The 144179-nt window shown below is 47.2% G+C and overlaps 1 protein-coding gene across 1 annotated transcript; it reads left to right on the top strand.

Annotated features, from left to right (window-relative positions):
• The first annotated feature begins 48148 nt into the window (after positions 1–48148).
• Positions 48149–135356, top strand: LOC144826939 (nicotinamide N-methyltransferase-like). Its single transcript, XM_078685400.1, has 3 exons — positions 48149–48357; positions 92439–92646; positions 134899–135356. The coding sequence occupies exons 1-3, from the start codon at positions 48210–48212 to the stop codon at positions 135335–135337; spliced, it is 795 nt and encodes a 264-aa protein (XP_078541526.1). The 5' UTR covers positions 48149–48209; the 3' UTR covers positions 135338–135356.
• The last annotated feature ends 8823 nt before the right edge of the window (positions 135357–144179 follow it).

The following is a 144179-nucleotide window of genomic DNA, read 5'->3' as shown; positions in this document are numbered from 1 at the left end:
GGACACACTGCTTGGTAGTCTTGGCTTGGACACACTGCTTGGGAGTCTTGGTGTGGGCACACAGCTCAGGAGTCTTATTTTGGACACACTCCTTGGGAGTCTTGGCGTGGGCACACTGCTCAGGAGTCTTCGCTTGGACACACTGCTCGGGGGTCTTGGCCTGGACACACTGCTCGGGAGTCTTGACATTGGCACACTGCTCAGGAGTCTTGGCTTGGACATACAGCTCAGGAGTCTTGGTTTGAACACCCTACTGGGTAATCTGGGCTTAGACACACTGCTGGGGAGTCTGGGCTTCGACACACTGCTTTGGATTCTGTGCTTGGACACACTGCTCAGGAGTCTTATTTTGGGCACACTGTTCAGGAGTCTTGGCTTGGACACACTGCTCGGGAGTCTGGGCTTGAACGCACTACTCGGCAGTCTGGGCTTGGACACACTGCTTGCGAGCCTGGGCTTGGACACACCGCTCGGGGGTCTTGGCGTGGGCACAATGCTCAGGAGTCTTGGCTTGGACACACTGCTCGGGGATCTTGGCGTGGGCACACTGCTCAGGAGTCTTTGCTTAGACATACAGCTCAGGTGTCTGGGCTTGAACACACTGCTTGGGAGTCCGAACTTGAACGAACTGCTAGGGAGTCTGGGCTTGGACACACTGCATGGGAGTCTGGGCTTGGACACACGGCTCAGGAGTCTTATTTTGGGCACACTGCTCGGGAGTCTGGGCTTGGACACACTGCTTGGGAGTCTGGGCTTGGACACACTGCTTGGGAGTCTGGGCTTGTACATACAGCTCATGAGTATGGGCTTGGACACACTGCTTGGGAGTCTGTGCTTGGACACACTGCTTGGGCGTCTGGGCTTGGACACACTGCTTGGGAGTCTGGGCTTAGACATACAGCTCAGGAGTCTGGGCTTGGACACACTGCTCGGGAGTCTTGGCTTGGACACACTGCTCGGGAGTCTGGGCTTGGACACACTGCTTGGGAGTCTGTGCTTGGACACACTGCTTGGGAGTCTGGGCTTGGACACACTGCTCAGGAGTTTTTGCTTGGACTCACTGCTCGGGGGTCTTACCGTGGGCACGCTGCTCAGGAGTCTTGGCTTGGACACACTGCTCAGGGGTCTTGGCGTGGGCACACTGCTCAGGAGTCTTGGCTTGGACACACTGCTCGGGGGTCTTGGCGTGGGCACACTGCTCAGGAGTCTTGGCTTGGACATACAGCTCAGGAGTCTGGGCTTTAACACACTACTCAGTAGTCTGGGCTTGGACACACTGCTTGGGAGTCTTAGCTTGGACACATTGCTTGGGAGTCTGGGCTTGAACACACTGCTTGGGAGTCTGGGCTTGGACACACTGCTTGGGAGTCTGGGCTTGGACACACGGCTCAGGAGTCTTATTTTGGGCACACTGCTCAGGAGTCTTGGCTTGGACACACTGCTCGGGAGTCTGGGCATGGACACACTGCTTGCGAGTCTGGGCTTGGACACACTGCTTGGGAGTCTGGGCTTGGACATACAGCTCAGAAGTCTGGGCTTGGACACACTGCTTGGGAGTCTGGGCTTGGACACACGGCTTAGGAGTCTTATTTTGGGCACACTGCGCATGAGTCTTGGCTTGGACTCACTGCTCGGGAGTCTGGGCTTGGACACACTGCTTGGGAGTGTGGGCTTGGACACACTGCTTGGGAGTCTGGGCTTGGACACACGGCTCAGGAGTCTTATTTTGGGCACACTGCTCAGGAGTATTGGCTTGGACACACTGCTCGGGAGTCTGGGCTTAGACACACTGCTTGGGAGTCTGGGCTTGGACACACTGCTTGGGAGTCTGGGCTTGGACATACAGCTCAGGAGTCTGGGATTGGACACACTGCTTGGGAGTCTTCGCTTGGACACACTGCTCGGGGTCTGGGCTTGGACACACTGCTTGGGAGTCTTGGCTTGGACACACTGCTCAGGAGTTTTATTTTGGGCACACTGCTCATGAGTTTTTGCTTGGACACACTGCTTGGAAGTATTGGCTTCAGCACACTGCTCAGGAGTTTTTGCTTGGGTACACTGCTTGGGTGTCTTTGCTTGGATACACTGCTCGGGGGTCTTGGTGTGGGCACACTGCTCAGGAATCTTGGCTTGGACATATAGCTCAGGAGTCTGAGCTTGAACACACTACTCGGTAGTCTGGGCTTGGATACACTGCTCGGGTGTCTGGGCTTGGACACACTGCTTGGGAGTCTGGGCTTGGACACACTACTCGGTAGTCTGGGCTTGGACACAGTGCTCGGGAGTCTGGGCTTGGACACACTGCTTGGGAGTCTGGGCTTGGACACACTGCTTGGAAGTCTCGGCTTGGACACACTGCTCCGGAGTCTTGGCCTGGACACACTGCTCAGCCATCTTGGCATGGGCACACTGCTCAGGAGTCTTGGCTAGGACACACTGCTCGGTAGTCTTGGCTTGGACACACTGCTTGGGAGTCATGGCGTGGGCACAGTGCTCAGGAGTCTTATTTTAGACACACTGCTTGGGAGTCTTGGCGTGGGCACATAGCTCAGGAGTTTTTGCTTGGGCACACTGCTCAGGAGTCTTCGCTTGGACACACTGCTCGGGGGTCTTGGCTTGGACACACTGCTCGGGAGTCATGACGTGGGCACACTGCTCAGGAGTCTTGGTTTGGACATATAGCTCAGGAGACTGGGCTTGAACACACTACTGGGTCATCTGGGCTTGGACACACTGCTGGGGAGTCTGGGCTTGGACACACTGCTTAGGAGTCTGGGCTTGGACACACTGCTCGGGAGTCTGGGCTTGGACACACTGCTCAGGAGTCTTGGCTTTGCCACACTGCTCTGGAGGCTTGGCTTGGACACACTGCTCGGGAGTCTTGGCTTGGACAGACTGCTCAGGAGTCTTGGCTTGGACACACTGCTCCGGAGTCCGGCTTGGATACACTACTCCGGAGTCTTGGCCTGGACACACTGATCAGCTGTCTTGGCGTGGGCACACTGCTCAGGAGTCTTGGCTAGGACCCACTGCTCGGTATTCTTGGCTTGGACACACTGCTTGGGAGTCTTGGTGTGGGCACACTGCTGAGGAGTTTTATTTTGGACACACTGCTTGGGAGCCTTGGCGTGGGCACACTGCTCAGGGGTCTTGGCTTGGACACACTGCTCGGGAGTCTTGACGTGGGCACACTGCTCAGGAGTCTTGGCTTGGACATACAGCTCAGGAGTCTGGGCTTGAACACACTACTCGGTAGTCTGGGCTTGGACACACTGCTTGGGAGCCTGGGCTTGGACACACTGCTCGGGGGTCTTGGCGTGGGCACAATGCTCAGGAGTCTTGGCTTGGACACACTGCTCGGGGATCTTGGCGTGGGCACACTGCTCAGGAGTCTTGGCTTAGACATACAGCTCATGTGTCTGGGCTTGAACACACTACTCAGTAGTCTGGGCTTGGACACACTGTTTGGGAGTCTTGGCTTGGACACACTGCTTGGGAGTCCGGGCTTGAACACACTGCTTGGGAGTCTGGGCTTGGACACACTGCATGGGAGTCTGGGCTTGGACACACGGCTCAGGAGTCTTATTTTGGGCACACTGCTCAGGAGTCTTGGCTTGGACACACTGCTCGGGGGTCTGGGCTTGGACACACTGCTTGGGAGTCTGGGCTTGGACATACAGCTCAGGAGTCTGGGCTTGGACACACTGCTCGGGAGTCTGGGCTTGGACACACTGCTTGGGAGTCTGGGCTTGGACACACTGCTTGGGAGTCTGGGCTTGGACACACTGCTTGGGAGTCTGGGCTTGGACATACAGCTCAGGAGTCTGTGCTTGGACACACTGCTCGGGAGTCTTGGCTTGGACACACTGCTCAGGAGTTTTTGCTTGGACTCACTGCTCGGGGGTCTTAGCGTGGGCACACTGCTCAGGAGTCTTGGCTTGGACACACAGCTCGGGGGTCTTGGCGTGGGCACACTGCTCAGGAGTCTTGGCGTGGACATACAGCTCAGGAGTCTGGGCTTGAACACACTACTCAGTAGTCTGGGCTTGGACACACTGCTTGGGAGTCTTGGCTTGGACACACTGCTTGGGAGTCTGGGCTTGAACACACTGCTTGGGAGTCTGGGCTTGGACACACCGCTTGGGAGTCTGGGCTTGGACACACGGCTTAGGAGTCTTATTTTGGGCACACTGCTCATGAGTCTTGGCTTGGACACACTGCTCGGGAGTCTGGGCTGGACACACTGCTTGGGAGTCTGGGCTTGGACACACGGCTCAGGAGTCTTATTTTGGGCACACTGCTCAGGAGTCTTGGCTTGGACACACTGCTCGGGAGTCTGGGCTTGGACACACTGCTTGGGAGTCTGGGCTTGGACACGCTGCTGGGGAGTCTGGGCTTGGACATACAGTTCAGGAGTCTGGGATTGGACACACTGCTTGGGAGTCTGGGCTTGGAATAACGGCTCAGGAGTCTTATTTTGGGCACACTGCTCAGGAGTCTTGGCTTGGACACACTGCTCGGAAGTCTGGGCTTGGACACACTGCTTGGGAGTCTGGACTTGGACACACTGCTTGGGAGTCTGGGCTTGGACACCCGGCTCTGGAGTCTTATTTTGGGCACACTGCTCAGGAGTCTTGGCTTGGACACACTGCTCGGGAGTCTGGGATGGACACACTGCTTGGGAGTCTGGGCTTGGACATACAGCTCAGGAGTCTGGGATTGGACACACTGCTTGGGAGTCTGGGCTTGGACACATGGCTCAGGAGTCTTATTTTGAACACACTGTTCAGGTGTCTGGGTTTGGACATACTGCTTGGGAGTCTTGGCTTGGACACACTGCTCGGGAGTCTGGGATGGACACACTGCTTGGGAGTCTGGGCTTGGACATACAGCTCAGGAGTCTGGGATTGGACACACTGCTTGGGAGTCTGGGCTTGGACACATGGCTCAGGAGTCTTATTTTGAGCACACTGTTCGGGAGTCTGGTCTTGGACACACTGCTCAGGAGACTTCGCTTGGACACACTGTTCGGGAGTCTGGTCTTGGACACACTGCTCAGGAGACTTCGCTTGGACACACTGCTCGGGAGTCTGGGCTTGGACATACAGCTCATGAGTCTGGGCTTGGACACACTGCTCGGGAGTCTGTGGAAAATTAGTACGGCTTGGTAAACATTATCTGCGCCATCTTGCCTCTTCCCCTGATGCCACACTTTTTGTCGTGCGCACCCGCCATTTTAGGTGCCTCGATCAGAACGACCCCTTTGCATGCCACTGTCCCCCAGCATAGCCCTTCGCCCTCACACAAGCCCGCACGCTGACAAACCCCCGCTCGCACATGCCTTGGGTCATAAACCCCCCCTTCAGCGCAGCTCTGCCTCAGAACCCCATCCTGTTCCCAGCGCGACACCTCCCTTCATTCCTTTCATGGTCCCTGGCCCTTTTGATACAAACCCCCTTTTCCTGTGTGCCCGTTTGTCTCCCTCGTTCCCAGGCCGACACCTAGCTCTGCCGATACTGTTTATTGCCCCTCCCCGTACAGTAGAAAGCTTCCCTCATCAAAGGACCCCCGAGTTGATCAAAGCCCCCACCCTATGAGATCCGATCAAACCCCCACACCCCATGAATCGGCGGAATGTCCAGCTGCGCGATAATCATCACCTGTTGTGACCGGGGTGGGGACTTCAACTGTAAATGTGTATGGGAACGGGCCTGAAGGGGAGATTCGGAGGATATCCTTTCATACTTCAAAGCATTACAAGCCTGTGTTACCTGCAATAAAATTCATTTAACTGTGTATAAGAGGCCAGGCCTCAGAGATGCGGGTAGAGCACCTCATGACGATACCTGCTGTCTGAACTGTTGTGTTCTCCTCCGGAGAGAATAAACCTTGTTTCCTGCCTTCCCGTCTCCAGCGCCTGCCTCTTCATTGATTAATAATTCGTGGGTTAAAGAGGCGATACCGCCGGGCAAATATCGATTGTCCCTTGACCTTAGATTTAACAATTGGCGTCCCAAGCGTGGGGCCCATCAGCGACTCGTGGATCCAGTGGGAGAGGTCCTGACGACAGAGTGAACGACTGCAACGATCGGGAGAGCTCTTGCCCAATAGACCCTCGTCTGACAGCCGATCATCCGAACTTCACTGGTTCCGAACAGACCTCTCTCGAGTGATCTACGGTCCTGACTGGGAACCATCAGGAGTGCTGCGAGGAATACAAAGAAAAGAGGACGATCGGGCGCTGGATTCGGAAGACAAGAAACTGTCCATACGGTCCGGGTAAGGTCGTGTAGACACGACGAATCACGAAATAATTGTTTAATTGTTCAGAAAATACTAGTATTACTCTTTGTTGACCTATTTGGAGATTCACTGTCTGCGCATGAAGAAACAGTAGGCTCTTTCTCTTTGCAAACAGTGAAAGATAGGTAACGCAGCCGTCGTGCCTATCTTCCTCCCCCACTGAATTAATTATTTATTAACGGCCACTGATTAACTGTTTTTGACCCCGAACTACTGTTCGCGGATTGTTTTCTGGAGATTCTCTGTCTGCAAACAGGAAAGAACAGGTTCCCCTTTGCAGATAGTGAAAGGGTAGAGGAAGCAGACCTTTTGCGAATCTACTTATTCTCCCCACTGAATTGTTTTTTTATTTTTATTGGTTCATGAGGTATTCACTGCCTGCAAACAACGCAGAATAGAAATATTCTGTCTAGTCTTTGCGCGCAGTGATAAGATAGGCAGTGCTGACTTTTTGTCCCTCGTTGTGAGCTGTCAAGTCTGTCTTCTCCCCACTGGTCGATAGCTGGTTCAGCCCGGACCGTTTATTAGAGGTGGATCATCTAGCTCCGCTGGAAGGCACCACTAATAGAGACACGTTCATAAACTATGGATTAGTTACCATAGCCTATAGTAAACTGTGGCACAGGTATACCAAAGAAAATCAAGAGAAACAGTGGCCACTGATAGGATCCTTTGATCTTGATAAAATAGAAACGTTAGAAATAGCCCTTCGTGATAATAAGACAACGCCTATTATGCTCGACTGCCTCGGTATGTGGCGCAAAGAAGCAATGCAATGAAAGAAAAGAGACGAGGACAGAGCAGGTAAAGGAACATATCGACAGGACGACCCCAGGACACAACGTCCCGAAAGTAATCCCCCGACACTACGCACAGGACGGCCAGACTTAGGGCAAAACCAATCTGCTTTTTGTAGATATGCCGGGCACTGGAAAGCCCAATGCCCGACTCTACTGAACGTGAGTAGGAGCAGAGGACCGACAGGAATAACAGGCCGGCAGAAAGGGAAAAGGCGCGAGACAAAGATGAATCAGACTGACTTGAACAGGCCAGATAGAACCACCACGTTCGATTATGCCCGATGGCACAGATTTCGCCAAGCCGATTTCAGCGACATGTTCGAGTCCTCATAGATCCAACAACGATAAGACGGGAAAACCCAGTGTAGCTCTAAATTGACAGACGACAAACCCCGAAGAAAACAGAAAGAATAATGTACACACATGATCAAGCATCCTTACGTTTAGCCAAGTAGGGAAAAGTTTAGGGTATTTCGAGGTAAGGGTTACACAAGTATCCTTCGCCGAGAGGACTAGGGATATTGCCAATGTCTGAAAACCTACTACCTCCTTTCTTCCGCATCCTTATAGGCATATAACTAAAGCCTGCCCCATTGCTCTAACAAAACGTATGCGCAGCATATAGAAATAAGATAATTATGGCCAAAAACTGTTTTATGTTTGTCTTGGGTCTTCTTATATAATATTTGTACTGTCTCCCCGTGTGAAGTTTGTGTGTACGTGATGCATGAATCTGCGTCATCCCTCTGCCTGTGTTACCGTGGTACTTAAACTTCTGTTAACAGAAGCTTTAGCATGGAACAACCTGGAAAGAAAGGAATGGGAAAACGAAATCCGTAGGCCACTGATGAACTTGAACTTTTATTTAACATAACGAACAAGAAACAAATAACAATACGTAATAATAACACCTATTAATGCCCTAACAACAGAAAACGCTTGAAACAGGAACGGTAAACTAGAAAATGAAAGTCAGCAGGACATTCGCCCCCCCCATTCTGGAACCTTCCAAAGTAGGGCAGGGTCACGGCTACGCCCAACCAGCAGCAACCCATATAAGGCGGGTCCTGCTGCCAACAGTCGGCCAGGAAATCGTAACATAGGGTGGAGCCGGAGGAGAGACAAGGGCCAGCGGGACCCAGCCAGGGGATCACCTTGACCACACCGGAGAGTTGTAGGGGGGGGAATGTCTATGTCCTCGACCCCCCTCTCTCTCTCCCCCAGTCCGGCCACGGTGGCGCGTGGGAGTTTCAGGTAGTCCCACCACATGTCTTTCCGGTCCGGCCACCAATGGCCAGGGACTGGGGCCAACTGGATCCGGCTGCAGCCGATGAGCCAAGGAACCCGTTCATGGGGCCAGAGCAAGGGGCGTCCGGCCGACACCCACCGGAAGCCCGGCCCAGAGAAGGACGGGACACTTCTTTCTTTTCCCCTCCGTAATGGCCGCAGCAGCACGCCCGGCGCCACTTGAATAATGGCTGCGACAACTCTGGGGGGAGGGATGTCTTGTACATACCTCCGCGAAAATTAGTCCAGGTCGGGCTGGGAGGGAGAGGCGACGCGGACGAGCCTCTCCCACCTCCACGGATAGGAGGTTTCCCAGCCCCCGGCCCAGCGCCGAACTCCTCCAGCCAGGCGGTGGTGCCAATACCTGCGTAGCGCCCCAGTACTTGCGCAGCACCGAACATGCGCCGCAGGTGGCCATACTTCCGCAGCACTGGGCATGGGACTTGTGGAGCACAGGGTGTGGAGAGACCATCGTGCATGCCCATGAAAGAGAGCGGCATGGAGTGCACCGGGAGAGGGAGACGGCGCGAACGAGTCTCCCTCGCCCCCCAGGTGGGGGCACCACAGCTGCACCCTAGCCGAACGTCCTGCTTCCACAACACGGAGTTCCATTCCCTATTTGTCCCCAGAAAGGTCTCTTCCACTCTTGCAGACTCGACGAGGGGGGCTGCTGCAGGCCTCAAAATGGCGTCTGGGTCCGCTGGAAGGCGGGTCTCGGCCGCTAGAGTGACTTTGAACAGCAATGTAACTCGGGCGCTTGCCCACCGGGGCACGAGCCCCCACCTCCGACAGCACCCCCACAGCCTTGAAGATTCTACAAAAGTCCCAGGAGCCCTCGGCCCCTGCAGGTTTCCGGTGAGGGACAACTGCCTTGATCGCTAACGAAATAAGCATGACATAGCCACTCCTTCTGTTAGCATGAATTCTCGAACTGCCGAAAAGGACTCTGGTCCAACTGCCGGTTGTAGGAAACATTTTTTTCCTTGATACTACTTCCGACCAACCCGGCCCCGCCCAAAATGGCGCCGGTAACAATAGGAACTTACGAACGCCTCGTGGTGTTTTTCTTTTGCTAAAAAGACTCGATGTTCCGAGATATGTTATGATCCTTTGTACACTTCACGGAAAAGAGGGAGGATTCACTCGACGAACATATAAAAGGACCGCGTGAAAAATGTTTTTCAAAATGTACGATTCATTATGATATTATCATGTCTGACATGTAACCTCGCTTATGACACACTCCCATGGTATACCTATAGGAATTTGATTACAGCTAGTCCAACTGTGTTTCCAATTTTGAAATGAATGCCCCTTGGTCCCTCAACTATACGATAGACGTTTTTAGTTCCCTGCAAATGAATGAATGAACCTTTTAAAACATGTTTTTAATCCTACAAAATAGTCCCCCCCCTACTGTACGCACTTTAGCCATTGCCGTATCCGGCCAACCCCGATCACACTGTCCTATCAACATGCTGAACGACTGTGAAAATAAAGGTTTTCGAAACTATGAACGGGTATTGCATGCTTTATTTAAAATGTGGGATCGGCGGGAGAGTTCTTTTCTGTGCACCCTACTCTGCTCTCTCTTTAAGGTTAATAGAAGATGGTTGCCCAGCCCCGGATGGAGGATCGAATCTGAGACACGACACTCTGCCGTCAAATATGCGACTGACTCAGGGACTCGCGCATGGAGAAAGACCTCGACTTCTGGGGATGGGTAAAAGCGAAATGGTGAAAAAAAAATGGAATATAAAGGATGGGTAAAAGTGAAACGATGTAAACGATAGAATATTATAAAGATACGACACTCAAAGGTACTAGGGAACAGAGTTGACCGAAGAGCTGATAAACCTTAAAACATCACAGCGTTGAAAGAGATTTAAGGACCCCGATAGTTAAATACACCTACCAACTAGAAACCTTGCGCTAAGTGCTTCTGATTCTCTAACGTTTTCCTACTCACAGCCTATAAGGACACACTGCCCCCCCCCCCCTTGGCTCCAGAACCCACAACCCCAGGGATTCTATCCCGAGGAGATAAGACGAGTATGAGGTAAGTAAAAGACTTTCGTACCCGTGCTTTTGATATGCTCGAATGTTGTCCCCCTCCCCTCCTTTCCCCCCCCCTGCAGGCCACATCGGAATCACGACCAAGGTATGGTGAAGATCTGAAGCCTCGCCATGTCGGATACACGAAGCGGACTAACACTGCCTGGTGGCACCTAAACACACCCACAAACTGCTCTTTTACCAAAAGAGCCAATAAATTGTATGACATGATGAAAGCGATCACCCTTAATCCGTGTTGCGTGAATGGACACCTGTCACGTATGTCTGAAACTATGAGATGATGTTTGTGTATGACTGACGCGTTGACTTAACTGGTTAAAGGACCGAGAATGCAAGAAATGCGACACAATGGTGCCTTTTTTACTCGATGCATGTCCCCTGTACCCGGCCTAATGCTCGTCCATCCCAAACTGCATGCTTTCAACATTCTAACACGGACCCGTAATGTCTTATGTTGTATAATGCGCTGAATAGCCTATCTTAATGCACGGCCACTCCCCATGTCGCACGTGTACTATTTAGCTTGTTGTTGCACATCTCTCTCTCTCTCTCTCTCTCTCTCTCTCTCTCTCTCTCTCTCTCTCTCTCTCTCTCTCTCTCTCTCTCTCTCTCTCTCTCTCTTCCGAACGACTAGCACCTAAATTGGCAAACCGCCACCCCTAGTGCCCCACCAATTGGCCCCAAATACCACAAGTATTTGCTCAAAATTTATCCTAAGTAAAAATCACCCTGACGCCGTGTCACTACCTCTCCTTTCTGCTAAAAAGAATTGATGAAACCGAGATTTGGCCGTTAGGGAAAGGACAGGTAAGACGACTGAGGTTCCCTAATCTGACCCGAAATAAGGGAACTACATGTCAGCGGCTCCTGTGTTATAAAAAGATGCCTCAGATAACGCGACCTTCCCCGTCCCGAATTGTCGCAATACCCAAACAGTAAAGGTGATCGAAACATCCCCATCTTCCCAGAACACCCCCAGTTTCGTATCAGCTGCCCCAGACGAGAGTTTTAAAACTGTCCCTCACCCCCGGTTGTAAGAGATGGGTCGATTTACGCCCTTACCACAGTTCTCTATGTCCCTAGTTGTTTTCCACAAGACCCCGGTTTTTAATTAAGTAGTCAGGTTGTAAGAGGCTATGTAGGAACCAGAATGATGTTTACAAAGTTAAGATTAGACCGAAGTGAAGAAATCGTTGCAATGAACCCTGTTGAAAGTAAAATGTTTAGCTGAAAAGGCGGGATGCATTGATAGAATGAAAAATGTTTAGCCTATGTTCATCTCTCAGAAAAATACCTATCAGACCATGGTGATAGCACATTGCGTTTTTTTTTATATAAAGCCCAGGAGAACGGTATAGCTTTGTAAGGCTCGTACTAGGAAGGTGGGTCTCCGTCAGAAGAACTGACGTAACTGTAATGCAATAAAAGGTACCAGATCTCGTACCATGACCGGGCAGAAAACACCATTGTATTCTCATTTACCTGGAGCTGGGAGAGAAATAGACTTATGTGATTACCTTCCTCTGCCAATTCTCTAAAGACTGTCTTTTCAAACTCATTTAAGGGTACGACTGTCGGAGGAAAGAAGGACCGGATGTGGGAGCACGTGGCCTGACTACAGACTATGGAACATCTGCGACATTGGCCAAGGCGAGACCGCGACAGTAAGGAGCTGCAGGACGAGGCACTGTTTTCGACAAAATAAGAGGAAAGGGCTGACCTGATGCCCCTGCTCGATGTCCAATGTATGCCGAAAAGTCCCCGCTCTCTAAACTCGGTCATGAGCCCGCCTACCTGAAATTTTCCGTCCCCCTAGTCTGTTCCCGATCTGGCCCTGCTCCATCCCCCTTTTTCTCCGACCTACCCTAAAGGACTGCTCACACGCACATTTCTTCCATCTGAACCCTTTTGACAATCAACTCAAAGGACACAGGGCGAAAAGGACCTTTTTGACCAGAAACGCGAGGAAAAGGTTGTGCCCTGCAACGCGGGACCTAGAATAGAGCTGGACCCTTAGCTCCACCGCCGGTGCTCCACAGCGCCAACAAAAGACGACAAAGAATACTGAGAACTCATTAACTTCGAACATTGACACCCTCAATCATCGTTTCTGCTACGTCTCATTTCTCTCCCAGCCACCATTGTATTAATTATGCCCCAACCAAACATGAACAGAACTCACATATGTAATGACCTATCAATTTACATTCCAAACGACTATAAGTAGCTATGAAGTGTACTCAATGCTCTCACTACAGAATCATTTTTTGTCTGTTATTGCATTACTATGACTTTCCTGCAAACGAGTTTTTATCGATAGACCCGCCTCCTAAGATGAAAGATTTTAAAATGTAATGTTTATAACTCCTTCGCCTGGGTACCCACTTCTTTTCCTATGACCACCACAGTCGACATGAATTGGAAATAGGCCAGCAAGATGTCTTGGATATGTTAAAGGGAGGACTGTGGAAAATTAGTACGGCTTGGTAAACATTATCTGCGCCATCTTCCCTCTTCCCCTGATGCCACACTTTTTGTCATGCGCACCCGCCATTTTAGGTGCCTCGATCAGAACGACCCCTTTGCATGCCACTGTCCCCCAGCATAGCCCTTCGCCCTCACACAAGCCCGCACGCTGACAAACCCCCGCTCGCACATGCCTTGGGTCATAAACCCCCCCTTCAGCGCAGCTCTGCCTCAGAACCCCATCCTGTTCCCAGCGCGACACCTCCCTTCATTCCTTTCATGGTCCCGGGCCCTTTTGATACAAACCCCCTTTTCCTGTGTGCCCGTTTGTCTCCCTCGTTCCCAGGCCGACACCTAGCTCTGCCGATACTGTTTATTGCCCCTCCCCATACAGTAGAAAGCTTCCCTCATCAAAGGACCCCCGAGTTGATCAAAGCCCCCACCCTATGAGATCCGATCAAACCCCCACATCCCATGAATCGGCAGAATGTCCAGCTGCGCGATAATCATCACCTGTTGTGACCGGGGTGGGGACTTCAACTGTAAATGTGTATGAGAACGGGCCTGAAGGGGAGATTCGGAGGATATCCTTTCATACTTCAAAGCATTACAAGCCTGTGTTACCTGCAATAAAATTCATTTAACTGTGTATAAGAGGCCAGGCCTCAGAGATGCGGGTAGAGCACCTCATGACGATACCTGCTGTCTGAACTGTTGTGTTCTCCTCCGGAGAGAATAAACCTTGTTTCCTGCCTTCCCGTCTCCAGCGCCTGCCTCTTCATTGATTAATAATTCGTGGGTTAAAGAGGCGATACCGCCGGGCAAATATCGATTGTCCCTTGACCTTAGATTTAACAAGTCTGGGCTTGGACACACTGCTTGGGAGTCTGTGCTTGGACACACTGCTTGGGAGTCTGGGCTTGGACACACTGCTTGGGAGTCTGGGCTTGGACATACAGCTCAGGAGTCTGGGCTTGGACACACTGCTTGGGAGTCTGGGCTTGGACATACAGCTCATGAGTCTGGGCTTGGACACACTGCTCGGGAGTCTGGGCTTGGACACACTGCTTGGGAGGCTGTGCTTGGACACACTGCTTGGGAGTCTGGGCTTGGACACACTGCTTGGGAGTCTGGGCTTGGACATACAGCTCAGGAGTCTGGGCTTGAACACACTGCTCGGGAGTCTTGGCTTGGACACACTGCTCAAGAGTTTTTGCTTGGACTCACTGCTCGGGGGTCTTAGCGTGGGCACACTGCTCAGGAGTCTTGGCTTGGACACACTGCTCGGGGGTCTTGGCGTGGGCACACTGCTCAGGAGTCTTGGCTTGGACATACAGCTCAGGAGTCTGGGCTTGAACACACTACTCAATAGTCTGGGCTTTGACACACTGCTTGGGAGTCTTGGCTTGGACCCACTGCTTGGGAGTCTGGGCTTGAACAAACTGCTTCGGAGTCTGGGCTTGGACACACTGCTTGGGAGTCTGGGCTTGGAAGCACGGCTCAGGAGTCTTATTTTGGGCACACTGCTCAGGAGTCTTGGCTTGGACACACTGCTCGGGAGTCTGGGCTTGGACACACTGCTTGCGAGTCAGGGCTTGGACACACTGCTTGCGAGTCAGGGCTTGGACACACTGCTTGGGAGTCTGGGCTTGGACATACAGCTCAAAAGTCTGGGCTTGGACACACTGCTTGGGAGTCTCGGCTTGGACACACGGCTTAGGAGTCTTATTTTGGGCACACTGCTCATGAGTCTTGGCTTGGACACACTGCTCGGGATTCTGGGCTTGGACACACTGCTCGGGAGTCTGGGCTTGGACACACTGCTTGGGAGTCTGGGCTTGGACACACTGCTTGGGAGTCTGGGCTTGGACACACGGCTCAGGAGTCTTATTTTGGGCACACTGCTCAGGAGTCTTGGCTTGGACACACTGCTCGGGAGTCTGGGCTTGGACACACTGCTTGGGAGTCTGGGCTTGGACACACTGCTTGGGAGTCTGGGCTTGGACATACAGCTCAGGAGTCTGGGATTGGACACACTGCTTGGGAGTCGGGGCTTGGACACACGGCTCAGGAGTCTTATTGTGGGCACACTGCTCAGGAGTCTTGGCTTGGACACACTGCTCGGAAGTCTGGGCTTGGACACACTGCTTGGGAGTCTGGACTTGGACACACTGCTTGGGAGTCTGGGCTTGGACACACGGCTCTGGAGTCTTATTTTGGGCACACTGCTCAGGAGTCTTGGCATGGACACACTGCTCGGGAGTCTGTGATGGACACACTGCTTGGGATTCTGGGTTTGGACACACGGCTCAGGAGTCTTATTTTGGGCACACTGCTCAGGAGTCTGGGCTTGGACACACTGCTTGGGAGGCTGGGCTTGGAGACACTGCTCGGGAGTCTGGGCTTGGACACACTGCTCAGGAGTCTTCGCTTGGACACACTGATCAGGGTCTGGGCTTGGACACAATGCTCGGGAGTCTTGGCATGGGCACACTGCTCAGGAGTCTTATTTTGGGCACACTGCTCGGGAGTCTTGGCTTGGAAACACTGCTCAGGAGTCTGAGCTTGGACACATTGCTTGGGAGTCTTGGCTTGGACACACTGCTCAAGAGTCTTATTTTGGGCACACTGCTCATGAGTTTTTGCTTGGACACACTGCTTCGAAGTATTGGCTTCAGCACACTGCTCAGGAGGTTTTGCTTGGGCACACTGCTTGGGAGTCTTTGCTTGGATACACTGCTCGGGGGTCTTGGTGTGGGCACACTGCTCAGGAGTCTTGGCTTGGACATACAGCTCAGGAGTCTGGGCTTGAACACACTACTCAGTAGTCTGGGCTTGGACACACTGCTCGGGTGTCTGGGCTTGGACACACTGCTTGGGAGTCTGGGCTTGGACACACTACTCGGTCGTCTGGGCTTGGACACACTGCTCGGGAGTCTGGGCTTGGACACACTGCTTGGGAGTCTGGGCTTGGACACACTGCTTGGAAGTCTGGGCTTGGACATACTGCTTGGGAGTCTGGGCTTGGACATACAGCTCAGGAGTCTGGGCTTGAACACACTGCTCGGGAGTCTTGGCTTGGACACACTGCTCAAGAGTTTTTGCTTGGACTCACTGCTCGGGGGTCTTAGCGTGGGCACACTGCTCAGGAGTCTTGGCTTGGACTCACTGCTCGGGGGTCTTGGTGCGGGCACACTGCCCTTGAGTCTTGGCTTGGACATACAGCTCAGGAGTCTGGGCTTGAACACACTACTCAATAGTCTGGGCTTGGACACACTGCTTGGGAGTCTTGGCTTGGACCCACTGCTTGGGAGTCTGGGCTTAAACAAACTGCTTCGGAGTCTGGGCTTGGACACACTGCTTGGGAGTCTGGGTTTGGACGCACGGCTCAGGAGTCTTATTTTGGGCACACTGCTCAGGAGTCTTGGCTTGGACACACTGCTCGGGAGTCTGGGCTTGGAGACACTGCTTGCGAGTCAGGGCTTGGACACACTGCTTGGGAGTCTGGGCTTGGACATACAGCTCAAAAGTCTGGGCTTGGACACACTGCTTGGGAGTCTCGGCTTGGACATACGGCTTAGGAGTCTTATTTTGGGCACACTGCTCATGAGTCTTGGCTTGGACACACTGCTCGGGAGTCTGGGCTTGGACACACTGCTCGGGAGTCTGGGCTTGGACACACTGCTTGGGAGTCTGGGCTTGGACACACTGCTTGGGAGTCTGGGCATGGACACACGGCTCAGGAGTCTTTTTTTGGGCACACTGCTCAGGAGTCTTGGCTTGGACACACTGCTCGGGAGTCTGGGCTTGGACACACTGCTTGGGAGTCTGGGCTTGGACACACTGCTTGGGAGTCTGGGCTTGGACATACAGCTCAGGAGTCTAGGATTGGACACACTGCTTGGGAGTCGGGGCTTGGACACACGGCTCAGGAGTCTTATTTTGGGCACACTGCTCAGGAGTCTTGGCTTGGACACACTGCTCGGAAGTCTGGGCTTGGACACACTGCTTGGGAGTCTGGACTTGGACACACTGCTTGGGAGTCTGGGCTTGGACACACGGCTCTGGAGTCTTATTTTGGGCACACTGCTCAGGAGTCTTGGCATGGACACACTGCTCGGGAGTCTGTGATGGACACACTGCTTGGGAATCTGGGCTTGGACACACGGCTCAGGAGTCTTATTTTGGGCACACTGCTCAGGAGTCTGGGCTTGGACACACTGCTTGGGAGGCTGGGCTTGGACACACTGCTCGGGAGTCTGGGCTTGGACACACTGCTCAGGAGTCTTCGCTTGGACACACTGATCAGGGTCTGGGCTTGGACACACTGCTCGGGAGTCTTGGCATGGGCACACTGCTCTGGAGTCTTATTTTGGGCACACTGCTCGGGAGTCTTGGCTTGGAAACACTGCTCAGGAGTCTGAGCTTGGACACATTGCTTGGGAGTCTTGGCTTGGACACACTGCTCAAGAGTCTTATTTTGGGCACACTGCTCATGAGTTTTTGATTGGACACACTGCTTCGAAGTATTGGCTTCAGCACACTGCTCAGGAGGTTTTGCTTGGGCACACTGCTTGGGAGTCTTTGCTTGGATACACTGCTCGGGGGTCTTGGTGTGGGCACACTGCTCAGGAGTCTTGGCTTGGACATACAGCTCAGGAGTCTGGGCTTGATCACACTACTCGGTAGTCTGGGCTTGGACACACTGCTCGGGTGTCTGGGCTTGGACACACTGCTTGGGAGTCTGGGCTTGGACACACTACTCGGTCGTCTGGGCTTGGACACACTGCTCGGGAGTCTGGGCTTGGACACACTGCTTGGGAGTCTGGGCTTGGACACACTGCTTGGAAGTCTGGGCTTGGACACACTGCTCCGGAGTCTTGGCCTGGACACACTGCTCAGCCATCTTGGCATGGGCACACTGCTCAGGAGACTTGGCTAGGACACACTGCTCGGTAGTCTTGGCTTGGACACACTGCTTGGGAGTCTTGGCGTGGGCACACTGCTCAGGAGTTTTTGCTTGGGCACACTGCTCACGAGTCTTCGCTTGGACACACTGCTCGGGGGTCTTGGCTTGGACACACTGCTTGGGAGTCATGATGTGGACACACTGCTCAGGAGTCTTGGTTTGGACATACAGCTCAGGAGACTGGGCTTGAACACACTACTGGGTCATCTGGGCTTGGACACACTGCTGGGGAGTCTGGGCTTGGACACACTGCTTAGGAGTCTGGACTTGGACACACTGCTCAGGAGTCTTGGCTTTGCCACACTGCTCTGGAGTCTTGGCTTGGACACACTGCTCGGGAGTCTTGGCTTGGACATACTGCTCAGGAGTCTTGGCTTGGACACACTGCTCCGGAGTCCGGCTTGGATACACTACTCCGGAGTCTTGGTCTGGACACACTGCTCAGCCGTCTTGGCGTGGGCACACTGCTCAGGAGTCTTGTCTAGGACCCACTGCTCGGTATTCTTGGCTTGGACACACTGCTTGGGAGTCTTGGTGTGGGCACACTGCTGAGGAGTTTTATTTTGGACACACTGCTTGGGAGTCTTGGCGTGGGCACACTGCTCAGGAGTTTTTGCTTGGGCACACTGCTCAGGAGTCTTGGCTTGGACACACTGCTCAGGGGTCTTGGCTTGGACACGCTGCTCGGGAGTCTTGACATGGGCACACTGCTCAGGAGTCTTGGCTTGGACATACAGCTCAGGAATCTGGGCTTGAACACGCTACTGGGTAGTCTGGGCTTGGACACACTGCTGGGGAGTCTGGGCTTGGACACACTGCTTGGGAGTATGGGCTTGGACACACTGCTCGGGAGTCTGGGCTTGGACACACTGCTCGGGAGTCTTGGCTTGGACAAACTGCTCAGAAGTCTTATATTGGGCACACTGCTCAGGAGTTTTTGCTTGGACACACTGCTTGAGAGTATTGGCTTCAGCACACTGCTCAGGAGTTTTTGCTTGGGCACACTGCTTTGGAGTCTTTGCTTGGACACACTGCTCGGGGTCTTGGCGTGAGCACACTGCTCAGGAGTCTTGGCTTGGACATACAGCTCAGGAGTCTGGGCTTGAACACACTACTCAGTAGTCTGGGCTTGGACACACTGCTTGGGAGCCTGGGCTTGGACACACTGTTTGCGAGTCTGTGCTTGGACACACTGCTTGGGAGTCCGTGCTTGGACACACTGCTTGGGAGTCTGGGCTTGGACATACAGCTAAGGAGTCTTGGCTTGGACACACGGCTCAGGAGTCTGGCTTGGATACACTACTCCGGAGTCTTGGCCTGGACACACTGCTCAGCCGTCTTGGCATGGGCACACTGCTAAGGAATCTTGGCTAGGACACACTGCTTGGTAGTCTTGGCTTGGACATACAGCTCAGGAGTCTGGGCTTGAACACACTACTTGGTAGTCTTGGCTTGGAAACACTACTTGGTAGTCTGGGCTTGAACACACTACTTAGTAGTCTTGGCTTGGACACACTACTTGGTAGTCTTGGCCTGGACACACTGCTCAGCCATCTTGGCATGGGCACACCGCTCAGGAATCTTGGCTAGGACACACTGCTTGGTAGTCTTGGCTTGGACATACAGCTCAGGAGTCTGGGCTTGAACACACTACTTGGTAGTCTTGGCTTGGACACACTACTTGGTAGTCTTGGCTTGGACACACTGCTTGGGAGTCTGGGCTTGGACACAGGGCTCAGGAGTCTGGGCTTGGACACACTGCTTGGGAGTCTAGGCGTGGGCACACTGCTCAGGAGTCTTATTTTGGGCACACTGCTCGGGAGTCTGGGCTTGGACACACTGCTTGGTAATCTTGGCTTGGACACACTGCTTGGGAGTCTTGGTGTGGGCACACAGCTCAGGAGTCTTATTTTGGACACACCGCTTGGGAGTCTTGGCGTGGACACACTGCTCAGGAGTTTTTGCTTGGGCACACTGCTCAGGAGTCTTCGCTTGGACACACTGCTCGGGGGTCTTGGCTTGGACACACTGCTCAGGAGTCTTTCTTGGACATACAGCTCAGGAGTCTTGGCTTGAACACCCTACTGGGTAATCTGGGCTTAGACACACTGCTGGGGAGTCTGGGCTTCGACACACTGCTTTGGATTCTGTGCTTGGACACACTGCTCGGGAGTCTGGGCTTGGACACACTGCTCGGGAGTCTGGGCTTGGACACATTGCTTGGGAGTCTTTGCGTGGGCACACTGATCGGGAGTCTGGGCTTGGACACACTGCTTCGGAGTCTTGGCTTGGACATACAGCTCAGGAGTCTGGGCTTGAACACACTACTCAGTAGTCTTGGCTTGGACACACTGCTTTGGAGTCTGGGCTTGGACACACGGCTTGGGAGTCTGGGCTTGGACACACTGCTTGGGAGTCTGTGCTTGGACACACAGCTCAGGAGTCTGGGCTTGGACACACTGCTCGGGAGTCTGGGCTTGGACACACTGCTCAGGAATCTGGGCGTGGGCACACTGCTCAGGAGTCTTATTTTGGGCACACTGCTCGGGAGTCTTGGCTTGGACACACTGCTCGGGAGTCTGGGCTTGGACACACTGCTCGGGAGTCTGGGCTTGGACACACTGCTTGGGAGTCTTGGCTTGGACACACTGCTCAGGAGTCTTATTTTGGACACACTGCTCAGGAGTCTTATTTTGGGCACACTGCTCAGGAGTTTTTGCTTGGGCACACTGCTTGGGAGTCTTTGCTTCAGCACACTGCTCAGGAGTTTTTGCTTGGGCACACTGCTTGGGAGTCTTTGCTTGAACACACTGTTCGGGGGTCTTGGCGTGGGCACACTGCTCAGGAGTCTTGGCTTGGACATACAGCTCAGGAGTCTGGGCTTGAACATACTACTCTGTAGTCTCGGCTTGGACACACTGCTTGGGAGCCTGGGCTTGGACACACTGCTCAGGAGTCTTATTTTGGGCACACTGTTCAGGAGTCTTGGCTTGGACACACTGCTCGGGAGTCTGGGCTTGAACACACTACTCGGTAGTCTGGGCTTGGACACACTGCTTGGGAGCCTGGGCTTGGACACACTGCTTGGGGGTCTTGGCGTGGGCACAATGCTCAGGAGTCTTGGCTTGGACACAATGCTCGGGGATCTTGGCGTGGGCACACTGCTCAGGAGTCTTGGCTTGGACACACTGCTCGGGAGTCTGGGCTTGGACATACAGCTCATGAGTCTGGGCTTGGACATACAGCTCATGAGTCTGGGCTTGGACACACTGCTCGGGTGTCTGGGCTTGGACACACTGCTTGGGAGTCTGTGCTTGGACACACTGCTTGGGAGTCTGGGCTTGGACACACTGCTTGGGAGTCTGGGCTTGGACATACAGCTCAGGAATCTGGGCTTGGACACACTGCTTTGTGGTAAATAAATAATTAATTACCGGTACTATTTTTCAGTATAATCAATAAAACAGGTAGCTCAATAAATAAGAGTCAGGATTCGAGGTATCTTGAGTCGACAGGCTTTAATCAGGCATAAAGGACAGGAACAGGACAGCCTGTACGGGAATAGAATGGGAGGCAGCTGCCGGGGGCAGGATCTGGACAAGGGAATTGGCAATTGGCAACTTTTAATATGGGTGTACAGTATATATATATATACTTAAACAAATACATTACATTCAATACAGTAGGCGTGACTCGTAGCAGTCGCGAAAGATAAGGGCAAAATGATGTAACAAGAAGGCGTGTACAGGGCGTATACATAGACATGTGATGTAAACGTAACAGAATATGTCATAAACGGGGCGGAAACATGGAGGGGGCTACCTGAGCAGCTGGGACCTCTAACCTAGTGGTGCGCGCAAACGGGCAATGACGTGTTACCAGGGAGAACTGGGGGCTATGACTTCTGCGCTAGAAGAGGAGACTAAAGTCTGGAGTGTCAGAGCGACATGTACCCAAGGCATATCTAGTATCTGGTGTTTAGAGTACATATTGATAGAATCCAAAAGTTATCAGGGCAAAGGCTAATAGACACTAAGACTGGTGCATGCATAATTCTACATGTATTGCGTGTGCTAGGAATATTCTATGAATATTAATACAGTATTTCTCTTACATGGAGACATAAAGGCTAGACCATGACGGAAACTATTGATGCGATTCAGTAGCTTAAGAATGCAGAGAAGGAGGGCTGGACTGATAACTAGAAGCATAACATATTCTTGGCAGACTGGGAGGCAGAGCCAGGCCGAGCCGGGCACTGCGAGGCAGGAAGTAAGTGAAGGGTCAGGGATACAGGTGGGGGCTGTATCGCTCCTCGGAGAGGGTTCAGGAGACAGGAGCTGAATCTGAGTCTGGACCCTTTTGAGGCCTAGAAAACGGGGACAATTCAATGAATTAACGTGCACACTGTGAAATGTGGCAACGTAGGTTTACATAGGCCTAATATTCGTTGTTTTCACGAAGACTGGAAACTGGCGTACTAGAGATGGACACAACTGTAATTGCGTCTTTAATCGATCAGAGGGGAATACATGCATATCGATCATGCACATATAACATAAGATGGGGAACACGTAGGCACATACAACATGGCAAAATTTACTTTTCCACATTCCCTCCTTGTGCCCTACGTTTCCATCAGGAAACATCAATATTCATGATACCATCTATCATTTCATATAGCACCATTTGCTCGTCTCGAATTGTCTTGGAACGGGATTTAGGACTAGGAATACAAGAGGTAGCACACATGCCGCAAATCGCAGGGCCACATTGTATACAGAGGCAGCAACTGAATATGATCATTACTGCAATACCTAGGAATGACAATACTTTCCATCCCCAGGCAGATATGATACTCCAGAGCCAACCGGACCATGTCCAGGTGCCTGGATTCTGGTGTAACTGATGGGCAATTTTATGAAGTCTGGTTATGGCTGAATAAACAGACGGCGCGTTATTAGGAATGAAAATGCAGCAACTAGATCCGATGACTCTACATGCTCCTCCTCTATCGGCCAGTATGACGTCAAGAACGAGACGATTTTGGAGCACGACAAATCTCATAGCAGATTGCTCTTCAGTTAAGTTACCTAGAGCAGAAGTAGTCTCATTCACTACTGCTTCAAGGGTTCTGGTTAACCTACGTATTAACTTACTATTCTGGATAGGTCCTATAAAGAAGAAAAAACCTTTATTGAAGTCTTGATACTGTTCTAGAGTAGTTTCAGTTTGATCGACAATTGGGGACTCGATCTCCCTTCTAGGTCTGACGTGTACTAGATGCGTGTTTCTGTGATAATCAGATGGGGCTAGAAAAACTGGTGGCAGTAGGAAGGCAATATAACATGTTCCATCCCAATCGAGGGGCAGACGAACATATGCGGTCTGACCACAAACAAAATAAGAATGACGTGAGGCTTTGAAAATAGATTTCCCACTGTCACTATACTCGACAATAGTAGTACAATCACTATGTCCTACATGTGCGGAACCATTCTTTCTGACACATAATTCGCCTTTGACTGGTAGTACTGAAATTGCAGGCAAATCTGGAGTAGTATCAGACTGAACATTCAGGACCATGAAATTCGAAGAATAATTACCTAAATCATATACTTCATTTTCTAGATCTAACCCTGTTCTATGGGAGAGACCTTGCTTGTCTGGAAAACATGTTCTATTCAGAAGGGACATATCATTGGAGGATGACGTTAACGTGGACCATGCTCCACATGAACCATTGTGTGAAAACGGATAAGGAAAAAGTGGCAGAACTCCCTTCGGTGTATGGAAAGGGGGGAGTCGACCACACACCCAACAATTAGTGGCATTGTTGGTCTGGTGTGAATAATGTAACATTCTGATGAATGTGTTATTTCGCATAGCAAGACGATAGGATAGCTCGTGAGGAGGCAGATCACTAAATGTGTGCTCTACTGTAGTATTAGAAAACATATGTACATGTGAAATCGGAAAACATAAATGTAAAGCATAACTTGTGCAGGTAACCATAAGACTCAAAAATAATAAGAAACTTAGAACAATGATACATCTTATAGAGTTTTGACTGACTCTCTCACTATGGGGGTCTATCTCATACATGTTAGGAACCTGTCTAACCGTTTCACCCGAGAGGGACTTAGACAATTAAACTGGCTGACTTATTTTACTAGACCGGAGCTTCTCTTTATACTCCTGTTGCGGAGTTTTCTCTAACAGGGGAACTTTGAGTTCAGAGTCTGTTTTTAGGCTGTCTTCAGGAATAAGGCAGTCCTTAGCAAAAGTCTTTTTACGTAGTCCATGGAATTTCTTTATGTGGGTCAGGTGGACCCAGCCTTTTCTCCCCTCGAGCTTTACGGCGGTCCTTGTTGTAAGCAAAACGAGGCGGGGCTCCTTCCAGCGGGGCTCCAGCGGACTTGAACGATCAAAATTCCGCACCAACACCAGGTCGCCTGGAATGACCTCATGCGGTTTCACCTCGGTGTTGTCTGGAAATGCGGCGGCAACCTGTGAACGACAAGAGTGTAGGGCAGACATCAAGGAAGCTAGGTAATCTGTCAGCATATTACTGGAAACATCTGTAATACTGCGGGGTCTAGGTGTACCCCACATGTTTGGGGGGCGGCCGAATACGACCTCATACGGGGACAGACCTGATCTGGAATGTGCAACTATCCTCATATAAAATAAAGCAACTGGCAGAGCGACTAGCCAGTCTACACCTTTCTCTTTACATATTTTTGAAATGCGAATTTTCAGAGTCTGATTATGTCTCTCTACGAGACCGGCTGCTTCAGGATGGCGCACACAATGGAACTTCCACTGGTACCCTAATAGAAGGGAAACATGTTTCATAAGCTCGGATGAGAATGGCTGGCCGTTATCAGAATACACGACCCTAGGGAGTCCATAGCGGGGAAAGAATTCACAAACCAACTGCCTGGCAGTGGTCGCAGCTGTGTAATCTGGAACTGGATATGCTTCTGTCCACCTGGACAAAGCGCATACAACTACGAGGACATACTTGAAACCTCGACATCGCTCCATCTGAATATAATCCATCTGGAGGACTTCAAAAGGGTGGTCAGGGGGTTGGAATCCACCTTGTTCCACCGGGACACTTTTACCTGGATTGAACTGACAACATATCATACAGGTACGGACTTTCTGCTTGGCTGCAGCTCGTAAATGCTTGTTGAACCAAAGGTTCTGAATACTGTCTAACATAGCTTTTTCTCCTAGATGTGCTGGACTATGTGCGGTATTAATAATGACTTGAACCATAGAGTCGGGGAGAAACCATGTGGCTTTTCCCTTCGTCATCCATCCTTGATCTGTCTGGACCCCTCCTTGTTCGGACCATTTCTTGATTTCCTCAGGAGTAGCATGTAACTGTATGTCTATGACATCTTGTGTAGGGTCCTTGACTGTCATACAAATAGTCGGATCTGGAGTGAGTGTCTGTGTCGTGTTAACTGGAATGTCTGGGGTCTGAGCTGTAAGCTTGGCTGTTCGATCTGCTAGATCGTTACCTTGGGAAATGATGTCAGTAATTTTCGTATGTGCCTTGCACTTCATGATAGCGATAGCTGTCGGTAAATGTATTGCATCTAACAGAGCTTGAATGAGGAGACCATGCTGAATCTTGGTTCCGTGAGAAGTCATGAAACCTCTCTCCTGCCAGAGCACTCCAAAGTCGTGTACGACTCCGAATGCGTAACGTGAATCTGTATATATGTTTACTTTCAGGTGCTTGGCACGTATGCAGGCTTGGGTCAGAGCAACTAGCTCTGCTGCTTGAGCAGACAGGGTGTCAATACGATGTGTTTCTATAACTTCAGTTTCAGTAGTCACTGCATACGCGGCTACTAGTTCTCCTGTACTTGTTCTCATACATGAACCATCCACATAAAGTGTCAGGTCGGGATTAGGTAATGCAATGTCTGTCAGGTCTTGTCTTGGCTTAGTCATAGTGTTAACAACTTCCACACAATCATGTGCGGCAGGATTTGAAGTAACTGACGGTAACAGTGTGGCAGGATTTCGAATGTTGCAGCGTCTGATTTCTATGTGTGGCTGGAACAGTGTCAGTTCATAACCTGTTAAACGTGCAATTGTCAAGTGCTGAGTCTGTGCTCGGTTTAAAAGAACTTCCACGGAGTGTGGAACTTGTACTGTCAGGGAATGTCCTAACACTATGGAATCACTTTGTCTGATTGCTAGAGCTGTGGCTGCAACTGACTTGAGGCACGCAGGCAGAGCCTGGGCTACTGGATCTAATGTGCTCGAGAAATAAGCACAGGGCTTGTACTGTCCTGCTTGATCTTGTGTGAGAACAGATAATGCAGTACCATCACGTTCTGTGACAAAAAGTGTAAAAGGCTTACAGTAGTTCGGTGTTGCTAGAACAGGTGCTTGACATAAGGCTTTCTTTAATTCATTGAAAACAAGTGTATGTTCCTGGGTCCAAGGGAGGACAGTCGATACGGCTGCCTCCTGTGTCGTTAACTGTATCAGTGGCTTGGCTAGATATGCATACTGAGGAATCCATTGTCTGCAGTAAGAAGTAAGGCCAATAAAAGCTCGTACCTCCTTCTGTGTTTTGGGCTGTGGAAGACTCGCTATTAACTGGATACGATCTGGTGTCAACTGCCTACCCCACTTGGACAGTAAGTGTCCTAAGTATACCACTTGCTGGACACAGAATTGTAATTTGGAAGGGGACACCTTGTGCCCCTGCTCGGCCAGAAAATACAGAACTGTAAGCGACGCTCGCTCGCAGTCACGTTCAGAATGGGCTGTGATCAGTAGATCATCGACATACTGGAGCAGGGCAGTGTCAGTTGGCATGTGAAAATTGTCTAGTTGTCTCTTAAGTGCTTGACTGTAAATACTAGGACTTTCTGTGAAACCTTGAGGAGCTCGTGTGAATTTATAGCTCCTACCATTTAAACAAAAACCGAAAAGGTACTGGCTGTCTGGATGAATGGGGACACTAAAAAATGCGTTCTTGAGATCGATAACTGTGAAAAATGTAGCTTCAGAATCAATGGCTGTCAATAGGGAAGAAATATCTGGGACTACTGGGTACTGGGGTATGATACATTTATTAAGCTCTCGAAGGTCAATCACTAATCGATATACTGGAGGTGCATTTGGATCAGTACGTTTCAGGACTGGAATGATAGGAGAATTACATACATTGGAATCAGTTTCTACAACCACTCCTTGAGCAATGAGCTCGTCAATAATTTTGGATAAGGCTGCTACAGCCTCAGGTGGCAATCTGTACTGTCTGATTCGTGGCAAAACTATACCTTGCTTGAGAGTCACACGATGGGGTGTGATATGCATACAACCTACATCAGTTGGACCTTGCGCCCATAAATGCTGTGGTACATTCACTAATCTTGGATCAAAATCATGTAATACATAATGACCTTTAAAGTCTCTTAGGAACAATCGGACCCCTTCTGGGGAGCAGCAAATTACTGCACCTAATTCTTTTAATGACTTCATGCCTAACAAATTTTCTGGACATGATTTCGTGAGTAACAAATCAGTAGTTCGGGACAATGGACCAACTTCTAGAGTAACTGGTTTCGAAATTTCATTAACAATCGGCTTTCCTGAAAATCCAAGGGAAACATTTCTAGAGCCTGAGAGCGGAGCCCCTGGAACCTCGTCATGACTGATGGTAGTCCTACTTGCCCCTGTATCAATCAAAAACTTTCTGTCTTTCCCTAATACTTGACTGTGTACATAGGGACCCTCTTGATCTACAGGTATCTCGATGAGAGGCAAGCCTACCTCCCTCTCTAGGCTGTTTCATGAATACTGTTGATACTCTGGATACTCTGTCTGGGCATACTGGTACATTTGCTGGGTAACATGCTGTGTTGCAGCGATAGGCTGCAGTGCTGGAACTGTCTGTTGTGCATTCTGGGGTGGCTGAGAAGTCTGTGAAACTTGTTCTTGTCTAGGCGGACGTGGTCTTTCTTTAGTTTTACCAGTAGCTATGTTGTGTTTCAGAACTGCACACTCGTTTATAAAATGACCTGGCTGTTTGCAATAATTGCAAGTCCCTTTAACGGGAGCTGCAGGATGACTGGCTTGATTCGGACCCCTCTTCTGACTGTCTTGTGGAACAGATTGTGCAACTAATACTTTCATTTTCGTGTCTTTCATACGTCTCCTTTCGTGTTCTTGCTCTTCCCTGATTCTATTCTGGTGATACTGGAGCATTTGTAACATTTGTGACGGAGTATTAGCTTGCCAACTACTTTCGACTTTCAATACTCGATTTTTAACTTGTGGACTTGAATTCTCGACTAATTTGGTAATAAAAAGATGAGGGTACGATTCACTACCTGTCTTCAGACCACTGTTAATAATAAAACATTTTTCAAATCTAGAATAAAAATCACTAGTGTCTTCATCCTATTTCTGTTTACAAGCTGAGATTGCATCCCAATCTTCCTTTTTCGTGGCTAGTAATCTTGGCAAAACCTGTATCAATAACTCGGGCAATTCTTTAACTTTACCCCCAAGACCGGTACCTGGTACTCGTGAAGTATCTTCAGCTTCTAGAGCTGTCCAATCTATCTTTTTCTCTCCCACCTCCCATTCTTTTTCCTTGAGTTTTTCATATACCCCTGCGGGCAGTAGGACCTTTAACATTTTAATGATATCAGGATACGTGTATTCTCCCATACGGAGCATGTCTTTTAATTCTCGATGGAACCCTGCTGGATCTTTGTCGTGACAGGGAATTAACTTTTTCATCTCTAAGAGTTCCATCTTTGTGATAGGGGTGTAAACAAATACTCGTTCTAGATCACCACCCGTTGTCCTAACTGGGTGTACTTCTCGTAACGGATGCTGTCTATCTATGTAAAATGATTTACTTTCTGGAGGTGAGACACGAACAAAATGCGGATTCAAAAACGTTCTATATTTGTGGCGCTGTTCTAGAATGATACTAATTAAATCGGCACCTAGACCTCTCCATCTATACTGGAGTAACTCGTTCAGAACATCATGTAACGGACCTGGATCAGAATGCTGTCCCTCATACAGTGTAATGAGGTGCTGGATCATATATATACCCACCAGTCGTTGCTCGGCTGGGGGCAGTTTCAGAAACATTTGTGCCACTATTTCGTCTGGAAAAGTGGTAGAATCAGTAGTCCATCGGACTGCTGATCGGGCTAGTTCTTGTTCATGCATGGTACTAAGTTCACTATAACCGATTCGTGATTTCAGAATGTAATCGGTAGCTTGAAATATTTGCTCAAGAGAACCTTGCTCTGGTGCTGGAGGAGGGAAAACTTTCTTGTGATCTGGGCGTGAATGTCGGTCGGGAAGTCTAGTTCTACCTAAATACGCTATTCTGGAGGGATTCTCGTCGTCTACCTCTTCGGTAGGAGAGTCGTCTTCTTTCTCGGTTACTCGTGCTGCTTCTCGTTTCTCGTGTAACTTTATTATTTCCCTACGGATTTTCTTGTACATACTCTCTATACAGTTCTGTGTCTTGTGTCTTCCCTCGGCTATATGGTCACTCCACCTGGTCAGGACCTTCATTTCTTCCGGATCTTTATCCGGATAATCTTGTTCCCTTATTAAGCAATTAATTAGAAATTTTAGAAGCATGAGCTGAATCTCGACTTTTCTTTGAGTCATGGCCTCGCCAATACTTCCTGGATCTACTCCTGTACGGATAAAACGATATATTCTGTCTAGATAACCTTTCATATTGGGCAGGGTGTCCAAATATTCGGTCACCCGTCTTACACGCAATGAATACAGGACCATATCATCATCGCCTGGGACTGGATCATAACGGCATTCGGTAAGGGCTCGCTTGATATCTGCAACTGACTGGAGTTTGGGCGAACGCTGTAACGCTCGTTCATGTAGCTCGAGAAGTGTCAGACGTCTGTGTTGAGGCGGGGTTCCAGGAGGACTTCCCCCCGTGGCCCCTAGACTAGAATCATTAACGGGTACTGTACGTGCTGGGAGAGTGACTGATGTAGCGGGTACATGTACTGTAGGCTGAACCGGAGGTACCGTGACAGGTGCTGCAACGGGTGCCCCGGTGGCTGGAGGAACAGGTATTACATTATTTACGGGAGCTGGCGGAACAGGATTGGCATATTCTGGGACTGTGTCGTCCAAATAGGACGAGAGAAAAATATCAGCTGCGGTCGGTTTGTGACGTAGCTTAATTGGAACTAATGGCGGCGGAAAATTACATGGTGCTTCTGGGGTTGCTTTCGGCAAGCCCTCGGCAAGAAGAGGATACATACCCTTAATGAGGGCATTTCTCTGTCTGTCTGACTGTTCGGCTTTAACTCGTTCACCTACTTCGATTAATTCCCTTTCTTGGGCTCTTTCTGAGGATTCCCTACTTAATTCTGTTTTTCTGATTTCTTTTTCGGTTCTTCTATGAGATTCTTTGCGCCATAACTCGATGGCATCTTTCTGGGACTGTCTGGCTTTCTTTTTCCATAATGCTTCTTCTACTCGCATGATGCACCCGGCATCCCATGTACCTGACATGGGCCATCTATATTTCTCTTCTAATTCCTTGGTGTAATCCACCCATAAGTCTAGATATAATATGGCACTTAAGCCATGCTTATGATACATAAAATGACCTGGACTGTCCCTAGGCGGGACAGGAACTGCTTCCTCGAGAAGACCTTTTCTGGTTTTTAACTGACGTAACTTCGAGAATAGAGGCATAGTTTAGGCTGGAGTCTGGACACAATACAATACACGATAAACACAATAATAACTGGAAAAACAAATCACTCATACCACGACATTGAAAACACATGAAATGACATTTAAAATAACAGTTCGGACAGAACACATGGATTTCTTAAGAACAGAACTTACTAGAATGACTAGAGGCACTGCTAGAACAGCACGAAACTTACCGGTCCCATAAAGAGACACGTCAGGACCCGCGTCCACCTAGGTGAACACTTCGTGTTGGATCTGCGTACCCAAACCCACGGACCAGAGACAAATTAATTGACCCTGTCTAGATACTACCCCAGCAACGGTACTCACCGTGCAGCAAGAACGGAAGGCCTCGGACTGGACTGGACTGGACTGCTACGACGACGGACTACGAACTTCGGACTTCAGTTACAGGTGGGCCTCCGGATACCTCGGACCTTGGACTCTCGGCTTGGGCTCTGGTCGGGACTCGCCGCGTTCCTCACCGCCTCGTCTGGATGCTGGACCGCAACCTCCGTCTCCTCCGTGGGCCTGAGGGATACTTGAAGCAGAAATATCTACACGTGCACGGTATGGTTCCGTCACGGCTGCAGAGGATCAGGGGGCCTGCGTGGCTTCTCCGGCGCGTGGGGAAAGGGCAAGTCCCTGTTCGGGCGCCATTAGTGGTAAATAAATAATTAATTACCGGTACTATTTTTCAGTATAATCAATAAAACAGGTAGCTCAATAAATAAGAGTCAGGATTCGAGGTATCTTGAGTCGACAGGCTTTAATCAGGCATAAAGGACAGGAACAGGACAGCCTGTACGGGAATAGAATGGAGGCAGCTGCCGGGGGCAGGATCTGGACAAGGGAATTGGCAATTGGCAACTTTTAATATGGGTGTACAGTATATATATATACTTAAACAAATACATTACATTCAATACGGTAGGCGTAGCAGTAGGCGTGACTCGTAGCAGTCGCGAAAGATAAGGGCAAAATGATGTAACAAGAAGGCGTGTACAGGGCGTATACATAGACATGTGATGTAAACGTAACAGAATATGTCATAAACGGGGCGGAAACATGGAGGGGGCTACCTGAGCAGCTGGGACCTCTAACCTAGTGGTGCGCGCAAACGGGCAATGACGTGTTACCAGGGAGAACTGGGGGCTATGACTTCTGCGCTAGAAGAGGAGACTAAAGTCTGGAGTGTCAGAGCGACATGTACCCAAGGCATATCTAGTATCTGGTGTTTAGAGTACATATTGATAGAATCCAAAAGTTATCAGGGCAAAGGCTAATAGACACTAAGACTGGTGCATGCATAATTCTACATGTATTGCGTGTGCTAGGAATATTCTATGAATATTAATACAGTATTTCTCTTACATGGAGACATAAAGGCTAGACCATGACGGAAACTATTGATGCGATTCAGTAGCTTAAGAATGCAGAGAAGGAGGGCTGGACTGATAACTAGAAGCATAACATATTCTTGGCAGACTGGGAGGCAGAGCCAGGCCGAGCCGGGCACTGCGAGGCAGGAAGTAAGTGAAGGGTCAGGGATACAGGTGGGGGCTGTATCGCTCCTCGGAGAGGGTTCAGGAGACAGGAGCTGAATCTGAGTCCGGACCCTTTTGAGGCCTAGAAAACGGGGACAATTCAATGAATTAACATGCACACTGTGAAATGTGGCAACGTAGGTTTACATAGGCCTAATATTAGTTGTTTTCACGAAGACTGGAAACTGGCGTACTAGAGATGGACACAACTGTAATTGCGTCTTTAATCGATCAGAGGGGAATACATGCATATCGATCATGCACATATAACATAAGATGGGGAACACGTAGGCACATACAACATGGCAAAATTTACTTTTCCACAGCTTGGGAGTCTGGGCTTGGACATACAGCTCATGAGTCTGGGCTTGGACACACTGCTCGGGAGTCTGGGCTTGGACACACTGCTTGGGAGGCTGTGCTTGGACACACTGCTTGGGAGTCTGGGCTTGGACACACTGCTTGGGAGTCTGGGCTTGGACATACAGCTCAGGAGTCTGGGCTTGAACACACTGCTCGGGAGTCTTGGCTTGGACACACTGCTCAAGAGTTTTTGCTTGGACTCACTGCTCGGGGGTCTTAGCGTGGGCACACTGCTCAGGAGTCTTGGCTTGGACACACTGCTCGAGGGTCTTGGCGTGGGCACACTGCTCAGGAGTCTTGGCTTGGACATACAGCTCAGGAGTCTGGGCTTGAACACACTACTCAATAGTCTGGGCTTGGACACACTGCTTGGGAGTCTTGGCTTGGACCCACTGCTTGGGAGTCTGGGCTTGAACAAACTGCTTGGGAGTCTGGGCTTGGACACACTGCTTGGGATTCTGGGCTTGGACGCACGGCTCAGGAGTCTTATTTTGGGCACACTGCTCAGGAGTCTTGGCTTGGACACACTGCTCGGGAGTCTGGGCTTGGACACACTGCTTGCGAGTCAGGGCTTGGACACACTGCTTGGGAGTCTGGGCTTGGACATACAGCTCAAAAGTCTGGGCTTGGACACACTGCTTGGGAGTCTGGGCTTGGACACACGGCTTAGGAGTCTTATTTTGGGCACACTGCTCATGAGTCTTGGCTTGGACACACTGCTCGGGAGTCTGGGCTTGGACACACTGCTCGGGAGTCTGGGCTTGGACACACTGCTTGGGAGTCTGGGCTTGGACACACTGCTTGGGAGTCTGGGCTTGGACATACAGCTCAGGAGTCTGGGATTGGACACACTGCTTGGGAGTCGGGGCTTGGACACACGGCTCAGGAGTCTTATTTTGGGCACACTGCTCAGGAGTCTTGGCTTGGACACACTGCTCTGAAGACTGGGCTTGGACACACTGCTTGGGGGTCTGGACTTGTACACACTGCTTGGGAGTCTGGGCTTGGACACACGGCTCTGGAGTCTTATTTTGGGCACACTGCTCAGGAGTCTTGGCATGGACACACTGCTCGGGAGTCTGTGATGGACACACTGCTTGGGATTCTGGGCTTGGACACACGGCTCAGGAGTCTTATTTTGGGCACACTGCTCAGGAGTCTGGGCTTGGACACACTGCTTGGGAGGCTGGGCTTGGACACACTGCTCGGGAGTCTGGGCTTGGACACACTGCTCAGGAGTCTTCGCTTGGACACACTGATCAGGGTCTGGGCTTGGACACACTGCTCGGTAGTCTTGGCATGGGCACACTGCTCAGGAGTCTTATTTTGGGCACACTGCTCGGGAGTCTTGGCTTGGAAACACTGCTCAGGAGTCTGAGCTTGGACACATTGCTTGGGAGTCTTGGCTTGGACACACTGCTCAAGAGTCTTATTTTGGGCACACTGCTCATGAGTTTTTGCTTGGACACACTGCTTCGAAGTATTGGCTTCAGCACACTGCTCAGGAGGTTTTGCTTGGGCACACTGCTTGGGAGTCTTTGCTTGGATACACTGCTCGGGGGTCTTGGTGTGGGCACACTGCTCAGGAGTCTTGGCTTGGACATACAGCTCAGGAGTCTGGGCTTGAACACACTACTCGGTCGTCTGGGCTTGGACACACTGCTCGGTCGTCTGGGCTTGGACACACTGCTTGGGAGTCTGGGCTTGGACACACTGCTTGGAAGTCTGGGCTTGGACACACTGCTCCGGAGTCTTGGCCTGGACACACTGCTCAGACATCTTGGCATGGGCACACTGCTCAGGAGTCTTGGCTAGGACACACTGCTCGGTAGTCTGGGCTTGGACACACTGCTTGGGAGTCTTGGCGTGGGCACACTGCTCAGGAGTTTTTGCTTGGGCACACTGCTCACGAGTCTTCGCTTGGACACACTGCTTGGGAGTCTGGGCTTGGACACACTACTTGGTCGTCTGGGCTTGGACACACTGCTCGGGAGTCTGGGCTTGGACACACTGCTTGGGAGTCTGGGCTTGGACACACTGCTTGGAAGTCTGGGCTTGGACACACTGCTCCGGAGTCTTGGCCTGGACACACTGCTCAGACATCTTGGCATGGGCACACTGCTCAGGAGTCTTGGCTAGGACACACTGCTCGGTAGTCTTGGCTTGGACACACTGCTTGGGAGTCTTGGCGTGGGCACACTGCTCAGGAGTTTTTGCTTGGGCACACTGCTCACGAGTCTTCGCTTGGACACACTGCTCGGGGGTCTTGGCTTGGACACACTGCTTGGGAGTCATGATGTGGGCACACTGCTCAGGAGTCTTGGTTTGGACATACAGCTCAGGAGACTGGGCTTGAACACACTACTGGGTCATCTGGGCTTGGACACACTGCTAGGGAGTCTGGGCTTGGACACACTGCTTAGGAGTCTGGACTTGGACACACTGCTTGGGAGCCTGGGCTTGGACAAGCTGCTTGGGAGTCTGTGCTTGGACACACTGCTTGGGAGTCCGTGCTTGGACACACTGCTTGGGAGTCTGGGCTTGGACATACAGCTAAGGAGTCTTGGCTTGGACACACGGCTCAGGAGTCTGGCTTGGATACACTACTCCGGAGTCTTGGCCTGGACACACTGCTCAGCCGTCTTGGCATGGGCACACTACTAAGGAATCTTGGCTAGGACACACTGCTTGGTAGTCTTGGCTTGGACATACAGCTCAGGAGTCTGGGCTTGAACACACTACTTGGTAGTCTTGGCTTGGAAACACTACTTGGTAGTCTGGGCTTGAACACACTACTTGGTAGTCTTGGCTTGGACACACTACTTGGTAGTCTTGGCCTGGACACACTGCTCAGCCGTCTTGGCATGGGCACACTGCTCAGGAATCTTGGCTAGGACACACTGCTTGGTAGTCTTGGCTTGGACATACAGCTCAGGAGTCTGGGCTTGAACACACTACTTGGTAGTCTTGGCTTGGACACACTACTTGGTAGTCTTGGCTTGGACACACTGCTTGGGAGTCTGGGCTTGGACACAGGGCTCAGGAGTCTAGGCGTGGGCACACTGCTCAGGAGTCTTATTTTGGGCACACTGCTCGAGAGCCTTGGCTTGGACGCACTGCTCGGGAGTCTGGGCTTGGACATACAGCTCAGGAGTCTGGGCTTGGACACACTGCTTGGGAGTCTGGGCTTGGACATACAGCTCATGAGTCTGGGCTTGGACACACTGCTCGGGAGTCTGGGCTTGGACACACTGCTTGGGAGGCTGTGCTTGGACACACTGCTTGGGAGTCTGGGCTTGGACACACTGCTTGGGAGTGTGGGCTTGGATATACAGCTCAGGAGTCTGGGCTTGAACACACTGCTCGGGAGTCTTGGCTTGGACACACTGCTCAAGAGTTTTTGCTTGGACTCACTGCTCGGGGGTCTTACCGTGGGCACACTGCTCAGGAGTCTTGGCTTGGACACACTGCTCGGGGGTCTTGGCGTGGGCACACTGCTCAGGAGTCTTGGCTTGGACATACAGCTCAGGAGTCTGGGCTTGAACACACTACTCAATAGTCTGGGCTTGGACACACTGCTTGGGAGTCTTGGCTTGGACACACTGCTTGGGAGTCTGGGCTTGAACACACTACTCAATAGTCTGGGCTTGGACACACTGCTTGGGAGTCTTGGCTTGGACCCACTGCTTGGGAGTCTGGGCTTGAACAAACTGCTTGGGAGTCTGGGCTTGGACACACTGCTTTGGAGTCTGGGCTTGGACGCATGGCTCAGGAGTCTTATTTTGGGCACACTGCTCAGGAGTCTTGGCTTGGACACACTGCTCGGGAGTCTGGGCTTGGACACACTGCTTGCGAGTCAGGGCTTGGACACACTGCTTGGGTGTCTGGGCTTGGACATACAGCTCAAAAGTCTGGGCTTGGACACACTGCTTGGGAGTCTGGGCTTGGACACACGGCTTAGGAGTCTTATTTTGGGCACACTGCTCATGAGTCTTGGCTTGGACACACTGCTCGGGAGTCTGGGTTTGGACACACTGCTCGGGAGTCTGGGCTTGGACACACTGCTTGGGAGTCTGGGCTAGGACACACTGCTTGGGAGTCTGGGCTTGGACACACTGCTTGGGAGTCTGGGCTTGGACACACGGCTCAGGAGTCTTATTTTGGGCACACTGCTCAGGAGTCTTGGCTTGGACACACTGCTCGGGAGTCTGGGCTTGGACACACTGCTTGGGAGTCTGGGCTTGGACACACTGCTTGGGAGTCTGGGCTTGGACATACAGCTCAGGAGTCTGGGATTGGACACACTGCTTGGGAGTCGGGGCTTGGACACACGGCTCAGGAGTCTTATTTTGGGCACACTGCTCAGGAGTCTTGGCTTGGACACACTGCTCGGAAGTCTGGGCTTGGACACACTGCTTGGGAGTCTGGACTTGGACACACTGCTTGGGAGTCTGGGCTTGGACACACAGCTCTGGAGTCTTATTTTGGGCACACTGCTCAGGAGTCTGGGCTTGGACACACTGCTTGGGAGGCTGGGCTTGGACACACTGCTCGGGAGTCTGGGCTTGGACACACTGCTCAGGAGTCTTCGCTTGGACACACTGATCAGGGTCTGGGCTTGGACACACTGCTCGGGAGTCTTGGCATGGGCACACTGCTCAGGAGTCTTATTTTGGGCACACTGCTCGGGAGTCTTGGCTTGGAAACACTGCTCAGGAGTCTGAGCTTGGACACATTGCTTGGGAGTCTTGGCTTGGACACACTGCTCAAGAGTCTTATTTTGGGCACACTGCTCATGAGCTTTTGCTTGGACACACTGCTTCGAAGTATTGGCTTCAGCACACTGCTCAGGAGGTTTTGCTTGGGCAAACTGCTTGGGAGTCTTTGCTTGGATACACTGCTCGGGGGTCTTGGTGTGGGCACACTGCTCAGGAGTCTTGGCTTGGACATACAGCTCAGGAGTCTGGGCTTGAACACACTACTCTGTAGTCTGGGCTTGGACACACTGCTCGGGTGTCTGGGCTTGGACACACTGCTTGGGAGTCTGGGCTTGGACACACTACTCGGTCGTCTGGGCTTGGACACACTGCTCGGGAGTCTGGGCTTGGACACACTGCTTGGGAGTCTGGGCTTGGACACACTGCTTGGAAGTCTGGGCTTGGACACACTGCTCCGGAGTCTTGGCCTGGACACACTGCTCAGCCATCTTGGCATGGGCACACTGCTCAGGAGTCTTGGCTAGGACACATTGCTCGGTAGTCTTGGCTTGGACACACTGCTTGGGAGTCTTGGCGTGGGCACACTGCTCAGGAGTTTTTGTTTGGGCACACTGCTCACGAGTCTTCGCTTGGACACACTGCTCGGGGGTCTTGGCTTGGACACACTGCTTGGGAGTCATGATGTGGGCACACTGCTCAGGAGTCTTGGTTTGGACATACAGCTCAGGAGACTGGGCTTGAACACACTACTGGGTCATCTGGGCTTGGACACACTGCTGGGGAGTCTGGGCTTGGACACACTGCTTAGGAGTCTGGGCTTGGACACACTGCTCGGGCGTCTGGGCTTGGACACACTGCTCAGGAGTCTTGGCTTTGCCACACTGCTCGGGAGTCTTGGATTGGACATACTGCTCAGGAGTCTTGGCTTGGACACACTGCTCCGGAGTCCGGCTTGGATACACTACTCCGGAGTCTTGGTCTGGACACACTGCTCAGCCGTCTTGGCGTGGGCACACTGCTCAGGAGTCTTGGCTAGGACCCACTGCTCGGTATTCTTGGGTTGGACACACTGCTTGGGAGTCTTGGTGTGGGCACACTGCTGAGGAGTTTTATTTTGGACACACTGCTTGGGAGTCTTGGCGTGGGTACACTGCTCAGGAGTTTTTGCTTGGGCACACTGCTCAGGAGTCTTGGCTTGGACACACTGCTCAGGGGTCTTGGCTTGGACACGCTGCTCGGGAGTCTTGACATGGGCACACTGCTCAGGAGTCTTGGCTTGGACATACAGCTCAGGAATCTGGGCTTGAACACACTGCTCGGGAGTCTGGGCTTGGACACACTGCTCGGGAGTCTGGGCTTGGACACACTGCTTGGGAGTCTGGGCTTGGACACACTGCTTGGGAGTCTGGGCTTGGACACACGGCTCAGGAGTCTTATTTTGGGCACACTGCTCAGGAGTCTTGGCTTGGACACACTGCTCGGGAGTCTGGGCTTGGACACACTGCTTGGGAGTCTGGGCTTGGACACACTGCTTGGGAGTCTGGGCTTGGACATACAGCTCAGGAGTCTGGGATTGGACACACTGCTTGGGAGTCGGGGCTTGGACACACGGCTCAGGAGTCTTATTTTGGGCACACTGCTCAGGAGTCTTGGCTTGGACACACTGCTCGGAAGTCTGGGCTTGGACACACTGCTTGGGAGTCTTGGCTAGGACCCACTGCTCGGTATTCTTGGCTTGGACACACTGCTTGGGAGTCTTGGTGTGGGCACACTGCTGAGGAGTTTTATTTTGGACACACTGCTTGGGAGTCTTGGCGTGGGTACACTGCTCAGGAGTTTTTGCTTGGGCACACTGCTCAGGAGTCTTGGCTTGGACACACTGCTCAGGGGTCTTGGCTTGGACACGCTGCTCGGGAGTCTTGACATGGGCACACTGCTCAGGAGTCTTGGCTTGGACATACAGCTCAGGAATCTGGGCTTGAACACACTACTGGGTAGTCTGGGCTTGGACACACTGCTGGGGAGTCTGGGCTTGGACACACTGCTTGGGAGTATGGGCTTGGACACACTGCTCGGGAGTCTAGGCTTGGACACACTGCTTGGGAGTCTTGGCTTGGACACACTGCTCAGAAGTCTTATATTGGGCACACTGCTCAGGAGTTTTTGCTTGGACACACTGCTTGAGAGCATTGGCTTCAGCACACTGCTCAGGAGTTTTTGCTTGGGCACACTGCTTTGGAGTCTTTGCTTGGACACACTGCTCGGGGGCTTGGCGTGAGCACACTGCTCAGGAGTCTTGGCTTGGACATACAGCTCAGGAGTCTGGGCTTGAACACACTACTCAGTCGTCTGGGCTTGGACACACTGCTTGGGAGCCTGGGCTTGGACACACTGCTTGGGAGTCTGTGCTTGGACACACTGCTTGGGAGTCCGTGCTTGGACACACTGCTTGGGAGTCTGGGCTTGGACATACAGCTAAGGAGTCTTGGCTTGGACACACGGCTCAGGAGTCTGGCTTGGATACACTACTCCGGAGTCTTGGCCTGTACACACTGCTCAGCCGTCTTGGCATGGGCACACTGCTAAGGAATCTTGGCTAGGACACACTGCTTGGTAGTCTTGGCTTGGACATACAGCTCAGGAGTCTGGGCTTGAACACACTACTTGGTAGTCTTGGCTTGGAAACACTACTTGGTAGTCTGGGCTTGAACACACTACTTGGTAGTCTTGGCTTGGACACACTACTTGGTAGTCTTGGCCTGGACACACTGCTCAGCCGTCTTGGCATGGGCACACTGCTCAGGAATCTTGGCTAGGACACACTGCTTGGTAGTCTTGGCTTGGACATACAGCTCAGGAGTCTGGGCTTGAACACACTACTTGGTAGTCTTGCCTTGGACACACTACTTGGTAGTCTTGGCTTGGACACACTGCTTGGGAGTCTGGGCTTGGACACAGGGCTCAGGAGTCTGGGCTTGGACACACTGCTTGGTAATCTTGGCTTGGACACACTGCTTGGGAGTCTAGGCGTGGGCACACTGCTCAGGAGTCTTATTTTGGGCACACTGCTCGAGAGTCTTGGCTTGGACACACTGCTCGGCAGTCTGGGCTTGGACACACTGCTTGGTAATCTTGGCTTGGACACACTGCTTGGGAGTCTTGGTGTGGGCACACAGCTCAGGAGTCTTATTTTGGACACACTCCTTGGGAGTCTTGGCGTGGACACACTGCTCAGGAGTTTTTGCTTGGGCACACTGCTCAGGAGTCTTCGCTTGGACACACTGCTCGGGGGTCTTGGCTTGGACACACTGCTCAGGAGTCTTGGCTTGGACATACAGCTCAGGAGTCTTGGCTTGAACACCCTACTGGGTAATCTGGGCTTAGACATACTGCTGGGGAGTCTGGGCTTCGACACACTGCTTTGGATTCTGTGCTTGGACACACTGCTCGGGAGTCTGGGCTTGGACACACTGCTCGGGAGTCTGGGCTTGGACACATTGCTTGGGAGTCTTTGCCTCGGCACACTGCTCAGGAGTCTTATTTTGGGCACACTGCTCGGGAGTCTTGACTTGGACACACTGCTCGGGAGTCTGGGCTTGGACACACTGCTTCGGAATCTCGGCTTGGACACACTGCTCAGGAGTCTTATTTTGGGCACACTGCTCAGGAGTTTTTGCTTGGACACACTGCTTGTGAGTCTTGGCTTCAGCACACTGCTCAGGAGTTTTTGCTTGGGCACAATGCTTGGGAGTCTTTGCTTGGACACACTGCTCGGGGGTCTTGGCGTGGGCACACTGCTCAGGAGTCTTGGCTTGGACATACAGCTCAGGAGTCTGGGCTTGAACACACTACTCAGTAGTCTTGGCTTGGACACACTGATTGGGAGTCTGGGCTTGGACACACGGCTTGGGAGTCTGGGCTTGGACACACTGCTTGGGAGTCTGGGCTTGGACACACAGCTCAGGAGTCTGGGCTTGGACACACTGCTCGGGAGTCTGGGCTTGGACACACTGCTCAGGAATCTGGGCTTGCACACACTGCTCAGGAATCTGGGCTTGGACTCACCGCTCGGGAGTCTGGGCTTGGACACACTGCTTGGGAGTCTTGGCGTGGGCACACTGCTCAGGAGTTTTTGCTTGGGCACACTGCTCAGGAGTCTTCGCTTGGACACACTGCTCGGGGGTCTTGGCTTGGACACACTGCTCAGGAGTCTTGGCTTGGACATACAGCTCAGGAGTCTTGGCTTGAACACCCTACTGGGTAATCTGGGCTTAGACATACTGCTGGGGAGTCTGGGCTTCGACACACTGCTTTGGATTCTGTGCTTGGACACACTGCTCGGGAGTCTGGGCTTGGACACACTGCTCGGGAGTCTGGGCTTGGACACACTGCTCGGGAGTCTGGGCTTGGACACACTGCTTGGGAGTCTTGGCTTGGACACACTGCTCAGGAGTCTTATTTTGGACACACTGCTCAGGAGTCTTATTTTGGGCACACTGCTCAGGAGTTTTTGCTTGAACACACAGCTTGGGAGTCTTCGCTTCAGCACACTGCTCGGGAGTTTTTGCTTGGGCACACTGCTTGGGAGTCTTTGCTTGAACACACTGCTCGGGGGTCTTGGCGTGGGCACACTGCTCAGGAGTCTTGGCTTGGACATACAGATCAGGAGTCTGGGCTTGAACACACTACTCGGTAGTCTGGGCTTGGACAAACTGCTTGGGAGCCTGAGCTTGGACACACTGCTCAGGAGTCTTGGCTTGGACACACTGCTCGGGAGTCTGGGCTTGGACACACTGCTGGCGAGTCTGGGCTTGGACACACTGCTTGGGAGTCTGGGCTAGGACCCACTGCTCGGTATTCTTGGCTTGGACACACTGCTTGGGAGTCTTGGTGTGGGCACACTGCTGAGGAGTTTTATTTTGGACACACTGCTTGGGAGTCTTGGCGTGGGTACACTGCTCAGGAGTTTTTGCTTGGGCACACTGCTCAGGAGTCTTGGCTTGGACACACTGCTCAGGGGTCTTGGCTTGGACACGCTGCTCGGGAGTCTTGACATGGGCACACTGCTCAGGAGTCTTGGCTTGGACATACAGCTCAGGAATCTGGGCTTGAACACACTACTGGGTAGTCTGGGCTTGGACACACTGCTGGGGAGTCTGGGCTTGGACACACTGCTTGGGAGTATGGGCTTGGACACACTGCTCGGGAGTCTAGGCTTGGACACACTGCTTGGGAGTCTTGGCTTGGACACACTGCTCAGAAGTCTTATATTGGGCACACTGCTCAGGAGTTTTTGCTTGGACACACTGCTTGAGAGCATTGGCTTCAGCACACTGCTCAGGAGTTTTTGCTTGGGCACACTGCTTTGGAGTCTTTGCTTGGACACACTGCTCGGGGGCTTGGCGTGAGCACACTGCTCAGGAGTCTTGGCTTGGACATACAGCTCAGGAGTCTGGGCTTGAACACACTACTCAGTCGTCTGGGCTTGGACACACTGCTTGGGAGCCTGGGCTTGGACACACTGCTTGGGAGTCTGTGCTTGGACACACTGCTTGGGAGTCCGTGCTTGGACACACTGCTTGGGAGTCTGGGCTTGGACATACAGCTAAGGAGTCTTGGCTTGGACACACGGCTCAGGAGTCTGGCTTGGATACACTACTCCGGAGTCTTGGCCTGTACACACTGCTCAGCCGTCTTGGCATGGGCACACTGCTAAGGAATCTTGGCTAGGACACACTGCTTGGTAGTCTTGGCTTGGACATACAGCTCAGGAGTCTGGGCTTGAACACACTACTTGGTAGTCTTGGCTTGGAAACACTACTTGGTAGTCTGGGCTTGAGCACACTACTTGGTAGTCTTGGCTTGGACACACTACTTGGTAGTCTTGGCCTGGACACACTGCTCAGCCGTCTTGGCATGGGCACACTGCTCAGGAATCTTGGCTAGGACACACTGCTTGGTAGTCTTGGCTTGGACATACAGCTCAGGAGTCTGGGCTTGAACACACTACTTGGTAGTCTTGCCTTGGACACACTACTTGGTAGTCTTGGCTTGGACACACTGCTTGGGAGTCTGGGCTTGGACACAGGGCTCAGGAGTCTGGGCTTGGACACACTGCTTGGTAATCTTGGCTTGGACACACTGCTTGGGAGTCTAGGCGTGGGCACACTGCTCAGGAGTCTTATTTTGGGCACACTGCTCGAGAGTCTTGGCTTGGACACACTGCTCGGCAGTCTGGGCTTGGACACACTGCTTGGTAATCTTGGCTTGGACACACTGCTTGGGAGTCTTGGTGTGGGCACACAGCTCAGGAGTCTTATTTTGGACACACTCCTTGGGAGTCTTGGCGTGGACACACTGCTCAGGAGTTTTTGCTTGGGCACACTGCTCAGGAGTCTTCGCTTGGACACACTGCTCGGGGGTCTTGGCTTGGACACACTGCTCAGGAGTCTTGGCTTGGACATACAGCTCAGGAGTCTTGGCTTGAACACCCTACTGGGTAATCTGGGCTTAGACATACTGCTGGGGAGTCTGGGCTTCGACACACTGCTTTGGATTCTGTGCTTGGACACACTGCTCGGGAGTCTGGGCTTGGACACACTGCTCGGGAGTCTGGGCTTGGACACATTGCTTGGGAGTCTTTGCCTCGGCACACTGCTCAGGAGTCTTATTTTGGGCACACTGCTCGGGAGTCTTGACTTGGACACACTGCTCGGGAGTCTGGGCTTGGACACACTGCTTCGGAATCTCGGCTTGGACACACTGCTCAGGAGTCTTATTTTGGGCACACTGCTCAGGAGTTTTTGCTTGGACACACTGCTTGTGAGTCTTGGCTTCAGCACACTGCTCAGGAGTTTTTGCTTGGGCACAATGCTTGGGAGTCTTTGCTTGGACACACTGCTCGGGGGTCTTGGCGTGGGCACACTGCTCAGGAGTCTTGGCTTGGACATACAGCTCAGGAGTCTGGGCTTGAACACACTACTCAGTAGTCTTGGCTTGGACACACTGATTGGGAGTCTGGGCTTGGACACACGGCTTGGGAGTCTGGGCTTGGACACACTGCTTGGGAGTCTGGGCTTGGACACACAGCTCAGGAGTCTGGGCTTGGACACACTGCTCGGGAGTCTGGGCTTGGACACACTGCTCAGGAATCTGGGCTTGGACACACTGCTCAGGAATCTGGGCTTGGACTCACCGCTCGGGAGTCTGGGCTTGGACACACTGCTTGGGAGTCTTGGCGTGGGCACACTGCTCAGGAGTTTTTGCTTGGGCACACTGCTCAGGAGTCTTCGCTTGGACACACTGCTCGGGGGTCTTGGCTTGGACACACTGCTCAGGAGTCTTGGCTTGGACATACAGCTCAGGAGTCTTGGCTTGAACACCCTACTGGGTAATCTGGGCTTAGACATACTGCTGGGGAGTCTGGGCTTCGACACACTGCTTTGGATTCTGTGCTTGGACACACTGCTCGGGAGTCTGGGCTTGGACACACTGCTCGGGAGTCTGGGCTTGGACACACTGCTCGGGAGTCTGGGCTTGGACACACTGCTTGGGAGTCTTGGCTTGGACACACTGCTCAGGAGTCTTATTTTGGACACACTGCTCAGGAGTCTTATTTTGGGCACACTGCTCAGGAGTTTTTGCTTGAACACACAGCTTGGGAGTCTTCGCTTCAGCACACTGCTCGGGAGTTTTTGCTTGGGCACACTGCTTGGGAGTCTTTGCTTGAACACACTGCTCGGGGGTCTTGGCGTGGGCACACTGCTCAGGAGTCTTGGCTTGGACATACAGATCAGGAGTCTGGGCTTGAACACACTACTCGGTAGTCTGGGCTTGGACAAACTGCTTGGGAGCCTGAGCTTGGACACACTGCTCAGGAGTCTTAATTTGGGCACACTGCTCAGGAGTCTTGGCTTGGACACACTGCTCGGGAGTCTGGGCTTGGACACACTGCTTGCGAGTCTGGGCTTGGACACACTGCTTGGGAGTCTGGGCTTGGACACACTGCTCTGGAGTCTGTGCTTAGACATACTGCTTGGGAGTCTGGGCTTGGACACACGGCTTAGGAGTCTTATTTTGGGCACACTGCTCATGAGTCTTGGCTTGGACACACTGCTCGGGGATCATGGCGTGGGCACACTGCTCAGGAGTCTTGGCTTGGACACACTTCTCGGGGGTCTTGGCGTGGGCACACTGCTCAGGAGTCTTGGCTTGGACACACTGCTCGGGGGTCTTGGCGTGGGCACACTGCTCAGGAGTCTTGGCTTGGACATACAGCTCAGGTGTCTGGTCTTGAACACACTACTCAGTAGTCTGGGCTTGGACACACAGCTTGGGAGACTTGGCTTGGACACACTGCTTGGGAGTCCGGGCTTGAACACACTGCTTGGGAGATTGGGCTTGGACACACTGCATGGGAGTCTGGGCTTGGACACACGGCTCAGGAGTCTTATTTTGGGCACACTGCTCGGGAGTCTTGGCTTGGACACACTGCTCGGGAGTCTGGGCTTTGACATACTGCTTGGGAGTCTGAGCTTGGACACACTGCTCGGGGATCATGGCGTGGGCACACTGCTCAGGAGTCTTGGCTTGGACACACTTCTCGGGGGTCTTGGCGTGGGCACACTGCTCAGGAGTCTTGGCTTGGACACACTGCTTGGGAGTCTTTGCTTGGACACACTGCTCGGGGGTCTTGGCTTGGGCACACTGCTCAGGAGTCTTGGCTTGGACATAGAGCTCAGGTGTCTGGTCTTGAACACACTACTCAGTAGTCTGGGCTTGGACACACTGCTTGGGAGTCTTGGCTTGGACACACTGCTTGGGAGTCCGGGCTTGAACACACTGCTTGGGAGTCTGGGCTTGGACACACTGCATGGGAGTCTGGGCTTGGACACACGGCTCAGGAGTCTTATTTTGGGAACACTGCTCGGGAGTCTTGGCTTGGACACACTGCTCGGGAGTCTGGGCTTGGACATACTGCTTGGGAGTCTGAGCTTGGACATACAGCTCAGGAGTCTGGGCTTGGACACACTGCTCGGGAGTCTGGGCTTGGACACACTGCTTGGGAGTCTGGGCTCGGACACACTTCTTGGGAGTCTGGGCTTGGACACACTGCTTGGGAGTCTGGGCTTGGACACACTGCTTGGGAGTCTGGGCTTGGACATACAGCTCAGGAGTCTGGGCTTGGACACACTGCTCGGGAGTCTTGGCTTGGACACACTGCTCAGGAGTTTTTGCTTGGACTCACTGCTCGGGGGTCTTAGCGTGGGCACGCTGCTCAGGAGTCTTGGCTTGGTCATACAGCTCAGGAGTCTGGGCTTGAACACACTACTCAGTAGTCTGGGCTTGGACACACTGCTTGGGAGTCTTTGCTTGGACACACTGCTTGAGAGTCTGGGCTTGGACACACGGCTCAGGAGTCTTATTTTGGGCACACTGCTCAGGAGTCTTGGCTTGGACACACTTCTCGGGAGTCTAGGCTTGGACACACTGCTTGCGAGTCTGGGCTTGGACACACTGCTTGGGAGTCTGGGCTTGGACACACGGCTCAGGAGTCTTATTTTGGGCACACTGCTCAGGAGTCTTGGCTTGGACACACTTCTCGGGAGTCTAGGCTTGGACACACTGCTTGCGAGTCTGGGCTTGGACACACTGCTTGTGAGTCTGGCCTTGGACATACAGCTCAGGAGTCTGGGCTTAGACACACTGCTTGGGAGTCTGGGCTTGGACACACGGCTTAGGAGTCTTTTTTTGGGCACACTGCTCATGAGTCTTGGCTTGGACACACTGCTCGGGAGTCTGGGCTTGGACACACTGCTTGGGAGTCTGGGCTTGGACACACTGCTTGGGAGTCAGGGCTTGGACACACGGCTCAGGAGTCTTATTTTGGGCACACTTCTCAGGAGTCTTGGCTTGGACACACTGCTCGGGAGTCTTGGCTTAGACACACTGCTTGGGAGTCTGGGCTTGGACACACTGCTTGGGAGTCTGGGCTTGGACATACAGCTCAGGAGTCTGGGATTGGACACACTGCTTGGGAGTGTGGGCTTGGACACACGGCTCAGGAGTCTTATTTTGGGCACATGCTCAGGAGTCTTGGCTTGGACACACTGCTCGGAAGTCTGGGCTTGGACACACTGCTTGGGAGTCTGGACTTGGACACACTGCTTGTGAGTCTGGGCTTGGACACACGGCTCTGGAGTCTTATTTTGGGCACACTGCTCAGGAGTGTTAGCTTGGACACACTGCTCGGGAGTCTGGGATGGACACACTGCTTGGGAGTCCGGGTTTGGACATACAGCTCAGGAGTCTGGGATTGGACACACTGCTTGGGAGTCTGGGCTTGGACATACAGCTCAGGAGTCTGGGATTGGACACACTGCTCAGGAGCCTTGGCTTGGACACATGGCTCAGGAGTCTTATTTTGGGCACACTGCTCAGGAGTCTTGGCTTGGACACACTGCTCGGGAGTCTGGGCTCGGACACACTACTTGGGAGTCTGGGCTTGGACACACTGCTCGGGAGTCTGGGTTTGGACACGCTGCTCGGGAGTCTGGGCTTGGACACACTGCTCAGGAGTCTTATTTTGGGCACACTGCTCAGGAGTTTTTGCTTGGACACACTGCTTGGGAATCTTGGCTTCAGCACACTGCTCAGGAGTCAACATCCTGAAGGAGCATCACATGAAGCTCGGCACTGCCGCAAGGAAGAGCAAACACAGCAAGATGTGACTGTGTAAACAGGTTTAGTCACGTACACCGATGGGGAGTTTGTTTTTGAAGGTAAAATGGAGAGCCAGGGGCATACATTGCCCAGGGCAAGATGCTAGCGTGTGAACTCCTCCACATATTTCAGGCATAGATTTCTGGCTGAACAGTATGAGTGCACATAGCACCGACAGAAGGTTGCCGAAGACTGAGCCTGAGAGATGGACTCTGGTATGGACCTGAAGACATTCCACAACATGTATTCTCATGGACGAAAGTTCAACGAAGAATACTTCAGCCAGTCATCCCCCTTTTTTAAGGGTGCTATTGATCTATTGTTTTCTCATTGCAACAAAAGCTTGTCATCAGGTATGTACTGGCCCCGGCGGCTGACCCCAGAGTCAGCTCCTTTGTTATATTGTTGTTCTGAACTTTTTCACATGCTTCCGGCATCTTGGGCCTCATTTTTGAGCCCCTGCGTCACTTTTACGCTGCCGGTGTGTCACTTTTTGTGACGCACCAGTGGCGCAAAAAATGCACCACGTTGCGCCATCTTTACATAGTGACGCATCTAGTTAGATGCGTCACTTTGTAAACCCTGTGCCACATTATACCTGCGCCAGGTGTAATGTATGCAAGGGGGCCGTATTGACGCAAGAAAGGGTCGTAGAAGTGATGCAGTGAAATCTATGAGATTTCACTGCGTCACTTCTAGGACACCATTGCATCAAAATCTTGCGCCTGCCTCACAGCAGGCGTAAGACTGACGCAGGCCCTTTCACATGGTGCTTGCCCCATGTGAAAGGACGCATTGCTGGAGTTGCGTCACTTTTGTGACACACTCCATCGATGCGTCACTTTTGCGCTTACAGATACGTCAGAAATACTGACGTATCTGTAACTCCTTGCGCAATGATGTGTCATACTGTAAATATGACGCATCATTGGTGTCGCAAGGAGGGCGCAATGAAAAGTGACGCATCGCTGTTTTCATGCAGCGATGCGTCACTTTTCATAAATGAGGCCCCTTGTGTTTATGCTTCTCTGGGCCCGAGTCATGGGTCCATCTTGACGGTCCCTGACTCGCCTGTCGGACCTTTTCCCCCCATTTCCTCCCCCTAGGTCCCCTTCACCCCTTCTCATTGTGTTCCATACTCCCCCACCCCCTTTTCCTCTTTTTTCTCCTTGGATTTGTTCTTTGTGTTTTGTTACTAATGTATTTGATGCAACTGTGACATTTTCTTGGATGTACGTTGTTACAACGCATGTTGTAACAACGCATGCCTTTACCACGCAAGTCTTACAACGCAAGTCGTTACAACGACTTGCGTTGGAGGGGTGTGGATTTAGGAATCCTATAATTTTATATTCCAACACCAGTCCCCGTAACAGTAGGGAAGGTGTTGGAATATAAAATTGCAAGATTCCTTATCCCACAGCGCCATCCAGCGCAAGTCGTAGTAACGACTTGCGTTGTAATAGCTGCGGGGTAAAGGAGGTGCGGTGTAAAAACCGCGTCGTAAACGATGTTCCCCCATTTTCTTGCTATGTTCCTCGTGTAAAGCGCTCTGATACCTCCGGGTCTAGCCAGCGCTATATAAATCTCAATAAAACAAATGCATGCCCCTGCTCACCAGCTGAGAGTAGCTTTGTCTGTCACTCTGTTTGCAGCAGATACACTCTGGGGGAGTATCCCAATGTCCTCGCACATAAATATTGTCTCCAAATCATTTTCAAGAGAATGGCTGGGTCTGATTATTATGATAGAAATATTAGGAAATAACCCTGGACTATTGGTCGAGTGTCGGGTGTTGCAGACACCACAGAGGAGGAGTAAATGCTGCCTCATCAGCACACTAGTGCAAGTTCTTTTAAATATAAAGAGCAGTTATTTGGCCTGGTCACTCATAGGCCATGGGTTTCAAGGCGCTTTAGTAACTTCTCACACAGCGAGAATATCTGCCCTTCATCATTCCTCTGGATTAAGAAGTGAAATATTGTAAACTCAAACTTAAAAAAAAAAACAAAAGTGAAATGTTGCCTATGGCCGTGTTAGGAGATCACCTCTCTGTGTATCAGGTGTATTGTGCTCAGAAATGCAAGTGGGCTCTTTAAAGATGCTTTTCTGATAGCTGAAGGATTGGAAATGCATATTTAGAGCCTGAAAGGGACCTCCTGAGTTGCATCAGCACACATGACTGACCTCATGCAACAATTAAGATTAGGCCTGGATTTAACTGACAGCCATTGAGCTAGATAGTCATTTAGGTAACATTAATTTGCATTGTAATCAATAAGTTCAATAACCATGAGATAATATCTCAAACGCAGCAGCTCCAAAATAAAAATGAAAAAGACATAGGTCACACAGTCAAGTGACAATTAAATTGAATTAGAATAAATTCAATTTATACATTCATTACAGTAACACCCCCCACACCCCAAAAAAAAGGCACCAGGCTGGGTTGAATACACAGACAGCCCACAGCCACTGTCAGCCACCAGAGTTCAGAAGACAAAGCAGGATTGGTAACACCTTGGAAAGTGTTCGAGCTGACAATCCCACTAGCATCAGTGAGCATCACAAAAAAACAGCACAGCTCCCTCATTATCATCCCATCCTGGTTCTCACTGACATCACCCCAAAAGGCGGAAAAAGAAGCTGATGATATGGCTGTTGATTTAAAGTAATTATTTACTGTATTCCTTTCTCAGATCAACAAATGTTACTGTTGATGACTTGCTCATTGGCTTTACATTTTTTATGTTATGTGTGTTTCACTTTTACATATGTGGGGCATATTATCAAGGGGGTTTATCGCCGCTTTTTTGGCTTTAAAAGCCAAGAAAGCGGAGATAAAATGATCTCCCTATTACCTAGCTGTCGCTAACACCAGTTAGCGACAGCTAGTAGGAGATAGCGACCATCTTGGGCCCCGCTTTGCATGTCAGTGAAATTTATCGCTAATGACATGCAAAGTGGGCGTGCCAAGATGTTAGCGACTGGAAACCGTCGCTAACATTGCTATCTCCTATTACCTACTTTTGGAGATATTCGCGCTAAGCGTGAATATCTCCAAAAGCTAACACCTGCCCTGAGCAGTTCTTAGCCATGTTATCCAATGGTAGGTGGATAACATGGCTAAGAGCATTAGCTCGGTAATGCATGAATATCGCGGACTTTTCAGCGATATTCATGCATTACAGCCGATTTTTATCGCTTAGGAGATAAACCTTGATAATAGCAAGGCTCCTAAGCAATAAAAATCGCCGCAGCTCGGCGATAACAATATTGCCGCTAAGCCAACATAGCGATAATTATCGCTAGTTGTTGGTAATATGCCCCCTCGTTCTTTCAAAAGTGATTTCTAAAGATAGCATTTCTTATGGCAGTCACATTCCTATTGTGTGGAAGCCTGTGGTTTGCCGGTGGTGGTTCACTCCCAGGCAGCAGGAACCTTTGCTTGAATCATAGACAGAACCAACAACTGGACATCAACTGGGTGGGTCTATGCCTGACTGGTGTGCCTGGGCAGCACTACGAAGATATGCTCTGATCAAAGTAGTCTCCTCACTGAAGATAATGAAATCACTGAAGTTGCACTGGACACTGGCATTGCTTTTACTGGTTGATGCATTGGTCACAATCAACAAGATACTGACACTGAACTTGGCAAACTGCTCCTCAGCTTTCTTCTGACCACTATCCGGATCTTGGCATGCAAATCACACATATGCCACTCCCTTTCACGGCTTGTCGCTGGACTTTGTTATCCTTTTATGATAAGTGAGATCAATTTGATATAGGATGCACCCTTTGTTTCAGCAAACACTGGTGCTTAGGTTGTTGCAAGTACTACTTTTGTCTAATACCATAGATTGACACATCAGAGCACCCTGACGCTTTCAAACAATTCCCTGAACTCTTGCATAGAAAGAAAACAATGCCATCAATGTCCCTTCCTGCACAAAAACTATCATCCCCGCCATCCAGACACCCTTGCAAAAGGGCGCATGACAGCCAATGATGTGCTAATGTAGGGGAAAGCACAGGGAGGCGTCAGATTTTTGCCAATATGATGCACCCCTGTGCTTTGAGAATGACACAGCATGGCACAGCAAAATGGCTGGCAGCACTGAACCATTTTCTTGTAGATGAAGCCCTCAGTCTTGAGAAATGCAGATTCTGTCAGACTGCACTGAAACGATTGCCAGAATATGGGGACTGAGCCCACACATATCATCAGAGTATGTTTGCCTAATTCCTAGCTAGCTCACAGTGCACCATCCAAACCTAAAACCTTCCAGGGTACCAGATGGTATCTTCAACCTCAGAAATGACCACTCTCATTGCCCAAGGAAATTGCAGAAACAGATCTACCCTTTTGTTGTCTACATTTGCATGTACAAGAGACACGCAAGAAAGATACAAACTCGCTTTTCAAACATTTATAGAAACAATTGTATTTTTGTGTAAAAATCATGAGCTGCAGTTATAAGTAGGATAAAATAAAGCATTGTAACCAGCATTACAAGAATGGTAAAAAAGATAAACAGTTAATCCATTATACCATTACAGTTTCGTTATGATTAGATTTGTACTCCTATCCTAATACTACCTACACTATCGGGAGCATAGTGGGCGTACCCTGTTCCAGATCCATTGGGCCAATCCAACCCCCCATACCTGTGTATGAAGTGACTGGATTCCGGCCTGGTGTAGAGCAGCCTGTCATTCTTTGGAGGATTGAGATTAGAGTTATAAGGGTTGCATCTCAGTCACAGGCACAGCATTCCAGGATAATCACAGAAATGCTTCTCACCCATATAAAGTTGAAGCCCTCCCTTCAGGGCCCACACCCCCCAAAGTCTCTGAGCGTGACTATTTTTGGGGTACTTTTAGAAAATGTGCAACGTACGTCAGAGACCTTGACACCATCCACACCCAAATAACCGAAGACATGTGATTGTGGCAGGTCTAGTGACTAAGGGCCATATGTATGAAGCAATTTCGGATTCGCAAACGCCGAAGGAATAGCAAAATTTGCGATTCCTTATTTTGCAATTGCATTTAAGGAATCACAAATTTTGCGATTCCTTAAATGCAATGTATGAAGCAAAAAAAAAATTGCAAATTGTCCTTAAGGAATCGCAAATTACCACCAACTTCAAGTTGGTGAAATTTGCGAATTCCTTGAAAAATGCACATTTTTGCATTTTTCAAAGTGCCATGTGATGCACGGGCATGTATGTGAGCCACATGTGCAGCCATACTTAATTCAGGGGTGCAACAGGGTGTCCTTTGGACACCCCTGCACCCTGGAAATTATTCTCAATTAGCGAATTTCAAATTGCGAATCACAAAATTGAGAATACCTTCCCATTCATTCCTATGGGCCTCCTGGCCCATAGGAATGAATGGGAAAGTATTCCATAATTGCGATTCACAATTTGCTAATCGCAATTATGGAATTTTAAAAAATCGCAATAAAAAGCGATTTTCTACATACATACCAATTTGCGAATCACAAATAGCGATTTTTTAAAAATCGCTCTTTGAGATTCGCAAATGGGTACCTTCATACATAAGGCCCTAACAGAATAGCTTTGAGGCCATTACACACTCCACTGCTGAGGCAAGTCCTGTGGTCTAGTTTGACCTGTCTCTATGAACTGACATTGTTGTAGATTCCCGCGCAGTCAATCAAGGTGTCATTTTATCTCAATAAAGGAGAGATCTAGCTGCACCCTGAGGTTCATCACTGGCATTGGCTCTACAGGAGCAATATGGATATACTGCTACCTTCATTCACTTGCAACAGCCACTAAAAGGTATCATGGGATAAGTGACACCTGAGTGTGGAATGGAGGAGAACATGTCATGCACAGGCATCGTCCTGGTATGAGCCACCAATCCTAACCTCAATGATATGGGATCAGGATATCAAGGGCTAAATATAATCTGGGAAAACTATTGTGTCCTGTAACATCGCATACACAAATCGTGCTCCTTTAGCGGCAATATAGGAAAATCTAGACCCAATAGAACAAGATTTTTGTAAACAATATTGAGGTCTGGATGTATGACATTACAACGCATGCTTTTACCACGCATGCCTTTACAACGCAGTTTTTACAACGCATGCTGTTACAACGCATAGTGCTTAGGGGTGCTGGATAGTGAATAATTTAATTTACTATTCCAACTCCAGTCCCCGTGGATAGTAGGGAAGGTGTTGGATAGTAAATTAAATCTATTCCCTATCCTAGAGCGCCCCCCAGCGCAATGCGCTGTAATGACATGCGTTGTAATAGTTGCGTCGTAAAGGCACTGCGTGGTAAAAGTTGCGTTGTAAAGGATGTTTCCCTGAGGTCTTGATAGTAATGTCAGGCAATAAGTTGTTATCAAAATGACATGCAGCTGTGCCGGATGTGATGTAATCGCCATGAGGTTGCTATGGCCAGGCCAGGAAAATCATTAAAATGCTTCTAGGCCCACAGGTCTAGTAACTTGAAGGATCTGTTCGACCTGACTGTAATACTCCTGACTCATAAGCCTGTCTCAAATTGTGTGATCCTAGGCAAATATTTTATTTCACTGAGCCTTTCTTCGTCATTACATATAAGAGCATTTTCACAAAACAATTAAAGTTATTTGATTTAATAAACTGAACGTTTTGCCCACGGAGAATAAGACTCGATCGCACATATACAGCCACATGCATTATTGTAGGAATTTGCGATTCCTAAATTGCGAAAATTAAGGAATCGCAATTTAGGAATTGCAAAATCTCATGCATCTAGAAATTGCAAAAGTTTTTGCGATTCCTTAATTTTCTTTATTTGCGATTCCTTAATTGCGAATTGCATTACATTGATTCCTATGGGCCTTGAGGCCTATAGGAATCAATGGGAAGGCATTCTCATTTTGCGAATTCGCAATTAAGGAATCGCAAAATGAGAATGCGATTTCAAGGGTGCAGGGGGGGTTCCAAAGGACCCCCCCTACACCCCTGAAATGTCATGTAAGTACATTTTACTCACACACATGTCCCAAGGGCAGGTGTGTGTGTAAAATATAAGTTTCAAAATTGCATTTTTTTGCACTTTTGAAACTTTTCCCTTCCAAATTGCGAATTCGCAAATTAAAATAAATCATGCATAGCATTTAAGAAATCGCAAAATTTGCGATTTCATAAATGCTATCGCAATTTGAGAAATCGCAAAAAAGTGCGAATTCTTAAATTGAGAAAAAAGAAAAAAATGATGCATCCCAAAACAGGTATTTGCATTCGCAAATGGCCGAATTTTGCGATTCGCACCGTTTGGGAATGCAAAACAGCTTGATGCATGTGGCTGTAAGTGTACACATGACCCCCCACCTGTGTCGTAGTTAACTAATAGCAATGCCATCAGGGCGGCGACCTGAATGTTTTTCAGCTTTATTTTTGAAAACTCTCAATATAATAATGCTCTCAAGACAGTGATTTAATCTGAAGTGCTGAGAGGATACACTTTTGCATGTTAAATAAATACAATTTAGGGAATGCGGAAGGCCCTCTGTCATATTCTGAGATCATCTTTGGTGTGCAATTTAGATGTCAGTTCTCCTTTAAGGTTTAAGCTTGTGGACTCCGAGGCAGGTCTCTCTCTCTCTTACTCTCTCCTTTGCCACCTCTACAGTGCGGAAGAGGTGTTGGAGGCAATAAAACACCAGCATCAGGGGTTGAAAAAACACAGTTAATAGGAATTTATGGGGAGCCAAAAACAACTACATGGAGTATTTAAGACACATAATAGTTGTGCATCGTTAGGTCACTGCATATAACAGATCTTAATTTCTCTTACCCTAAACAGAGCCATGCATTGTATCTACTTCAGAAGGATGAGTGGCTGTTCAGGCCACACAATATTCAGACTTGTGACTTGAAATTCGAATACTGGTCTAAAGTCTCCAGCCAGTTCTTTACCTGTAGCAGAAGGCCTTGGACACCTGTCATGTACATGCACTCTGTGTTACACCCAGCATTAGAAATGTGCCTAATCTTCGGGGGGTGACCACAGTCAGATCGATAGTTTTAGGACTACAACTGTTATTTATGTGCTATAAAGGATATTAATCTGGACTTGGCCTGGGATCGAAGGTACAGCCATGCCGCTCTTACCCCCCAGGATCTTTTATGTTCTCTTTCCCTCACTGGTGGGAGCAGAGGGCGACACTCCTGGCTTGTGGCTGCCCCCCCCCAACTCTACTCACTCTTATTCACACACAATGATGCTTCTTATTCTCCTCCCTACTCCGCCCTTGTTGAATCGCCTGTTACTGGCTACGGAGTTGTTACCATTAGTTGTTGTTTATATTTTGGTTTTGTTGGCTCCCTGTATGAATGCATGGGAGAACATGCGCCCAATCACTGGACTGGGCGAGGGCAGCTTCACCCGTATCACAAAGTGGGGGCTCAAAGAGGGGGGTGCACACTCTCTACACAAACCCTCCTCTGTATGATTGCATGGGAGAACATGCCCCCAATCACTGGACCGGGCAAGGGCAGCTTCACCCAAAGGGGGGGCTCCAAGAGGGGTGGGCACAATCTCTCTACAAACCCTACCCTGTTTGAATGCATCGGAGAAAATGCACCCAATCACTGGACCGGGCAAGGGCAGCTTCACCCATATCACAAAGGGTAGGGCTTGAATAGGGGTGTGCACACTCTCTCTACAAACCATCCAATGTATGAATGCATGAAAGAAAATGCACCCAATCACTGGACTGGGCGAAGGCAGCTTCACCCATATCACAAAGGGGGGGGGGCTCGAAGAGGGGTGTGCACACTGTTAGAGGGGGAGGTTCCCTGGCGGGCAGGGGTAACTACCTCTGGCCACCCAGGGACCCACCGCCTCTAGGAACGTTGCCGAGTGTTTAGAGTCTGACCCTCAGGAGAGGGTTAGGCATTTGTAGTTGTGCACAGCAAGCTCTCACCACACCACAAGGAAACACCACATAGTTGTCGATATGAAAATGGGTTCTTTATATAACAATTAATATCAAGTTACCAAAATATACACAAGTATACTATATGCTCCAATAGGGGGTAAGAGTCTGCTTTAGTACGTAGGGACTTCGGGATAGTTCAGTCGGATCTGGTCGGGAGGAGCGAGGGCAGTACTCACAGTCCCAGAGAAGAGGAAGGGGGGTGGGTCCAAGGCGCACCTCGCGGCTGGCTCCCAATCCTTGAGCCACGGAGGAGATCGTTAGGTGGTCGATTTGAGCCAGGTACTACGCTGAGGCCTCCAGTGCGTGGCCTTCCAGATATTCGGCCCACACCCCCAGGGTCTAGGATGATCTTCCCAGGCACAAAGGTGTTTGGCACCGCTGGCTCGGCTCGTACTCCTTGAGCCGCGGGACATGCTGTTGGGACCGGTGCAAGGCGTACCACGTGTACGACTCTTACTCTGCATTGTGATGATTCCTCTAGTTGGCCGGTCCGTGTCGCACCGCTGGCTCGGCTCGTCCTTCTCGAGCCGCGGGACACGCTGATGGGACCGGTGCGAGGCGTACCCCGTGTACGACTCCTACTCTTCACTTCGATGATTCCTCCAGGCGGGAAAGATGTGGTGAGGTCACCCTCGAGCCGCGACCACATCAGCAGGGCTCGAGTCTGACAACACAGAGGGTCCGTAGGGGGGGAGTGAAGCCACGACCACGGCAGTAGGGCTCCCTCTAAGTACCAACGAGTCCAAGTATTCAAATCCAATTCGGTCGAGCCGCAACCACTTCAGCAGGGCTCCCTATAGGTACCAAAGAGTTCAAGTAGTTAAATCCAATTCGGTAGAGCTGAGACCACGTCAGCAGGGCTCCCTTTAGGTACCAAAGAGTTTCAGTATTTAAATCCAATTCGGTAGAGCCGCGACCACGTCAGCAGGGCTCACTCTTAATTCCAGGGGAGAAAAGTTCCTCAACACAGGGTGAGCTGCGACCAAGTCAGCAGGGCTCCCTCGGCAGATAGTCCAGAAGAGACAAACCCAGCAGACCGGCCGCCAGTTATAGTCCCTTTTTCTTTGAAGTGCCAGTTGTCGTAGGCAGGTCTCTGGTGCTCTGGTGTGGAATTTAGGGCTTCCTGCCAGCTAGTGTCTTGCCCCTTTGAAGCTTGGTCTCCGGGTTTCCAGAGGATCGGCGGGGAGTGGGGCCATCACTGTGGGAGGCCGGAGGTGTGACTGAAACTATTCCACCCCCCTCCTTGAGGAGATGTGTAGTAAAGGAAGATGCACAGTCCACTGTGTATGTCAAGATCCTTTATTGTAAGTTCCTTCCAAGATGATAAGTACAGAAGTAAAACCCCACCAGGAGCCAGCTGTTAACAGCTCAGCCTGAGTTGACCAACTGCCACAGTCAGGTAGAGAGAGACCCTGTGAGCCAGAGAGTCACCCAGGCATTCTATGATGTCACAGAAGTCATAATACAGTCTATCTAGCGAAGAACAGTGGAGAGGACATTTACTACGCATCCTCTTCCCTAATGGAATAGTAACAGAACAGATAGGCAAAATACCTCAAATGCAACATCAGCAGGAAAGTACAACAATGAGCCAAATGAGATGTTCAGAGATAACATTAGCATGAGGTATCATTAGCAGAAATATGAACAAAGACAACTAAATTGTAATACTATATGCCTCATCCCCCTCCCTTAACGAACCAAAGCAACTAAGCTAAGTTGTCACACCCATAACCTCCCCACACATGGGTACACCACAGGGTAAAGACCCTAGAACAAAAGTGAGTGTAGACGGAGACGCTAGAGAGAGACACAATAGGGGTAAAATTCACTCAAGACAACCCTAAGAGAGCAAACCCCTATCACAAAAATTCACAGAAGAAAAACAACCTTATTAAGGAACAAGAACTTCCCCTGATAAAGACATGCTGAGACTAAAGATATAATAAATTCACAGCTCAAAGTCTTACCAACATGAAACCCTGGCCACGAGTTACAAGAAAGTAGACTTCGACCAGAACATAGTGCAGAAACAGTCTCACCTAAAAGCAGAGGACAGCGCAGAGTATGAGGAATGGACTACCCGCAAACACTCAACCTCCCCTGATAAGGGTACACCGCAGGATAGTAACCCTGGGAACAAAAATGGGCATGGACTACCCACAAACAGTCATCCTCCCCTGAAAAGGGTACACCACAGGACAATAACCCTGGGAACAAAAATGGGGCATGGACTACCCGCAAACACCACTACATGGGGCATGGACTACCCAAAAATACACAATCTCCCCTGAGTAGGGTACACCACAGGAAAATAAACCTGGGAACAAAAAAATGGGGCATGGACTACCCACAAACACCACAATATGGGGCATGGACTACCCACAAACACTACTACATGGGGCATGAACTACCCGCAATTCACAATCTCCCCTGAGTAGGGTACACCACAGGATGACAAACCTGAGAACAAAAATGGGGCAAGGACTACCCACAAACAACAATACATTGGGCTTGGACTACCCGCAAACACCACTACACGGGGCATGGACTACCCACACAGGCACACCTCCCCTAGATAGGGTACACTTCAGGGTACTAACCCTGACAATATGGATGAATAAAATGAGGACAGCTAAGACGCAAGGGTACTGACCCTTAAAACACCACCTTGTCTGAAGACAGATTCAGAGCATTAGGTCACAAACTACCCTCGCAAATGTCAACAAGAAATACCACAAGACTTCACACACAAACGAAATGAAAAATAGACATTGCAGACAAGACCCCACTCAAACTTTCTCCTCATATACACAAGACTTAATGCTGCTGCCAGCAAACAACAAAATAAAGGAAATCTTTCCATGAGCAATCGCTGAACAGCATTTTTTTTTAAAATGAAGAGTCACAACGTTTAGAAGTTCATCCGGGATCTCGCATCTGTTCTGCAGACAAAGATTTGTTATCTCTTCGTGACGTCCTCCTCTTACCAACAGCACCAGCCATTAAGACTTGGAGAGACGAGTCCGTCCACATAGGAAGAAAAGGTGTTGCCAAAAAGTATCTGGCCAAAAATAAGTTTGCCGCGTTCAAAATAGCAGCGTGTGTGAATCACCTCAGAGCACTGAAATGTAAACGCGGTAAAATCGGATTGCATACCACGCCGTATATTCAACTCAGATATCGCCGTCTAGAAATGAGCACTATTTGAATGCGCAAAAGACGTGCGCATCGTCGGAGAAAGTTGCGTTGCCAAAGGTGAACTGGTTACCAGAGCAACAAAAATGGCTTCTCAACACGTAGTGACGTTTTCTAGACATTCCTCACGTTACGTCGCGTAGACAGGGCTGGAGCTTGAAAAACGTACTCAGACGTGAAGATTCGAAGAGCAGTCAGACGTCATCAAGGCATTCACCAACTCCCCCACGACATTCTACAACGTCATCAGACGGCAGAAAAGAAGAGACGAGGGCAGAGCACCGCAGTTCGATACAAATGCCGAACTTGAAGAGTGAGGTAGGTGAACAAGAAACGCTCTCTCGTGTCCCTTGCAACACTGTGGATGCTCACCAGAGATGCAAAACAGAGATAGTGGATGAAAACCTTGACGCTTCCCTCACCAAATGAAGGCCACAAAATAAACACACACCACAGGCCTCAGGGAAGTCGCTTGATAACATTTCAAAGGCAGGAGTGGGGTGACAGCAGGCACTTTGAAAACGGTCACACAAAGCAGTGAATAATCACTTATTAATGTAAAGTGACAACAGCTACCAAGGAGTTTTCTGCGGAGGCAGTTGATAACATCCAGTAGGCAAACAGTCCACAAGACTCATTGGTGCACTAGAACACTTCACACGCAGGCTAACAGCTGACATCAAAGTGAAACACACGCCCTGGGGGCAGGCTGTCCAGGTGGAACAGGACACTGGTGGGGTCAACAGGGCGTTACCTTTAGTTTGAATTTGAAGTCTCTTTAAAATTCTTGATTTCTTAAGTTCATTCCTTTTACTTGCTTAGTTCCTTAAGTAGACTTTGTCCTTGGTTCACGCGTAGGTTCATCCTCTTCAAAACGTCGCCAAACTGTAGTAAAGGAAGATGCACAGTCCACTGTGTATGTCAAGATCCTTTATTGTAAGTTCCTTCCAAGATGATAAGTACAGAAGTAAAACCCCACCAGGAGCCAGCTGTTAACAGCTCAGCCTGAGTTGACCAACTGCCACAGTCAGGTAGAGAGAGACCCTGTGAGCCAGAGAGTCACCCAGGCATTCTATGATGTCACAGAAGTCATAATACAGTCTATCTAGTGAAGAACATGGAGAGGACATTTACTACAAGATGCTAGCTTCGCAGCCTGTCAAAGGCTTTTGTCATCCAGGCTTTCCTTGGTTCGGGGCCCTGCGTGGGGGGTTACTGGTCGGGGGTTTTAGGAACGGGTGAATCCTACATTGGGCCTTTCACTGTTCTGCCCTATGATAAGGCTTTAGGAACCCGGGGGATCGGGGGTGATACGCTGGGAAGTCCCTTCTAAATGGGGTCATTGGGGATCGGTGAGGGCAGAGGCCAGGGATACAAGAGGAGGTGCCTGGCGCGGGATACTGCGTGGACACAGGGGCGTTTAGCCTAAAGAGTGGGGCGGCATGTGGGGGCTAGCAGAGGGGTATAAGGAGCAGGGGGGTATCAGGAGACCTACGCCAAGTATGCCAGGTCTAACACACAATCTCTGTACAAACCCTCCTCTGTATGAGTGCATGGGAGAACATTCACCCAATCACTGGACTGGGCGAGGGCAGCTTCGCCCATATCACAAATGGGGGGCTTGAAGAGGGGTGTGCACACTCTCTCTACAAACCCTCCGCTGTATGCATGGGAGAACATGCTGCCAATCACTGACTCGGCGAGGGCAACTTTATCCATATCACAAAGGGGGAGGCTCGAAGAGGGATGTGCACACACTCTCTTCAAACCCTCTCCTGTATGAATGCATGGGAGAACATGCACCCAATCATTGGACTGGGTGAGGGCAGCTTCACCCATATCACAAAGAGGGACGAGCTTGAAGAGGGGTGTGCACACATTCTCTACAAACCCTCCCCTGTATGAATGCATTGGAGAACATGCACCCAATCACTGGACTGGGCGAAGGCTGCTTTGACAATATCACAAATGTGAGGGCCCGAAGAGGGGTGTGCACACTCTCTCTACAAACCCTCCCCTTTATGAATGCATGGGAGAACATGCACCCAATCATTGGACTGGGAGAGGGCAGCTGCACCCATATCACAAAGGGGAGGGCTCGAAGAGGGATGTGCACACTCTCTCTACAAACCCTCCCCTGTATGAATGCATGGAAGAAAATGCGCCCAATCACTGGACTGGGTGAGGGCAGCTTCACCCTTATCACAAAGGGTAGCGCTCGAAGAGGGGTGTGCACACTCTCTCTACAAACCCTCCGCTGTATGAATGCATGGGAGAACATGCCCCCAATCATTGGACTAGGCAAAAGCAGCTTCACCCATATCACAAAGGGGGGGGCTCGAAGAGGGTTGTGCACACTTTCTTTACAAACCCTCCCCTGTATGAATGCATGGGAGAACATGCCGCCAATCACTGGACTGGGTGAGGGCAGCTTCACCCTTATCACAAAGGGGAGGGCTCGAAGAGGGCTGTGCACACTCTCTCTACAAACTCTCCCCTGTATGAATGCATGGGATAACAAATACTCCCCTGTGCCAGGCTCAAGATATTGGAGGTTTGTTGATGGAGGACAACAAGGAGGAAACAGGAGGCTCCTCTAACAATAGTTTCCTTGAATGCCCAAGGTTTGAACTTCCCGATCAAGGCCAGATCCATCCTTCAATGGCTCAAAAGCAAAGAGAAGGCAGGACACTGTGGGCCATGTGGATGTACGGCATTACAACACGGGCATTTACACCGCGTGCCGTTACAACGCTGTTTTTACAACGCAAGTCGTTACAACGACTTGCGCTGTAAGGGCTGAATAGTGGAATAGTTAAATTTTCTATTCCAACTCCAGCCCACGTTACAGTAGGGAAGGTGTTGGAATAGAAAATTAACTATTCCCTACCCAATAGCGCCCTTCAGCGCAAGTCGCCGTAACGACTTGCGTTGTAAAGGCAGCGTCGTAATAGCAGCACGGGGTAATGCCCGCGTTGTTAAGGATGTTTCCCGGGCCATGTTATAAAGAAAGGGCGATACATTATCGCTGCTTTTATCGGCAGGAAACTGACAGTAGAGCGGCGGTAATGGGCTTGATAATAGGCCCTTGTGAATTCCGATAGAAGCCCAGGTTAACACCAGAACCTGGGCTTCTATGGGAATTCACAAGGGCCTATTATCAAGCCCATTATCACCGCTTTAGCGGTAGTTTCCTGCCGATAAAAGGGAAGATAATGTATCGCCCTTTCTTGATAACATGGCCGTCTGTTCATACTGGTTTCCTAACCAGAGACGTGCATCCTACATGACTAAGACCAGAGGGGTGGCCATCCTTCTTTGAAAAAGCCCGGATTTCTTTATTAAACAGCCAATATATAGACAAGGAGGGGCCTTTAGTGGGGTTGAGGTATAGAATAAGTCAAAGCCCAATCATCCTGACCTTTGTGCATGCCTTAAATGAGCAAGAGGAAAGATTTTTTTCATTTTTTACTAGCAACATGTTCAAGGCCTTAATAATTGGGGAAGGTTTTAATAAGCTCTTACACGTGTGCACATTCCCTACCTCCGCCATCCCTGCCCCAGGGCAGCCACAATGTAAACCTTCTAGATATATGGTGACGTCATCAATGCAGGACAGGGACTACACATTGTACAGTATGGTCCATAAATCATATTCTAGAAATGGATATTTCCTTTAGCTGTTTCAAAGAATCCTGGCTCCCTCCCCTGGTGGCCCTGAGAGCTCCCACCTGAGAGAGCGTGTTAGTGAAGCGCTAGAATGAGACTGCTCCACGGTATAGGGAGGGAGATGGGGGTGATAGGCCATACTACACACCTCCACCCAGAAGGGCATCTTGGTGCTAAACAACAGATGCTTATTGTTATCCAAATCAATGGTACTCATTTTATTGACTTTTGAAGAATGAAAGTCTGAGTGGGCCCACCAGGATTTGAACCGTGACCATGAGGTCAAAGACAATCCCCTACAATAGGTGCATTAATCCCCTGGGCCACCAGACCCGACCCGCATGGATGTCTTCCCCTTCCCCTGCATCAGAAAGCGGATCTGGAAAAACAGCTTATTACAGAGGGGTCCAGGGAGGTCCCCCAGGTAACCAAAGAGACACAGCGGCCATTCCTCTATCTGCATACATGTAAATGTAAATGTAGTAGTATTTGTATAGCGCATCGAATCGATCCCCGAAGGGGTATCTCAGGCGCTTGTATGCATACCGCTGTGGAACCCTTCCTGGCTTTTCCCTGTGAAGTGCCCACTCCTTGGCACCCCCAAGGTGAAGCCAGGCCTCCTAGCGTTGTTGGGGCCGTTGTGGAAATTAAGCAACCTATTGCCCAGAGTTGCAGAGTGGGACCCATGATTAGAATAGGCACCAAGGCGAGAATTATCAGGGCCGCGGAAATTGAGCCCAAGACCCGCCGAGGCGGGAATTGAACCCTGGTCCCGGGCCAGACCTCTGCATCAGGGTCTGCCGCTCTAACCATTGAGCCACACTTCTCCATCACACAGAGAAAAGGCCCACCACCTTAGGAGAGATGGCTGAAAGGAGTAGCTGGAAGCACTGTCCAGGGGCTCTGATACTTGCTGGAAGGGCGTGGGGGGAGCAGCTTGCTACTTCATACCTGGGGCCATGTATGCAGATTCAAAGACACTGACATGAATTCTTACACATGTCAGAGCAGTACCAGAGGTGGAAGCTGCCAACTATCCCCGAATCCAACATGTGTTGGTTTGAGATGTGGTTTAGTTTAGGCAACGGGGCAATGGGGAAGGTGCATGGAAGATTTTCCAAATTTGAGAGTGTGTGACATGGAAAGAGGCCGGATGTGAGGGAGTCACCTCGCTGTTTTAGCTGTGACAGTGTGCTATTTCGGACGTGCTGTGCTATCACTGCCTAGAGACAACAATGGTGGGGCATATTATCAAAGGGGTTTATCTCCGCTTTTTGGCTTTAAAAGCCAAGAAAGCGGAGATACAATTATCTCCCTATTACCTAGCTGTCGCTAACACCAGTTAGCGACAGCTAGTAGGAGATAGCGACCATCTTGGGCCCCACTTTGCATGTCAGTGATATTTATCACTAATGACATGCAAAGTGGGCGTGCCAAGATGTTAGCGACTGGAAACAGTCGCTAACATCGCTATCTCCTATTACCAACTTTTGGAGATATTCGCGCTAAACGCGAATATCTCCAAAAGCTAACACCTGCCCTGAGCAGTTCTTAGCCATGTTATCCAATGGGAGGTGGATAACATGGCTAAGAGCATTAGCTCGGTAATGCATGAATATCGCTGACCTTTCAACGATATTCATGCATTGCGGCCGTTTTTTATCGCATTTGCGATAAACCTTGGTAATACCAAGGTTTATCTGCGATTAAATCGCCGCAGCTCAGCGGTAAATTTTTGTCTCTAACCAAGCAATAGCGATAATTATCGCTATTGCTTGGTAATATGCCCCGATGTTATTACAGAAACTTAATCAACATTGAGAGCAACCAACGCTGTTCTACAATGTAAAGCACCAGCCCGGAGAGGTCGAGGCAAACCCTTGTCCTGAAAAAGGGCCTTGGTGACAAAGATGACTGAATTCTGCTGATGTGCAGCTGTCCTACCCTCAAGGTACGATACTGTAAGGTGTATCTGTGCCCACTATCCATCACCAACTTAATAAAAAAGATGTTTAAAAAAAGATAAACACTGAACATATCTGAGTTCTAAAACTATTAGGAAACAGATGTTTATAGCATCTAGGCACCCTGCAAGGAACATAGGGCCATATGGATCAACAACTTGATTTGCGATTCTCAAATAGCGATTTTTTAGAAATCTCTATTTGAGAATCGCAAATAGGGATGTATGTACAAAATCGCAATTTTTTAGCGATTTCTTAGCATTCCTTGATTACGATTAGCAAATTGCGAATCGCAATTAAGGAATACTTTCCCATTGATTTCTATGGGCCAGGAGGCCTATAGGAATGAATGGGAAGTTATTCTCAATTTGCGATTCGCAATTTGAAAATCGCAAATTGAGAATAATTTCAAGGGTGCTGTTGCAACCCTGACATTAGCATGGGTGCACATATGGTGCACCTACATGCCCTAAGGGCATATCTTTGCTTCACATTGCATTTTGGAAAATACAAAAAAATGAATTTTTCAAGGAATTCGCAAATTACCACCAACTTGAAGTTGGTGGTAATTTGTGATTCCTTAAGGCCAATTTGCATTTTTTTAATGCTTATTACATTGCATTTAATAAATCGCAAAATTTTCGATTCGTTATATGCAATCGCAAAATAAGGAATCGCAAATTTTGCAATTCCTTATTTTGCACGCATATTTCTTTCATAGATACCATTTAGCACTAATGCGTTCGCAAATGCCGAAATTCTGCGAATTTCGACGTTTGCAAACGCATTAGTGCTTGCTACATATGGCCCCAGATGACAAAGGTCAACTCCAAAGTACTATAATACTAGATAAAAGTCTTCAGGTGCAAAACTGTGAAAAGTTCATGAAACATGCTAATTGCAACTCTTTTGACTAAAGAGCTTCCAGAAGGAACCAGCTAAATACTATGTAGCAAGTACTAAAAATGTAACTCTGTAGCTGACAAAAAGTAGTGCCTTGACATAAGAAAGCATCATAAAGCACTACAGAAATTCAAGTGAAGGACTGGGATCTGCTGTTCTGGGGGTTTAGCAGCTGAAGCCTGCAGAGATGCTGCTAACTTCAGTTCAAGAGCCTCAAAGGCCTACAGAGAAGTTGAGATTGGATATGGCTTTTCTACTGAGCCATACCCAAGAGCTGGACCCTAACCCAATAGTTAGGGCTATAGTAATCCATATTAACAAAGACTAGGATACACCATTGTCCTATACCAGCCACACTCTCCAATACTCTCAGGCAGGGTTCCTTGTGTTGGAGTCGGCCTGCAAATCTTTTCATTTGTTCCAATGTGTGCCATCTTACATCTCATAGATGAAGGTCAGCAGAGAGAGATGTGCCCTTATCTTTATTGCTACATTGTGCACTGACTGGGGAAGGGGCAGAGTCAAGAGACCTTTGTCTCCCAGGTTCTGCTGCCCAGTTCCTCTCTGAAGGCCTCCATCCCAGAAAAAGTCTATGGGCCAGATGTAAGAAGCCTTTATCCCGTTCGCAAACAGGCCGATTCTCAGAATTGGCCCGTTTGCGAACGGCAAAAAGCCTTTTGGGATGTATCATCCCAAACGGCCCTCTCAAAATAGGGAATCGCAAAATTTGCGATTCCCTATTTTGCGGATGCATTTAAGTAATCGCAAATTGCCATTCCTTAAATGCAATTCTGGAAGCACCCAAGTTGTGCCATTTTGACATAAGAAATGACAAATTACCACCAACTTTAAGTTGGTGGTAATTTGCGATTTCTTTGAAAAATTCACTTTTTTGCATTTTTCAAAGTGCATGTGTGCCACATGTGCACACATGTTTATTTCAGGGGTACAACAGGATGTCCTTCTGGCACCCTTGCACCCTTGAAATTGCATTCACAATTTGCGAATACCTATTGGGTACTCAGAAATTGTGAATGTCTTCCCATTAGGCCCATAGGAATGAATGGGTAGGTACTCCTTAATTGCGAATCGCAATAAAGGAATATGTAGGAATCCAATTTATTAGTGCGAATCCTACATACATTGCATTTTGCGAGTCCTTATTAGCGAATCCCTAACATTCGCTTTTAAGGACTCGCAAACTGCAAAGATGATACATCTGACCCTATGTTCTGTGGGGTTCAGCAGGTAGGTCCAATGGCACTGGATTCAGAGGCCATAATGCACTGTAATGGACCTCTCAAACTGATTTCATGGCCAACATGGATGAATCTAAAGAGGGCAAACAAGGTGAACGGACATTGAGACTCCCAGGAGCTGAAGCCTATTCATCATTTTTATGGCGAGCTCACTCCACACCAATATGGCCTTCTTTTCAAAGGTAGTCACCCCCATTATTTCCAAATCACACCAATGGTAAATGTGTTGATCTCGTGCTGCAGCTGGAATCAATGTTCAGGGCCTCTGGCTGGAAGAGTGGTGGGGAGAGGTGCATTTTGAACAGCAAGAGATTCATTTATGAGACAGTATTGTTCCACTTTCTTCAGTGGCTGATAGAAAGAAGATATTATTGACAACTGCCATTTGAGAGAGAGAGAGAGAGAAATTAAGAGAGATGAAGAGAGAGGAGAGAGGGAAGAAGAAAAAGAAAGAGAGAAATTGAGAGAGATTGAGAGAGAGAGGTGGTAGAAAGAGAGGGTGAAAGAGAGAAAGAGAGAGAGAAAGGAAGATAGTAAGAAATTAGAAGAGAGAAGAGAGAGCGAGGAAGAGAGAGAGGAAGAAAGAGAGAGGGTGAAAGAGAGAAAGAGAGAGAGAAAGGAAGATAGTAAGAAATTAAGAGAGAGGAAGAGAGAGGAGAGAGAGAGGAAGAAAGAGAGAGGGGGAAAGAGGGAGAGAGATTGAGAGAGAGAGAAAAAGAGAGAGAGTGAGAGAGAGGAAGACACAGAGAGAGAGTGAGAGCAAGAGAGTGAGAGAGACAGAGAGAAAGAGAGAGAGACAGATTGAGTGAGAGGGAGAAGGAGCAAGAGAGAAATGGAGAGGGAGAGAGAGAGAAAGAGGGAGAGAGGAGGGAGAGATTGCGAGAGGGAGAGAGAAAAGTAAAGAAAGGTAGTGGGAGAGAGGGTGAGAGGAAGACAGAGAGAAAGAGAGAGAGAAAGAGAGTGAGGAAGAGGGAGAGATTGAGAAAGAGAGAAAGAGAAAGAAAGAGAGTGAGAGATAGATAGATAAAGAGAAAGTGAGAGAGAGAAAGAGAGAGGGAGAGACAGAGAGTGAGACAGAGAGTGGCGTGAGACAGAGAGAGAGAGAGAGAGAGAGAGAGAGAGAGAGAGAGAAAGAGAGAGAGAGAGAGAGAGAAAGAGAGAGAGTGAGAGAGAGAAAGAGAGCGAGAGAGAGAGAGAGAAAGAGAGAGAGTGAGTGAGTGAGAGAGAGTGAGTGAGAGAGAGAGAGAGAGAGAGAGAGAGTGAGTGAGCGAGAGAGAGAGAGAGATAGGGATGTCTCTTGCCAGCAGTTTGGATAGTAGATTTGCTTGCACGGGATGTAGACCTACTGCAGGCGGTGTGATAGTCGGATGCAACCTAAGTATCTGTTAAAACATAGGGGGAAAGAGGAGGAGGTCTGCATCAGGTATGAAGGAAAGCAATGCCACTCTAACCCTATAAGAGGTAGTGGTTTACGGTGACTTGCAGTCTCACTGTAATTAGCCCCCAGGCAAACCAAGAAACTTGCCTGAGAACTGAAGATGGGTGAACTCCACAGGACTGCAAGATGAGCAGGTGTAAACATTCAAGACAAGGCACAGGAGCACAGGCAATTGTACAATGAACATTGCAGACAACAGAGGAGGAAATACCAGAGCACAGTAAGGGAAGTTCTTACCATTCTTTGTGCCTGGAGGAATACTGCTGGCTCTTAGGATTTATCCCATACATCACCGGATTTCTGAGAGATCAATTACAGTAGTTCACCCCTATGTACTGAGCATTCAACATGTCTCACATCTTATAATCCTTTGTTCCTTGTACAGGAGTGTATGGAGTTGTAACAGGAGTGGAAGAGACACTGTTTTATACCCTAGAAACATAACATAGATCATGTATTCTCCAGTGACAAGGTCGTTCTAGCTTTAGTGCTGATGGCTCTATCAATCTAGTGATATGAAATGAGGGGAAACATCCTTTACAACGCAACTTTTACCACGCAGTGCCTTTACGACGCAACTTTTACAACGCAAACCATTACAATGCATTGCGCTGGGGGGCGCTCTAGGATAGGGAATAGGTTTAATTTACTGTCCAACACCTTCCCTACTGTCCACGGGGACTGGAGTTGGAATAGTAAATTAAACTATTCACTATCCAGCGCCCCAAAGCACTATGCGTTGTAATGGTATGCGTTGTAAAAGCATGCGATGTAAAAGCATGCGTTGTAATGTCATACATCCTGAAATGAGTAAAGGAATAGGAAAAACACTGGATGTGACCCTGGGAGAAACTGATAATCTGTGGACAACCAGACATTATTTCCCACCGCACACCATGGATTAGGACTTTGTCTTCAAATCTTTGTCTCTGACCTTAGCAGAGTGTAAGTGTGCAAGAGCTGACTCTTGAATTATATGGATGTCTTTAGTACTGCTGGAACAGAAGGAACTGATGTAAGAGAAATCCTAAATGTGCGGGTGACAGATAGAGGAAAGATATGTATACCTGCTGCCCACTTTTAAATAGGAGAAGGTTATGCAGGTTTCCACCCCCAGAAGAGCTTTAAAAGACCACAAAAGACTAGTGTCCAACTGTTAGTGAGTGTTCTCAGGCAGAGGCTTTGTAATGTGCAAGTGTAGTAGGTGACAGCTCCTTCCCCTCCTCTAGTCAGAGGTGGCCCATCCTCCTGCCAAAACCTATTCTCCATTTGTCTCACTGTCTGGGAGCAATACACAAATACCATGTGCCAGCAACACCTAGTCTAGTGACCAAGGATACAGGCTGGAGGCATTAAATGGTTGCAAATTGGTCGCAGATTACGAGAGGCGAGAAGCCCTCAGTGTTTTATTGAATGAACAGAGTAATCCCAGAAAGCTAAATAGGGCAACGTTCAATGTTGTGATCTTGACAAAGGGGAGCACAAGCTTTACAAATAAAAAGGAGGATAAAGCCCCCCAGGACACAAATACTGTCTTATAATCCCATATGATGGGGCTTGGGAAGGCCTATGTTCGTTCCTCAATGTAAAAGCTGACATATTTACTGAATGATGTTCAACCCTGTGAACACATTATATGTTTTGCACCAAAAATTGAAAAATAGAAAATAACCATCCCTGGTACTTTGATCCAAAGGAGAAGGCTGATGGTTGGAATTTTTATCCCACTGAATGGTTTTAAAAATATTTTGTGAATTTGTATGGGCGATTGTATAATTTTTGTTCTTGTCCGGAAGAAGGTGGCAACAGACCATAAATACCACGACATGCATCAACATATTTTTTTATACGCAGGATCCATTTGAAACTGTTTTATGGTAGATGATTAGCCTTGAGAAGCATTACATATTACTTTTAATGATGTTAGCAGACCTGCACCATTTTAAAATGTTCTCGCTTTTTTGAATTATTTCTATGATATTTTATTGCTATAAAAACTGTTTCTTCCATAGTATGGGATGGGGATTAAATCATGCACAGCTGAGATCTTGTAAATGTGAAGCCGTCCTGTATGAACATATAAACAATTTTTTTAATACTGTGCGGAATTATGATTGTATAATAATGACTATGAATGAAATGAAATGAAATGAAATGAAAAGGAATTTCTAAAGCGCATGGCTGCCCTTGAGCGTCCCAGCGCTACGTGTACACACAGACAGACCTCCTCTGAACCGCATCCAGAGATGTTAGTCATTCTGGGGAAAAAGGAACGTTTTCAGGGATTTTCGGAATCTGGTCAAGCTAGGTTCTTTCCTCATTGATGTTGGGAGGGAGTTCCATAGCTGACCCGCGTTTATTGAAAAGCGGCGACCTCCGGTCCTTGCTCTTTTTGCTCTCGGGATAGCTACCAGGTTTTCCTCGCCAGAGCGGAGCGTTCGTGATGATTTGTAAGGGCGGATCAGATCTCTAAGGATCGGAGGGCCTGTGCCTTGGAGGACTCTGAACACTGTACAGAGCGCTTTGAATTTCACTCTCGCTCTTATGGGCAGCCAATGGAGCGCTTTCAAGGCTGGTTTCGCTGACGTTCTTCTGGATGTATTCGTCAGCAGTCTTGCAGCTGCATTCTGTGCCCTCTGGAGCACATTCAGGGTGTATTCCGGTGCAGCCAAGAAAAGGGCATTGTTATAATCAAGTCTTGACAAAATAAGGCCCTGTACCAGCAATTTCCTGGAGTCTAGTGGGAGTAAAGGCATAACTTTCCGTATTGAGCGGAGCAGCCCATAGCAGCACCCTGCAGTTTTTTTCGCCTGAGTGTGCATCGACAGCTCTGGTTCAAGCCAGACGCCGAGACTTTTTTATGGATCCCTTCGGGGTCGGAGGATCTCCTAAACAAGCCGGCCACATACATTTGGGGAGGGAGGTGCAGAGATTTCCCAGCAACATCACCTCGGTTTTGGAGGCATTAAGCTTGAGTCTTGAGTCGGCCATCCATGCCATGATGTTGGTAAGGCAGGCGGCAAACTTCTCACCATGGCTTTCTGCGAGCGAGAGCGAAACAATCAATTGGGTGTCGTCCGCGTACGTTGCGAGTTTCACTCCAAAGGGTGCGACCTCCCCCTCCAGTGGGGCCATGTAGACGTTAAAAAGCGTAGGGCTCAGTGATGAGCCCTGTGGGACACCACACTGAAGGGGGGTGGGCACTGATCTATTGTTGCCCTCGCACACTTGATATGTTCGATCACTCAAGAATGACGTTAGCCAGGTGAGCGCCAGGCCTCCTACTCCCAGCTCCTCCAACCGGTGGATCAAGATCTTGTGATCCACCGTGTCAAATGCCGCGCTCAGATCCAGGAGGACCAGGGCTGCTGATCCTCCTGAATCTAAGATGCACCTACCCTCTTCTACCATGGTGATCAGCGCCGAGTCAGTACCCTGACCGGGCCGAAAGCCAGTCTGGGTGTGCCGTAACAACTCGTTTGATTCCAAAAAGGACGAGAGTTGCTGGTTAACCCATTTCTCAGCAATCTTTCCCATCCCTGGCAGTAGGGAGATTGGCCGAAAGTTGGACAACTCAGCGGGGTCAAGCCCCGCTTTTTTTAGCAGGGCTTTTACTATAGCCTGCTTCCAACTGGGGGGGACCTTGGCGGCGGCAAAGGAAGCGTTGAGTAGATCTACTGCCGGTCCCGCTATGACATCCATAAACTGCTTTAGGATGTACATAGGCATGGGATCCGTCAGAGAGCCACTTTTTTGCGCGGCCAGCTCTTTACAGAAAGCTTCCCTGGTGATCGGGGCAAACTTGTCCAGCACGGCTCTGTCAGTGGCCAGACAGCTCTCCCCTGAGGGCGGGCTCTGACGGGGCAAGGGGAGGCCGGCTATGATGTTTTGAATTTTCTGGTTAAAGTACTGGGCCAGAAGGTTACAGCGGTCCGTACTCCCCTCTAAGGGTTCTGAAGATACTGGAACTTTGAGCAGCTCTTTGAGAATTTTATAGGTTTCCCTTGAAGAATTGGCTGATGATTTTATCCTATTTTCAAGGTAGGCCGCTTTGGTGGCATTGCGTGCCACTTTATAAGTTCTCATGGCTGCCCTGTACTCTTCTTTGGAGTTTCCTGCCCAGTTTTTCCGCCAGTCACGTTCTTTCTTTTTACAAATTTTTCTCAGAAGACCCAGCTCTGGGGTGAACCATAAGGATTTGGGGCCCCCCGTCTTCCTGTTGGCTATTTTCAGGGGGAGTACCACATCTAAGGCTGTGCTGAGCCATTCGCAGAAAGCCTCATCTGCCTCTATAGGATCCCTATTAAGCACTGGGATGGTATGTGTCAGCTTGCGTGTAAGATCGCTGACCGGGAGTTTCGACCATGCCCTTACTAGTACTTGTGCTGTGGCTGCCGGGGGAGGTGGGGGAGCTGTAACAAAACCCAGTTGGAAGGGGATCAGGAAATGATCGGTCCAAGGGAGAGGCAGGGACGGTGACATGGAAAGAAGGGGAAGATTAGAAAACACCGTATCCAATAGATGGCCCTTAACGTGGGTGGGCTCCTGATTATGGAGGGTGATGTTCCCCAACCCAAGTTCGGATCTTAGGTCGTTTGCAGCTTTATCCTCCGCTGAGTCGAAATGTAGGTTTAAGTCTCCAAGCAGGAGAAAATTGGGTGCCGACGCTATTAGCATTGGGGCCTCTTCAAGCAGAGAGTTCGCGAACTGCTTGATGTTGCCCGGAGGCCGGTAAATCAGCAGCCCCGACAGTGAGTCGTTGGGGGACAGTTGAATCTTAAAGCTACAACTTTCCGCATCCAGGATAGACCCTTCAGCGGCCCTACATATCAAAGTATCTCTATATATAATGGCCAGCCCGCCCCCTCTGCCTCGCGGTCTGTGCTGGCAGAAGATACAAAATCCGGGGGGAAGAGCGTTCGCCATGTCGAAATCCGAACTGTCAGATGTCCATGTTTCCGACAAAAATAGCACATCAAGCTTGTGATCCAGAATCAGATGGTGGATGTGTAAGGAGTGCCTAGGTAAAGATCTACAGTTCAAGAGGGCTAATCGAAGTAGCTCCCTGGGGGGGGAGCATTCTGGGCCTCTTTACTTTCCGTAGTACATAGATCGCAGACTTTGAAAAGCACATCCATCCTCAAACCCCTCGGACAGAGGCAGGAGGCTTTGGGGCAGAGAGACAAAAGTTGTTCTTGCGAGTATGTGAGAGGCCCTCGCTTTGCTTTGGGCAGCGTGTCTGGTCTTAGGTCCGTACGGGTCCGGACGGGCCCAGACGGGCTTGCCTCTGGCGCGCCTCCGGCGCGCCATCGGCGCGCCCGCTGCGCCCGCCCGCTGCGCGGACGAGTGAGTGCGGCCATTTATGAAGCGCGAGGTCCTGTGTTCGCCCTCGCACTAGAGCGCAAAATGCCCTCTTCCCAATCCAAGATGACGGGACCTTCCGGTTTAGACTTTGGTTACCAGATGTCATTCAGAGCCCAGAAACGGCTCGAAAATGCCCCCAACAGCTAATATGAACAGGCGCTATGACAAGGAGTGAATTAAAAAGTAAAACAAATTTTTCTAACCAACTTCAAAAATAACTTTTTTAAAAAGCAATTTCGGCTCTGTGATGCCGTGTAGTGCCCGGCTAAGCTCCCTGTGAGTGTCAGGGGAGCCGCCTTTGTTGAGCAGTTTTCAACAATTGATTTCTGTGTGGTAATTAGTATAACATTAAAACTCTGTGGAAACTTCATATTGATGTGCTACAACTGTATGACTGTATACCTCTGTGGCATGATAGGCGGTTTATGATTGAATGTTGGAAGATCTAAAGGTAATTGATTTATTTCCCCAAGGGGAGAATTCATTTAACTACTATAGGACAAGAAAATGCCAGCTTTTGTTTGCTGTAACAGCTTTCTAAAGGTGGCATGTTCACAATTGTGACCTAAATTCCAACTTTGGCATTAAAGAGGTGTGAGAAATTGGGCTGTTGGATGACTGGCGTGGAAGCCCTGGTCAAGCAAAAGCCAACATTTCTTGCTGGGTGAAACACAGAAAGTCACTAAATTAACCTGTGCTTAACCCAGGGTAGCTTTGCACAAAATGCAGTCAGGCTTAACATAAAGGCAACGTTTAACCACATTGGTGCTAAGGCAATTCCCGCTGGGTGCTGAAATTTACATGATCCCATTCTTCATGACATGGTCAGCTCGTCATTAGCACAGCTCTAGTGTGCCTCATGACGAGCTGACCTTGTCATGAGCATGGAAGGGGTTAAAGTACTTATGCAGTACATAAACAGTAAATAAAGTGATAAAACAACACAAGTAACATCCCAAACCAATGTAAAAAAGAAAGTAGGTTTTACAAAATTATTTGACACCAAAATAACAACAATCCAACCAGTAGAACTGTAGTTATGAATGCTTAACGTTTAGGGGTCAAAATAGCCCCTAAAAGATCAAAGCACCAACCACGAACATCAGGTCACACAAGACCTAGTCAAAGTCAAAGGTTAAGGCCGACAGTGATGGAGAGAAGTTTGGCCTGGTCAGCGCTGCCTTTTGACTTAGACAAAATTCTGAAAAAAAATGACTGAGAGGGTAAAGTTCAGTGGGTCAAGGGTAAAGGAGGTGTCAGAGCAGAGAGTGTGTTGTCAGACACTTGTAGGTCGAAACTGCTGTTAAGATCTTTACGTTTGGACTTAGTCACTGAAATGGAAGAAAAAAACTCCAGCAGGACGAAGCAGAGGGCTGTATCCAACATCAGTACCAAAAGGTCTGACACCTTTTTGATGAAGCACCGCCTAAACCGAGTTGCTGCTGCGGAGAAGAATGTAGCAGGAGAAGACACAAAGTCAATCTGACTGGCGGTGCCCCTCAGGCAGATAGGGGAGCAGGTCGTAGTCTCCTCTTGGTTCTCAGAGTACTTTTTGCCCAAATTGTAAGTCCTCAGTTTTGAACATTTGCCATCTGGGTACCTTAGGCACCACAACCAGTGGTCTAGGACTGAAGGAACACCTCTTGGGGGGGATCAGGACTCAATTAGGCTAGGCCCAGGTGTGGGTTCAAGATGGTGGGAGTCTGTTATGTATCTGTGGCTATGAACAGGAGGCTAGAAAGGAAGCCCTTGGGGCCATTTCTACCAGTCCTGGGTGCAGGTGTAGATGCAAGTCTCAACAGCAGGGCTGGGGGCTGAGTGTTTAAGACAGGCTTCAGTCAGCAGAGCAGTCCTTAGTGGTACAGCAGAATTGTAGAAGAGTTCAAAGAAGATCACAGCAGCAGCTGGTCCTCTGAGTGTAGTAGTGAACCTAAGAGTGGGTCCGGAGATCCTATTTTTATACCCTGGAGTACTTCTTATGGAAGGTGGGAGAAGCTTCTGGAAAGGTTCTTTGAGATCTTTGAGAGGCATGGAATTTCCCGACTCCCCTTCTGTGGCTCCAAGCTGGCTGCAGTAACAAGACAGGGTCTTTAGGCCTTTTGTATGGAGGCAGAGCACAGGCTATTTGGGCTATATTATGAGGCACACGTAGAAAGAGTAAAATGCCTCTGATGATTATTTTTTGGGCAGGAAGGTGTCCCTTCCTACACGAAAATAGTCCTGCCTGCAATGCAGACCCCATTGCACCATGACATAGGGGGACTGCATTGGTGCTAGGAAGCCAAAAGTGTGCCAGTGCAAGGAAAGGACAGGAATGCTCAATATCAAGTTAAATGCGGCACAATCCTGCTGTTTCCCGTTCATGCAGTGCAGCAGGCTAGCTTGCCGTGTTGTGCTACGTTTTGCTGAGTGAAAGTAGGATAAATATGGACTTTAGTTTTTTACTATTAGAACATGTAAAACTTAAAAGTACATTTCCAACTTTTTAACTGCATTGCACCCTGCTCTCTGGGCTGTTTATGGCCTACCCTAGGGCTGACTTATATTGATTGAAAATTAAGGTTTAAGCCTGGCATAAAGTTTATTTGCAAGTTTGAAATGGCAGATTAAAACTGCACACAATGGGCCATATTTACAAGCCCCTATCGCCACCACAATATCACTTTTAGTGACATTGTGATGGTGATAGGGGCTTTGCCTTATTTATAAGACAGTTTTAGGCCCCTTAATGAGAAAGGGTAGGGCAATGGGTGTTATGGTGGGCATTCCACCGCAACAGCCATTGACTGGCATTTAGGTTCTTTGAGACTGGATTTGGTTCAAGCTGTCTCTGAAATGGAATATCCACATAGGGGCCCTTAAGACTAGGGCTATCGCCTCGGTGAGCAGGCTGGAAAAGTCCTTTGGAGATATGACATGCAGACCTGTGCTAAAAGCCTATGAAGCAATGATCCCCTGTAAAACTCCTATATGGCACTGAATTGCTATGTATTAGTGGAAAAGACAGGTGGGATGCTGAAGAGGGAAAATGTTTAAAGTATTTACTGTCACTCCCCAGTTCTGCTGTGATCCAGGCAATAAGATTGGAAACTGATATGATCTCATGGAATATGTTGGCTGCAAAAGCCCTAATACGATTCTGGGGGAAACTGAATGGGGAAGTGTAAAGAAGTCCAAGAGTTTTAGAAGGTAAAACAAGTATTTATTATACATCGGGATCCCATCCACAGGAGAGCTGTCATCAGTAGAGAGGTCCAAGCTTAACTGTTCATGTACTCTAAACATAACATTCCTAGAACTTGTACAGAGTATTCTAATGCATCTGGCAACCTGGCAACAAACAGCAGGATGCAGGATGCCACACATCTCCCTTCCCATAATAAATAACAAAATAAAAGAAACACTATTTTGCAAAATCCTTTAAAGGAGCAGGTACACATGTAACCCTTGAAGATTTCCTTGCAATGGTGGGACCAATCACAGTCCGATGCAATGAGGTATCTGGAGATGAAGAGCTTGACACAGGAGACTTAGACTTGCATACAAAGTCCTTCCTGATCACCACCACTCTGTTCAAGTTCCAAATGCGATGATCTGCAGTTTTAATCACATTACCTAAAACCTTGATGACTTGTATAGGTTTTAAAAATTAAGCAGATACCATTTTGTTCTTCTTACAAGGATTTTTTATGAGAACCCAATCACCCACATGTACCACCGTTTTTTTAACTGAGTTCCTCAAATCATGAATTCTTTTCCTAGCTTGAATCTTCCTTTCTTGACCAACCTTCCACTCATGACTCCCAGATAATGCTTTCAGATGTAAATCATTTATCCAAGGAGGAGTTACTAAAGTGTTAGCACTCCTACATCTGAAGAGTTCAAACGGTGTCTTACCAGTTGTGGCATGAGGAGATAATCTGTAAAGCTTAACCTTTTTAAAAACATCAGATCTCCAATCTGAACCTGCAGATGTAGCCATTCTTATGGTCTCTGATGGCAGAAGTGGCGCAAGGTTTTTGAGAGATATGAAAAGGTATGTGGTGCCAGTTTAAGTGCCGAAAGAAAGATGGCTTTGTTGTTACACTGCTTAGGATCAGAAGGTTAGGAGGTGTTTGACCGCCTCCCTGAACTGCAAGATCGGAATTTAAATGAATATGAGATTTGCATAGCTATGCTTGATAAACATTACCTACCAAAGGTCAGCACCATTTTAGAGAGATGTAATTTTGGTCGCAGAACACAACTTGAAGAAGAGAGTGTAGAGAATTATATAACTGCACTGAGGAAGTTAACATCTACTTGCAAATTTGGGGCCTCTACTGACAAAAGAATAAGGGACCAGTTTATGCTGGGGTGTAGCATCGAACGTGTTAGGGAAGAGTTATGGCAGAAAGATGAGCCTGATTTGGATGATGGAATTAGCATAGCAAAGAGGATTGAACACTCTATTAAGTGTGAAGAGGTTATAAAAAAGAATGGGGAGAGTAAAGAGAAAAACACTGTTAATCTTGTTAAAACTTCTAATGTGCAGAAAGAAAAGACTGGTCAAAAAGGTGGTAAGAAAGATTTACCCACTAACAAGTTTCCCAGTGATAAACCAAGTAGAAAATTTGATTTTGCCCAGGTAAAATGCTTTAGATGTGGCAAGATGGGACATTTTGCAAACGACAGGCAGTGTCCCGGTTGGAAAGCCACGTGTAGCAAGTGCAAAAGGAAAGGGCATTTTTCTATCGCTTGCAAGGGGAGGGATTACAAGGGAAAGGTTAGTGAGATTTATTATGATTTCAATGAAGCAAGTGAAAATGATGAAGAGTTTGATTGTGGTCAAATCTTAGTTCAAGTTGTACTTGGTCCTGAAAAGAAGAACTGTCCCAGTGATGAGATTTTGGTAGATGGCCATGCCACTAAAGTGTTATTCGATTCAGGTGCCAAAATCACCATTGTGGCAAAAGAATTTTCTCTCAGGAACTTGGTAGGAAAAATAAAAATGTTTCGCCCCGATATAAGACCATTGGCATACGGTGGGAAACCAATCGAGCTTTTAGGGTATTTTAGGGGAACCATCGACTACAAAGGAAGGGTTACCAGCTCGAAAGTGTATATTTCACAAAAGGGGGATAGCATTTTGAGTTGGTTTGTTCAAAGAGATTTGGGGGTAATGTTAGACCCCAATTCCTCTCCCCCTATCATATTGAAAGAACTTCCCATTGGGAATACTAACGTTAATTCTGTAAATCAAAACTGTGATAAGAATTTTTGTGACAAATTGAAAGAGGGCTTTCCTAATGTTTTTTTCAGAAAGTTTAGGATGTTTGAGAAACTATAATCACCATATTAAGTTGAAGGAGGATGCCATACCTGTTTGTTGTAAAGTGCGCAGTGTCCCCATTGCTGTCAAAGATCAAGTAAAAGTGGAGTTAGGGAGACTAGTCAATGAGGGTATCATAGAAGAGGTAGAGGCAACTCAATGGGTTGCTCCGATTGTAGCCGCTAAAAAATCGGATGGCTCTCTTTGTTTATGCATAGACCTCAGGGAGTTGAATAAGTGTGTTGTGGTAGATCACTACCCCTTACCAAAAGTTGCAGACAAGTTAATGTTACTGAAGCGGGCAAAGGTCTTTAGCACTGTGGATTTGAGATCCGCCTACCACCAGATAAAGCTTGATGATGAGTCTAAGGATTTGACGGCTTTTGTAACTCCATTTGGCACATTCCGTTTTGTGAGACTTCCATTTGAGCTAGTTTCAGCCGCCTCAGTTTTTCAAAGGGCTTTGGAAGGTGTTTTGAAAGGTTTGAAAGGAGTTAGAATATATCAGGATGACATTCATATATTTGCTAGTTGTGATGAGGAGCATGATTCTAGACTTAGTGATGTTTTGAAGCGTTTGAGTGAATCAGGTTTGACTGTAAAGATTGAGAAATGCAAATTTAAGAAAGACTCTATAGATTATCTAGGTCACACAATCTCGAAAGGTGGAATTTTACCGACAGCTAGTTTAATCAGTACCATAATGAAAATGTCCTCTCCAAAGAACAAGGAAGAATTGATCAGCTTTCTAGGTATGGAGGAATACTATAGTAAATTTAAATGGATTTGCCTCATTGTGTGTTAGCATGAGGTCACTATTGAAGAAGGGTTGTGAGTTCATGTGGAGTGATGAGTGTGAAAAGGAGTTCATCTTTCTTAAGGAAAAATCGAACAATGCCCCTAAGTTGAACAGTTTTGATCCTGAGAAAAGATCTGTTTTGATAACAGATGCAAGCCTAAAAGGGTTAGGAGCTGTTCTAGTACAAGAAGTTGGAGTACAAGAGGTAGTCATTTTGTTTTTTTCAAGAAGCTTAAGAGGTCCGGAGTTGAGGTATTCTGTTGTGGAACGGGAAGCGTTAGCTGTTTATTGGGCCATAAGAAAAATAAAAAACCTGTTACGGGGAAGCTCGTTTGAAGTAAGAACAGATCACAAGCCGTTGTGTGAGATTTTGAAAACTAAAGGGATTGATGCAGTATCAAGTAGGATCACAAGATGGGTTGTAGGACTGCAAGATTATAATTTTGAGGTCAAATAACTACCAGGTGTTGAGAATAAAGTGGCAGATGCCTTATCTCACCTTGTCTCTGGAGAAGGGTTATATCAGGAGGATGATTGGGAAAGTGAAGAGGATGAAATGGTATGTGCAGTAGGTGAAAGTGTTATTGATAAGAATAGGTGGTTGAGGCTTTACAGGCAGATACAAATCTCATGGAGATTTTAAGATTAATCAAGGTTGGCTGGAAAGTCAAATCAAAAAATGATGAGAAGTTAGAGAAATGTTGGCATGCTAAGGACCAACTTTCAGAACATGAAGGTTTGCTTATTAGAGGCACTAGATTGGTTCCAGCAATGTCCATTAGGAGTGAACTTATTTCATTGGCACATAGTGGACATATGGGCATTTCAAAGACAAAAGAGAACTTAAGGATGTCATACTGGTGGCCTAGCATGGATTTGGAGGTGGAGCGGAGAATTAGAGATTGTACGGAATGTGCATTGAGTGAGAAGGTAGTGAAACCCAAAGTCCAGCCTATGGTTATCAGAACGCTTCCAGATAAGCCTTGGGAAGAAATGGGTTTAGACATTCTAGGGCCTATATATTCATCTGGGTGTGAATGGTATGTTCTGGTGTTAGTTGATTTCTTTTCTAGAGATGGCCGGAGATTGCCATCACTCGTGGCATTGAATCTAAACATGTAATAGTTTTTTTAGAGAAGTTATTTGCCAGGGAGGGTATTCCTAATATTATTCTTACAGACAATGGGAGTCAACTTGTGTCTAGGGAAATGGAGTCATTTTTGTCTAAACATGGTATAAAGCATAAAAGCTAATCTTTGTACCACCCAGAGACGAATGGAACCGTGGAGAGATTCAACCGTGAGCTCAAAGAGACCATTCTGATGGGGGGATCCCCAGGAGATGACAAGAAGAACGGTGGCGCTGTTACATTCTGCATTTCGCCTTCTGTATATAACCTACAAGAACTTGACCGTTGAAGGCTTAAAAATTAGCATAAATGTGAAGTCACAATGATGTAGAGTACATTAAAAGCTTAATCAAATTGAAAACCCCCCCAAAAAAAATGAGAAGAGAAGAAAAATAAATAAATATTAATAATAATAATTCCCTTAAAGTAGTTGGGAATGAGCTATGCCAAACACTTTAGTTACAACACCATGTCTTTTAAGAGTACTGTAAATAAATTATAAATGTCACCAGGAAGTTCCCATCCTTCAAGAGACATGAATTCCTCCAAAGTTTGAAAATAAACAATATCCAAAGTTTCTAAGTAGTTCCTCGAAGGTTGATATAATTATTGTTTACTCCTTATAGATTGAAACGATATTTACCTATTCCGTTTAAAAAAAAAAAATGAAAGTGTAGCTCTTCAAAAGTTCAAACGTACCTTGTGCACTGCAAACAATTTAAAACGTATTTTAAATTAGTCCGATTGCTTTAGATGGAGATGAAAGTGTAAATATTTTAAATACCACTGGGAAAATGCCGAAAATGCCAAGACGAATCAGAAGATGTAATCCAAGATGGCCGCCGCGTCGTGATGATGTCACGACGTTGCAGCGTAATGACACGTTACCCAGAATCCTCCATCTCTTAGCGCGTCATCAGGATGCAGGATGTCACACGTCACAAAGAGCAGTCACACGACTGTTGGAATGCAGTGAGCGCTCGAGCGTAGATAGCGCGGTGAGTTTGAAAGATGCTACCGCAGTGCTCTTTTTCTCTTTATTCTTTTAAAATTGCTCCCACAGAACTTCAGAGTTTGCCGATTGCGGTGATAGTTTGAAGAATGCTCCCGTAAAAGATGCTCCAGCAGTGCTATTTTCTCTTTATTTTTCAAAATTGCTCCCACAGCACTTCAGAGTTTGCCAATTGCGGTGTTAATTTGAAGAAAGCTTCCGTAGCGCTCTTTTCCAAGAATGCTTCCACAGAACTGCGCTGCAGCAGTATTAATGTGTCTTTCATGGAGCATAAAAATTGCTCTGGATATAACAGAGCAATGATTTTCTTAAAAAAAAAAAACAGTTGCAAGTAACCCTTGGCTGTCAAAGAATTTCCTAATGAAACAAAACTAGCGAGGATTGTTCCATTAACAAAGGAGAATATATTTGAATAAAAATCCGGGTATACTTGTTCTATTAAAAGAAAATGACAGTACCTTTTAACACAAATCTTCCATGGTAGAAGAAGAAAAGCTGGTATCCTTGTTGAGATCCTTTCTTCTTTATCCCGTCCTCGTCGCCATATGTAAAGAAGTCCAAGAGTTTTAGAAGGTAAAACAAGTATTTATTATACATTAGGATCCCATCCACAGGAGAGCTGTCATCAGTAGAGAGGTCCAAGCTTAACTGTTCATGTACTCTAAACATAACATTCCTAGAACTTGTACAGAGTATTCTAATGCATCTGGCAACCTGGCAACAAACAGCAGGATGCAGGATGCCACAGGAAGATGGACAAACAATTTCTCAGTTGTGCAAGAATTACATTGTGCACAGTGAATTAAAATGGGCAAAAGGGGCTGTGGCTTACCTGGCCGCCGTCTGCACAGCTATGAAAGCTCAGCAGCTTCCGCTGTCATTACATATTGATATTTCCAAGAGTGAGCTGAAAGTGTTAGGCAAAGATTTGTCCTATGAAAATGACTACCAATATTTAATAGAGAAAAAATCTGTAGATTTTATTTTAAATGAAGGGCGCTATAAGGTGAGTTACCCATACGTGAACACTTTACCAAGTTCGTTGTTGAGAAACGAAGTGCTGAGAGTAAGAATTGGTTTCAACCCTTGTAAGATAAATAGCACAGCAAAAGTAAAAATTATTGACATAGGAGGGAATTGTTTCTGTGGATTGAACACCAAATGTGATATGTTGCATATTTTGTTGGATTGCCTAAAACTCAAACAACAGTGGAGACAATGGTTATGCCCAATATTCTTGAAATATGGAATTATGACTCGAGGGCATGCCACAGAGTTTTTAACTGAGATGCGTTTCTTAGACATTGCATGTGCTATTGTTAGATTTATGAGGGCAGTTAATGCAGTGTTTATTGAAAACAAGTAGAGGTGTGGTGCAATTTTAAGAATTGTATATTAATTTTATTGAAATATAGGTTTTATTTGAACAACTTATTTATGGTTTTACCAGATGGAAATTACTATTATATATGTATTTGTTACCATATTTTAATGCTGTACTGTTTAAAGCTCATTCGTCTAAATAAACACATCTTTGATTGATTGACACCCATTGATTTTGACGCTGCAACCTATTTATAGGGTGCTGTAAATAGGGGGCAGCGCCAGAATTAAGACTAGGGCAAACCTGGTCTGAAACAGGTGAAACAAGGAGAAATGCTTTATTTATCCTTGTTTTTGCTGTTTCCATGTGTGCTGCTTTTTGCAGCGCACACAGAAACAGCACAATGCCAATGATTGTTTACGTGCAGGAAGGTCTTTCCTACACATAAACAATCATAAAAAAATGAAATTTTGTAACTTCTATGTGTGCTGCATTTAGCAGCACACATAAAAGTTACAAAACGCCATTTAAAGATTGTTTATGTGCAGTAAGGGAGACCTTCTTGCACATAAACAATCATCCCCTCAACGCAGACACCTTTTCACTATGGTGCAAGAGAAGCTAAATTTTGCGCCAGCACGGGGGGTAATGCAGGGCTGCCAATATGGTGCAGCACTGCGTTTCTAAGGCCATGTAGCGTGTCGTTAGCCTTCTTGGCTTAACAGCATGCTTTGCCACTTTGCTGTAAACATGCCCCAATGTCTGCAATGGGAGGCCTGATACATGTTTAAAGGGAGGGCTACTTAAGAGGGTGGAACAATCAGTACTGCAGGCCCACCAGTAGCATTTGACTTACTTACAGGGCCTGGGTGCAAGGATTGCCTTTTTACTATGGAAGTATAAGTAAATTAAATGTGTCAATTGGGTGTAAGCCAATGTTACCAGTTTTAAAAGAGGTGGTACAAGCACAGTGTAGAGTTCTAAGGCCAGCAAACATTAAGGGCCAGATGTAGGAGGCCATTTACCGACCGGTAAATGGGTATTTGGTATGTAGGGGGCCATTTTTACAGATTCGGTAAATTTACCGATTCTGTAAAATACCGAATCGGTATTTTTACCGATTCGGTAACGGCCAGATGTAGGTGGGACTCTTCAGAGTCCCTAAAGCCTTACAGATTCGGTATTTTACCTCCCAATCCAATTGGGTGGTAAAATACTGAATCCAGGTGGGCATGCACATGTGTGCATGCACACCTATGCCATGTGACAGACAGACATGCCCTTAGGGCATGTCTGTGTGCCACATGGCACACATGCCCGTCTTTGGGGTGCTAGAGGGTGTCAAAGTGATACCCCCTGCACCCTTGCTGAAATCGGTATTTACCGAATCGGTAAATACCGATTCGGTATTGCCCATTGATTCCTATGGGCTTCAATGCCCATAGGAATCAATGGGCATTACCGAATCGGTATTTACAGAATCGGTAAATACCGATACCGATTCTGAAACACCTACATACCCCCCCCCCCTCTATTTTACCACTTCTTAAATACCGAACCGGTAAAATTCGGTATTTAAGAAGTGGTAAAAATAGAATTACCTACATCTAGCCCTTAGTGCCTAAAAATAGGACACATGAAGGCAAAAAGTTGCGGGAAAACCACACCAAGGATATCAGTCCAACAGCCTCCTTGACCTAACATATAGTTAATTTGTCCAAACCTCTCATGTATTATCACTCCTGAATAACTTTCCATTAACTCAAGCTGAACAGTCAGCAGACTTTCTTTTACACCCTTCACTGCATTGCACTGCACCACGGCTGTACAACCTAAGTAATCTGCCTTGTCCTACTTTGCTGCAAACCGTCCACTGCTGAGAATGTAAAATCATTGGATTTTCTGCTTGATGAAACCTTAAACTACACACTAACAATAACACAGTAACTATGTTTTTTTTTTAATGAACACATGTTATCGTGTCACTAGTCACATATAGTGCGGAACACCTTACTGTAGGAGGCGACCGCCACACCGTACACCACATAATATTGATGTTGACAATTCGTTTACATTTATCAATAGTAAGAATCAAATAAAACATAACAACATGAACATTTTGAACACAAGCCCTCCTTGCTGCTGCACAACCAAATCTCTTCTCACACAAATTACCTCGCCACCCTAATTGAGTCATATGCAGTCCATCTACCCCCGCTGCTACCTGGTATCCCCCAGTGTCAATGGTAATGTATGTATTCCGGGCCGAGGCATCAGCTCCAGGTATAGGCCCTGGCAATCTGCCCATCTCTTCCAGATTTTAGGGTGCTTTCGCGGGCAACCCCTAGCCTTGACTATCGGTATTTCCAAGCCCACAGAGAAATCTAGCCCGTTTTGCCAGACTTTCAACGATAGTGGGGCAGGTGCCTTCCAAAGTCTAGCGATATCTCTTTTGGCCATGGTAAGCCCCAGCAACAGTAAATGCTGTTTATAGATATTGCCCCCGATACCCTCTGTAATGTGTAAAATTGCCAGTCTTGGTGAAACAGGGACATCCCACCCCAGGACTGCCGCGAGGCCCGCCTTGACCCTCCGCCAAAACTTTGCGAGCGTCGTACAGTGCCATATTGGGAATAAGAGACCCTTCCTCCTGTTTACACTGCAAGCAATCAGGAGATGATACTAAGCCCGCCCTCCAAAGTTGTTACCCGATGTAAATATTTAAATTAGTAAGGCGTAACCAGGTTGCTGTTGCTGCACCCCGTGGGGATGATAGTTCCTCTGCCGAGTCATCCCCATCCAAATGGCCCAGATAGAGCGCCCACGCCTCCCTAAATTTGTCTAGTGGGGTGAAGCTATTGGTCACAAGGGATTGATATAGTTTTGCAATTTTGTGCTCGTTCAGGTCATCCATAAACACCTTGGCTTCAATGGGGTTGAATTCTGGGAGGGCCTCCAGTTCCAAGACGCTAGGGAAGATGGCATGTCTAAGTTGGAGATACTTGTAAAATTGGGTCTGAGGCATGTTATATACTTTTTGAAGATCTTGGAAAGATTTCACCGTTGAACCCCACATAACATCCCCTAATGTAAATATGCCAATGTTATCCCACCCACGAAAGCCAGCTAGTGTAGTCAGTTGCGGTAGTCTTCCATTGTGCCACAATAGAGTTTCCCCCGTCAGTCTGCCCCACCACCCCATCTTGCGGAGGGATTGTTTCCAAAGTTTGAATACCACCTGCATCACAGACGGCAAGGATCGGCGTTGTAGTGTAGTTCCTATAATCCCAATAGGCTCTGCGCATTAGAATAATATATCCTATAGATTTGATGTAGGACTGAGGTCGACTAGGTCTCTATCGAATATATTAAACTTAATAGTGAGTGCCAGCTAGCTCAGAGATCACTAGAAACTTTCTCGAATTCACAAGAAGGGATTCGTTTCTGACAACCGCATAGACATGACAGCTTTGTTTCACAAGAATAAGAAAATATATCTCTAGAGTCGGGGAAACACTAGATAAGTATTTCACTCAGTCAATCGTGCATGCTTTGTTTCTACAGAGTTACAGAGAAATAGAGAGACAGGCGTTTTCAATAGAAAGGGTTTATTGAACAGTCTTCTTTCTCATGCAAGAGAAGTGAACTGCTACAATCGTAAGGCAGACTGCAAAGTATAATGCGTACAGTGAGAACAATAATATAAAATAATACTGTAAGAGCATTGTATGGTCTCTAAGCCATATAAAAATTCATACATAAATAACAATGTCTAAAATACTCAACTGATGCTTCTAAAATACGCATATCCCAATGAACCTAACCTAAGTCTAGTACGCGGGAAGAAGTAAGTATTGTGTAGCCTAGGTTTGGTTTTGTTTGCCAAGAATCTATCCAAGATTTCTCTTAGGTTCTAATCAGCTCCATACCTTAGTTAGAATGAAGGAAGTCTGGTGTCTCTGTATCGGACTCGATTTCTCAATATCCTGCAAGGAGAGCTTGGAAACACTGGAGCTGGATTCTCGGCAGGAGAATAGACAGCTTTCGGATTAGTGCATCAACTGGAGGGTCGGCTTCCTTCGGCACTTGCTGTAGCGAGCTGCGTCGGGCAAGTAGATAGTCGAACTGCTCCGAACCACCGTGTCTTGCTACAGCAAGTGAAGGTATATTTATACCTTGAAGGTGTCATAGGAATGCCATCGTTTGACATAAAGTCGGGCATAATAACCTCATGAAAGAACCCCTATGGAATAGCAGTTCTTTGCAAAGTACATGAATTCTTGGACAAATCAATATTCGAACAAAGGGAAGTTCCCTAACTGCTTAAGCCGATTTTCCAAGAAATCGTTGTGACATTTGATACGGTGGAAGTAGCCATGCCTGTATTTGGTCTGCATGGGCTATGTCTAGTAAGGGCTTGAGTTCTATGCCTATATTAGGGCAAGGTGAATTGTACCTATATAAGGGCATGAATCGGGAAAATTCGCTCGGAACCTAAAACGCCACACAACAGCGTTGGGAGGTTGAATATAAGATAGTGTGAAGGGTTGCACTTCACAGCGTAAGCGGAGTCTTGCCTATTCTCATACGGCCATTCGTTCAGCAGTAGCATTTGCCAGGTCACATACAAAGGTTGAATATCTGCTGTGGCGAGTCCCCCGCAAAACGTAGACTAAAAGCAGGTTTGCAAAACTACCCGGGGTCAGTTAGGACAAACAATACATCATCCGCATATAGTGCGATGCGATCTGAGAGTCCATGTGACTATTCAAAGCTCCGTACCTGTGCGTCAAGACACACCCATGCCGCCAATGGCTCTATTGCTAGAGCGAATAAGTCTGGTGACAAGAGGCAGCCCTGCCAAGTACCTTTTCCAATTGGGAATGTACAGGAGGTGGATCCCGCCACAAGCACCGAGGCCATGAGGTCTGCGTATAGTAATTTAAGATAAGATAGATATTTTGCCCCAATATTGAGGCAACTCAGTAGAGAGAATAAATAAACCCAGCTGAGTAAATCAAATGCCCTATCCATGTCTGCTAGCAACATCGCGGCTGGCTGCTTGTACGCCTCGATAGCCATGATAACATTGTGGACTAAGCAAATGTTATGGCATTTATCTATCTGGGGCATGAAGTTGGCATGATCGGGATGAACCAGTTGCGACTGGAGAATATTTGCCAGCGCCTTGGCCAATATTTTGGCCTCGATATTCAATAACAAGATGGAATAATATGATGCACGCTGTTCTGGAGGCTGACCTGGTTTGTGAAACACACCCGCGTTGGCATGCCTCCAATACCACGGAAGGCGGCCCCAATCCATTGCCTCGTCCAAGACGAGTAGAAAGTGGGATCCCAACTTGAAACAGTATTTCTTGAAGAATTCGCATGGGAGTACATTGGGGCCTAGCGCCTTGTCGTAAGTCAGATCTATGCCATGCATAATTATTCCGTGGTTAGTGGGGTGTCCAAGTCTGCCCTTAGTTCATCGGAAAGGGCCCATGGCTATAAATCATCTTAACTAAGTGTTTCTGATACGGAATCAGACTCTTCAAAAGAATCACGCCTCTATCCAGCTTTTATTTTCAGATGATAAATTGAAAGCTCCAGTTCAATCCCTTGTCTTCTCTAAGTGAGACTGTGGCAACATGGTATTCCTAGGCTCAAAGACGTTTTAAGTCATGGGCACAGTGGGATCTGGCTGAAGGCCCCACACTTTCATGGGCCCCTGATACTGCACGCTCAGTTCTGCAGAGAGTTTTGCCCTGATGACCTTGAATAGTTCTTAAAGGGAATGGTTTAAAAACAATTTTACTTTAATACGTTTTTTATGTGGATGATCAGTGAGAGTCTATTAGAGACTGTTTTTAGAGAAATTGTATGTTTATGATTCATGCAACATCCGTAAAATAGTTTCTTTTAGGACAAAACAGGACCTCGCATATGAGAAATGGGAAAGTGTCACAGAATTTTTCGGAGAAGAAATATTAGTGAGCTGCTTCTGTGTTACAATATTGAAAAATCACTATCCCTGAATATTGGATGTAAACACAATTAGACAAGGGTGCAAATGCCAAAGAGGATATGAAAGAGCTGGAATTGGATCATATATTCAAACCTGTTCCGAACAGGGGCCCCCAAATACGTTTGACCCACAAAATCCTTTTGATGTCCCTGCCCAGACTATAACTAGCACCCTTGGGGCTAGAAGATGTGGTGATGACATTACACTAATTCTGATTAAAGTTAATTGGCTTCCATGGATGTCAGTAGAATTTCAAAGCTGGATTTCATAATTCACGGGGCCATGTAGATTAGATTAGATTAGATTAAAAATGTATAAGGTGTGAGATTGCCCAAAGGCGTCTTGCTGCTGGGTCCGATGGACAAAGGATTCCTAGATATATTAGTGAGTTGCCTTAACAGGTGAAAAACACATTTTTGCGGCTTTTCTAAACAGCGAAAGTGAAGGACTGCTTTTTATCGCAATCAGGAGGAGATTCCAGTTGTTGCCAGTCCGGAACAGAAAGCGTCACGATCCCCACCTCACCTGCTTAAACCTAGTGACTTGTAGGAGTTTTGTGTGGGCCGATCTCACTCTTCTAGTCAGCACATACCATTTCAGGTGTAATCTCAAGAACTTTGGTCCTGACCCATGCAAGTCCTTAAAAGGCCAGGCACAGAGATTTAAATATAATCCTTTTTTCCATGGGAAACCAAAGAAGGGCCCTCAGTCTATGTCCAACTGATTCAGATCTGGGAATGTCGAGGACCAGCCTTGAAGCAGCATTCTGCAGATGCTGGAGTTTTTAAAGATGTTGGGTTTGGATCCCTGCATACAAGGCGTTGCCATAATCCAATCTGGACAAGGCCAAAGCTGTGACCAGCGTTTTACGTGACTCGAGGGGAATGGAGGCTCATCCAAATTAAAGGCACCCAATTTAATCTTCTCAGGAGGTGCCTGCACACTCCTATACAAATTCTCTAAACCTATATATTTAAGCAGTCAGAATAAAAACCTAAAGCAAGCTTTCTCAGGACGTGTTACCCAAATATGGACGGACCACCATTGCACCTGCAATTAGGACCAATGCATCTCATGAATCATTGAAGAGTATTACAAATCCTTTTCACACCATCATCTCCTTTGTATAATAGATTCCTGCCACTATTCAGATGTTTGTGGCACACATGTTGTTCTTAGCTACGGCAGAGGATGACAGGAGATGAAAGTAATGGTGCAAAGTAGATAAATAACCATTTGATAACAATCACACCTGGTAAATTCACAAACATGGGTCAATAAGATAGTTCTAGCACAAGTACAAGCTGGGAGTCATGCAGGGACTGGTGGAAAGTAGCCTGGAGAGCAGTCAGACACATCTTCTGCCAGGAATACAGACTAGAAGAGATCTCAGAAGTGATTCATAGACATGAAGTAACTTGCAGGTGAGTGGAGACAGCCCAAAGAGAGCTGCCTATTGTCTGAAGTGAGAGACAGTCAGCCATCTGTTGTGATGTCAGTACTGAGAAATGAGGATGAGGCCATAGACAAAGGGAGTGTATGTGACCTGACATTGGTGTAAGCAATGTGAGGGGCAGATGCAAGACTCACTCATAATTTTTTCGAGTCTGAAGTCTTGGTGGAAAACTATTACCTATAACCCTCAAAATAAATGCATCCAGGGGAAAAAACACACTCCAGAAACTCTCATGGTCTACAAGGGAGGTGAAGGGACCAATGAGACAAGAACGAAAACTAACCCTTCCCCACCGAAGAATGAAGAAGAAACACATAGATGGAAGGGATAGCGTTCCAACTTCCCAGATACCGCAGCTGCACCCCAAATAAGAGGCTGTAGGGCATTGACTCCAACATAGGTCTGAGGAGGTTATGAGGTTCAGAGGAGAGCACTAGAGGGGATGTGGTATATTCTTGTGCCGCGAGGAGATCACAACATGTAACATATGATTGATAATGATGGGCCTACTGGACATGTCTATTCTCATTTGCTGATATGGAAGACATGTAACATGTTGTTGGATTTTCACTTCACTCAAGTATGATCTTTTTTCTAAACAGGTGATGTTAAAGGGGACTCCCTCATTGGACTTTCCTTTGGCCCCTTTCTCTTTTACACAATCCCCTTTTGTGACTATTTCAACGAGATCACCTTTGCTTGCCCAGATGACAAATCCATACAGGAAACACAGAAATGGCTGAAGAACGAACCTGATGCCATGGACTTTAGTGATGTTACAAAAATAATCTGTGAGCATCAGGGCTGTAGGTAAGGATTCTGATATGCACTGTAACTCCACTACTTTGTTTTCCTATTCAGATCATCTTTGTTTAGCTCTAATAAAGAATATACATGCTTAGAGGGAAGAGTGAAGATGTTGGTAGGAGAGGTAACAAAATGAAAGTTTAAATGTCACTGCTAAACGTGTTAAAGAAGATATAATCCTCAATGCACTATAATTGAGCTTCAACAATACATCGACTCAGTTACTCACAACCACAGTTAACCTTGATTCTACTTTGTCATAACTTCCCTCATATAAAAGCTTAAATACCAAATCAATTTAATTCCAGATTCTGATTTTGAAAGTTCTGATGTAGTCCACCACATGCATACATATGTATATGTACTGATACATTCATGTTCTCAGGTTGTGTGATGTTGGATACATGTGAGAAGAAAAGTGACAGGATATTGTGGAGGGTTTACGTTCTCAATAGTTTTTAGAGAACAAACAAGTACAACTCCCCTCTTGGTTGCTGAATCTTTATGGGATTCCCATCTCATGACAGGCATCTCTATGGTTAAGGAACTCATACTTACATAGTGTGGTATGCTTCATCACTAGGTTAATCAAAATAAATCCTGTCAAGCTTGACAGGGTAGCCAATCGCACTCCTTAGAGAGATGTGTTAATCTTCCCAATGTTTAAATCTAGGTAAATGAAACCGTACTCCAAAATGTACCAACGGAAAATGGCTTTCCACTTAAGTTTATTCTTGTTTCAAAAGTTCTTCTCAATGTGTGCTGTTACATCACAGCAGTATCACGGTTTCAATAAGTTCCAAATAGTGTAAACAATCCATTTAATTCATGTCATGATTATCCAAATACCCAATGCATTTCGTGCAGTCCGCACTTCATCAGGGGAAATACATTTCAATCTAGAAAGTAAAGTAAAATATGGCTAGTATCAATGGTAAAGGGGCAGACCACAATCTATCATAGGTGAAACAATAAAACAATGAAAAAGTGTTATACAATGTTCATAACCAATTTGTTACATGCAAGGAAAAGGGGGCTGAAGGAAGTGTGAAAAAATAATAATAAAGCGAGTACGGTATGTGAGTGTTAACAAAGCTAACAGGTTCGCCTGCGTGTTTAAAGGGGTCCCTCAATAGTTATAGACGACACTCCGGTACTATATAAAGGAATAGGAAATAGTAATAGAGCGAGTTCGATATGTGAGTGTTAACAAAGCTAACAGGTTCACCTGCATGTTTAAAGGGGTCCCTCAATAGTTTTAAATGACACTCCGGTACTAAATAAAACACGATGGTTGTGTGCGTGCAAAGCGCTATGAACATATTCCCTATTAAAGGAGATTAAACCAAAGTGGCGCGATGTGCCTTAACCATCACCGCTTGACCAGAAATTCTAGATGTGTACCATCTCTTACTTACCGATATAAGATCGGGTAATGGGACGTTCTATCTTCTGACCCGGTCGAGATCGGGTTTGAATATACTCCGCATGCGCGAACTCACGCTGTATGTAAACTAACCCCTCGTAACCCGGAAGTAAATAACATGCCAGTCAATTAGAAAAAACTTGTAATATGTACTACAAATGTAGGTTAAAGCAAGTGGGAGAATATTGATAGTATACTTCAGTAAAAAAAGGTAATGGCCAGAACTACCTGAAATTAAACGGCTGTAGTTCTCGAGTGTTAATGAAGCCGAAGGTAAACGTGGCGGCCATATTAGTAAAGTGTGGTGCACAGAGGGCACTGTAAGTTGCAGAAAGTGTCAAGAATGTGCGGTAAAGAGAGTCAAACAGTGCAAAAAATGATAATGCCCCACTCTACCCGATGGGTGTCAAGTATATCAGGGTAAAAAATAATAAAATAATAAATAATACTATGAATATAAAAGTGATGGAATATTGGATGACAGTTTACAGATTACACAGTAGTCTTGTGAACCTGTAAAAAAGTTTATCTATTATAGAAAGCAACTGTATTCAAGCTGTTCATTTAACCCTATTGGGTTGCAGGAGTTCAGTTTTTTAATCCAAAACATTTCACGTTGGAGCAATCTTTTTTTGTTGTCACAGCCTTGTTTCACAGGAACACACTCCAAAACCATAAATCGTATCTGGCTGATGTTGTGGCTGTTAGAAATAAAGTGTGCAGCTACCGAGGCTTTGGTGGTTTTATTCCTTATGGTGCTTTTATGTTCTGTGATACGGATTTTTATTTTTCTCTCTGTTTTCCCAACATATGGGAGTCCACACGGACATTTTAATAGATATACCACATTTTTAGAGTCACACGTTGCATTAGTGTACAAATCAATAGGCCTTCCAGTGGTGGGATGATTAATGATGTTACCACGGATTATATTATTACAGTGTCCGCAGTTAGCGCATGGGGTCGAGAACTACAGCCGTTTAATTTCAGGTAGTTCTGGCCATTACCTTTTTTTACTGAAGTATATTATCAATATTCTCCCACTTGCTTTAACCTACATTTGTAGTACATAATACAAGTTTTTTCTAATTGACCGGCATGTTATTTACTTCCGGGTTACGAGGGGTTAGTTTACATACAGCGTGAGTTCGCGCTTGCGGAGTATATTCAAACCCGATCTCGACCGGGCCAGAAGATAGAACGTCCCATTACCCGATCTTATATCGGTAAGTAAGAGATGGTACACATCTAGAATTTCTGGTCAAGCGGTGCTGGTTAAGGCACATCGCGCCACTTTGGTTTAATCTCCTTTAATAGGGAATATGTTCATAGCGCTTTGCACGCACACAACCATCGTGTTTTATTTAGTACCGGAGTGTCGTTTAAAACTATTGAGGGACCCCTTTAAACACACAGGTGAACCTGTTAGCTTTGTTAACACTCACATATCGAACTCTCTCTATTACTATTTCCTATTCCTTTATATAGTACCGGAGTGTCGTCTATAACTATTGAGGGACCCCTTTAAACACACAGGCGAACCTGTTAGCTTTGTTAACACTCACATACCGTACTCGCTTTATTATTAGTTTTTTCACACTTCCTTCAGCCCCCTTTTCCTTGCATGTAACAAATTGGTTATGAACATTGTATAACATTTTTTCATTGTTTCATTGTTTCACCTATGATAGATTGTGGTCTGCTCCTTTACCATTGATACTAGCCATATTTTACTTTACTTTCTAGATTGAAATGTATTTCCCCTGATGAAGTGCGGACTGCACGAAATGCATTGGGTATTTGGATAATCATGACATGAATTAAATGGATTGTTTACACTATTTGGAACTTATTGAAACCGTGATACTGCTGTGATGTAACAGCACACATTGAGAAGAACTTTTGAAACAAGAATAAACTTAAGTGGAAAGCCATTTTCCGTTGGTACATTTTGGAGTACGGTTTCATTTACCTAGATTTAAACATTGGGAAGATTAACACATCTCTCTAAGGAGTGCGATTGGCTACCCTGTCAAGCTTGACTGGATTTATTTTGATTCATTCGACAACTCCCTACTGGTCGGAGGGAGCAAACCGATCAGCACCCAAACTGGTATTACATTGAACTACATAGAATAAATAGAGTGCCACACAACCCCACTGGCTTGCTCATCACTAGGTTAGACATCTAGCACTTGGAAGGATTCTATGACTGAACAACTCATGCTTTTAACATGCACCCATTACCACAAAATGCCTTTACCATGCATTGCCTTTTCAAAGCAAGCCTTCACCATTCATCAATAAATCAATCAATCAGGGGCTTTTAAAGCACGCTACTCACCCGGGAGGGTCTCAAGGCCTTAGGGGGTGCAGCTGCGGGCCTGCTGAAAAGCCACGCCTTGAGGCACTTCCTGAAGGTATACAGGGTAGTGGAGCATCTGATGTTGACTGGGAGCTCCTTCCAGGCCTTGGCTGCAACATAGGAGAAGGATCTTCCACCTGCTCTGGCTCTATGGATGCACAGGCTCACTGCTAGGGCGAGGTAGGCGGAGCGGAGGTTTCCTTTGGGTGAGTGGAAAGAGATTCTTTTGTTGAGGTATTTGGGTCAGATGCTGGGCCTCTGTCTCCTCCCAGTTGAGCTTTAGACAGCTGTTGCTCATCCAGTCTGTGACGTCTTTAATTCCTTCCTGGAAGCTGAGTCTGGTGTCTTCGGGGTTTTTTATCAGGGAGAGAGTGAGACAGGTGTTGTCGGCATATGATACTATGCTGAGCCCATGCTGTCTGACGATGGTGGTGAGGAGGGCCATGTAGATGTTGAAGAGCATGGGACTGAGCGATGATTCTTGGGGTACTCTGCATTTGATCTCTTTGGGTTAGTAGAAAAAGGGTGGGAGTCTGATCCTTTGGGTTCTGTCGGGATGAAGGAGCAGATCCAGTCTTGGGCGGTTCCCTGTATGCCAGCGTTGTGGAGTCTAGCTGCCACAGTGCAGTGGGAGACGGTGTCAAAGGCTGCAGAGATGACTAGCAGGATAAGGGCTACGGTGTGGCCTTGGGCGACTAGCACGCGGATGTCGTCAGAGGCAGTGAGGAGGGCGGTCTCAGTGTTGCGTTTGCTGCAGAATCTGGACTGGGAGGAGTCGAGGATGGCTTTCTGTTCAATGAAGGTGATCAACTGGGTGTTGACAAGTGTCTTAGTGACTGTGGCTACAAAGGGAAGGAGAGAGATGGGCCGGTATTTTTTCAGGTCTGTCAGGTCAGCTGTGGGTTTCTTGAGGAGGGGCTTGACCGCAGCCTGCTTCCAGTCATCGGGAAAGATGCCGGATTCAAAGGTGACGTTGATGGTGCTGAGTAGTTCAGGCGCAATGGTGGCAGCAGCTCTGTGGAAGATATGGGGAAGGCACGGGTCCACGGGAGCTCCTGAGTGGGTACTTTTTGTGGTTGTGGTGGTGTCTTTGGTGGTGATCGATGTGTGTGAGAAAGTGCACTCTTTCTGCATGATTGCCCCCACTTTTTGCTAAATTGCTGATGTGATTTGACTGAGTGTGTCCAGGACGTCTGCTAATCAGGTGCCCAGGGCCTATGTTCTTTCCCTAAAACTTCATTGAAGCCTAAACCCAATTGACATCTCTGGCCACATGTCAGCCCCTGGTAAATGGTTGCACAGGTACCCAAGGCACTGAAAAAGGCCCCTAAGGGCTGCAGTTTTTATGCCACCCTTAGAGGTGATGTAACCTTACACTCACACACTGCCTTTGCAGGCTGTGGGTTTTGGTGCAGAACAAAGTGAAGAGTCCACATGACACACATCTCTGTGTGCCATGCCTGCAACCCACTGCACTGGCATAGATCAATCACCCCTCTAGCTGGATGCAATATACCAGTGGTGAATGTACAGGTGCATGAGCCATGTACCCCTACAGTGTCTAAGGCCATTCCTAGACACTGTAAGTGCAGTGCTGCCATTAAGAGTATATGGTGATGGGAGATTGTCATTACGAACTCCACAGCACCATAATGGCTACACTAAATCAGCTTCTCAGCACATTAAACCCACACGGATGCCAGTGTGGGATTTAATGAACAATGTACACATAGGGTATCTTAGAGATGCCCCTGAAATCTAACCTACCACTAGTGTGCAGGCTGAGTCAGATGCCACCACCAGCCATAATTCTGGACCCCTGGGGTGAGAGCTTGCTGCTCTCTAGGGCCTGAAACAATGCACATATTGGGACGAGGTGCCAAGCCTCCTCCACCAGGAATGGGCAGGGTTCATGAAGGGGAAGCGTCATAGGCTTGCCGCCCTTGTGAGCTTCCCCTTGCTGCTTTCCGCAACTGGTCCCCACTGGTGCTGACCTCCGCCTTTGGGTGGGAGATTCGGCAGGAAAAACAAGTGAGAAAGAGAGGTGTGCCCACCTCTGCTAACTCCACCCTTCAGGTGGGGAGGCGAGTTCAAGCACAATGCTCAGTCCCCGCCATCTTGCAGATGGGAGACTCTGTGTACCAAAGACAAGCTCATGCCCCCCTTCCATTGGAGGGTGGCATAATAAGGGGCGTACCCACTCAAGGGAAAGGACCCATTGGTCCCTGACTTTTACCTACCTGTAACACCCATAAATCTAGTATTTAGTGGCACCCCTGAACCTTGCTTCCTCAGAAAAGAACCTGCAACAAGAAAAGAAGACGATGGACTAAACAGCCATGCCAAAGCTAACAATAGGAAGACACCCACTGACTTGGTCCCTTGGCTTCTAAGTGGAAGAACCTGGAAAGTCCCTCTGCATTGGCATGGCAGTGCCAGGTCTGTGTTTCACTTCGAAGTCAATTCCCAGTAGGGAGATGGACCAGCTCAACAGTTTATAATTTTCACCTTTCATTTGCATTAGCCATCTGAGAGGTCTGTGGAAAGTTTGAACTAGGTAGTGAGTACCAAACAGTATGGCAAAGGCATTGCTCTCAATGTCACTCAAACACTGCTGTCTGGGGAGAAGCCTTCTGCTTATAAAAGCTACATGTTGGTCTTGGCCTTCATCATTGGTCTGGGATACGACCGCTCCTATCCCTAGCTCAGAGGCATCAGTCTGCACAATGAACTGCTTGGCACAGTCTGGACCCCAAAAGGCACCCCTGCACCCGAGGCCACACGGCCTTGTGTGGCCAAACCAACAGTGCCTAACCAACCCCTAACTTTCTAACTTACCTCTCTAAGTGGTGGTAGCACCCAGAAGACATTCGTCCCCAAGCCTGCAGTGCCTTTGTAAACCTGAGGTTCCCTATTGCAAACAACAGGGCGCCCAATGCGAAACAGCACCCTGGTCCCGGCTGCCCTAGTGCGGCTGAGGGTGCACCTTTGGTGCTACTTTGTGTCCCAATTTGCCCTGAGCTAAAGTACAGGAGCTTTGCTCCCACAACCAAATGGCCTGCTCGTCAGCAGCCACTAACCGGAGGGCCCATGTCCCCCATTTGATAACATTGGGCCTCAGTACTCTGCACTCGGCCACCCTAGTGCTGCTGAGGGTGTAACTAGAGTGTATCCTTGACCCTGGGGGACCCCTGAGTCTACGCCCAGAACCTCAACTCCCACTACCAAATACTTACCTCCAAATCGATAACACTATTTTCCTCCATAGGATAACATTAACTGTTTTTCTGTGAAAAGTTTCTAAGTGTGGAGTTTGAAAACCTAAAAAAATTCTTACCTGTTTACATGAAATGTCCCAGAGTGGTATCCAGGAATACTACTCTGTGTGAGAAAAGTAATCTCAAAAGTAGCTTACTGAAAATCCTATTCAAAGTATATGTACTGTATTCTGAAAAGCATTGCATTATCACTACTGTAATCAAATCAAAGTACATTTACAATTGCAATTTAAACTGTGTTACAATCTGTATAATTACTGCAAAGTACTTATCACTTACCTATATTGACTTGCCTGGTTCCAGGAAATAAAATAACTAAAGGAATATTTGTATACAAAAACAATTGGTCTGAAGTTCAGTCTTGTGAGTGTGTTAATTCATTTGTGTGTAGAACAAATGCTTAACACTGTCCTCTGATACTGCCTTACTTCTCGACCACACTACCACAAATAGAGAGTGAGCTGCTTTCTAGCTTTACCACTGCCTACCTTTGGGGTTCCACTTGACTCTGTGCACACTATACCTCACTTTGGTATAGTATATACAGAGCCAGCTTTCTACAGTATCCAAGTGGTGATGGTGGGCTGGCTGTCATTGCTGGAGGGGAGTGGTGTTCCTGCAGTCTGTTTGCTGAAGTTGTCGTAGCGGGCTTTGAGTTTCAGGTGGAAGTAGGAGCTGAGCTTGTCGCAGAGGTTCTGTATGGTGTGATGTCTGTGGCTTCAATAGGGGGTTTCGTGAACTGCTGAATGATGTTCCTTTGAGTTGCTGGCGTTAGTGAGGATTTTGTTCCGGATGAAGGTCCTCTTGGTAGCTTTCATGAGTTTGTGGTATTCGGTTTTGGCGTGCTTGTACGTGGTTTCGTCTTCGGTAGTTTTGCTGTTTCTCCATTGTTTTTTGAGCCGTCTGCAGGAGCGTCTGGCTTCTTGGAGGTTGATGGTAAACCAGTCGGCCTGCAGGGGGTGATGTCTGTCGGGATGGTGGAGGGGTGCGAGCTTGTCTGCTCAGCTGGTGACCCGGAGGTGTAGTTCCGTGGTTGCAGAGTTGAAGTCGGTCATGGCAGTGTGGGGGTCGTAGATGAGGGTAGAGTTGAGAAGCTCCTCTCTGGGCTTGCCAATTCCTTCATGGCTGGTGCGGGGGGCTTTTGCGCGGTGATGGTGCTGAAAGAGAAGTGTACACAGTGGTGGTCTGTCCAGAGGGGCTACGAGGTGTGGCTGAAGAGGATGTTTGTCCCTTCTGCAAAGATGGGATTCAGGATGTGTCCATCCGTGTGGGTCAGGGAGTTGATGAGCTGCTGCAGTCCGAGGTGGGCGGTGGATGCGGGGTTGCTGCTCTTGTCAAGGTGGAAGTTCAGGTCCGTGATGAGTATGTAGTCTGTGGAGGCGATGGCGTGGGGTGCGATGAGGTCCTCAATCGGGGTGGTGAAAATAGTGCGAGGCCCAGGGAGTCTGTATGCAAGGGTGCTGCGTAACATGGTTCTGGGGCTGGTCTGAAAGTGGAGGTGTTCGTGTTGGAGTTGGTCGCGCTGTAGGTGGAGAGCCCGAGGGAGCTCTTGTGTGCGATGGCGTGTCCGCCTCTTGGGTGGAGGGGGCAGTCCTTCCTCTGGATCTTGTAGCCATCTGGAATGGCGGTGGTGATGTGAGGTGCAGAGGCGGTGTTTTTCACGGTTTCCATGAAGAAGGCGACATCTGGCAAGAGGTTGTCAAGGAGGTCTCTATTGTGTGTCTTTGCAGGGAGCGCACGTTAAGGAGGATGCATTACAGGGCTTCTTTGGTGCTGGGGTACGACGTTGGTGCAGAGGTTTTGGGGGTGCTGTGGATGGTGAAGGAATATCGGCAGTGTCGGCAGGAGAACAGGCCTGAGTGGTATTTGGCATTGACAGTGGGCAGTTGTTGTTCCTTCCGGGGACGAGTTCAAGGGGGGCAGCTGAGTTGTAGCGTGGGTAGCGGAAGGTAGCAGACGGACTTGCCTTCAGTGTGACCCACAGCGACCACCAATATATAGTGGAGGATAGTGCAGCAGGGAGATGGGAGCAGGAAGCATCAGGGGGGAGAGGCCACAGGGGCAGCAGCTGCAAGGGAAAACGGGCAGAAAACAGGAGAGACAATGTAAAAAATTATAAAAAAGACAGGAAAACAGGCGCAATTATGAAAACAGAAAAACGGAGCAAAAGACAGAAAACAGGCATAAAACAGCACAGATAGAAGTGGAACCAGCAGAAGAGTAAGGCTCTCCCACTGGACCACCAGGGATGAGAAGCAGGCAGGAGCCTGCGGGTGGTGGAGTGCCTCGAACACCTACCAGTCCAAAGTAGTGCACAGGGCAGTGGCACTTAACAGCTGAGTTGTGGGAGAGAGAGCAGGTCCCTGACGAGAGGTCAGAGGTCTTGCTCATGCTCCCTCTCAACGTTCATCATTAAATAGGAAAAAAGGGAGGGAATTGCAGCTGGGAGGCAGGAGCGGGAAGCAGCAGGGGGGAGGGTCCGCGGGGACAGCAGCTGCGGACAGGGGAAAACGAGTGGAAAACAGAGGAAGAAAAGGAAAAAAGAATAAAAAGACAGGAAAACAGGCACAATTATAAAAACTGAAAAACAGAGCAAAAGAGAGAAATATGACTGAAAAAGGGCACAATACAGCTCAGACAGGAGTGGAGCCAGCAGAAGAGCAAGGCTCTCACACTGGACCACCAGGGATGAGGCACAGGCAGGACCCTGGGGGCAGAGGAGGGCGTCGAACACCTAACAGTCCAAAGCAGTGCACAGGGCAGCGGCACTTAACAGCAGAGCTGCCGGAGAGAGAGTGGGTCCCTGACTAGGAGGTCAGAGGTCTTGCTAGTGCTCCCTCGCAGTGGCTGCCATTCAATAGGGAGGGGGAGGGAAGGGCAGCTGGGAGGCGGGAGCGGGAAGCAGCAGGGGGGAAGCAGTGCTTCAGAGAGAGATAAGGCACAATTATAAAAACAGAAAAACAGAGCAGAAGACAGAACAATTACAGAAAATGGGCACAATTCAGCACAGACAGCAGTGGAACCAGCAGAAGAGCAAGACTGTCCCACTGGACCACCAGGGATGAGGCGCAGGCAGGAGCCTGCGGGTAAAGAAGGGCCTCGAACACCTATCTGCACAGGGCAGCGGCATAACAGCAGAGCTGCTGGGGGGAGAGGGCAGGTCTCTGACCAGGAGGTCAGAGGTCTGGCTCGCACTCCCTTGAGGTGGTCGCAAATAAATAGGGAAGGGGGGAGCGCAGCTGGAAGGGGAAGTGGAAAGCATCAGGGGCCGGGGCAGCAGCGGTTGGAAATGGAAGACGGGCACAAAACAGAGAGAGACAAGGCAGCAAAGAATAAAAAGATAGGAAAACAGGTACAAATATAAAAACAGAAAAACAGACCAAAAGACAGAAAATGGGCACAATTGAGCACAGACAGCAATGGAACCAGCCGAAGAGCAAGGCTCTCCCACTGGACGACCAGGAGTGAGGCGCAGGCAGGAGACTGCAGGTGGAGGAGGGCCTCAAAAACCTACAAGTCCAAATCAGTGCACAGGGCAGCGGCACTTAGCAGCCGAGCTGCTGGAGAGAGAGGGTCTCTGAACAGGTGAGAGGTGTTAACACGCATGGATCGAAAATGCAAGGCAAATATATATAAGGATATATTAGGTAAATTAAATCCCTACACATTGCAGATGGATGGAAGTGAGAGCCGCAAATGAAGCAGGTAACAGGATAGGTGCACTCCTGTAAAAACAGGGGTTTCCTTATCACATAGTGCTAAACTGATTGATCTGTCAAGTTTTACATTAAGTTCACTTTGTTGGTTACTGCAAACTAATATATGTTAAAATGAGCCCACGCTCGATGTTGAGCGATGATGAAAAAAGATGGACATAGTTCATGTCCCTGATATTGTTTGTTAAAACAAGTCCAAGCGCAATGTTCTCCATGTAATGAAGAAAAGATCGGCACTGTTCATGTTGCATCGGATGGATGTTCTTCATTGAGACAATCCTGCACTCGATGTTCTATGTCTAATGAAAGATCAACATGGTGTGACAAATGTGCTGTATTGGGTTTAGTGCCATTTGCTCCTCAACCCAGGTGTGAAAAGTGCCCGTACACTTTGGTGAACGCCAGTGGACTTTGGTCACTATACAAATGCCATGTGTAAAACAGTTGAAGCACCTTCATTGGGCCTTGGTAACCTGCCAGTGTTTCTTCAATCAATCAATTAATCAGGGAATTGTAAGCACGCTACTCACCCGTGAGGGTCTCAAGGCGCTGTGGGGGGTCTGCAGATGTGTTTAGCCAAAGAGCCAGGCCTTGAGGGTCTTTCTGAAGATGTTCAGGGAGGAGACGCGTCTGATGTCTGCCGGTAGCTCATTCCAGGTCTTGGCTGCAATGTGAGAGAAGGATCTTCCACCTGCTCTGGCTCTGTGGATGCATGGGGCTTAGGCCAGTGCGAGGTTAGAAGATCGTAGGTTTTTTTTTGGGCACGTGGAAGTTGATTCTTTCGTTGAAGTATTTGGGTCCGTTGTTGTGTAGGCATTTGTAGCCATGAGGGAGGATTTTTTTGAAAATTACTCTTTTCTCCACGGGTAGCAAGTGGAGACTTCGTAGGTGTTGGCTGCTGTGTGCATCTCAGGGGATGCTGAGGACGTGCTGGTGGTGGTGTTCTTTATTGTCTGGAGTTTGCAAAGTAGGGACTTGTTGATGCCGGTGTAGAGTGCGTTTCCATAGTCCAGTCTGTTGGTGATGAGTGCGTGGGTGACTCTCTTCCTTGACTCAGGGGGGATCCACTGGAAGGTCTTGCGGAGGATGCGGAGGGGGTTGAAGCAGCTGGAGGTGACGGCATTGACCTGGCAGTTCATGGTGAGTGATAAGTCAAGTACGATGCCAAGGTTTTTGGCATGGTCTGAGGGGGAAGGTGGGCTTCCAAGGGCAGTTGACCACCAGGTGCTGTCCCATGCAGAAGGGGTGATACCGAGGACAAGGACTTCTGTCTTCTCTGGGTTGAGCTTCAGGCAGCTGTTGGTCATCCAGACTACGACGTCTTGCATTCCTTTCTGGAAGTTGAGTTTGGCAGTGGTGGGGTCTTTGGCGAGGGAGAGGATGAGCTGGGTGTCGTCGGCGTAGGATACGATGTTGAGGCCATGTAGTCAGACGATGGCTGCGAGGGGGGCCATGTAGGCGTTTAGGAGGGTGGGGCTCAGTTATTAGCCCTGTGGGACTCCACAGGTGATTTTCATGGGGTCGGAGAGGAAGGGTGGGAGTCTAATCCTTTGGCTTCTTCCAGTGAGGAATGATCGGATTCAGTCCAGGGCTGTTCCTTGTAATCCTTCGTCGTGTAGTCTGGTGACTAGTGTACAGTGGGAGACCGTGTCGAAGGCTGCTGATAGGTCAAGTAGGATGAGGGCTGCGGAGTGGCTTTGGTCCAGAAGGGTGCGGACGTCTTCTGTGGCGGCGAGTAGGGCGGCGAGTAGGGGTGTGGTTGCTTCGGAATCTGGATTAGGTTGGGTCAAGGACTGCGTTCTCTTCAATGAATTGTGTCAGTTTCCTGTTGACTGTTTTCTCTGCAACTTTGGCTGCGAAGGGGAGGAGCATGATGGGGCGATAGTTTTTTTGGTCGGTGGGGTCAGATGTGGGCTTCTTGAGCAGTGCTCTGACTTCAGCGTGGTTTCTTGATATCGTAATATTTTGTGCGGATGATATCCCCATGTTTCTGGCTATGGTAAAGTTCTGTGAATATGTGTTACAAATTGTGAGTTAAATGTTAATTAAGACGCCAATATTGGTGTCAGAAACACATCTGTGTGTATTCCTAGAAAATACATGTAATGAGAAGTTAGGCTAACAACTCATGTAAACTGTGATGAAGGTAGTCATTAAAGAAATAATTGTATAAGTAAGCATAGGATATGAGAATAGTCGTGAGAGTCCCATACTTTAAAAAAAATCTTAGCAATTCATAGATATATTGAGGCAATGTTTGTTAAAAGTAGCAAGGTTCGATAATTATGTCTGCAGGGTAAATGAATTTGGTAAATACGTTATACAGACGGTAATCGCAGAATCAATTACTCTCTAGTCGGCCAGTAAAGCTGCATGAAATAGCTCTATTGTAGTTCAATATAGTCGCCATATTGGAATGCTTTAAATACCCTGCCTCTATGTCCATGGAAATCTCTGGCCAAGAGCAAAGTATCCAACGGGGTGGGTGTGCTGTCGAATCTCTCTAATGAAGATAGGCTAGATAATGTATTTGTTGCATGAGGCACTTCATAGGCAGATTATAGAAACCTTGGCCCAACCCAAAAAGGTGGGGAAAAACTGTTCAAATCCAGCAGCATGGTATGACCTGGAATGTAGGAAGGCTAAGGGTGAGCTCCTCTAAGAAGCAAAATCCAAGCCACGTCATGATTTGGTGGGGTGAAGGGCCATGGACAGACAGAAATTGAACCATGCCAAGAGGCAATGGGATTGCTTGTTATGGTCTTCAATGCATAGTGCCCAGGTAGCCAAGGATAGTAGGCTCTTTTGGAAGAAAGCTTCCCTTTGTTTGAATAGTACCAAAACTGCCCTGAAATTTGCAGTCCAGCCTCATGGGTGGGAGTCCCACTTTGGGAGTGTGTATGCGTGTGGAAATTTCATTGAAGAGGAGGATAGCAGCCTTTTGGATAAGCCTCATCCAGTAAAGCTGAAACTCTTGTAATTTCCCTCAAGGAAACTCAAGAACCAATTGGCTCTTATATTCTAGCCAGATCCCCCGGACCCAACAGAATCCCAAATGATTTATACAGGGAAGATCCATTAGTGTGGGGTACCTATATTAATTTGCTATCCAAAATTATCCTCTCGGGTGAGAAGATTCCAACATCATGGAAATCAGCTGAGATTATACCTATCTACAAGAAGAGAAATAGGGCTAAGCCGTGTAGCTATAGAACAATTTGTTTAATAGATTCAATGCAGAAAATATTCTGCAAATGAAGCCCCCTTCTCCAGAATTTGTCTTAATTTGTATTAATAAAAGGGTGCAAGCTGTACATATTGTTTGAGGAGCTTTTGATCTGGTCCCATAGGGCAAGCTTTGGAAGGTGTTGGCCAAGATGGGGGATCCCACTACTTATTGGATATTCTGATGAGATTACACAGAGCCAATAAGGCTCAGGTTAGGTGGGGTAAGGAGGGGTAGCTAAAATAACCCATCCCAAATAGGTGTGGAGTTAGAAACGGGTGTGTTTTAGCACCCACCCTGTTTTCACTTTTCATAACTGGAGTAGTAAGGCACTTGGACGGGGATGGGTGCATTGCCCCTAGAGTCGGAGAGAGAAGGCACCTGGCCCTTCTCTTTGCCGATGATATGCTATTGTTATCTAAGTCTCCCCAAGGTTTCCAGCAGCTATTAAATGATTTTACCACTTTTGTGATGAGCAAGGATTAGAGTTAAGCAATTCAAAAACAAAGCACATGGTCTTTTCCAATGGTACTCAGCAGACATCCAAGAGATGTATATCTGTCGGGGATCACCCTATTGATTTAGTTTCCACTATTGAATATTTAGGAATATGCTTAACCCCAAGCTTGAGCTGGACCCCACTCCTTGAGAAAGTCCATCCCTTGCTCATCCAGCAAACCACCCACATAATTAAGATTCACAAAAGAACTGTACCAGGTAAAGTGTGTCCAGTACTAGACATTTATAACACTTAAGCCTTAGGCATCTATGGATCAGGATTGTGGGATAGTAGGAATATTGATTGATTTTCTGCGACAGTACACCATTTTGTAAAATCTATCCTCAACTTTCCAGCAAGCTCCCTGATTCCAATTTTCCTCAACCTGGCTCAAAGTAAGATTGCCAACAAAATGGAGTGTAAGCTTCTAATGTTTCAGCATTGACCGTAGTCCAATGAAGTGCCTGCCCCCTATTGAGTGGGCCAAATGGACCTCATGGTATCCCGAAGGGTTAACAAGATCTCTTGGTTTTGTTCAACTAGGCAACTCTTGAGGAAATTGGGATTACAATCTTATTGGACTGATCCCGAGAAGATGCCCCAGATTCCAAGAGATTCAGATAAGGCAGTTTACTGGGAATTTACTATGGTGGATAGTGTCTCTAATGTTAGGGGATCGCTTACTCAGCAGTTTGTTGCTTTTAAATCTTTCCCCAATCTAAGATACAATACTAAAATACAATCAAAGAGATTATCCCACCCTTTGCTTGGAAATTGTTTCTGCAATTTAAGTATGAATCTCTCCCTACTAAGGTGTTCTGTTGAAGATGGCAGAGCCAGGCTCTCCTTGGTGACACGTGCCCAACATGCAATGAAGGTCCCGAAACACCTGGTCCATTTTTTTATCTTTTGTCCCTACCTCAAAAATGTGAGGGTCAAGTGGATTGTTCCTCTATGTAGTTGCACTGGCCATAGACATTATTTGAAAGTGCTTAGACTACTTAGCACAATTTCTGATGGCCCTATGGATCAGATGCTCGAAGTGCATTGTGCAATATCTTTGCATTGTTGTTTTAATGGATACACGCCCTTTAGTATTGCCTCCTTCTCTATCTTTTATTGTGTTTTGATTACTTATTCACTCATAATGAAATGAATGGTAGGCAGACAAAATATCGAAATTAAAATATTGATATACAATAATATCGATGTTTTAATATCGATGGTATAGTATATCGATGTGCCATAATATCGACAGACAGAATATCGAGATTAAGGTATGTATGTTAGTAATATCGAAATTTTGTTGTTTAGTGTTATGTATTTTATTTTGTTGTTTATATGTTTGCTAAATATGTTTAGAAATGTATGTTTGAAAATTAGTAATTTTGTTAACATTTTGCGTTTTAGTATTAGAGCGGGTTGTGGGTTTATAGGGGAATAGGGTGGGAAGTAATTTAATAATAATTAATTAATATATGTTTGTAAATATTTTTAATAAATAATTAATTGGTAATTAATTAATATTAATTAGTTAATTAATTAATATATGTTTGTAAATATGTTTAAATAATAATTAATTGGTAATGAATTAATATTAATTAGTTAATTAATTAATATAATTTTGTACATATTTTTAATTAATAATTAATTGGTAATGAATTAATATTAATTAGTTAATTACATTAATTAAAGTAATTTTTAAATATATATATAGTTTTTTATTGTTAATTAATTATTTGGGAAAAATTAATATTAATTAGTAAATTAAATTAATTATAGCTAATGTGCTAATATATTTACTTTATTGTTATTGTTAATTAATAATTAATTGGTAATTAAATAATGTTAATTAATTTTGGGTAAAGGAGTATTTTTAGGGTTCAGGGTCAGTTTTCAGTTCTTGGGTAAAGGGCTATTTTTTGGGTTCAGGGTCAGTTTTCAGTTTTTGGGTAAAGAGGTATTTTTAGGGTTCAGGGTCAGTTTTCAGTTTTTGGGTAAAGGGGTATTTTTAGGGTTCAGGGTCAGTTTTCAGTTTTTGGGTAAAGGGGTATTTTTAGGGTTCAGGGTCAGTTTTCAGTTCTTGGGTAAAGGGGTATTTTTAGGGTTCAGGGTCAGTTTTCAGTTTTTGGGTAAAGGGGTATTTTTAGGGTTCAGGGTCAGTTTTGGGTTTTTGGGGTACAGGGGTATTTTTAGGGTTCAGGGTCAGTTTTGGGTTTTTGGGGTACAGGGGTATTTTTAGGGTTTAGGGTCAGTTTTGGGTTTTTGGGGTACAGGCGTACAGGGTAAAAATAAAATAAATTTAAATTGAATTTAAATCAATTAAATGAAATTAAAAAAAATTAAATTACATTAAATTATTACGTTTTTAATTTATTTTAAATGTATATGTATTACTTTTAATTTTTTAATTATGTTTTAATGTTTTTATTTAATATTTGTTAAATTGTATGTATTTTAAAATTATTTTTACATTATTATTAATACATTTAAAAAAACGATATTTTTAATTTCGATATTTTTGTACTACGATATTATTTTTTCGATATTTTTGTACTTACCATTATGTAGATATAATTTCGATATTTTTGATTTCGATATTTTTGTGTCGATATTTTTGTATGTAGATATTCTGTCTGTCGATATTATGTCAGACATTCGAAATGAATAGTCTGCTTTAGGCATTTTATGTATATATTTGATTATGTGCTTTTATTAGATTGCTGATTTAATATGCACAGCTTGTTTATTATTTATCAGCCTCCGTGTTAGGTAGATGGCAACTTTGCCATTTTAAATTATTCTTTTTTGGTGTTGTATGTATGTGTATGTATTGAGATGTATTTTATGAGATATTTGTGATCGAAAATAATGCTTTATGAGGATTGTGATGTCCATAGAAAAGAGACCAACCTAAAAAGTACATAGGGTACATTCGCTTGTTGGAAATATAATGCAAATAAGGGTCTCAGGGGAATTAATTACAGAGTGAAACACCTCTGCTCCCCAATCACAGTTTACACATTCGCTTGTTGCCATGTTTATGTGTTTCTGGATTTTATTTTCATATTTATTCAAAGAAACAATCCGTGTGAGACTCAGTGTGCTGAAATCAGTATGGCTGGATCAGGGCCATTGTATTCGCAAGGGTCTTTAATAATGTATGATGCCTGAGGCTTGGAATATAAAAAATCCTTTTAGGAAAAAACACGTCAAACAATATATAAACATTAAATCCTTCTGCATGGAAAATTGTTCCTAGACAACTGCAGGCAAATATATCCACTCTAAGATAATAACTCTCTATGCCTACATAAAAAGCCTAAACATTTCAAAAGAGTCCAATACAAGACCAGCTAAAATAAAAGTAACTCTCAGAAAGTGTGTACACGGTTAGTAATTAGCTTATGCTGTTATCAATTGTGGCTAACATAGTTACAAAAAGGCAGCTGAAAGACCTACTTCAAGATCTTATGGGAGGAGTAGCAACAGCTGGAGGAAGGTGAGGGCCAGAGGTCTGCATGACTCCGCGCTGACGTGTTCAGTAATGTTTGAATAAGCAGCAAAGCGGCAGGGAACAGGCACACTCTGGAACCAGCGTCTGACATTTGATCTCGGTCTTTCAATGCTCCAAAAATGTTAGAAGATAAGAACATGTTTTACAGTCCTGTTTACAACTGCGCTCCTGATGACGAAACCACCAAAAGTAAAGCATCACAAAACATGGGCAGGACACTAAGAAAAAAATAGTGCCCCAAAATGAACACATAAGAACCAAAGTAGAAAAAAAACAGTAGTTTTGCACGGCTCCATGGGAGGAAACAAATGACAACAAGGAGGGACAAAGAGCAACTATTAACCACTTGCAATTAAGGGGCAGATGTATCAAGCGTTTTTTTTGTCGCAAACGCTGCAAATCGCAAAATAGCAGCGTGTGCCACAAAAAAAACGGGAAATGCGATGTATGAAAAAAATCGCATCGCAAAAATAAGGAATCGCAAAATTTGTGATTCGTTACTTTTGCGCTACCATTTAAGGAATTGCAAAAACCGATTCCTTAAATGGTATGTAAGAAACAAGAACGTTTTGCGAATTCACACTAAGAAATCGCAAATTACCACCAACTTGTAGTTGGTGGTAATTTGCGAATTCTTTTACAAATGCACTTTTTGCAATTTGTAATGGTGGCATGTGACGCTCATACATGCCCTTAGGGCATGTATGTACGCCATATGCGCACACATGTCAATTTCAGGGGTGCAGCAGGGTGTCCTTAAGACACCCTTGCACCGTTAAAATTATTCTCAATTTGCGATTCGCAAATTGCGAATCGCAAATTGAGAATAATTTCCCATTCCTTTCTATGGGCCTCCTGGCCCATAGGAATGAATGGGAAATTATTCCTTAATTGCGATTAGCAATTTGCTAATCGCAATTAAGGAATTTTAAGAAATCACAAAAAAATAGCGAATTTCTACATACATACCATTTTGCAATTCTCAAATAGCGATTCCTTAAAAATCGCTATTTGAGATTCGCAAAAGGGTATCTTGATACATCTGGCCCTAGGTATTTTTAAAGGACAATCGAAGTAACAAATAAAAAGGCAATAGGTGGACTGTAAGCCCACAAAGTGTTCACAAAATGTCTTGAAGAGACAGCGCTAGTGCTGCCTAGGCTCGACCTAAAAATAGGACCCTCAGACCAACTCTTCAGTTCACTTTTCTGGCCCTGCCGAAGGGCTCTCAGAGGACTGCCTGCTGCTGTGTCCTGCAGTGTTCTTCAAAAGACTGCTTTGTTGCACCTAGAAGCACTGCTCCGCTGCCTAAAGTCTGCTTTGAACCTTCAGAGGCATGAACTGCTGCTTGAGCCATGTTCCACTTCTTGAACCTAAGACAACCACAGTAACTTCAAGGGCTAGTTGGCTGGACAGGGACAGAAAATGCTCCAACCTTCTTGAATCTGAACCTGGATCTAGCCTGAGTGAGGGTTTACCCACAAGTGGTGCCCCTCCAGTCCTGAACCCTTTCTGGTGGTGTTCAAGTTGTCCAGCTAAGCAAAGTCCAAAAACGTTTGGTTAAAAACAGCTCTGAGAACTGAGAGGAGACTGGGACCTACCAGCTCGTCTATGCGCCCAAGGTACATCACAGCTCCCTCTATATTCTTACCCGCAGCAGGAAATCCTTTTTAGCGGTCCTTTGCTAAAGCGGTATTTAGCCTTGTGTACTCTCATCAGCTACAGCGTCTAACATTGTCCCAATGGAGATTTTAAACTTCTAAAAAGATACTAAGTCTGAATGTAGAAATTTTTACTGCGAATCTGTCAAGCTGCTCACCAGAGATGACCCATCCTCTTCGGACACCACCTGCAGCCTTGTACTGAACTTTACTTTTCCAGACAACGTTTTTCTAAAATTTCTTCTATGTCTGATGGTAAGTGCCAATTGGCCCAATCCATTTCCTATATCCGACTTTCGATCCATCACAGGGGCCATATTTTTTGCCTTTGACCCAGTCTTTTACAACTATATATCCATGGTCTGGGCTTTGATCTTTGGGGGCTAATTTCAAACTTTAAAAAATCATGCCTTTGATTCTATTGATTGAATTTTTGTTGATTTTAGTTGTTTTGGTGTTAAATAATTTATTACAGTTTATGATATTTTTGTAGATTGGTGTGGGATTTTTCATGTGTTGTGTTTTCATTTTATTGCTGTTCGTGTGCTGTAAGAATACTTCATACATTGCCTCTAAGTTAAGCCTGACTTTTTTGTGGCAAGCTACTAGAGGGTTAAGCACCAGCTAATTTAGTGACTTTTGTGGTTATCGCTAACAAAGATTGTAGTTGTTGACTGAGCAACATACAAACAGTTCTAAAGTGAAAATACAATACAGTGAAAATCCCCCAAAAATTTAGAAAAATAGTCTTAACCCCTTCGCCGCTAGGCCTTGCCCCCTCTCCCCCCCCCCCCCCCCCTCCCCCTTCTGTGCTAAGCCTTTTTTGGGGGCTATTTGGAGTACTTTGCGCTTAGGCCCTTCTAACTTTTTGACCACATAAAATATCCACACCAAACATGCGTTCTTTTTTTCAACATCATGAGGATTCTAAGGGTACCCAGGGTTTGTGTGTTCCCATGGAGGGGACCCAGAAATTAGCGAAAATACAGCAAAATGTTGGGTTTTTGGGGAAAATGGGAAAAAAGTACTGCAAATGAAAGCGTCTGTTTTTTCCCTGGTATGGTATCAACAAATGGTTTGTGGGGCTGAAATCACAATTTCCCCAGATTTTAGGGACTGACAGACTTTTGTGTGAAAACCAACATTGTTTACACAGTTTTGAAAATTTTCTGGGTTATAGACTATTTTTGCTATTTTTTGTGCTTTCAACCTTCTTCCAGTTAATAGTAGAAATGGGTATGAAAGCAATAATGGATCCGGAAAAGCTATACATTTTAGAAAAGTAGACAAAATCCTGAATTCAGCAAGGGGTCATTTGTGTAGATCCTTCAAGGTTTCTTTATAGAAACTAATAGTTAAATATTGGGAAAAGTTGAAAATTAGTTGAAATGTCATTTGTGCCAACGTTTTCAACTGTAACTTCTTCTAATTGTGACAGCTGTTTGAAAGCAATATACCGTTACATCCGCTGGACCTTTCTGGTTCTGAAGATATATAGGATTGGTAGGTTTACCAAGAACCCAACGAACCCAGAGTCAATAACTGAGCAGCGTCTTGCAATGGTTTTTCATTATATACCGGGTATATAGCAATTAATTTGGAAAAATATATACATGGAAAAATTGGCATGAAAGACGCCTATGCATTTCTGAAATTGGAAACAAATATAGAGTTTAGAAACAGTAGATATTTGCACATTTCCGAAATTGTGAGTACCCATACTAGCACGAGAATTATAGGTCATTTTTCAAAATGACTTATTTTTTACACATTGTCTTTCATTTAGAGGGCCTCAATAGGTAATAACAGTTGCTCTACAATTCTGTGTTACCCAAAGTCTCCTTATAAAAATGGTACCTGACTTGTGTGGATAGGCCTAGTGCCCGCGACAGGAAACGGCCCAAAACACAACTTTGCCACACTTTATTTTAATAGTGACAAATTACCCTTTTTTTGAAAAGTGCCTAGCTGTAGATTTTGAACCATAGCTCTGCCAGCACCTAGAGAAACCTATACATTTTTAAAAACTAGAAACCTGGGGTAATCCAAGATGGGGTGAGCTGACTGGCTCTCACCAGGTTCTGTTACCCAGAATCCCTTGCAAACCGAACATTTTTTGAAAAATAGCAAATTATCCTCACATTTCTGTGAGGGAAAGTTCTGGAATCTGTGTGGATCCACAAAATACCACCCACCCCGCATCCCCCAAAGTCTTCCGAGAAAAATGTTACCTCACTTGTGTGGGTAGGCCTAGTGCCCGTGGCAGGAAATGGCCCAAAACGCAAGGTGGACACACAACATTTTCACAGTGAAAACAGACCCTTTTTTTGCAAAGTGCCAAGCTGTAGATTTTGAACCTTAGCTCTGACTGCACCTAGGGAAACCTTGCAAACCTATACATTTTTGAAAACTAGACAGGGAAATCTGGGATGGGGTGACTTGACTGGCTCTCACCAGGTTCTGTTACCCAGAATCCCTCAAAATATGGCCAAAAAATACATTGTTCTCACATTTCTGTGATTGAAAGTTCTGGAATCTGCGTGGATCCACAAAATTCCACCCACCCCATATTCCTCAAAGTCTTCCAAGCAAAATGGTACCTCACCTCTAGGGTGGGTCAAGTCCCCGCGACAGGCAAGGGCCCAAAACCTATTGAGGCAACATCAAAATTACCTATTGCAAAACATCCTGCTTTTGCAAAGGGGGTCCCATGAGTTTTTGGGTCCGAGCTCGGCGGCCATCCAGGGAAACCAAACAAACTCACATATTTCTGAAAACTACATACCCTGGGGAGTCTAGCGAGGTATGGCCTTGTGGGGGTCCCCCAACATTTTCCTACCCAGAATCCCCCTGCAAACCTCATATTTTGCTGAAAAAGCACTTTTTTCTCAATTTTCTGTGTGGAAAGGTTCCGGGATCTGCGTGGATCCACAAATTTCCTCCTACCCAGAATTCCCCCAGGTCTTCCAATAAAAATGGTACCTCACTTGTGTGGGTGGGTCAAGTACTTGCGACAGGCAAGGGCCCAAAACCTATTGAGGCGATATCAAAATTACCTATAGCAAAACAACCTGGTTTTGCAATCGGGGTCCCATGAGTTTTTGGCCCCGGGGCTCGGCAGCCATCATGGGAAACCTTCCAAACCCACACATTTCTGAAAACTAGACACCCAGCGGGGTCCAGTGAGGTATGGCTTGTGTGGGTCCCCTAACATTTTCCCCTGCAAATCTCACATTTAGCTGTAAAAATCACTTTTTTCTCAAATTTCGGTGTGGGAAAGTTCTCCAATATGCGTGCACGTGCATCAACAAATTTCCTCCCACCCAGCGTTCCCGCAGGTCTCCCGTTAAAAATGGTACCTCACTCGCATTTTTTTATTTTTTTTATTTGTGCAATTTGTATAGCGCACAACTACCCGGAGGTGTCTCAGCGCTGAAAAGACAGTAGAGCAGACAGTTGGAATGAGTAATTACTGGTTGAAAAGCCAAGTTTTTACTAGCTTCCTAAATGTAAGAAGGGAGGGATTAGCCCTGATGTGAAAAGGGAGGGTGTTCCATAATTTTGCCGTAGCATTTGTAAACCGTCTGTCTCCCCAAGATGATATCTTCGTACGTGGGACAGTTAAGAAGCGAGCTGAAGAGGAGTGCAAGGGTCTGTTAGGAGTGTACGGGCATAATGACCTTCTTAGGAACTCAGGTCCAGAGTTGTTATTTGTCCTGTACGCAATGCAGAGTGCCTTGAATTTAGTTCGGCTCCTGACCAGCAGCCAGTGAAGTTGGCGTATAACTGGAGAAATAGATTTAAACTTGGGCGTGCCAGACAATATTCTGGCCGCTGAGTTTTGAACAAGTTGCAGCCTACTTAGAACTTTCTCCTGGGCATTTAAGAAGACGCCGTTGCAATAATCGATCTTAGACAAGACCAATGTGCACATGAGGGTTTTTCCTGCTCCCAGAGGGAGAAAAGGAAGGAGTTTCCTAATCATTTTGAGGGTAAAAAAGGATGAAGACACCACAGAGTTTGCGTGGTGTATGAACGAAAGCTTGTCATCAAACATCACTCCCAGATTCCTAACCTTAGTGACTGGTTGAGGAGGAGGTCCCAAATCGGTTGGCCACCAAGTTGGGGACCAACTGGGGGATAAACTACCAAAAGTCATTACCTCCGTTTTATCGGAGTTCAACTTCAGGCAGTTGCGTGACATCCAAGAACTGATGTCTCGCATCCCCTCTTGAAAATTTGCTGCAACTTCTAGTCCATCATTGTGGACTGCCAACACAAGTTGGGTATCATCGGCATCAGAGGTAAACCTCATCCTGTGGGTTTTAATGATCCTGGCCAAGTCCGACACGTAGATATTAAATAAGGTCGGACTTAGGGAGGATCTCTGAGGTACCCCACAGTTGAGGGAAAAGACTGGAGAGTAGAATTCGCCAAGCTTAACAGAGTGTGATTGGCGAGGTAAGAAGTTAATAGAGCTCTGGACTTTTGCTCAATGCCAATGGCAGAGACATGGTCGATCAAGATGGCATAATTGACCGTGTCATGGGTGGGTCAAGTACCTGCGAAAGGCAAGGGCCCAAAACCTATTGAGGTGACATCAAAATTACCTATTGCAAAACAACCTGGTTTTGCAAGGGAGTCCCATGAGTTTTTGGCCCCGGGCTCAGTGGCCATCTAGAAAAACCTACCAAACCCACACATTTCTGAAAACTAGACACCTGGGGGAGTCCAGTGAGCTATGGCTTGCATCGGTCCCCCAACATTTTCCTACCCAGAATCCCCATCAAACCTCAAATCTAGCTAAAAAAATCAATATTTTCTCAAATTTCTGTGTGGGAAAGTTCTGGAATCTGTGTGGATCCACAAATGTCCTCCCACCCAGCATTTCCCCATGTCTCTCAATAAAAATGGTACCTCACTTGTGTGGGTAGGCATAGTGGCTGCAACAGGTAATGGCCCAAATCATACTCGCTCTAGTGCTCTAGTGCTTCAACTTCTGGGGCTATTTAGGCGGAGCACCAACAGAGAGACGCTGCGGGAAGGTGACAGTGGCAGTGTCCCCGACCCGCTGCCGAGGAAGGTTGGCTATCCTGCGCTCCATGTGATTTGAGACTTTTTAATATTTACATTGTGATATTCTGTGTTTTGAAACTCACATTGCCTGTGCTTGCTGAGATTTACATCGTACCGCACTATTAGGATTGGAATTAATAGCGCCACATAGCCGCTTCACATAGCCGCTTCCCTACCTGATCGCGAGGAGGGTGAGCAGTAGCTGTATTTGTTTTATTAGACTTTTGATTTGCCAAGGCTCTACTTCCTTCCTGCCCGCCTTGTTCCGACAGGGTGACTAGCACCGTTGAGCGGAGGGCGGACAGATGTGAGCAGGCACTTCCGGTAGCACTAGGAGCGGTTAGCGCTCTAGTGCTTCAACTTCTGGGGCTATTTAGGCAGAGCACCAACAGAGAGACGCTGCGGGAAGGTGACGGTGGCAGTGTACCCGACCCGCTGCCGAGGAAGGTTGGCTATCCTGCGCTCCATGTGATTTGAGACTTTTTAATATTTACATTGTGATATTCTGTGTTTTTAAACTCACATTGCCTGTGCTTCCTGAGATTTACATCGCACCGCACTATTGGGATTGGAATTAATAGCGCCACATAGCCGCTTCACATAGCAGCTTCCCTACCTGATCACGAGGAGGGTGAGCAGTAGCTGTATTTGTTTTATTAGACTATTGATTTGCCAAGGCTCTACTTCCTTCCTGCCCGCCTTGTTCCGACAGGGTGACTAGCACCATTGAGCGGAGGGCGGACAGGTGTGAGCAGGCACTTCCGGTAGCACTAGGAGCGGTTAGCGCTCTAGTGCTTCAACTTCTGGGGCTATTTAGGCGGAGCACAAACAGAGAGACGCTGCGGGAAGGTGACAGTGGCAGTGTCCCCGAGCCGCTGCCGAGGAAGGTTGGCTATCCTGCGCTCCATGTGATTTGAGACTTTTTAATATTTACATTGTGATATTCTGTGTTTTTAAACTCACATTGCCTGTGCTTGCTGAGATTTACATTGCACCGCACTATTAGGATTGGAATTAATAGCGCCACATAACCGCTTCACATAGCCGCTTCCCTACCTGATCACGAGGAGGGTGAGCAGTAGCTGTATTTGTTTAATTAATCGACGGAAGAACCCAGAGAGTCCGCCTACCTCCGTACAAATCAAAGGCCACCGAAGTCATCTGCGGCGTACCCCAAGGATCCTCGCTGAGCCCAACCCTCTTCAACGTCTACATGAGCCCCCTCGCGGCCATCGCACGCCAACACAACCTGAACATCATCTCCTACGCCGACGATACCCAGCTGATCCTCTCCCTTACCAACGACCCCGCCGCCGCCAGAGCCAACCTCCACGAAGGAATGAAAGAAGTAGCCGAGTGGATGTCGACCAGCCGCCTGAAGCTGAACTCGGACAAGACGGAAGTCCTCATCCTGGGATCCTCGCCCTCCGCCTGGGACGACTCCTGGTGGCCCCCCGCCCTGGGAACTGCACCCAAACCGACAGACCACGCACGCAACCTGGGCTTCATCCTGGACTCCTCCCTCTCCATGACCAAGCAAGTCAACGCAGTCTCCACGTCGTGCTTCAACATCCTGCGCATGCTACGGAAAATCTTCCGGTGGATCCCCACCGAGACCAGGAAGACTGTCACCCAGGCCCTCGTCACCAGCCGTCTGGACTACGGAAACGCACTCTACGCCGGAACCACCGCCAAGCTCCAGAAGAGACTCCAACGGATCCAGAACGCCTCAGCCAGACTCATCCTCGACATCCCACGACACAGCCACATCTCCGGACACCTAAGAGACCTGCACTGGCTCCCGGTCAACAAGAGAATCACCTTCCGTCTCCTCACCCACGCACACAAAGCCCTACACGATCAAGGCCCGAGCTACCTCAACAACCGCATCAACTTCTACGCTCCCAAACGACACCTCCGATCAGCCAGTCACGCCCTCGCCGCCGTCCCCCGCATCCGAAGAACGACAACAGGAGGAAGGTCCTTCTCCTACCTGGCTGCCAAGACCTGGAACTCCCTCCCGACCGACCTGCGCCTGACCCAAGACCACCTCGCCTTCAGGAAGAAGCTCAAGACCTGGCTGTTCGGGCAGTAGCAGCACCCCCCCCTAGCGCCTTGAGACCCTCCGGGTAAGTAGAGCGCTCTATAAATGTCTATGATTGATTGATTGATTGATAGACTTTTGATTTGCCAAGGCTCTACTTCCTTCCTGCCCGCCTTGTTCCGACAGGGTGACTAGCACCGTTGAGCGGAGGGCGGACAGGTGTGAGCAGGCACTTCCGGTAGCACTAGGAGCGGTTAGCGCTCTAGTGCTTCAACTTCTGGGGCTATTTAGCCCTCGCCCCTCCCCGAGCGCGCAGCGATCGCGCACAGCCAAAGACACGCCGAAGACCAGCCAAAGAGCTGCCCGTCGGCGCCCGTCCGCGACAGGACGGGGCATAGGGGCAATGGGCTCTATTCCTTCGGACCCCGCTATCACAGATATCAGCAAAATTAAATACTCCGCGCAATCCCTACTAGATTTAAAATCATCTTTAGAATGCTGCACTAAAATACCCTGGCAATGTCTTGAGGGTTGTTTCTCATGTAAGAAGTGTCGGTTCCAATCATCTTTAGTCAGGGCGATTACGAAGGAAAATACACCTAAAATTGTACCTCCAGAGGGACTGAAGAGCTTTCTTTTAAATGTTCGCTCTTTTCCAAAGCATCAACATCAGGTATGGGATCTAGTTCACACCATACAGCCTGATATTTGCTTCCTAACTGAGACTTGGAGGAAACCTCACACGGTTACAGCTATAACATTAGGGGTTCCATCAGGTTACAAGTTTCTACATTTTGATCGACCAATAAAACAGGTGGTGGCCTAGCCATCATATATAAAGATGCACTTAAAGTCACAATTCTAGAACAAAGGCACAGTTCACAACTTGAAATAATGGTTTTTAAAATTGCCTCGGCAGGCCACATCTCTTGGAAAGGTGCTTTAGTTTACCGTCCACCAGGATCCAATCCCGAATTTGCTCTCTCCCTTTTGGAGCTACTAGCCCCCCATTTTAAATCCAAGGAGGACTTCATCCTCCTAGGAGATTTTAAATCTCATTAATCGCGGATCTTTCCACTTTGGGACTAAAAGCACAAAATAGCGGTGCTACCCATATAGGTGGCCACACTCTAGATTCACTTTTTTCTAACTGCACTAAAGTAAGATGCTCACCTGCTAAAGAAATTCAATGGTCAGATCACTTTCTGATAGAGTTCATTTTAACGGGCCCGACAAAATTATTAAATAAAGCGCCACACCCGCCAATTTGGCGTCGACAGTGGCATAAAGTATCGGTGGAGAAGCTGCTGGAAAGCTGGAAACAACCAACTTTCACAGATGAGGATTCAGCGGATACTGCACTAGCTAGATTCAATGATTCACTTAAGCAAGCCATCAACACTCTGGCCCCACTAAAGCTACATAAGCAATATCCCTCCTCCAAGCAAGAAACCTGGTATACACAGGAACTCAGAATAGAGAAGCAGAAATGCAGACGAGCGGAAAAAGTATGGAGGAAATTGAGAACTGAGGAGAACAAGAAAATATATCAAAAGGCCCAGTCAACCTACTATGAAAATATAAAACAAGCCAGGAAAAACCGTCTCACCCAACAACTCGCGGAGGCGGGTAATTGCCCAAGGGAGCTGTTTAAAATACTACAGAGCTTTGTGAAACCAACAGCCTGTGAGAGCCCCGATGAATTCTCTCAGACCCTCTGTGATGAGATCTCGGTGTTCTTTGAAAATAAAATCAATCTCATTTATGATAAAATAATGGCCTCTAGTAGCGCTGGGAATAAGAATTTTCTCCCACATAACTCATCCAAACAAAACAAAAATCAATTATTATCCTTCCCGCCAATCTGCGACATAGATCTTCCCCCTCTCATCAGCCACATAAAATCTGGGTCCCCCAATGACTTCCTTCCTGCCAAAATGGTCTCCCCTCTGACCACCCTCTTAGGACCTTCCATTCAGTCTGTGATGAACATCTCACTGACAGAAGGACAGGTCCCAATGGAATGGAAGAAAGCGGTGGTGAACCCAATAAGGAAAAAAGTGGCATCCCCATGGACAGATCTTTCGAATCTCCGGCCCATCTCCCTCCTGCCGTACATCAGTAAGATGACCGAGAAGCACGTGAACACCCATTTATCCAAACATATCGAAGCAACGGAGGGCCTGGACTACTCACAATCTGGGTTCAGGCCCAACCACAGCACCGAATCAGCCCTCCTAACAGTGACCAATAACACCAGGATGACGCTGGACGGAGGGGGGTCCATGATTCTGGTGCTGTTGGATCTATCCGCTGCTTCTCGGTCGTCTGAGGGATGTGGGACTAGGGGGTGTGGCTCTGTCCTGGATGGAGAGTTTTCTTTCAGGCCGCTCTCAAGAAGTCAGGTTGGGCTCCCACAAATCCATCTCTAGGGAGCTCACCAAGGGAGTGCCAGAGGGCTCATGCCTAAGCCCCACATTATTTAATGTGTACGTGGCCCCCTTGGCTGACTTAGTGAGATCCTTTGGGTTCACGCCGGGGTTCGTATGCCGACGATACCCAACTTCTGTTCCCTTTTAAGACCTTCACGCCTGCACTAAAAAAATCGTTTGCAGATGGAATGAGGGCAGTGTAAGAGTGGATGGCTAAGAATTGCCTACAATGTAATGTAGGAAAAACAGAAGTGATGTTGTTCGGGGAGGCAGCGACACTATGGTCCCCCGAGTGGTGGCCCTTGGAACTGGGTCCTGTCCCCAGTCCTAAACAGACCGTTAAAAACTTGGGGGTGCTATTAGATCAAACACTAACATTGAAAGATCATGTAAACCAAGTGGCTGGCACCTGTTTTCGTGCCATTGGACTGCTGAGAAGGGTTTTTCCATACTTACCTGACAGTCATAGGAAGACACTGGTCCAGGCGTTAGACATCAGCAGATTGGACTGTTGCAATGGTCTTCTCTTATCAGCTAATGAAGAACAGCTCCACAAATTGCAAATAGTCCAAAATACTGCGGCGAGGCTTGTCCTTAACGTTCCACCTAGGACTCCCTCCCGCCCTCTGCTGACTAAACTCCACTGGCTCCCAGTGCGGCAACGCATTAAGTTCAAAATCTTATGCATTATTCATAAATGTCTGTCAGGTACCGGTCCCAAGTATCTGACAAAAGCTTTCTTGTCTTATGTTCATGGACATGGACGCTCCTTACGTTCCAGCAATCTGCAGTTAATACAGGTACCCAGAATTAAAAAATCCAGGCAGGGAGGCCGTGCCCTGGCCCACACTGGACCTGTCCTCTGGAACTCACTGCCTCATATACTGAGACAAATCACTAACCACCTAACCTTCCGAAAGTCCCTCAAAACTCATTTATTCATAAACATCTAAACCACATAATCAAAGTCTAACTATCCCTCTGACCATGGATCAGCACGAGTTATATTCTTCCACTGGCAAAAGCGCGGAGATACCCCTTGGGGGGTCAAATCAGGCGCTATATAAGAATATAAAATGAAATAAAATAAAATACTGCGGAGACTTAAAAATTACCTGTGACAAAACTACCTGGTTTTGGGGGGTGGGCACTGGGTGTTTTGGCCCTGGGCTCGCAGCCATCTAGGAAAACCTACCGAAACCACACATTTCTAAAAACTAGACACCCTGGCAAGTCCAATGAGGTATTGCTTGCATTGATCCCCCAATGTTTCCCTACCCAGAAAGCCCTGCAAGCCTAACATTTAGCTGAAAAAAACACATTTTCCACATATTTTTGGGTGCTGTGCCGGTACAAATGTCCTACCCTACAGCGTTCTCCTTAGTGTCCCAAGTAAAATGATACCTCACTTTTGAGCCCTTGTCTGTCGCGGGTTCTTGACCCACCCATGCTAGTGAGGTACCATTTTTATTGGGAGACCTGGGGCAATGCTAGGTGGGAGGAAATTTGTGACTCTACGCAGATTCCAGAACTTTCACACACAGAAATTTGAGCAAAAAGTGATTATCTTTCAGCGAAATTTCAGGTTTGAAGGGGATTCTTGGTAGGAAAATGTTGGGGGACCCACGCAAGCCATCAAAATGAACAATTCCTTAAGTACTCACACATACTGGTTGGATTTGGCACTAGGGTGAGTGAAGGTTCAGAGCGTAAAATTCTATTAACAAGAGATTTCACAAAAAGGAAATGCACTGTTAATATTTAAAGGGGTAAAAACCTGAACCAATGACTCACAGCTCATGAGCTATAAAGCTATGGCAAGGCACAAACCTCTTTACAGACCATTCACAAACCTTTCATAGGTGACACACAAGACCATTCACACCGCCAGCCGCGGACCCAGCACATTACAACATTCACATCAACATACAGCACCATTCAAGGGCCCATCACTTTCATACGCCCACATGACTGACAGAGCAATCATACCCGCTGGGGGTTGACAGAGTGTCTGCAGTGACTAGCAGAGTGTGTAATGACCAGCAGCAAGTCACTACTCACATACTGCCAGCTAATTGCCAGCCCACGCACACCGTCAGCCAAGCACCCTCTCACACACACTGCCAGCCAAGCACCAGCCTACTCACACCACCAACCAATTGCCAGTCAACACACACCACCAGCCAAGCACCAGTCCATGCATACTGCCAGCCAAGCGCAAGTCCACGCACACTGCCAGCCAAGCGCCAATCCACACACACTGCCAGCCTCGCACCAGTCCACGCACACCGCCAGCCAAGTGCCAGTCCCCACAAACCCCCAGCTAAGTGTAGTTCCACACACACTGCCAATCAAGTGCCAGACCATGCACACCACCAGCCAAACACACCGCCAGCCAAGAGCCAGTCCTCACACACCAATAACCAAGAGCCAATCCATGCACACCGCCAGCCAACTGCCAGTTCATGCACACCACCAGCCAAGCACCAATCCATGCACACCACCAGCCAAGCGCCAGTCCACGCACACCGCCAGCCAGGCACCAGTCCACGCACAATGCCAGCCAAACGCCAGTCCACGCACACCGCCAGCCAAGCACCACGCCACACACATCGTCAATTTTTTTTAACAAGGAAGAAAACACAAACCAATTGCCCTAGATACAAAACTATAACTACAAAAACAACAGCAGTAACTAAAGACATCATTCTATTGCCAAACGTGAAATTGAACAACAACTATATAAAACTATATATAGACCAGGCAGTACACGATTAGACTCACGGTTGCTCCCAAAAACTGTTTTGAGCGTGATACAATCTGAAACATGTGGGCACACACTGCCCAGGATTAGAAGGAGAATTGTCACAGTGCATACAAATCTCTTTCATCATACCTCTTTGCAAGCAGACTCTACGTCTATTTTTGTTTTTTGGGGCAAGGGAGGAATTAAATCAGGAAACTGGCACTGTAGTGTCCCCTCTGAAGCTTTTTGCAAACAAGCTCTTTTGGGTAAACTTTACGGTTAGAGCGGATTGTGCCACAAGCAAAAGTATCCACTTTGAACAATTCCTTAAACAATTGTACAGCAGTGTAGAAGTTATCAAGGTACACAAATGGTGGCCTCTGTTAAACAGCACTCTAGCAAGATCCCACACAATTTTCTTTGAAACTCCAAAAGTGGACGGACAACCAGGGGGGTCACTAGTGGAATCCCTACAAGTGTACACCCGAAAATTATGGCATATCCTGTCCTACTCTCAGACAACAAATACATCTTAATTCCATAACGTGCCCTCTTGCTGGGAATGTACTGCCTAAATACGAATGGGCCCTTGAACAGGATCAAAGACTTATAATCAGCTATTCCTTTCCCTGGAGTATAGATCTCTGAAAATCGATCTACAATGTGATCAAGAACAGGCCAAATCTTAAAAAGTTGGTCACAGTCAATGTGATCTTGTGGCAAGGCCAAAGCATTATCAACAAAATGCAACATCTGAAGCAAAAGTAAATACCGATCATGACTCATAATTGAAGGAAACATGGCCGTTGCCATCAAGGGACTTGTAGACTTATATGAAGCCATGGACGGCTTCCTTATCAAGCCCATCATACCCTATGTGCATGTGTGTGCCCCGTTCATATGCCCTCTTTCCCATCCGTGTTTGGCGATTTCATTTCGCAGATGGCCATTACCTCCGCCAGGGTTTTGATCATTGGCGACTTCAATTATTGGCCACTAGACCCCCATGAATCCTCTTCTTCACTTGAATTTTCCGGCCTATTACTTGGCCTCAATTTTTCACAACATATCTCTGTTGCAACCCATAACAAGGGTCATACTTTGGACCAGGTATGGACCACCAACCTGGATATCTCTCCTCCATTGGTATATCCCTGTACCTGGTCTGATCATTCTTTCATTTCTTTTTCTTTCAAACTCTCAGCACCCATCCGCTCCCCTTTAGCCTCCAATTTCTCGGCACGTAATTGGAAGCATGCCGACATCCCCCTTCTTCACTCGATTCTTGCTTCCACTCTCCCCCCTGTTCACTCCGACTTGAATTCTCAAGCAGCCGCTCTGGACCAATGGCTGTCTCTAGCCAGTGATGTGGTCGCTCCTGTTAAAATCATTAAATCTAAACGCCCACACGACGCTCAGCGCTGGTTTACTGACCAACTGAAGGCTGATAAACTCCTACTTAGACAGGCTGAGCGCCGCTGGAGGCGCAACTATGACCCCTTATTAAAGTCCACATACACTGATCTACTTAAATCCTACAAAAAATCTATCATTTTGGCCAAATCCTCCCACTATTCCCAGAAAGTTATCAATTCTGCATCTAAAACAAAAGAAATTTTCTCCATTGTGGCTGAACTTTCCTTACCTGATCGTGTTACTCCCCAGCCTCAACCCTCGCAAGTTTTGTGCGATTCCCTTTGTGGAAAAGTAAATTTTGCCATGTTCTGTGTCCCTACGTGTTCCCCATCTTATGTTGCATGTGCATGATTAATATGCATATGTATTCCCCATGTTCGATTAAAGACGCAATTACAGTTGTGTCCATCTCTAGTATGCCAGTTTCCAGTTCTCGTGAAAGCTACGAGTATTAGGCCTATGTAAAGTTGCGTTGCCACGTTTCCCAGTGTGCACGTTATTTCATTGTAAAGTCCCCGTTTCTAGGCCTCAAAAGGGCCCGGACACCAGATTCAGCTCCTGTCTCCTGAGCCCTCGCTGAGGAGCGATACAGCCCCCACCTGTATTCCTGACCCTTCACTTACTTCCTGCCTCACAGTGCCCGGCCCAGCCTGGCTCTGCCTGCTAGTCTGCCAAGAGTATGTTATGATTCTAGTTATCAGTCCAGCCCTCCTTCTCTGCATTCCTTAGCTACTGAATCGCATCAATAGTTTCCGTCATCGTCTAGCCTTTACGTCTCCATGTAAGAGAAATACTGTATTAATGGTCATTTCATATTCTTCAACACGCACTACATGTAGAATAATGCATGCACCAGTCTTAGAGTCTGTTAGCCTTTACCCTGATAACTTCTGGATTCTATCAACATGTTCTCTAAACATCAGATACTAGATAGTGTTTAGGTACATGTCGCCCTGACTCTCCAGACTTCAGTCTCTGCTCCTAGCGCAGAAGTCATAGCCCCCAGCTTCTCCTAGTAACACGTCATTGTCAGTTTGCGCGCACCACTAGGTTAGAGGTCCCGGCTCCTTAGGTAGCCCCCTCCATGTTTCCGCCCCATTTGTGACATATTCTGTTACGTTTACATCACATGTCTATGTATACGCCTCCTGTTACACCTACTTTCACCCTTATCTTTCGCGACTGTTACTGATCCCACCCACTGCTCCGCCTATTGTATGTATTGTAATGCATTTGTTTTAGTATATATACTTGTGCACTGTTATTAAATGTTACGCCTATACGCCAACGCCGATCCTGCCCCCGGCAGCGCTGCCATCTTATTCCTGTGCAGGTTGTCCTGTTCCTGTCCTTATGCTGTATTAAACCTGCAAACTCCTACTACCTCGAATCTTGACTCTTATTTATTGAGCTATCTGTTATTACTATGTCCAGTCAAAAATAGATCCGGTATTATTTATTTATATACCACACCTTAACTCTTTTTTCATTGATAAAATTTCCACGATAAAAAATAACATCCCCCTACCACTTTGTTTCAGGTCAGTGCCCTTCCCTCTCCGAATCCTCATTCCCTGCATCAATTTCCCCCTATTTCCTTGGACAATTTTCTTTCGCTACTTCAGATTGTCGGCTCAGGCTCTCCCAATGACTGTTGCCCTCCCCAAATCCTAAGAGATGCCTTTATGGCCTGTCCCGGCCCTCCCCTTGACCTTCTAAATCGCTCACTCTCTACAGGCTCTGTCCCTAATGCTTTCAAAAGCGATGTGGTAGTACCCATTTTAAAAAAACCCGGTTCTGACCCCGCGGTCTTGGGCAACTACCGACCTATCTCCCTCCTCCCCTATCTGGGGAAGGTCTTGGAGACTTACGTCACTCGCTGCCTGAGTACTTTCATCGAGGAAACTCATTTCCTCGATGATCAACAGGCAGGCTTTAGACCGGCCCATTCCACGGAGGCAGTGGTGGTGGCGGTAATGGACACGCTGAGACGGGGGGCTGATAAGAACCTGGCCCAGGCCTTAGTGCTATTAGATCTCTCGGCCGCTTTTGACACGGTCGACCATGATATCTTGGTCGACCGTGTCAGAAATGCGGGCATTTCGGGCCCGGCCCTGTCTTGGATTATGTCCTTCCTCCATCACCGCTCCCAATCGGTACAACTGTCCACCTTCTCTGCTCCCCATATCTCACTTTCCTGTGGTGTTCCCCAGGGCTCTGCTTTGTCCCCTCTTTTGTTTAATCTTTATATGCAGCCCCTCCTAGTTTCTCTTCGGCACTCCTCTGTTACCACCTTTAACTATGCAGATGATCTGCAACTTATTTTTCCCATCGACCCCTCCCCTCTCTCTTGTTTTAATTTCCAAACCACAATGCTTACCATCTATGAGTGGATGAACTTCAGTCAGATGAAGCTCAATCCTAGCAAGACAGAGCTGGTGCTGATTGGCTGGCTTCCGCATCCTTGGACTCCCAATTTCTGGCCCCTTGCCCTGGGTCCCCCTCCCAGTCCAGTCAACTCCGTGAAGAGCCTTGGAGTTACTATCTCCAGTGACCTTTCAATGCGGCCGCACATCAATGCTGTTACCTCGGCCTACTTTTACCACCTTCGCAGAATCGGGAAGATCCGAAGGTTCCTTTCATCTGAGGCTCTTACTCTTGTCATTATGGCCCTGGTTACCTCACGTTTAGACTATGCCAACTGTCTATACGTGGGGGTCCCCGCTTATCACCTTCACCGACTTCAACTGGTGCAAAACCAGGCAGCCAGATTAATTTTCCAGGAGCCCAAACACCAACATGTTACGCCGATGCTGAAGACTCTACACTGGCTCCCGGTTGCGCAACGTTGCATCTTTAAAATGGGATGCACTATTTTTAAATCTCTCTCTGCCTCTGCCCCTGTCTTTATTTCTCTTTGCCTGCACCCCCATGTCCCTTCTCGACACCTCAGATCCTCTGCTCACAATCTCTTGACCACTCCTAGGTTCAAACGCAAGAAGCACGGTGGTGCCTGTTTCTCTTTTCTTGCTCCGTCCACTTGGAACTCCTTTCCTCTCTCAATCCGGCTCTCTCCTGACTATCCTACCTTCCGCAAATTCCTGAAAACGTATCTGTTCCGTCTTGCCTACGACTAGCTGCCCCCACTCGCCTGTGTCCTTCGCCCGCTGGTCTCTGAGCGCCAAGAAACCAATTGGTGTATGTGCGCGGTACCAAATACCTTTAACATAACATAACATAACATAACATGCCACCTTCAAAAATGCCAAATTGTGCATTTTTAAAAGAATTCGCAAATTAACATCAACTACAAGTTGGTGGTAATTTGCGATTTCTTAACCAAAATTCGCAATTCGCATACATAGCATTTAAGGAATTGCAAAATTGCGATTCCTTAAATGCTATGGCAAAATAAGAAATCGCAAATTTTTGCGATTCCTTAATTTGCGAAATTTTGATCCATGACAAAACATGCAAATAGACCGTTTACGATTCGCAAATACCGAAATTCTGCGAATTTCGGCCTTTGCGATTCGCAAACGGCTTGATACATCTAGGCCAAACTAAATATGCTGCTATTATGACACCACTTACAAAAAATTCATTCATGCATGAAATTAATACTCATTTGGAGTAAACACAATACACATGTTTTTCTTATAAAATAAATACAACTACGCAAAACTGCAGATCAACCACTGCCGAAACCGTAAACAAGAATCAAAAACTTTGCACTAGAACATAAAGGAGAAATAAAACATTACAATCAAATATGCAAATAATGCACTAGTCCACACACTATCCACCAGCCAAGCAAAATCGGTAGGTGGGCCTAAAAGCATAAGGCTGATCTGCCCACACGAGGAGCAGAAACAGCAAAAAAATTCACCCTCATAAAGGGACCCTTGCCCATGGGGTCACTCTCCAACACCAACATTTAAAAGCCCTGTTGCCTCCTGCCCCCCTAGGGGACAGATGGGCAGAAATGGCCACAATAAATACCCCATAAAGGGTATTTATTATGCCCAAGGGGCCACTCCCAACAACACTGAGACAGTCTGGTGGCCTAGTGGGCATACAATACAATTAATTGTTTACTTGGGCCAATATGCCCTCCCAGGGTGGCAGAAACGACCCAAATGAATGCTCCTCAAAGGGGCGCGACCTTTGCCTAAGGGGCCGCTCCCCAATAATATATTGCTCCCCCAAGGGGAGCCCAAGGGGCCGCTCCCAACAACTCAAAAATCCCTGGTGTCTAATAGCTTCTGCCCCCCTTGGAGGCAGATGGGCCTAGAATAACAAGGCTGATCTGCCCCAAGGGGGTCAGAAACGGCCAAAATAAATGATTCCCAAAGGGGAGCGGCCCTTGCCTAAGGGGCCGCTCCCCAAAAACATATTAAAAAAATAATCCCTGGTGGCCTAGTGGGCTCACAGTGACTTAATTTTAATTTATATAAATTTGATCTGTCCACCCAAAGGGGGCAGACCCATACAAAAAAATTGATCCCTCAAGGGGAGCGACCCTTGCCCAAGGGGACGCTCCCCAACACAAAGACCCTTTAAAGAAAAAAAATCCCTGGTGTCCTAGTGGTCATATATGACCATTTATTTTTTAAAATAGAACTCCCCCACAGGGGGGCAGACCCATCCACAAAAGTTGCTCCACCAAGGGGATCGACCCTTGCCCAAGAGGCTTCTCCCCAGCACCAAGGCTCTTTAAAAAAAATCCCTGGTGGCCTAGTTGTCACATATGGCAATATATATATTTTCTTAATAGATCTGCCCCCCAAGGGGGGGCAGACCCATCCACAAAAATTGCTCCTCCGAGGGGCCACTTCCCGAGACAAAGGCCCTTTTAAAAAAAAAAGAAAACAAGCATTCCTGCTGCACGATCGCGCCCAATGTGCGATTGTGCAGGAGGGATGCTTAAAAAGACATTGAAGGAAAGGAAACCACTTTCCTGTCCTCCAATGCCTTTTTAAAATACCCCCCACCCTCCCCGAGTTCAAACTTACTTCTTCCTTGCACGACGCACTGGAAGCAAATGGCTTCCAGCGCAGCTGGTATCATGGAATGACATCAGCGCGCGACGTGCGCTGAGGTCATTACATGATGAGGTACATGATGAGGTGGGGTGGAGAGGAAGGAAGAAGGACTTCCCCTGTTGTCGTGGGTGGGGGCAGATTTGAGGGCAGCCCACGGAGAGGACCGCCAGCGCTTCCCACATTGGTGCTAGGACGGCTGGGAGCTGTCCCACTCACACGCTCACCGTGTGTCAGACGGCTCCAGGCCGCCCGACAGACGCAAGGGGTTAACTTTGATAAATACAATGACACCAAAAGGACAACATCTAATAAGTAGAACTGGAGGCAAGCAATTTCCAACTTTTTGTCAGGTATTGAGCCTAAATGCACAAATTGCCACTGGCTGTCATCTGGTCATGCTTGACTGGGGGACAGTCGCACTTTCAGGTGGACAGCGTTGGAACAGTTCAGCCCCACTAAAAAAGTTACCTTCTCAAAGATTTGCACAAAGAAATCCAGTTTGTGGTGAGGAGGCCGAGAGGAGTAAGGATCCCATCGCGGTTGATCATCACAGCAGGTCTTGCATCCTGGGCAGTTGCCGCTGTAGCTCGATGATCCGGTCCGACGTCGCTGTAGTGCGAAGTGCAGATATTTGCATATAGGTACCTGTTTCTTGACATGCCATGGGAACCCTTCCCCCATCTTACTCTGGGACCTCCTTGGACCTCCTACTCACTCTTATTGGGAGTACCTGAACCACCCTTCATTTGGTCATTCCCAGATGCTGAGCAATTGATCCACTACCTTAGCAAACTCACAGTGGTAAGTGAGCTTAGAATACACTAGGAATGTACAAGTGCATCTAGAGAATTTCTCTCCTCATTGGGTATGTGTCTCCAGAGACTGACTACCCAATCCTCCTCAGGGGCCCTGTGCATCTCTAGGGCAACTTCATTAGGCGTGAACTACTTGTCCATGTCATCCTCCACAACAACGTTAGGCATCAGTTCTTTGAGGATGTGGACCCTCCTGTCTCCACTGGACACTAGATTGTGGCTACCACAATTACTGCTGGGTAAGTGGTGCTGCTTGGATCTGAGGCCCAGCTCCATTGACCTTACTTACTGACTCAACAAATGTTTTTCTGCTTCAAGGCCCTTTCTGTCTCTGCCATTTTCTCCTCTGCAGCCCTTCTTGTGCAGCCACCTTTGCAGCCCACTTTTGAGGAGCCTCCCCCTTGGCTGCTTTCATTTTTAGCTTGAACACCTGCAGCCTTAACTCCCTTTTAGCCCTCCTGTCCTCCGGTTCCTCGGGGGACTGGTTGCAGGAGGATACACTGCTTCCTGCTTTGGATCTAGACGGGAACTTCACTCCAGCAAGTCCACCATTTTTTCTGAGGCCTTGATCAGAGGGTTGTCACCCTCCCACTTTATTTCCTCACTCTTCTCCTTGTTCCTTGAACATGGAGTACAATGAAAAAACAAGAGGTGTTTGGCAAAACTGGAACAGTTCATTTAATTAAATAATGCAACCAGGAGCACAGTCACAAGTAAAGGGGCTGGTGACTGTCTCAATTTACAGTCAATCAAACACAGACTTATGTTCAGTCCATTGAATGTAATGAAATTAATCTGGTGATCATTTGTTTTTAAAGAATGTGTACCTCTGTCTTTGGAGTCATAAATTAGGATATTGGATAAGGAATCCAGGTAGGCCTCGACTTGCATGAACACACTGCGGCCAGTGGGTAACGTTTCCAGATGTTTGGCATGGGAAGCATGTAATCACTGCATATACTGTGTGTGCTGTGGCTAAATTGGCTAAGTGTTCCTACCTTCATGTGGCATCTGACTTTATATTGTTTCAGAATGCGTGCACCCCTCTTGCCATGTGTGCTTTATTGGGGTCAATCTCACAGGAGCATTGTGGTTCCATGTTGGTGCATTTGTATGATGTCTATGTGCTACCGCACTTGTGATCTTTCTGGCCTTGGTCCTAACAATATATTTCTGAGTGGGGGTTGATATGGAGTTCACAAAGGGTGAATTTGTTAATAAAGATGCAATTTGGTTTTTATGCATGAATGCATCATTATTCATATTGACTTTGACTTTCTCAATATTAACATTCCCCCCCTCATTGAATTTTCAACCACACTAACTAAGCCTTACTTCGTGAGAGTCACTTTACTGGGGGACTGTTATTCTTTGGGTTCTGACAATTATTACTTTCTTATTTACTTGCATTTAAGCTAATTTGAGGACTGAACGTTTACAGCAGGAAATCCCCAATTGCACGGAGCCACAAACAAATAAGTACATGATGAAAACTGGCAGCAATGGTGTGCTCAATCAGGAAAGCGGTGCTCGCGGAGTGCAGAAAACTCTTTTTCCTGATGTGCGAAGGGAGTTTCTTCCTCGCTCGCAATCGCAAACTGTAAGCTCGCGAGCTGCTGCTCGGGTAGAATTTCTACCCGAGCTGCAGGAATACCTGCACAAACTGCAGTTCGCACTGCACTTCGCCACTTGCGGAACTTCGCAGAGTTTTTTTGTAACTTTGCGAAGTTCCACGTAGCAAAATTCTGCTAACTACGCCCAGGCCTAATATTATGAACACTTCATTCAAGACTAAGAACTATACAAGATATACTATTGCTTGCATTGCCCGAGCAGAGACAGCTTCTAACATCTAGACACATCATTACATCAGAGCTGTACCTCTAACACAGTAGGTTTATTATATAACCAGTGCACTGTCCCTTTAAGGGTCAGAAGGGCACGCCAGACACAACGGTCCGAGAATGAATGATATGTTCGACAAGCAGTTCTGTTAATGCTGATCTTCCATCCTGATCCTCCAGAGGGGGGTTGTCAATCCCACTCGAGACCATGTCATCCAGGTATGGGGTTACAGGCTAACCTAAGACCCCAGGCAGAGGTTACACCTACTATGCTCTCAGAATAGAGGTGGACCTGGGTAAGGATATGTAGAAACCAGACTGCCATTGTTGGACGGTTTATTCTTTTCACCATGTTCATAATGCTGGTTACTTTGCTTTGTTTTATCTGACTAATAATTGCAGCTCATTCTCTCTATGTAAGATTATGATGATTTCAATAAATGACACCAAAATGTCAAAAATCCAATGTAGGGGACTAGAGATATGAACTTTTAAATATTAGGGGCCACATGTATGACCGCCAGATTTTGCAAGTTGCTAATTAGACTTTTTGTTATTCGCAATTAGGAAGTCACAAAATTCAATGTACCAATGCGTCACAGAAACATCTAGCGATTCCTAATGAGGTCATAATTGATCTACCTCATCAATTTTCACGTGGTAGGTTGCAATTAGAGACCCATTGAGAATCGTTAAAAACACAATGCAATACAGCCGGTGGAGAACATGCTAAGTGTGCATGACGGTTTGGCTGGCTGGCCCAAGACGGCTGTCCAAACCATCATGCTCACTTATGGTTCAGCAACCACTCCTCCTCCCTCTAAGGTCACACAAGCTCAGCCCTGGCCCACCCTAACCTGGCTGCAAGCTCCATACTGAAAATAAAGTAAATGATAATGTTGTGTTATTATCAGTTCCTTTTTCCTTTGCACTGCTCCTAGAGCACTGTGACGATGCTCCTCAGCCAAGGAGCCACCTCTGGATAGGGTTGTACAAAGTGCACAGCACGGATTATGTGGGTGGGGGGGGCATATTGAAAACTTATTTTGAATTTTATGTAACAGCTGTGAAGATAATTATCTTCACATTACAAAATATCTGTCATTCAACAATCAAACGCATGTCAATCCTGTTTTCTTTTGCTTTCAGTGAGACATGGATTGAGAAGCAAGACACGTTAAAATGTAAGGTCAAAACAGTTCTGAAATATGATGCGGCGAGCTGTGAGCCCTTCTCTCCCGTCATCCATCCGCAGGCGGACTGTCTGCTCCTGGCGCACGCCTTGGAGGAGCTTGTCACAGACAAGAAGTCCTACTGCGACGCTCTCAAAAATGTCTCCTCCCTCTTAAAGCCTGGAGGGCATCTAATAATGATTGTTGCCCTCGAAACCACATTCTACATGTGCGGTGACTTCAAGTTCCCTTTTCTCTGCGTAGATGCAGATTTTCTGAAGGATGCTGTCACTGGGGCTGGTTATGTGATAGAGGAAGATCACATTTACCCTCGGGAAATAGAATGTTTGTATGATGTAACCGACTATAAATATCTTGCCTTTATAAAAGCACGCAAACAAAAAGACAGGCAGTAGAGAAAGAGGAAACTGTAATGCTCACCTATGGTACAACTGTAATTGGCACAGCATTAGTAATCTAATTACTGGGACTCCTGTCTGGCTGAGGTGGCAGTATGTGGGGCTGAGCCTGTGTCCTGTCCTAATTGTCATTCCCTCTTTCCAGATCAGTCGAGCATTAAAAGCTTTTCTTTTCCCTATTCCACTCGATGTCTCTAGTGCTTTCTCTTTAATTATAATGAAATGTTGGCAAATGATGAAAGTGTTCCATTAAGCTGAGCATACAATGTTGAGTAACAATTTGTGATTTAAACAGCTAATGAGTAGTAGATGCATAAATCCAATCAATAAACAATAATGGCATTCTACCCCCTGGACATGACTTTATTATTGAGAACCCCAGACTCCTGTGTTTTGTTTTTAATTGCAAACCAACCCCAAGAGTCTGTATCTTCATGCAGGTGACTATAGTCATAACACAGAGGCCTGACTGCACTGGTCCATGTTCATTCCATTTCACCTCTGAAGTTAAGTGGGGCAGATTGAGCCAACACTCAGGCTTCCTCTATAATAGCCTTGAAAATGAGCATGTTCATTTATACTACAGCAATGAGTGACATATATTGAAATTCATTATTTTCAAACATAACCTAGAAGTATTCCGAAACAAAATATCACGAGGATGTTTTTAAGAGTTAGCCAAGTGATAATAACATTGTTGTGCATTCTGCTTCTACCATTCTTGATATCTTCACCAGGCCCCTGAGCACTTGGGTCCAGATTTACTGAATCTTATGCTGCGTGAGAAGGAGAGCGTTGCAGGGATTCTGTGGAGCCACAGAACTATGATTGGGATCATGAAACAGGGACTGAGTCATCCTACCACCTGAGAACCCATGAGCCCAGCACCGACTAGCTACAGTGTCTCACTTGCCCTCCTACTCACTCACAGAGGAACACGTGATTAGACACCCCAGAACACAACACTCCCAACCCTCTCAGGGATCATGGTTTCAGGGCACACCCTTTCACTCTGACATAGTCCACTATAAGTTCTGATAGAGACATGAGGAAAGTTTAAAATGTTCATTTGATCTATTCTGCTCTAGTGTACAGTATACAGACCTCAACAAGTAGGAAAATGCCTAACACGAATACGGCTAGCACAGCAAGTAGTCCGCTAATCATAAATGGAGCTGTCATTATATGCGACAGTTTAGCATAACCTCCTCCTCTTCTACAGAAGCAAAATTATGATATATCAGAGGATCTCTGGATGTTAGCAGCAGAACCCGTACGTCAGTATATACAGATGAAAGTTCTATATCTTAGGTTCTATTATGATCTTTTCCCTGGAAAGGTCCATCTTCAAGTGTGTGTTACCTATCTGTGCATATCTACATGACAAAAGTATGTGTTCCCGAACAATAACTGCGTTTCCATGTTTAGTCTAGGTGCTAGGGCCTGACCAGAACAGAATAACAAGGGGCATTATTGTTCGACCTTGTTTACATGTTCAGACTAAATCCCAGGAAAGAACAGAATGCAAAAAAACAGTGTGTTCTGTTTGAAAGTAGTGTGGCACCAAGCTAAACATGTGTGTAGAATAACTTGTGCAAAGCAGGGGACAGTCTGGAACATGCTCATGCTAACATAGGTAAAAAGGCAATGGGCCTGCAAGGGACATATGACAAGATCGGAAGAGCACCACATTAATAGAAATATGGCACTCTGCTCCCCTGTCCCTACCGCCAGCGCTGAACTCAGCTGCTGTGCACCATGGACACAGCTTGGCCAAAAGTGCAAGGGTGACTCGGTGAGTCTAGCATAGGTTTCGTACTGGATGGATACTGTTTCATTACAAAATGCTATGCTTAGACTAACTTTATAACTCTACAGTGCAGCATACATACAAAGGTGAAATAGCAAAGACAAATGAAAACATTTCTCCTTCATAGCTCCTATTTGAAATGGGCACATTTGTTTGTTGCACAACCCTGTCTAGTTTTTAAATAAACTGGGTTTGGCATCAAAAACCGTGGGTGGTTGCGTGGGAATGCCCATGCATTACCCTTGGGACACCCTCTTGGTGCTGAGTAATGCAAAGCAGCGCTATGAGTTGCTTTGTGTTACTCTCATGTAATTTTGCAGCAGCAAACAGGTTTAGTGCTGGAAAGTACATAGGTAAAAAATTATTTTGCATCAATTGGTGTCACTTTTGTGGTGCAAACACAACATACATCTTAATAAATATAACCCGTGGTGGTTGGGGACAGGCCACAGATGATGGCCAGCTCATGTATTGCAGTTTCTCTCCTGATATAGATTGGAAAGAGAGTGACACCAATGTGCGTAGTGTGGGTGGGGCCACATACTGTACTGAACGCTCACAAGACACCAGTGGTACCCTGCAGGCTCTGGGTTCAGGGTGGATCAAGTGCTGGATGTAGCCTTTAGCAAGATTGTTTGCCTAGAGCTTGCTCTGTGCTGCCAGAGGCCACATCCTGTGAGGTCTGGCAGTCAGGCTTGAAGCCAGGGTGTTAAGGATCAGGAGGACAACAGGGATGTGGAAAAGTGGGTCTGGGCCCAATGGAAAAGGTCACAAAAAAAGGAGAAATGAGGGGTAAGAGGAACAGAAGGCCCAGGACCATAAAACCAAGAAGGGCTAGGAGGACCTGAGTGCCCACACGATACCAAGACCATTAATGGACAGGACATGGCTAGCAGTACCAGGAGACACTAGATCAGAATGAACAAAACTTAGGGCCCGAGTCACAGAACTAACTTAAGACAAAATCCTAAACTTACTACCATTTTGGTATTCACAGAATGCACTTACTACTTTTGGTATTCACAGAATGCACTTACTACTTTTGGTATTCACAGAATGGACTTACTACTTTTGGTATTCACAGATTGCACTTACTACTTTTGGTATTCACAGAATGGATTTACAACTACTAACTTTATGTCCAAAATCGGGCCGGAATCTCCGCACCCGGAGCGGGAATTCCGCTTTTAAGGCGGAACCTCTGATTCCGGGCCGAAACCTCCGATTCTGGACTGTAATACACAAACTGTGGCTGTTGATCATTTGCCTCAAGGGTAAACACCTGTCCAAGTGCCTACCATCCCCCACTATGCATCAGCTGACACACTGCAGCCAATCCCAGCTCTGCAGCATGTATCAATGCAGAGCAGACACACGCAAAGCCTTTCAACATGTTGCTGAATGTGGTTGTTGCTCTGCCCCTTGCTATGCAGCAACACTACTTGAGGAGGAGGAGAGCAGAGAGGATCTTCAGACAGAGGATCAACCTATTTGGAATGTCCAGCCAAGATGTCAAGGCCAGGTACCGTTTCCCTCCAGAAGTCATCTTGGAGATGGTATGTGAGTGGGAGCAGGAACTTGACTGTGACCTGCTGCTCCCATGTCATGTCAGCATATCTCAAGATCATTTCTGCTCTCCATTTATTTACCACTGGGTCATTCCAAAGGGTCACCAGTGACCATGTGGGCTTTTCCCAGGCAAGCCAGTCGCAGTGCCTGCATCAGGTACTGAGATGCATCACTTCTAGAACCCACAGCCACATACAAATGCCCCATACACTGGCCAGGAGACAAAGTGCAACTGGCCAGGAGACAAAGTGCAGCACAAGATTTCTATCTCATTGCTCACTTCCTACGTGTGCTGGGTGCAATTGATTGTATTTTTTGAAACAAATAAAGGAGTATCTCCTGCAGATTATAAGGTCAATAGTCTGGAGGATAGATATAATGGCATAAAAGGAAAGAAATTTCCTTTTCTTTAAAACCCCTCACTCACCAGCCTGGCGGTGACATGCTTCATCATCGGGGTCCACCCTGGTGGCCTAGCGTCACCAGGGTGTGCTTCGACACCTGAACTACAGTGGAGCGGGTTGTGACTGTAGGTGCAAAAAAGAATAAATGTTAAAAATTGTCCTGGTTTAACTCAAAATTAACTTTATTATAGAGTAACTGAACAATGTTAAAAATAATGGTGAGATGGTAGTAGGCAAGTTACGACCCACTCATCTCTATATGTGTTGGTGTGCATTGGTCGACATGTTTATACCATAGGGACAGTGCCCGGTTTCTTCAGGACCAAAAAACAGGTGGACGGGAGGTGTGGGCCCCCTAAAAGGCTCACCCTGCCCTGATCCCCTGTTGAACCCTCCGGCAAATTGCTCGGGGTGTGTGTGCTCAGCTAAATAAGTGAGCAAGCAAAAGAAAAAAGAGACCTGTGGAGAAAAAGGAATAAAAGCAAGTTTCAATTGCGGACATATTTACTCTCCTGTTACGTCGTGGAGTGTCTCTATTTAGTGAATTATCATGCCATATAGATATCGTTTTAGCCCTCCGGGTGAGAAATGGTGACATCCAAGGATGCTGAGCATAATCGATTGATCAATATATACGTGCATCGCTGCATGCGTTATGCTTGGCGTAGTTTTTATGCCACCTTGGCGGCGTGCTTATCCGCTAGTGGTTAGCACATCAATCAGGGTGATGGGGCTGTGCTTATTGTCAGGCTGAACACCTTGGTGCGCTTAATAAATGGTGGCTATGAGTAAACAGTGCTATGGTAGCGTGCGCTTAGTACGTATTTAGTCGTTTCGTGAAAGTGACCGTAACAATCAACAAACATGACTAACATACATATAACATTTAAAGTACACATGGGCATGGTGGCGTGAGTTCAGGCTTACTTAATTCAGAGCTCTTATGCGCTTCATCGGGCAGGGCGTAGGCTCTTCGCAACAGATGAACACATTCTGCAATTGCGGAATATATGGGAAAAGGGTTTGAGCGTGTGGCCGGGTTGCGGGAAGCGAGGCGCAAAAGAGAAACCAATCCGAGTGAGTGTCTCGGGTGTTTCAGCGCGTCCGCTGCAAAGGGTGTGGGTGTACTTACAGTTATCCGGCATAGCGATTAGCTAGAGACCTACTGCCATGGTTCCCTGCTCGGCTAGTAGAGCCGTTCACTGCAGATTGTAATTATAGGCGTTGGCCGCTTCCGGGGTGGGCGTGGCCGGACGCACGTCTGGGGGCGTGGCCAAGTGACTAAGCGTGATGACACTGCTGTTGGCAGTCACACCCCTGCAAGAGGTAAACAACGCTCGTGTGAGCGGCGGAGAATGTGCACATGGGCTTTGGGAATAAAGGAGTAGCTGCCCTCTAGATACAGGGGAGGCGAGTGGAGCTGGCTGACAGGCGGTGCCCGTAGGGGGCGAAGGGGCTAACAAAATTGCCTAGTCAGTTCCGCTGGCACTGTGGATGTAAAATAAAGTTTTTAAATCGGTGCAAGTAGCACTGGCGATGTAGGAGGGAGATCATTGCAATTGATTGTACCCATGTGGCCCTTCAGCCACCCCGCCGCATTGCACACATCTTCTGCAACAGACACCGATGATATTCCATCAATGTGCAAGCTGTCTGTGATGCCAGTGGGAGAATCATTGGTGTGCATGCAGTGTTCCCAGGCAGTACCCATGACAGCTTTGTATTGCGCATGTCACCTCTTGCCCGGCGGATGGCTGCGGGAGAATTTGGCAACAAGTGGCTACTGGGTAAGTACCAAGCACTAAAAATGAGGGATATGTGTTATGCCACCTAACATTAACCATTGTACAATAAGAATCAAAAAGCTACATACATGGTCTCAACAGACACTGCATGCACAAAAGTATAGATCGAGTCCTGTGCAAATCAAAGAGGGAAATGTAAGAAACTGCCCTTTCTTTCCTCCTCAGGAGACGCTGGGTATGCACTCTCCGCACAACTTCTAACCCCTCACAGGTGTGCAAACACTGTACCTCAGCGTAGGTACAATAGGGCACACATACGGACTAGAGCCATCATAGAGCGCACTTTTGGTCTGTTGAAGTCGTGATTCATATGTCTTCACCGTACTGGTGGTGGGCTGCTGTACTCCCCGGAAGTCATGTGGAAGATCATATTAGCCTGTTGTGTTTTGCACAATATTGCTTTAATGCATTCCTTACACATACCTCTGGAACCTCGGCAACCTCCAAAACCAGGAAACCAGGCCTTTGCACATAACCGAGGTCAGGGCATACAAGTCAGTGACCAGCTTGATGCCACGTTTTTCACACAAGCAACCTGTAGTCTCATGGACAAAATGTGGTTTGCTGCCTGTTGTCAATGATGAAACATGTATATGCACGACTGTGTCAATAAATTTCATCCTGAGACTACTTTGCAAGCCACACTAACTGCATGTAAATCTCAGCTGTTGACAGTAGTCAAAAGGTTGAGCGTGCCTCGGGTCACGTGCCCATGTCAGCAATCAGTGTAGTGGATCTCCATAAATAATCTATTCACACAGATGAGAAACAAATCCTCATTTGGTCTCTCAGAACCTGTATCTTTTCAAACGATACATGTTCTTAGAGACCAACCGGGACCTTATGAGGATGGGTCACTTAATCACAAAAGGGCATAACCATTGCATTCTCTGGCCGGTGCCCTCAACAGATTTGACTCCCCCACAAATGATGGGCCCACAACATGATTGATGATGTCATGGGTGAATCAGGCACCTCGTGTCTGTGATATACAGCACTGCTCTACCCAAATTTTCCGTAACACAACACACAACTCTTGTAATGAGCCCTCAACATGGACTACATGTACCATAATGCAAAGTTGGAGGAACCAAAACTGTGGTTTGATGTTGTTTCAGCCCCCCTTTCATGCAAATATGTAATTAAATGGCCTGTTCCCCCTTTTTTTTACATGTATATGATTCTCACCTGCACTGTTATTTCACGTTTTCCACAACAGAACAGCAGGATGGCAGTGGATTAGATTACTGATTGTGGATGGATCAAGATGAATACAAAATGGCTGCCACTACTTCCTGTGATGTATTTCCTGTCTCCCACTTCCTGTATAACATTTTCTGTATTAAATAATGTGTTTTGGGTCAATTTCGGAGGTTACGGCCCGAAAACGTAATTTCCGATTTTGGACCGTAATGCGCGGATACGGATCCTCTGCTCCGGAACCGGAAACTACGTTCTCGGGCCGTAATCTCTAAAAGTGAACCGGAAAACATAATTCCATACAGGAAATGATACCCAGGAAGTGGAAGACAGGCAATACATCACAGGAAGTTGTAGACAGCCATTTTGTGTTCATTCTGAGTCATCCTCTATCACAGATCAGATCCTCTGCCACCCTGCTGCTCTCATTCCACTTATTTGTCCCAAAATGGCTGAGGGTTATGAGGAGAAAGCACCCCCTTTCACAGAAAGGGAATTAGACATCTTGGCTGAGGGGATGCTGTCCAAATATCCTCTGCTATATGGGGATCCAGAATACCAGCTGAGCAATGCTGCAAGGGTATTTATACACATTATTGTGACTATTTTAACAATATACTATGTCAGACAAAGAAACATTGTCATACATGGAAGATTACATTAACAAATTGATCCAAGAACAAGCTGAATTTGATTATTTAGGTATGGGGCTAACACCCATAGATACCACTTTGCATGATAAACTAGCTCACTTGGAGAGGCTTGAGAAAAAACTGATCCATACACGATTGCATGGCCACTTATTAACAAAGTTCCTACAGGCGAATATAATCCCCAAGGGACTACAGGTCCGAAATGAGCCTGGGATTTTCATAGAACTTCCAAGATTTCAAGAAGGATTTAATTTTGTGGCCAACAACTGCTCCCGGCACTGGATGGTGTTGGAAGTCGAAACTGCATTGTAATACGTAAAGAAATTGACCCAAGAGATAACCGACCTCAAAAAGGAAATCCTAGAGGGCAAAGCCCTAAAAAACACCAAAGAAGCTTTGGAACGAGCAGAGAAAGCAACAGCAGAGTTCAACACCACAACTCTGAACAGAAAATTGGATAAGCTGGCTAAAGACATCAAGACCTATGATAAAAAGTGATTCAAAGAGGTGAGCAACCCAGTTACACCCTTGAGGGCTTGGGTAATTTATTGTCATTAGAACACTGCTATGAGCTGTGCTGTAATCTGTAACATAAATGTTGACAGTTACAAATCTAACGTAATTAAAAACGAATTACTTCATACACCCATGTGACATGACTAACTACAAAGAAACATACCCTATTTGAACTAAACATGACTTACTATGTCAACAAACTGACTATAACAAAACAGACCTAGTTGACAAATGAACAGACACTTAATACAAGATACAAGACAACAAACTTATAACTGCATTGTCTTCTAGTCAAACGTCTAGCGTCTCTACTGGGGGCTGGTGAACCTGTCCATACTATTGTTGAAAACACGGGAAAACACCTCGCTCTGCCGAGGAGTGCACCGCACACGCTAGCATCTCTCGTGGGGGCTTGATTACCTATCGAGTCACTTTCATAACGGCAAACACGGAAAAAATCAGCATAAAGGCTCAGTGAGAAGGCAGCAGAAAGGAACCTTTATGCTGGACTGCTGTGAGACTTCAGAACCTCAAGATCAGCGATGGATTGAAGCTGACACTGCCCCCGCCCCCCAACAAAAACACAACATCGAAAATGAGCCATTCTTGCACATGTGGCTGTGTAGCTTGATGATTAAGGCTTCTGACTTCCAATCAGAAGATTGGACGTTCGAGTCCCTCTGTCATGAGGTTCCATTTTAGTAATTGCAGAAAGTATATTTTATGAACTCTAGAATCCTGCTGCACATTTCAGCATTTTTAAACATAAGAAAAAAACAGGAACATTCAACTCACCACAAGGACATCTTCGACACTTTAGAGACATTTACATTTAGGCAACACAGCTAAAGTGATTTTGCCTATTCAGTTTGTTCTGCTCAC

This window comes from Lissotriton helveticus, chromosome 4_1 (genome assembly GCF_964261635.1).
Source record: "Lissotriton helveticus chromosome 4_1, aLisHel1.1, whole genome shotgun sequence".
Lineage (NCBI taxonomy): Eukaryota > Metazoa > Chordata > Amphibia > Caudata > Salamandridae > Lissotriton > Lissotriton helveticus.
This window is presented reverse-complemented; position numbering and strand designations above follow the sequence as displayed.

Coding starts and splice junctions, on each gene's coding strand:
- LOC144826939 (XM_078685400.1), top strand. CDS start 48,210: ATGGACTCTGGTATGGACCTGAAGACATTCCACAACATGTATTCTCAT. Junction 48,358..92,438: donor CAACAAAAGCTTGTCATCAG/GTATGTACTGGC, acceptor TTTTCTAAACAG/GTGATGTTAAAGGGGACTCC. Junction 92,647..134,898: donor TGTGAGCATCAGGGCTGTAG/GTAAGGATTCTG, acceptor TTTTGCTTTCAG/TGAGACATGGATTGAGAAGC.